This window comes from Panthera pardus, unplaced genomic scaffold, assembly GCF_024362965.1.
Source record: "Panthera pardus isolate Hobbes unplaced genomic scaffold, ASM2436296v1 HiC_scaffold_27, whole genome shotgun sequence".
Classification (NCBI taxonomy): domain Eukaryota; kingdom Metazoa; phylum Chordata; class Mammalia; order Carnivora; family Felidae; genus Panthera; species Panthera pardus.
This window is the reverse complement of record NW_026526843.1, coordinates 51,834,483-51,978,661: the sequence shown is the minus strand read 5'-3', so window position 1 is coordinate 51,978,661 and position 144,179 is coordinate 51,834,483. Positions and strand designations below refer to the sequence as shown.

At 36.6% G+C, this 144,179-nt stretch overlaps 1 protein-coding gene and 1 long non-coding RNA gene across 2 annotated transcripts; both read right to left on the bottom strand.

Moving 5' to 3' along the window:
* Positions 1-33,125: 33,125 nt before the first annotated feature.
* LOC109260625 (uncharacterized) lies at positions 33,126-72,491 on the bottom strand. Its single transcript, XR_002077092.2, has 3 exons — positions 72,404-72,491; positions 34,765-35,349; positions 33,126-34,583 (listed from the first exon to the last, which is right to left on the bottom strand). It is a non-coding gene; the product is annotated as an uncharacterized LOC109260625 (long non-coding RNA).
* A 6,895-nt stretch (positions 72,492-79,386) lies between these two features.
* NAP1L3 (nucleosome assembly protein 1 like 3) lies at positions 79,387-81,584 on the bottom strand. Its single transcript, XM_019438956.2, has one exon. The coding sequence runs from the start codon at positions 81,213-81,215 to the stop codon at positions 79,776-79,778; it is 1,440 nt and encodes a 479-aa protein (XP_019294501.2). The 5' UTR covers positions 81,216-81,584; the 3' UTR covers positions 79,387-79,775.
* Positions 81,585-144,179: the final 62,595 nt, after the last annotated feature.

Sequence of the window (144,179 nt, the reverse complement as noted above, 5' to 3'; positions counted from 1 at the left end):
CTATGGCCTATGTCAAAGTTTCTACCTGTATTATCCTCTAGAAGTTCTATGGTATCATATCTCACATTTAGATATTTAATCCATTTGAATTTATTTTTGGGTAAAGTGTAGGAAGGAGGTCCACTTTCATTCCTTTTCATGTTGCTGCCCAGTTTTCCCACAACCATTTGTTGAAGAGATTGTCTTTCTCCCATTGGATTTTCTTTCCTGCTTTGTCAAAGATTAATTTAACATATAGTTGTGGGTTCCTTTCTGGGTTTTCTATTCTGTTCCATTGATCTGTGTGCCTGTTTTTGTGTCATTACCATACTGTCTTGATCACTACAGATTTGTAATATAAGTTGAAGTCCAGAATTGTGATGCCTCTAGCTTTGCTTTTATTCTTCAAGATTGCTTTGGGGAGGCCTGAGTGGCTCAATTGGTTAAGTGTTCGACTCTTGATTCGACTCACAGTTTCATGAGTTCAAGCCCCACATTGGGCTCTGTACTGACAGCACAGATTGCTTTGGCTGTACGGGGTGTTTTGTGGTTCCATATAAATTTCAGGATTGGTTGTTCTACCTCTGTGAAGAATAATGGTGGTATTTTGATAGGGATTACATAAATGCATAGATTGCATAGGGTAGTATAGACAAGTTAGCAATATTTGTTCTTTCAATCCATGAGAGTGTAATATTTCCCATTTCTTTGTGTCATTTAATTTCTTTCTTTGGTGTTTCATAGTTTTCAGAGTACAGATCTTTCATCTCTTTGGTTAGGTATATTCCTAAGTATTGTATTCTTTTTGGTGCAATTGTAAATGGGATTGATTTTTTTCATTTCTCTTTCTGCTCCTTCATTATTGGTGTATGGAAATGCAACAAATTAGTATATGTTGAATTTGTATCTTGCAACTTTACTGAATTCATATATCAGTTCTAAAATATTTGGTTAAGTGTTTTATGTTTTCTATAAAGAGTATCATGTCATCTGCACATAGTGAAAGTTTCACTTCTTCTTTGCTGATTTGAATACAGCTTTTTTCTTCTTTTTTTTCTTTTTGTATTATTTTTGATTGCTGAAGCTACGGCTTCCACTCGTTAATTAACTGTGGTGAGAGTGGATATCTCTGTCTTGTGACCATAGAGGAAAAGCTCTCAGATTTTCCTGGGTTTTGGGTTACGGCCTTTATTATGTTGAGGTATATTTCCTCTAACCCTACTTTCTTAAGGATTTTTACAATGAACATATGCTATACTTTGTCAAATGCTTTTTCTGCATCGATTGAAAGGATCATATGATTCTTATGCTTTCTTCTATTAATGTGATGTATCACATTGATTGATTTGTGAATATTGAACCACTCCAATAACCCAGGAAGAAATCCCACTTGATCGTGGTGAATGATTCTTTTATTTTATTATTATTATTATTATTATTATTATTATTATTTTAATCTTTATTTATTTTTGAGAGAGAGACAGAGTGTGAGCAGGGAGGAGCAGAGAGAGAGGGAGACACAGAATCCAAATCAGGCTCCACTTCCTGAGCTGTCATCACAGAGACCAACGCGGGGCTTGAACTCACCAACCATGAGATCATGACCTGAGCCAAAGTGGGACGTTCAACTGACTGAGCCACCCAGGCGCCCCTGAATGATTCTTTTAATATACTATTGGGTTTGATTTTCTAGTATTTTATGGAGAATATTCGCATCCATTTTTATCAGGGATATTGTCCTGTAGTTCTATTTTTTGGGGAGTTTTTGTCTGCCTCTGGTATTAAGGTAATGGCGGCCTCATGAAATAAATTTGGAAGTTTTATTGCCTTTTCTATTTTTTGAAATAGTTCATGAATAATAAGTATTAACTCTTCTTTAAATTTTGGTATAATTCTGTGAAGTCATCTGGCCCTGGACTTTTGTTTGTTGGGAGATTTTTTTATTACTGATTCAATTTCTTTGCTGGCTATGATCTGTTCAAGTTTCCTATTTCTTTCTGTTTCAGTTATGATAATTTATATGTTTCTAGGAATTTATCCATTTCTTCTAGGTTGTCTAATTTGTTGGCATATAGTTGTTTATAACATTCTCTTATAATTGTTTCTATTTCTGTGGTGTCAGTTGTTATTTCTCCTTTCTCCTTTGTGATTTTATTTATTCCTTTCTCCTTTTTTTTTTTTTTTTTTTTTTTTGATAAATCTGGTCCAGGATTTGTCCATTTTATTACTTTTTTTCAAAGAACCAGGTCATTTCATTTATCTCTTTATTGCCTTTTAAGTTTTAATAACATTTATTTTTGGTTCAAAATTTAATATTTCTCTTCTGCTGACTTTAGGTTTTGTTTATTGTTCTTTTTCTACCTCCTCTAGATATAAGGTTAGGTTGTTTATTGGAGATTTTACTTGCTTCTGGAGGTATGTTGTATTGTCATATACTTCCCTACTATGCCTGCTTTTGCTTCATTCCAAAGGTTTTGGACCATTGTTTTTTCATTTTCATTTTTTCAATGCGTCTTTTTATTTCTTCTTTGATTTCCTGTTTGACCCATCCATTCTTTAGTAGCATGTTGTATAACCCCCACGTATTTGTGGACTTTCTGATTTTTTTCTTGTGGTTGACTTCAAGTTTCAGAGCATTGTGATCAGAAAATAATGCATGGTATGACCTCAATCTTTTGTTACTTGTTGAGGCCTGATTTGTGACCTAGTATGTGATCTATTCTGGAGATTGTCCCATGTGCACTTGAAAAGAACTGTGTATTCTGCTGCTTTAGAGTGGAATGTTCTGAATATATCTGTTAAGTCTATCTGGTCCACTGCGTATTCAATGCCATTGTTTGCTTGTTGATTTTATGTTTAAATGATCTGTCCTTTGATGTAAGTGGGTTGGTAAAGTACCCTACTATCATTGTATTATTTTCAATGATTTCTGTTATGTTTGTCATTAATTGTTGTATATACTTGGGTACACCCATGTTCAGAGCATAAATATTTATAATTTTTCAATCTTCTTGTTGGATAGTCCCCTTTATTATGATACAGGGCCTTTCTTTATTCTTGTTACAGTCTTTGGTTTAATATGTAGTTTGTCTGATAAAAGTGTTGTTGTTCAGGCTTTCTTTTGACATCTATTTGCATGATAAATATTTCCCTATACCCTCACTTTCACTCTGCAGGTGTCTTTAGGGTCTAAAATGAATCTCTTTTAGCCAGCATATAGATGGGTATTTTTTTTTTGTCTACTCTGACATTCCATGTCCTTTGAGTGTTTAGTCCATTTACATTCAGAGTAATTATTGATAGATATGTATTCAGTGCCATTTTATTACTTGTTTTTTGTTGTTGTTGTTTTGGAAGATTTTCTCTGTTCTTTTCTAATCTTTGTCACTTTTAGTCTTTCCAACTCACAGTGTCTTCTTTAATATATTTTGTAGGGCTGGTTTAGTGGTAATTAACTCCAATAGTTTTTGTTTGTCTGGGAAACTCTTTATCTCTCCTATTCTGAATGGTACCCTTGCTGAATAGATTATTCTTGACTGCAGATTTTTTCCATTCAGCACTTTGAGTATATCATACTACTCCCTTCTGGCTTGCCAAGTTTCTCGTGAGAGATCTGCAGCTATTCTTACATGTCTTTCCTTGTAATTTAAGTCCTTGCCTGCAGTGGGCAGTATTTGTGTCTTGGCCAGAGTGTGATGAGTTTGAAGTAGGTGCACTCTAGTCTGCTTGTAAAATGAGATCTGATACTACTGCCACTAGAAATAAAGCCTTGCAGAACTCTCTGGTCAGTAGAAATGGTGTATGCGAGGGTTTGTGCTGGTCTTTTGGGGGAGGTGCCTGCTTGCTGGTCCTAAGGCACACTTGGCTGAGAAAAGCAGTACCAAAAGAGTGCTGGGGGACAGGAGTTTGTGTAAGCAGGTTAGGTACACAGAGTCAGCACTGTGCTGTTACTGAGGCTGGCTTATACTGGTAGGTAGTGGTGGGAAATGGCACCCCCAGCCCCTTTGTCCCCAGAAAGGGGTCTCTGTGGTTACTACTGCCAGTGAAGCACTCCCCCTTCAGGGGGAGTGAATAATCCCCCTTCAGGGAGAGCGTGAGTAATCTTCCCCTGTGCATCCCTGGTGTGTTTCAGATTACCATTTTCATGCTGTCTGTCTCAAAGCTGTTTGCCTGCCAGGAGCAGTGCAGTGCACCTTGGTCTCTATCTCACCCAAGCCTGGTGAAAAAGTCAATAATTTAAGGATGTGCTGTGGTGGAGGTTTGTGCTGTTTTTTTTTTTTTCTTTTTTTTTTTCTGGAGGAGGGTCTTATTACCCTGGAACTGATGCAGACGCAATGAAGAGGGGAATTTGTGCCAGAGTGCAGGGCGTGGGACGTGCTCCAAGCAGTCAAGACAGTCAGTGTCTAGGTTAGTGGCCTTCAGCATGTGGTTCTGTCTATGCCAAGAGGTGAAGGAGGGAAATGGTGCCCACTGCCTCCTCTGTCCGCAGAGAGGTGTCTCTGGGAACCCCACCTCTCACAGAGATGTGCTCCAAAAAGAGTGAACAATGTATCCCCTGTGAGCCTTAGGCCCTCCTCAGATAGCGCTGTCTGTCCCCAGGCTGCTTGTCTGCCTTCTTTTCTGGAGTAGGGCAGCACTCCCAGGTCTCTATTCTAGCCAAGCCTGCTGACCTTTAAAACTCCAGTCTTTGAACCCTGCTGGTTGCAAAAACTTACAAAAGTCAGCCCCTCTAGTTTTCCCAGCCAATGGCTTGGAGAAGTGTTCTCCTTCTCCTTTCCCCTGTGCACTTCTCTCTTGCCTGTCTCAGTGGCCAGGGCTATCCCCCCCCCCCGCCTCTCTCAGTACCCAGGGCTACTCCCTCCCAAGATCCATTTCTCAGCAGCACCTGTGATCTCTTTCTTCCCCAAACCATGTCTTGCACTTCCTACCTTCTTCTATATGGCCTCTTCTTTCCCTCTAGTTATGCAATTTGTTATTCAATGAGACAAACTTAAGGCCCTCTTACTATGCCACATCTTTAACCACTCCTGATCCCATTCGTTACTACTGTTTCTTTATAATTTCTATAAAGCACAGAGCCAAAATTGTGGCCCAAAGAACTCAAAGAGATAGCATTTAATTGTTGCTTTGCTATCATTCCTATGTTAATTTAAATGTGTGTCTCTCTCTTTTTTTTTTACTTTCCTCCTTTTAATTTATTTAACTTAGTTATATATTAGGTTTCTTCACCTATTTCATTTTGGTTAATGATGGGGAGGAGAATTATAATGAGTGCTAGGTGAGAAATATAAAAAAAAAAATAGTAGGTATCTGATAATGTTGACACCCAGAAAATATGTCATTCAACTCATTAAATATTTGCATATTGTCTACTGTTTGCCATTATAATTCTTAATATATTAATCACACTTATTTTAATTTCCTGATTGTGTCATATCTGAGTCTGGTTTTGATAATTTCCTTGTCTCTGTAGATTGTTTTTACTTGCTTTTTGGCATGTTTTGTTACTTTTTGTTAAAGGTTGTACATGTTGCATTGGGTAATAGAAGCTGAGATAAATAGACCTTTAGTGTAAGGTTTTATAGTAAACTGGCTAAGATTTGGGCTGTGTTTAATATTTGCCAGAGGCTTCAAATTGCATTAATGTCCTTGTTTTTGTCTCCTCTATTGACACTGGACTTCTCTAAGTATTCCTCTTCAGAGACTGCCTTGAAACACTTTCCAGTGTAATCCAATATTATTTTACCAGAGTATTTCCAGTATATTGGTTGTGGTGGTAATTTCTGGGAGAGTGGGAACACCATACAACATTATGTTTAAGTTTTAGTCTTTTAGAGGGTCTGCATCTCATGGCTGTGTCCTTTACAAGTGTTTCTTAAGTGGTATAATTCTTCCCACTAACCTCTGAGGTGAGACAGGTAGGTTAGAGGGGGCTAGAATGGAAGAAATGTTCTTCCTTCAGCAGAAATAAATCTTTGGTAAAGTCTTTTCCCATGGAGAGTAGGCCTTTTTTATTGGAAAGAATCCTAGTGTATTTCACAATGACAAATCTTCTCCTCCCCTGCCAGAGCCATGAGGGAATATTTCCATATCTTCACTATGAGAACCCAGTGGACTTCATAGAGGCAAACAACATAAAATTGTGAGATCATCCTGAGAAATATGAGTCCTCAAGAATTTTCACTCTTAGTATAGTTCTCACTTAGCCTCCAGCAATTCATCAAAATTATCATTTAAGTGTTTTTACCAGTTTATGACTCTAGTGGCTTTTGCTCCATGTATGTAAATGTTACCTATGACTGGTTTTGCCTTTCCAGATTTCAGTCCGACAGTGTGCCCTGCAACCTTACTTTTCTGATAGGTCCAAGGTTGTCAGATTCTTTTAACAATGCTATGTCTTCATAGTTTTTTTCCTCCAAAATCTAGAAAGAAGTCCATTTTCTTATTTCAAATCAATGAAATACTCTAGATGAAACAGGTAATTCATTTGCCTATGAACTTTTAGAAAAGCTGTTTTGTTAAAAAAAAACTGTACCTATTATTAATCTTGATTTGCATTGACTATGTTTTAGTGTATTTATAAATGGTGAATTCAGTTTCTGAAATTAAAATTTTAATTGCAATTTTCCTCAAAAAAGAAAAGTAATTCATTTTTAGCTTGTTCAGATTTTTCTGGTTGTACAGTTGCAAGTGATGACTTTCAAGCTCTTTACATTTCAAAGTGGAAACAGAAAGTTGTCCTATAACTTTATAATTAAGTGGAAACAGTAAGTTTTCCTATAATTTTATAATTAACTCAAGATAATACATTTTTATCAAATTGTGCCTTCAATCACATTTGATATTGTCACTTTCACTGTCCTAATTATTTCTATCTCCTTGGACAACTTTTTTGTATTCCTGAAGTAATTTAATACATGAAACTTTAAATAAAAAAACGTTAAAACCCACAAAATTTGGAACAATACTATGTCATCTACAAAAATTTCAAAGAGAAAATTTTTAAATGTTTTTTAATTAAAATCCATTATGTATTCAATATCGTTTTATTATTTAATGTATCCTTGACTTTTGTTTGGAACAGACACCGTATAATAAAGCTTAAAACAGATTTAAGTATATTGATCAGAAAACTCTACCAACTATCAAAGTTTTAAAAATCAGTGTAGACACAAAATCTACAAAAGGTTTAACCTGCCAACATTTTCATTTTTTTTTTCCTCTTATTTATAGATGACTTAGTTAAGGAGGGAGAAATTAAGAGAAGTAGGAGTACCCTGGGCTTTCCTTGTCCTTCAAACACAGCTGTATTGAAATCAGATTACTTGGAACACCCTGGAAATCAATCTGCAGAGTTGCAGAAGAATCTCCACAGTTGGAAGGAGACATCTTGGCAGGTGTGAGTGTGTGGATGTGAATCAGGGGAGAGAAAAACAGCGGTGACAAGGAGTGGAGGGGACACTTTCTATGGAGAGACAAAAGAGAGAGAAAGAGAAAGGGGTTGAGATAGTGTGGCATTGAGTTAGCACAAGAAGAAAACCTGTCTGGACCGCGGACTGGGGAGCAAGAAGTACTGAGTGTCCCAGTTCATTTTGCAAACAGATTATGGAGCTCAAAGTGTAAGAATTTGGAAGTGTGTGACTTTCTTCAGAGAAGAGCCACAGTACACACTCCTGGGGAGGAGAGAGCTGGCCCCAGAGTGCGTAGTGTGGTATAGCTATCTCCAGGACTCACTGAGAGAGAGCAGTCCCCTTCCTGAAGTACTTTTGGAAGAGGGTTTATTGCCTCCCCAAGGACAAAAGACCCTGCAGGTGCCAACCAAAGGCCTCTTTCATCAGCAGAGTGGAAAGTCTCAACTCCAGAGGAGAGCGGTGGATCCACATGGTGCTGGGTCCTTAAGACTTTGGGTTTTGATTCCTAGCCATGCACCAAAGAAAAAATGCAAGAGAGTTTTGGCAGAGGGCAAGCTTCTTCCCTGGCTATTCTGCAAGGGCTGTCTGAACAGCAGAACTTGACATCCCCAGTCCAGGGATGAGAGATTGGTGTGACACCATTTTCCTCCCAACACCAACACAGCACAACTTCAGAGAGCAACACAGCGCAACTTCAGAGAGCAACACAGCAGCCCCCTACTGGAAGTGGAATTCACTTACACCAAACACTGCCCCTCTGTGCCAGCCAAATGCTTATTTATTGGGGTAAGACTGACTCTGAGCCAATGCAGCTGACAGCTTCTCCTCCACACTGGGATAGCCAGCCAGCACTTCTCATGCACCAACAGACAGCTCTTTTTTTCTTTTCTTTTTTACTTTTCTTTCTTTTTTTTTTAAATCAGGCCCATAGTTTCTTGATTGTTAATTTTCTTTTCTTTTTTTTGGATCACATTTAGTTAGGAGGTGTTCCATACAAATGATCAATTATGGGGAATCATATTTGTTAAACTTTCTTTTACCCATGGCTTATTTTTTTGTTGTTGCAGAAACTTAGTTCTATTTTTCCTGATTCAGTCTCCTTGTCCAAATACTAATTTATTGTTTCACAGAGAAATTCACAAAAATATAATAAATAATCTTTGATTATTTCCTACAACATAAATAATCCAGAAATTTTTTTTCAAATATGAAATTTATTGTCAACTTGGTTTCCATACAACACCCAGTGCTCATACCAACAGGTGCCCTCAATACCCAACACCCACCCTCCCCTCCCTCCCACCCCCTATCTACCCTCAGTTTGTTCTCAGTTTTGAAGAGTCTCTTATGTTTTAGCTCCCTTCCTCTCTAACCTTTTTTTTCCTTCCCCTCCCCCCATGGTCTTCTGTTAAGTTTCTTAGGATCCACATAAGAGTGAAAACATATGGTATCTGTCTTTCTCTGTATGACTTATTTCACTTAGCATAACACTCTCCAGTTCCATCCATGTTGCTACAAAAGGCCAGATTTCATTCTTTCTCAATGCCACGTAGTATTCCATTGTGTATATAAACCACAACTTCTTTATCCATTCATCAGTTGATGGACATTTAGGCTCTTCCCTAATTTGGCTATTGTTGAAAGTGCTGCTATAAACATTGGAGTACAAGTGCTCGTATGCATCAGCACTCCTGTATCCCTTGGGTAAATTCCTAGCAGTGCTATTGCTGGGTCATAGGGTAGGTCTATTTTTACTTTTCTGAGGAACCTCCACACTGCTTTCCAGAGCGGCTGCACCAATTTGCATTCCCACCAACAGTGCAAGAGGGTTCCCGTTTCTCCACATCCTCTCCAGCATCTATAGTCTCCTGATTTGTTCATTTTGGCCACTCTGACTGGCGTGAGGTGATATCTGAGTGTGGTTTTGATTTGTATTTCCCTGATGAGGAGCGACATTGAGCATCTTTTCATGTGCCTGTTGGCCATCTGGATGTCTTCTTTAGAGAAGTGTCTATTCATGTTTTCTGCCCGTTTCTTCACTGGGTTATTTGTTTTTCAGGTGTGGAGTTTGACGAGCTCTTTATAGATTTTGGATACTAGCCCTTTTTCGAGTATGTCATTTGCAAATATCTTTTCCCATTCCTCTGGTTGCCTTTTAGTTTTGTTGATTGTTTCCTTTGCAGTGCGGAAACTTTTTATCTTCATGAGGTCTCAATACTTCATTTTTGTTTTTAATTCCCTTGCCTTTGGGGATGTGTCAAGTAAAAAATTTCTGCAGCTGAGATCAGAGAGGTTTTTTCCTGCATTCTCCTCTAGGATTTTGATGGTTTCCTGTCTCACATTGAGGTCCTTTATCCATTTTGAGTTTATTTTTGTGAATGGTGTGAGAAAATGGTCTAGTTTCCTCCTTCTGCATGTTGCTGCCCACTTCTTCCAGCACCATTTGTTAAAGAGACTGTCTTTTTTCCCATTGGATATTCTTTCCTGCCTTGTCAAAGATGAGTTGGCCATACTTTTGTGGGTCTAGTTCTGGGGTTTCTATTCTATTCCATTGGTCTATGTGTCTGTTTTTGTGCCAATACCATGCTGTCTTCATGATTACAACTTTGTAGTAGACGCTAAAGTCTGGGATTGTAATGCCTCCCGCTTTGGTCTTCTTCTTCAAAATTGCTTTGGCTATCCAGGGTCTTTTGTGGTTCCATACAAATTTTAGGATTGCTTGTTCTAGCTTTGAGAAGGATGCTGGTGCAATTTTCATTGGGATTGCATTGAATGTGTAGATAGCTTTGGGTAGTATTGACATTACAATAGTTATTCTTCCAATCCATGAGCACGGAATGTTTCTCACTTCTTTTGTCTTCTTCAATATCCTTCATAAGCTTTCTACAGTTTTCAACATGCAGATCTTTTACATCTTTGGTTAGGTTTATTCCTAGTATTTTATGGTTCTTTATTTATTAGTTTCTTTATTTGTATTTCTGTTGTTTCATTGTTAGTGTATAAGAATGCAACTGATTTCTGTACATTGATTTTGTATCCTGCGACTTTGCTAAACTCATGTATTGGTTCTAGCAGACTTTTGGTGGAGTCTATCGGTTTTCCGTGTATAATATGCCTCTGCAAAAAGTGAAAGCTTGACTTCATCTTTGCCAATTTGGATGCCTTTGATTTCCTTTTGTGTCTGATTGCTGATGCTAGCACTTCCAACACTATGTTAAACAACAGCGGTGAGAGTGGACATCCCTGTCATGTTCCTGATCTCAGGGGGAAAGCTCTCAGTTTTTCCCCATTGAGGATATTAGCTGTGGGCTTTACATAAATGGCTTTTATGATGTTTAAGTATGTTCCTTCTATCCCAACTTTCTCGAGGGTTTTTATTAAGAAAGGATGCTGAATTTTGTCAAATGCTTTTTCTGCATTGATTGACAGGATCATATGGTTTTTATCTTTTCTTTTATTAATGTGATATATCACATTGATTGATTTACAGATGTTGAACCAGCCCTGCATCCCAGGAATGAATCCCACTTGATCATTCTGAATAATTCTTTTTATATGGTGTTGAATTTGATTTGCTAGTATCTGTGCGTAGACCAGCCAGCTTCTGGGTTGTGTCTGGAGCAGGGCTGAAGATTGGACTTGGGTCAGTCTTCCAAGTCTGGGACTCCTCAGGATTGGCCCTCTTGACTCTGGAGTGGTGGACCCATGGAGTGATACCTGTATGAGGCCCAGTCCATTGTGGTTTGACAGGGTCTTTTTTTCCAGTCTTTGACCTCGACTAAGTCCCCTGGTGAGAGGGGGTGTCATGCGCTGGTAGACGTGCAGGCAGCCCCACAGCACAAAGTGTAAACTTACATCCTGGTCCCCCTGGTGGGTGATGATGGTGCCAGCTTTGGCATGATGGAGCAAGACCTGGCTGTTCAGGAGGGAGGGGTCACCGGACCTCCTGAAGGTCCAGGTAGTGGGGCCCAAGTGGGGTCAGGTGGCTTGCCAGGAGTCTCCCTTGGCTCCTTGGTAGCTGAGTCACTGACCACCCTCTTAGAGCCATGCACAGGGCTGGTGCGGGCTGGGAGGCTGGGGCTGGGGAAAAGGTGCAGGGGCTGGATCTCATGGCTGAAGAGCTCATTGGTCAGACCCAGGTAGTTGTGAAGTGCCAGAAAGGTGTCCCTCTACAGCCTCACCATGATGGTCTGCACCACCTGTACCAAGCTCTCGGGGTACTTGGTGAACACGGCAGAGAAGGCATCTACTGGCGGTTGCAGCACATTGGAGTCTCGGGCCACCTGGGCAGACACAATGCCCTGGGGGTGCTGGTGGCTGATGATGACGTCCAAGATGCTCAGGAGGCTGTTGACACAGTCCCCAGGGACCACTTTCTTCACCACATATTCCTTCCCATCAGGCCCTGGCAGACAGAGCTCCAGGAAGAGCAGCGTCTTGAAGTGACCCAGCACCTGGACATTCTTGAGCATATAGAGCACCTCAGAGGGCAGGTGGGAGTTAGCCAGGTCACCCTCCATCAAGTTGGCTTCAAGCACTGTGGGCAGGGGCTCCTTCTGTTGCAGTGTTGGTGCCTCTTTCTGGATGCACAGGATCTTCTTGGCAATGTTGAACAACTCCATGTGTGGCCAGGAAGTGGTGGAGACCAACGCATCCACCAGGGAGGAAGTAGATTATGATACTTTCCACATAATCTTCCAACCATAAAGCACTTTGTCCCTCTTCCAGAATTGATACCTGGAAGATTTGCTAGTATCTAGCGTAGATACCTAGATTTCTGGGGGCTGAAGATTTCTGCACTTGCAGTCTGTGCACCAGCAGGAGGATGAATATGACAGTGACCAGCACTGCAACTCCAACCCCAATCATCATGCCCAGCAACTTCTTATTAGCTGCTATCTTGGCTGCTTTGTCTGCTAGATGATTTCCTCATACTGTAGGGTTGTCTACATTCTGGTGTCCTTTGCAGTGTAGAATTGTAACTTCTTTTGGAAGCCAGATGGCCTCGAGGAGCTTTCTTCCCTGCCACAGTGAGGAGGTCCCTCTCTTTGCAGATTGCTCCATGTATGTGTACAGTAGCAAAGGTGTGCTGGGAGTTGGTTGACCCACTTGTCCTTGCTAATGGTGAGGGCTCGGATTAAGGCATGTCATTGCATACCCTGGCTTTTGAACACCCTCTGTGATGAAACTGCTATCATCACCGAACAAAGTGAGGTATGTGTTCTGTCGGGCCTGGTCACACAGATCTGGGAGGCTTGCAAATACTTCATCAGTCAACTCAGAACAGCCATGAACCGGTTTCCCTTCCTCAGAAGGTAGGGAAGTTTCAGGATTTAGCGTCCACACTGTTTCAGGAGCGATGCGTGGATTTTCACAGAGGAGCCCCTGGCATTGTGCTAGCTGGGAGTTGGAGAGGAAGCGGTGTCCTTGAGTGTTCATGAGAGACACGACAGCATGAGGGAACTTGACATTTAGTTCTTGTCCCAGAGTGAGTTTATTTGCTTCCTTAATAATGAGAACTGTGGCCACTAGTGCCCTAAGACATGGTGGCCATCCTGCCACCACTGGGTCCAGCTTCTTTGACAGGTATGCTACCGGCTGTGGCCAAAGGCAAAGGTCTGTGTGAGAATACCGAGGCAACATTTTTTTGTCATGAACAAAGAAATTAAAAGGCGTTTCTATATTCTGCAGACCAAGGGCTGGTGCCTGCCCTAAGGCGGCCTTTATTTCTAGGAATGCGGCTTTGGCCTCTTCTGTCCAGACAGGGTGTTCTCAATCCGACCCTACCAGGTGATTATACAGGGGTCTTGCTATTGCCGAGAATCTGGGAATCCAGATTCAGCAGAATCCTGCAGCCCCCAGGAACTCTCATAGCCCCCTCTTAGTTTGAGGCTGGGGTAGGGAGGTGATATACTTTCTTTCTCTTTGGCCCTAGTGCTCCTTTTCCTTGGGTGAGGAGGAAGCCTAAGTATTGGACTTGCTGTTGGCAGATCTGTGTCTTTTACCATGAAACTCGATATCCTGAGTCTGACAGGAGTTGTGCCCTTCTGTACAATTCTCTGGGGTATTGCTGTTAAGGAGGAGGTCATCCACCTACTGGAGAAGGGTGCAGCATGTGCAGCATGTGGCCTCCCTTGGAAAGCAGGTGAGGTCTCTGGCCAGTGCCTCCCCAAAGAGGGCAGGCAAGTTTTTAAACCGCTGTGGGAGGTGCGTCCAAGTCAGTTGCATTTTACACCTTGTGTTTGGTTTGATCCATTCAAAGGCAAACAAGGGTTGGCTTGGGGGGCCAAGCAAAGGTAGAAGAAGGCATCCTTCAAGTCTAGGCTGGTAAACCAGCTGGCAGAGCCTGGGATCTGGCTGAGGAGGGTGTATGGGTTCTGGACCACACAGTGCAAGGCTTGAACTGGTCGGTACCCTCCTCCTGGCTTCTTAACTGGCAAGAGTGGGGTCTTCCAGGGTTATTGGCACTCAACCAGAATGCCTGATTTCTTGGATGCCTGCCCTTCCCTCTTGTGGGAGGAGGTATTGCCACTGTCTCTGCGGTTGAGCCCTTGGGATTAACTCTACAATGATGGGGGCCCTGTGGTGGGTAAATCTGGGGTGGGTTGTCCTCAGGCCTTACAGTAGGGAAAGCAGTCCTGAATTCGGGCGGGCCACTTGGTTGGGCATGGATGCAGAATAGTCTCCATTTGGATCCAGTCAGAGGCTGGTGAATCCCATTGGATCAAAGGTTATTTGGGCCCCCATCTTTGAGAGTATATCCCAGCTGAGGAGAGGGATAGGGCACTCAGGTAGGTAGAGGAATTTATGCTGTACCATGTGGCCCCCGAATTCACATAAAAGTCATAGTTTGGTCCCCAACTTTTATTTTGACCATGGGCTCATGGGGGCCAAGAAGAAGTGAGCCTAGTCCCCCTTAATCTCAATCTATTCCTGTTTTAATCTCTTTTCTCCTTGTAGCAGGACCGTTGACCCCCTGCTAAGGAGGTTTTGGGCCTCTCCCCTTTTGGTGGCTGGACCTTCCCTGTCCTTTTGTTGTGGCTCTCTTGTGCCTTGGGGTCAAACAGGGTGTAAGCCTTGAATAGCTTCTCATAATAATCCTTGGAGGATTCCCCTTGGGCTGGGCATATTTCTGGGCTTCTTAGCCCCTGTTCAGATCCCCTGGAGGCTAGACTCTTGGTACCGGTGGCTGTGGACCAGCATCCAGAGATTGCCTGTGCCTGGCCGAGGGTGCAATCTAGCCACTGGTCTGGGGGACAGGGGATCTGCTGAGTCCAGAGATGGTGGGGAGACCAAAGGTGGCAGAGTATCAAGAACCAGGAGGTTCATATGGTAGGGGCAAGATTGGTTCTTCCTCCGGTTCACCCGTGAGAATTTGTGAAGGTCAAGACTTATACAGGAACTGATCAGGGTAACCTGGGTCGCTGGCAACAACATGCCAGATGTGGTGGACCATTGGGACATCTAAAGTTCCCTCTGAGGGCCATCTTACACGAAAAGTGGGCCATTCATTAACTTGCCAGGGGTTATCTTAATTCCATAGTCTCCTGAAAACCCCTTCTTTGCTCTGTCCCGACACCATAATGTTCCCATGAGAAGGAGTTGCAAAGACAGAGGGGTAGGGGTGCCCCCTGTAATTAGGAGACCAGTCAGATGCCCGTCTGGCCATGTCCCAAAGGAACTTAGGTGATGCTTAGCCATAGCGGTCTCAGCTTTGTGACTTACGATCAGAAACTATTCTGATGCTGCCATAGACTGTATGCCATTCAACACGGAATTGCAAATGGGCCCACTCAGACTCCATGGGCTTTTGGGGACCTTAAGGGTACCTTCCCGTGGAGCCACAGTATTGAACTCAGCAGGCAAGCCAGACCGAGTCGCACATTCACACTCACATACACACCAGAAGTTATTACATTACCTCCCACAGAATTTCTACAGGTGAGACCATTGAGGTCTCCGGGGAGTGATCAGGTTCCCCTTCCACCACTATGGGTCAGCCGGACAGGATAGAAGTGGGTCCTAGGCCTTACCGGTATCCAATGTTGGGTCCAGGTCTTCACCTGTCAAGACTCCTCAAATTTGACAGGAACAGCAGAGCACGGCCAGCCTGAGGCAACCAAGCTGGAGACCATTGAAATTCAGGCAGGGAGCACCTTCTTCATTGTGATTCATCATTCCATCACTGCCTCACCATCCTCCGAAACTGGTGGCAGCAATGGGCCAGCGTGGTTGGGTTTCCCAGTCAGGGAACCAAATGTTACAGAAACTGGTCTGGATCACCCGGCAGAAGAACCAACATCACTCAGAGATCTTGGAAGGCATGAGGTTTATTTTACACCAGTGGGCTCAGAGGATATCATTCTCCAGAGGTCTGCATAAGCAGAGGGAGCAATTTATAGTCTGTTACTTCCGCATTCCTCATTAATAGTAATTTGGTGCCAGAGGCAAGCAGGGTGGGAAGAAGAGCCAGGAAGGAGGGTCTTCAGGCAGGGACTGAAATTCCCCTATCAGTCCTTTTGGCCATCTTATAACAGATTTTTCCCTCTCAAAAGGAAGAGGTCATCAACATATTGAACCTATTGAGGATACTTGGATAAAGGCCATTGAACCTACATTAACTTTAAAGATTTGGGGAAAATATTGAGGAAGATTGACAATAACCCATAGGTATGCAAGTCAATGCTGTTTTACTCTAAAATTAAATTCAAAGAAAAATTCAGAGTCAGGGTGCAATGGAATCTTTAAGAAAGCTAAACAATGGCCATTTATTGTAAATCAAGCTGCATTTGCAGAAATTGAGGTAAGAATTATAGCCAGGTTAGGGACTATGAAATGCAGAGGAATTACAAAATAGATTATGACCCCTGCATCTTGTACAAATTGATGAATTTAATTCTCTCCTAAATGAAATTTTCTTTTTATATTTTACTGGCAAGATTTGGGTATTGCAACGTGAGGGAGTAAAGATGAGAACACTCTCATGTAAAAGGGAGTCTAAAACTTACCGTTTAATTCTTTGTTCTGCATCTTAGGAGAGAGAGTATTGGGCCACTAATGGGAAAGATATATATTTTGTAGACAATGTGCACAGGTTTTGCCCTTAGTAGTAGTAGTGTATGTGAGATCCAAAGACTAATTGGGACATCTGTTAAGGTTGGTTCCTTTTCAGAAGATTTTGAATTGAGATGTGTCTACATTAGGGGAAGTAGGAAGTTTGAGGTTTAGTCTGAGGAAAAGGAAATAAAAATTTCCTCCTTAAAGTGTATAATGACAAAAATGTATATAACTTATCTCTACCAAAATGATTAGAGTGATGTGTCAGAAACTAGAAGGTCATGGTGGCTGTTAAGGGAACTTAAGCATATTAAGATGGCCTGAAATGAGGGCAGGAAAATATGTTACCCAGAGACTCCAATGGAACTAAGAATGATAAGTAGAGATAAATCTATGCAGATAGTAGATAAATTTGCACCATTATCAGTTAAGAAATCCATTTCCTGATCTTCTATTTTAATTTTAATTATGGGTTTTGTTATGCAACTGCAGATCAGCTGACTCCATCAATCAGTTTAGTTTATGAGGAGTTGTTTTACAGAATGGGAAAAATGGGTATTATAAACATGCTAGGGTCTAAGGAATTTGCTATTTGGGCTTTCCTTTCTTTTAAGTGCAGAATATTTCCACTTTCAATGTCCTGGCTTTTTATAGAATCTGCAAGTATCTTGAGATGAATAGGGGGAGCTCTGTGGTTGGTTGGGCTTTGAGTTATTCTCAGAGTGCCTCTTTGTTTTTGTAGAATCAAGTTTCCAAGGCAGACTGTTTTAATTATTTCTTTTCTTGCTTTCCTGCAAGCTATTTTCAAATCATTAGGTAGTAGCCTCAATACTAATGCTGAGAGGATGTCCAATCAACCCAGCAAAACTATTTTAGATTTTTTTTTATCTGGAAGGCAATTTCTGACTAAAGCAGAAGTTAAAATATTTCTATGCTTTTGGGCCTCTAGATTTAATGTAGTGTGCTTTGGGAAAATCTGTATGATGTATTCCACAAATGTCCTGGTTCTTTCACTTCCTTTCTGAGAGTACAATTTAAACTTAAATCAACTTATCTTAGGGGAAAAGGCCTCTGTGATTATTCTTATCAGGCCTTATATACTTACTTCTAGCTGAGCTATCCCTAGTCATTTATAGGAGAACCTGGGAGAAGATCTGGGGCCACTGTTTTCCCCTATGGTGATGGTAGTGGTGGGGGGATTCCTTAGGGGGATATCTGGCTTGCTATATAACTGCAGTATAATCATGAGGGTGAATGACATCTCTTAGTAGCCAGTTGAGGTGCTTATTAATAAGATTAATAAGATTTTGAATGAACACTAATCTTGTTAGTTTATGTGTAAATTTAGTAGGAACTTATTTATTTATTTATTTATTTATTTATGAAATTTATTGTCAAATTGGTTTCCATACAACACCCAGTGCTCATCCCAAAAGGTGCCCTCCTCAATACCCATCACCCATCCTCCCCTCCCTCCCACCCCCCATCAACCCTCAGTTTGTTTTCAGTTAGTAGGAACTTTTAAAAGTGTTTGTAAAGGGGCTTTGTAATGTAAAAGATCTGTTTCTGTCCAGGGAACATTAATTCTTTGAGGTGGGGATTAAGGATACATTCACAAACGGTGTTGCTTGAAAAGGCATGGAGTATATGGGATTGATAACAGGGCTGTGGAAAGTAGGTGGAACAATAAAGGACAGCAAAATAAGCTTTGCTGTAGGTTCCTGGAGCCTCTGCCAGTTATTGCCTGGCTATCAGCACTTACATAAATAACTTTATGTCTATGCCTGGAGGTCAGGCCAGAATATGTTTTGCAATCCTTGTAAATAAAGTTAAAATGGTAGCTGAATGTTTAAGAGATTTTGGGGAGAAGTTGCGGGAATTTTGAGGATTAAAGGAATTTATTGAGGAGATAGGGCCAGATTTTGGGGAAGAGATTTGTAGCAGGGATCCATTGATCCCAGAGATCTGGATAGTCAGGGATAGGGAGTTGATGTTAAAGGAGAGTATAAGAAGGAAGGAAAGGAGGAAAATTTATGGGGGTATGGATTTTAACTTTTAAGTCTGATTTTTGTTTTTTTTTTTAATTTTGTTATGGGAGTCCCTCAGGCCAGTTGTAATATTTTTGTGTCCTTCTTTCAATCTGATCTTTCCATAGGTACCAATAAGGAATTTATTTAGGATGAAAGCTCTCTAAAAATCCTTTTCAATATTAAAGGTTTTCCAAACAAAAGATCCATTATCTAGCTATTGACAAGTAGTATCTCCAGAGGTGTACCCATCACAAATGCACCTTGAAAACAGGAAGTCTTTCTATGGAAAGATCCAGGGGAAATTTTTCAGTCTTAGAGTAAGTTTTTATGATGGACACAAGAGACATCCCGGGAACCAATGCAGAAGACACAGCCCCTATGGAAAAGACTCTTGTTGCCAGGTGGTAAGAATGGTGTTTATGAAAACTCCTGTCATCAGTCTCCTACAAAAGTGAGATGCCTCTAATCACAGACTCACCATCTGTGATGCTGGGCAGGCAATACTTGACTGGGAATTTTCTCAGTACTCATAAGTCCATGGAGAGAGATCACAAGGACACCTTATGGACAGAAATAATTTATTTAGACAGATTTCCCTGAGAGCTGGCACAGTTGGACTTACAATGCTGCTTATGAACCTCATGTCTCAGGTTTCTAGCCTTACAATTAGCTACCAAATGCAGATCTGATAATCTGCACCTCCCAGTAGGCAGAAAAAAAACAGAACATTTTCACTAGATCCAAGCCAAGGTCTCAGAATATAAAAGGAGGTGGAAGGAGAATCTCGATAAAGTTTTACTGTTGTCCCATAGCAAAGTTTGCCCAAATGGACACTAGTCTAACTAAGAACCATAAACTAACTAGTCTGTGAGGCTGGCTCAAACAATAAGCTTATAGGACCTATGCCTATGTTCTGCCCTATGATTATTCTCCTATGAGAAATGACACAAAAGACAATGATAAAGCAAAATTATGGCTACTCTTGAGATGGAATAGATCAACAGCAAAGGCCAAAACAAAAGTTACAATACGCAATGAATTAGTTCGCCCAATGTTTTCTCTTGCTAATCTAATTTGAAAAGAAAAAGACAATTGTTATTGCCCTCTCTCAACTGTACCCTACAGACAGAAATCCAGTAAGCTGACTCATTGATTTTAACTTTTTTCCATCTTTATCAGGCATTCTGAGAACTTAGATGCACTCTTCAGAGTGAGCAGGGTGTCCCAGCTAATGCTGTCCCTTCATGGTCTCTAGAACTGTAGAGGAGAAAAAAAAAATCTTTCCTCTATCTTTATTGTACTGTGACTGAACCTGTGAAATAGACTGACAAAAAAAAACATATCAAGAGAAGAAAAGGCATACAAATTTTATTTGATGTTAATATTTTAATTTATTTTATAAAGGGCCTTCATAGAAAGAAATAAAGACTCAAAGAAGTGGTTAATTTTTTTTAATGTTAATTTATTTTTGAGAGAGAGTGAGAGAGACAGAGCATGAGCAGGGGAGGAGCAGAGAGAGAGGGAGACACAGAATCTGAAGCAGGCTCCAGGCTCTGTCAGCACAGAGCCCGACGCGGGGCTCGAACTCACAAACTGTGAGATCATGACCTGAGCCAAAGTTGGACGCTCTACTGACTAAGCCACCCAGACGCCCCAAAGAAGTGGTTAAATTTGGGGAACATATACTATCTTTAAAAAGGACAATAAAATTTTGGAGAAGTGACATCACAAAATAAAAAGGAGTTGGGTTTCTAGGAGCAGTAATGTGTGGGAAGGTAAATATATGGGGGAAACTAATAGAAGATAAGGGTCATATAGGTCATGAATAAGGTTTCATTAATTCAGTGGCATCTCAGCACCATCTCCATCTCTGATGATAAAAGCTATTCTTTCCCTCCTGGTGAGAGAGGTGGAGATGTCTTCACAAGGAAAACTTATGCTCTGCTTTTAGGCAGATAGGGGGAGTGTAGAAAGCTTTTCTCATATCTTGTTTTTCTCAGATGTCTTCAGCTCAAAATAATTTTTATACCATTGTGACATATCTTGGTGTAGAATATTCTGATCCTTTTACTAATATGGTGTTAAATTTAATCATCACTCCCCAATAGTTATCCTACTTCAACAAATGTTATCACTTCTTACATATCCTTCCAGAGATAGGCTGATTAATTTTAAGCATATATTTTCTTCCATAAATGATCTCATACAAGATTTTCAATACCTTACTTTTCTACTTAGTAATTTACCTTGGCTGTTTTTCTATCTCAATAAATAACTTTCTCATTCTTTATTTATTTTTTAATTTTTTGCTATTGCTGTCAGAAGTGAATATCTTTCCACTGACAAGATATATCATAATTCATTTAAACAAAACTCTGTTAGTGTAACTTTTCTAATACTATGATATTTTGGTTCTGTCAGTGCATTATTTTTATGTTTTTCTTTGCATATATGTCGGGGTATATTTATAGAATAAATTATTAGAAGAATTACTGAGTCCAAAAATGTAGATATTTTGCTTAGGAATTGTAAAAACTTACACTTCCACCAAAGACTATTACAGTCCAATTATTTATTTATACTACTGTGAAAATCAATAAAGGGAAATTTTATTTAGAATTGAATTGGGAGGCTGAGAGGGGGAGATCCCATGCCTTATGACTCATTGTCAATCACAGACAGGAAGAGATGGACCTTACACATGGATACTACTTTACTATCCAAGCAAGTGGAAGAAAAGCTTTCCTCTTAGCCAATGAAAGACTGTTACAACTCAACCAATGAAAAGCCACTATATTTCAAATTCCCAATTTATTACAATAGACTTTTTTTGGTTATAGTAGTCTTCCCACCTTTTGCTCTTACTCTATAAAAGAACATTCCTCTCCTTTGTTCTGTGGTCTTGCTTGTGGTTTTTCCACAGTTTGCTTGTCCCAGATTACAATTCTCTGTCATTGGCAAATGAACTCTTTTTATGCTGGTAAAATAAATGGCAGTTTTATTTTTAAAGTTAACACTACCCAACAGAGTGGGTTATTAAAAGTTCTGAAAACATCTCATTGTAAATTATTTCTCATTTCTCTTATTATGAGAGAATTTTTATCATAATTTTATATGTTTAAAAAGCATATGTTTATATATTAAATTCTGTAGGTCACCTTAAGTTCTGCACCAGCAGAATAAGATACTCTGTAGTTGGGGAGATGTTAAATTAATTAAAGCCTAGTAGTTATAGTAGAGCATTGCAGTGAATACTATGGTGTTGTGCCCAGATCCCCTTTCCAGAGCTGTTGCATCCATTCTCCAGATTCTGGCTAGGAATTAGCTACTGACAGGTCACAGCTATATTCTTCTTCATGGGCAATTAAAATTGTCTGTAGGGAATTGTCCTAGCTTAGATTGTGCTCCCAAAAAGGAAGAAGCCTGCAGCCAATCACTGGTTAATGCAGGGATACAAAAGACCAGACCCTTGATTCAGTTGGAGCAACCCTGAAGGGCCATCCCAGCCCCAGAGCTACTATAGTAACAGTTGAAGAATCAGTTATAAGGGCATTGTGCTTGATTTCTCCCTCTACCAAATTCTGATTTCTTACTTCACTACAGGTAAGGTATTTTTAAATAAATTTTGTACATGCTAACTCCCATCTTAGAGTATATCTAGGGAACTCAATCAACATGGTTGGTGGTGGCAGGTGTGAGCCTAGGGAGCAGCTCACTTATTATAGGCCTGTAACATAAGCAAGAAGAAACTTCATTGCTTTAAGTCAGTGGGATTAGGGGATTGCTTTGATACAACACAAGCTAGTATTTCATCACTACATAACATAAGAGACCCTTCTAACTGTTGCATAATGGCTCCTTTTTTAAAAAAATGTTTTACTGGAGATATGTTCTTACATAGTTCACAGTTTTTTCAAGTAAGTGACCTACTGGTAGATATTTCTACACTTTTATTTTCTGCTATACTGTTTATCGTCTACATTATTTAATAGCATTCTCTTTAAAATTGGAACAAAAAAAAGTATTTGAATCAGTTAATTTCCTATATGTTGGCAGTTTCTCTATAATGTTTTGAGAAAACTATTTGAATACTTGGCTGTAATAAAAATATAAAAGGTCTAGTGGGGGAGTGTTAAGATGGTGGAGGAGTAGGGAAACCATAAGGTTTTTTCCTCCCTTGAACACAGATAGATAGTTATCAAATCATTCTGAACATCAAAGAAATTAACAACAGGTCTGAATGAACAAAAATTCCAAGACTACATGTAGAAAAGGGACAAGCATTTGGAAGGCAGGAGGTGCAGAGAGTTTACTGGGAGAGATATTGCTCTGTCAGGCCCCAAGAAGGGATCAACTTAAGGAGGCTACTGCAAAGTAGTAAAAGCAGCTAAGCACAAAATCTGAAGTTTAGCAGTCCACTACTATGGGGGGAGTATCTGGCCTAGAGGTACTCAAGTGGTAAAGCAGGGTAGAATCCCAGATGTGATCTGAGGATCCATTAGGTCATAAGAAAGAGGAGTTACCCCAACACACTGTGCTGTTTCCAAGCATAAGAGAGGGGACTAGCTCGGGCTGAAGGCTGCAACAAGAGGTGCCTGCTTTCTGCTCTGTTTTGACATAAATTCTGAACAGAAGTACAGTCAGCCACTGCTTTTTTTGCATCAGCTGGCAAAAGCATGGCGAGACCCTACCCCAGAGGAGCAGCTCAGGTCCAAGCCACAGGGATTCCTAAAATTTGGAGTTTTGAAACAGTCATGTGCCTAAAATAAAAAAGCCTGGACAGAGGCTGGGTGAACACGGGATTCTGACAGAAACTGGGGACAGAAGAGGGGTGATTAACAGTTTTTCTGTGAAGTTTCTCTGAAGAGTGGGGTGTGTGAACATTCAGCTCAGGGACTATAGCATGGGGCCCAGCCATATTTATTCCATCCTGCAGAGCTAAAGCCATCAGGGAGCAAAACAGCGCCACCAACTAGAGGCCTGAGCCAGTTACATCAAGCCCCACCCACCTGCACACCAGAGGTGCATTTTCACTAAAATAAGTCAGCCTGAGAGTCAGTGCAGCAGCCCCTCCTTACAGGACACCAGCACAAACAACCCCTTTGCACTGAGTTTATGATCATAGCGCTGCAAACCTTCAGCTCTAGGCAAATAGGATCTAACTTCCATTTAATTTTTTTTATTTTTTTAAATATTATTTTTTCACTTATTTTCTTAGTTTTTAATTCTTTTTTTTTACTTTTTACTATTATTTTTTTAAATTTTTAATTCCTTTTTTTACTCTTTACTATTATTATTTTTATATAGACATATTTTACATACACATATTCCTTTATTTTTTTTTTTATTTTATTTTTGGATCCAGATTCTTTTGTTTAATTTTTTAAAATGTTTATTTATTTTTGAGAGAGACAGACAGACAGAGAATCAGTGGGGGTGGAATAGACAGAAAGGGAGAATCCCTTTGTCACAGAATCCAAAGCAGGCTCCAGACTCTGAGTTGTCAGCACAGAACCCAATGTGGGGTTCAAACTCATGAGCTGTGAGATCATGACCCAAGCCAAGGTCAAATACTTAACCGACTGAGCCCCCCAGGTGACCTTGGATCTAGATTCTTTTAACAAGCACACCAAACAAGCACACCAAAACACACCCAGGATCTAGTTTTTTGTTTTGTTTTGTTACTTTGTTTTTTTGTTTGTTTCTTACTTGTGTGTTTTCTTTCTTTGCTCTTTTCTGAACAAAATGATGAGACAGAGAAACTAACCTGAAAAGACGGAAAAGACAATAGAGCTCAGGACTAGAGATTTATTCAACACAGGCATAACTAAGATGTCTAACTAGAATTTAAGACCATGATTATAAGAATCCCAGTTGGGATTAAAAAAGTACTGTAGACACCAGAGAATCCTTTTCTGCTGAAATAAAATAACTAAAATCTAATCAGGCAAAATTAAAAATGCTATAACTGAGATGCAGTCTCAACTGTATGGCATGGTGGTGAGGATGGACAAAGTAGAATAGTACATCACTGATATAAAAGATAATTATGGAAAATAAGCTGAATAGAAGAAAGATACAAATGCCAAAGATCATGATACAAGACTTAGAGAACTCAGTGACTTATTAAAAGGAGTTATTAAAACTAACTTATTAAAAAGTAATTACATTTGTGTCATAGGAGACCAGAAGATGAAGAGAGACAAAAAAAGGGCAGAAGGCTTATGTCAACAATTATAGCTAAAAATTTCCCAAATCTGGGGAAAGACACAGATATAAAAATCCAAGAAAAACAGAGACCTCCCATTAAATTCAACAAAAGCTGACCATCACCAAGACATATCATAGTCAAATCTACAAAATACACAGACAAGGAAAGAATTATAAAATAAACAAGGGAAAAAAGTCCATAACATACAAGAAAAGACAGATCAGGTTTTCAGAAGATCTCTCCAGAAAACTTGGCAGGCCAGAAAAGAGTGGCAGGATATTTTCAATGTGCTGAATGGGAAAATATGCAGCCAAGAATTCCTTATACAGCAAGACTGTCATTCAAAATAGGAGAGGTAAGAAGTTTCCCAGACAAAAATTAAAGGAGTTTGTGACCACTAAACCAGCCCTGCAAGAAATGTTAAGGGAGACTCTCTGAGTAGAGACAAAACAAAATAAAACAAAACACCAAGAGCAACAAAGACAAGGAAAAAAAAAACATAGAACAATACCAGGAACATCAACTCTAACAAGTAACACGATGGCACAGAATTCATATCTTTAAATAATTACTCTGAATGTAAATGGACTAAATTCTCCAATAAAAATACATAGGTTATCAGAATGGATAAAAAAAGAAAAACAAGATTCATCAATACACTGCCCATAAGAGACTCATTTTAGATCTAAAGACACCTGCAGATTGAAAGTGAGAGGATGGAGAACAATCTATCATGCTAATGGACATCAAAAGAAAGCTGGAGCAGCCATACTTATATCACACAAACAAGACTTTAAAATAAAGACTGTAACGAGATGAAGAAGAACATTACACCATAACTAAGGGGTCTATGCATCAAGAAGATCTAACAATTGTAAATATTTATGGCCCCAACTTGGAAAACCCAAGTATATAAATTGATGTTGAACAAACAAAATCATTGATAATAATACAATAATAGTAGGGGACTTGACTACTCCACATACAACAATAGATGGACTAGACCAGATGGACTTAACAGATATATTTAGAACATTTCTTCCTAAAACAGCACAATACACATTCTTCTTGAGTACAAATGGAACATTGTCCAGAATACATCACATAACTGGGTCACAAATCAAGCTTCAAAAAGTACAAAAAAATTGAGATCATACCATGCACATTTTTAGGTCACAACGATATGAAACTTGAAGTCAATCACAACAAAAAAATTGGAAAAGCCTTAAATACATAGAGGTTAAAGAGCATCCTACTAAAGAATGAATGGGTTAACCAAGAAAATAAATAAGAAATTTAAAAATACATGGAAGTCAATGAAAATGAAAACATGAGAATTCTTTGGGATGAAGCAAATGCACTCCTAAGGGGAAATTATATTGCAGTTCAGGCCTATCTCAAGAAGCAATAAAAATCCCCAATACAAAACCTATGTTATTCCTAAAGGAGCTAGAAAAGTAACAGCAAATAAAGCTTAAAGCCAGGAGAAAAGGGGAAATAATAAAGATTGGAGCAGAAATAAATAATATAGAAATAAACAAACCAAAATAACCCATAGTAGAACATACAATGAAACTAAGAACTGATTCTTTGAAAGAATTAACAAAATTGATAAAACACTATCCATATTTATCAAAAAGAAAAGAGAAAGGATTCCAGTATATAAAATCAAGAATGAAAGAGGAGAGATCACAATCAACACCAGAGAAATACCATCAATTATAATACTATAAAAATTTATATGCCAGCAAACTTGGCAGTCTGGAAGAAATGGAAAAATTCCTAGAAACTCACAAACTACCAAAACTGAAACAGAAAAAATAAGAAAATTTGAATAGACCCGTAACTAGCAAAGAAATTGAATCAGGAATCAAAAACCTCCCAATAAACAAGAGTCTTTGACCAAAGGCTTCCCAAGGAAATTGTATCAGACATTTAAAGAAGAATTAATAACTATTCTCAAACTGTTCCAAAAACCAGAAATGGGAGAAATATTTCCAAAGTCATTCTATGAAGCCCATATTATATTGCTTCCCAAACCAAACAAGGATCCCACTAAAAAGGAAAATTATAAGCCAATATCACTGATGAATCTGGATGCAAAAATTCTCAACAAGATATGAGGAAATCAAATTCAATAGTATGTTAAAAGAATTATTCTCCATGATCAAGTGGGATTTATTCCTGGGCTGCAGGGCTGGTTCAGTATTTGCAAAGCACTCTTTGTGATATAGCCCATTAATAAAAGAAAGGTTAAGAACCATATGATCCTTTCAATAGATGCAGAAAAAGTATTTGACAAAATTCTTGATAAAAACCCTCAACAAAGTAGGGATAGATGGAAAATACCTCAACATGATAAAGGCCATATATGGAAGACACACGCTAAAATCATCATCAATGGGGAAAATTGAGAGACTTTCCCCTAGGGTCAAAACAAGACAAGGGTACCCACTCTCATCATTAGTATTTAACATAGTACTAGAAGCATTAGCCTCAGTAATCAGACAACAAAAAGAAATAAAGGACATGCAAATCATCAAGGATGAAGTGAAACTTTCATTATTTGCAGATGACATGATTCTCTATGTAGAAAACCCAGAAGACTCCACCCAAAAATTGATAGAAGTAATGCATGAATTCAGTAAAGTCACAGGATATAAAATCAACATGCAGAAACCTGTTGCACTTCTATACACCAATAACAAAGCAGTAGAAAAAGAAATCAAGGAATTGATCTCATTGACAGTTGCACCAAAAACCATAAGAAACTAAAGAATAGGCCTAACTAAAGAGTTCAAAGTTCTACACTCTGAAAACTATAGAAGACTTATGAAAGATATTAAAGAGGACATAAAGAAATGGAAAAGCATTCCATACTCATGGATTGGAAGAACAAGCATTGTTAGACTACCCAAAGCAATCTACATATTTAATGCAATCTTATCAAGGTACCAATAGCATTCTTCACAGACTAGAAAAGATAATATAACATTTGTATGGAATCACAAAAATCCCCGAATAACCAAAGCATTTCTCAAAAAGAAAATCAAAGCTGGAGTCATCACAATTCCAGACCTCAAACTGTATTACAAAGTTGTAGTCATTAAAACAGTATGGTATAGGCACAAAAACAGGTGCATAGATCAATGGAATAGAATAGAAAACCCAGAAATGCATGCAAAACTGTAAGACCAACTAATCTTTTACAAAGCAGGAAAAAATATCCAAAGGGGAGAAAAAGCAGTCTCTTCAACAAATGGTGTTGGGAAACTGAATGGCGACATACAGAAGAATGAAACTCTACACTTTCTTACACCATCCACAAAAATAAATTCAAAATAGATGGAAGACCTAAATGTGAGACAGGAAACCATTAAAATCCAAGAGGAGAGCACAGGAAGTAACCTCTTTGACATTGGCTGTTATAGCTTCTTACTATATAGTAAGGGCATATAGTATAGTAATGTCTCCTGAGGCAAGGGAACAAAAACAAACATGAACTATTGGGACTTCAAGATAAAAAAGCTTTTGCACAGCAAAGGAAACAATCAACAAATCTAAACGGCAACTGATGGGATGGGAGAAGATAATTGCAAATGACATATCCCATAAAGGGTTAATATCCAAAATCTATAAAGAACTTATCAAACTCAACACCCAAAAATCAGACAACCCAGTTAATAAATTGGCAGAAGACATGAATAGACAGTTTTCCCAAGAAGACATCCAGGTGGCTAACAGACACATGTAAAGATGCTCAACATCACTCATCACCAGGGAAATACAAATCAAAATCAGAATGAGATACCACCTCACACCTGTCAGAACGTCCAAAATTAACAACACATGAAACTACATGTGTTGGCAAGGATACAGAGAAAGGGGGACCCTCTTGCACTGTGGTTGGGAATGCAAACTGGTGTAGTCACTCTGGAAAACATATGGAGGTTCTTCAAAAAAACGAAAATTAGAACTACTGTATGATCCAGCACTTGCATTATTAGCTATTTACCCAAAGATAAAAAAAAAAACACAAAGATTTGAAGGGGTACATGTAACCCAATGTTTATCGTGGCATTACTAACAATAGCAAAATTATGGAAAGCCCAAATGTCTATCAACTGATGAATAAAGAAGTGATACAAATATACGATAGAATATTACTCAGCCATCAAAAAATGAAATCTTCTCATTTGCAATTACATGGATGAAGCTAGAATATATTATGCTAAGTGAAATAAATCAGTCTGAGAAAGGCAAATATGTTATTTCACTCATGTGTGGAATTTAAGAAACAAAACAGATGAACCCATGGGAAGCAGGAAAGAGAAGAGAGGGAAACAAATCACAAGAGACTCTAATGATAGCAAACTGAGAGCTGATGGAGGGATGTCGATCGGAGATGGTCTAGATAGGTGATGGGTATTAATGAGGGCACTTGTTGATGAGCCCTGGGTGTTGTATATAAGTGATGAATCACTGAATTCTATTCCTGAAACCAATATCACACCACTGCATGTTAGCTAACCTGAATTTAAATTAAAAAAATAATAAAAATTCTAGAAATTTCCATTACCCATGCCAGTCCATAGAAAAACTGAAGTTGAAATTTAGGCTTTTGTGTCCTGATGAAGGACATGTTGCTAGCCCTGGGACACTAGTTATATTTTCAATTTATTTCTGATTATAATTGAAAGAGATGCTGGCATACTTATTAATAATCATTTATAGTTAATTTTATAATCTTATATTAATCCCTATCAATTGATATTCCAAAACAGAGGTTCTTCTGCAAGGGGTAGTGAAAGTTACCCTAAAAAGGGGTAAAAATCTATAGCTTATAAACTAAATCTTGCCTCCACCTGTCTGTATATAGCCCTTGACCTAAGAACCTTTGGCATTTTTTTTTTACATTTTTAAGTCATTGAAAAAAATTTTTTTAAAGAATATTGTGTGAAAATTATATGAAATTCAAATTTTGGCATATATAAAGTTTTATTAGAATATATACATGTTCATCTTTTTATTTTTTTAACGTTCTTATTTATTTTTGAGACAGGTAGAGACAAAGCATGAGCAGGGGAGGCGCAGAGAGAGGGGGAGACACAGAATCTGAAGCGGGCTCCAGGCTCTGAGCTGTCAGCACAGAGCCCAATATGGGACTCGAACTCACGGAGTGTGAGATCATGACCTGAGCTGAAAGTCGGACCCTCAACTGACTGAGCCATCCAGGAGCCCCCATCTTTTTATATATTGTGTCTGGTTACTTTCACATTAAAATGACAGAGGTGAGTGGTAGCTTGCCAAAGAGACCATGAAGTACAGAAGTCCTAGAATAGTTACTGTGAGGCTCTTCATAGAAAATGTTTCCAAACTTATGACCTAAATTATTAATGTTTTATTGTTTATAATTAAATAACCTCTAAATATTTTGTGATGACGTCATTTTTGTGAAGAAAGTTGATTTCTGATAACTTTTTTTGCAATCATTGTAATTTAATTTTAAAATTAATCTTATGTAACTAATTTAGATTCCTTAACTATTACAACCAATCAGCAACAATGAATTTATAAAGAACCACAATAAAATTAGAAAATTTTTGACAATAATTTATTTCAAGTAGAGAGTGTTTTAGTGATAAGAGATCAAACCTCAGAAAGCCTGGAAGTTCTTTGATTTTGCTTGTGTAAATTTTTGACATTTAGATTTTCATCTGTAAATCATAATTAAAATTATCTTACACCAGTCAATATGAATATCTTGCAATAATAACATTTTGTATTAAAAAAATAAATGCTGTATAAGTCTTTGATTTGCCTACATGCAAAAAGTAACCGTTAGTAGCAGGATATTTGAGGGCAAGAATTTCATAAAGGGATAATTCATTCTAAAATGTTAACTAATATCTGTTTTGTTTAGAAATTACTTTCAATTTCTTATTTGAAACATATATAGAAAAGCAAATGAACAAATAAACAATATAATATTGCCTAAACACAATGAGAATGTTGGATATGATAATATTTTCCAGCTACCTTTTCTCTGAATCATCCATTTGAATGACAAATTCAAGAAAAAGTGGGTAGAAATTTTCAACCACCAACAATTAACCCAATTTTTATGCTCCTAAAATGGCAAGTAAATTTTAAACTTGAATCTGTGTCTTTTTTTTTTTTTTTTGGCTTAAAACAATAAAAATTTATTCTCTCACAGTTCTGGAGGCTGGAGGTCTGAAATCAAGGTGTTGGCAAAGCCATGCTCCCTCTGAAGCCTCCAAGATAGGATCCTTCCTTACTTCCAGCTTCTGGTAGCCCCAGGCATTCCTTGGCTAGTGGATGCATCACTCCAATTTCTGCCTCCACTGTCACATGACCATCTTTTCTCCATGTGTCTTTTCTTCTTCTTCTTCTTCTTCTTCTTCTTCTTCTTCTTCTTCTATATAATTTGTTGTCAAGTTAGCTAACATACAGTGTATACAGTGTGTTCTTGGTTTTGGGTGTAGATTCCCATGATTCATTGCTTACATACAACACTCAGTGCTCATCCCAACAAGTGCCCTCCTCAATGCCCGTAAACCATTTTCCCTTCTCCCACACAACCCCAACCAACCCTCAGTTAGTTCTCTGTATTTAAGAGTCTCTTATGGGTTTGCCTCCCTCTCTGTTTGAAACTATTTTTTCCCCTTCCCTCTCCCCTTTCCCCATGGTCTTCTGTTAAGTTTCTCAAGTTCCACATAGAGTGAAAACATATGATATCTGTCTTTTTATGACTGACTTATTTTATTTAGCGTAATACCCTCCAATTCCATCCACGTTGTTGCAAATGACAATATTTTATTCTTTCTCATTGCCAAGTAGTATTCCATTGTATATATAAACCACATCTTTATTCATTCATCAGTTGATGGACATTTGGGCTCTTTCCATGATTTTGATGAAAGACCTAAATGTGAGACAGGAAACCATCAAAACCCTAGAGAAAAAAAAACAAGCAACAACCTCTTTGTCCTCAGCCACACAACTTCTTACTTGACATGTCTACAAAGGCAAGGGAAATAAAAGCAAAAATGAGCTATTGGGACCTCATCAAGATAAAACCTTCTGCACTGCAAAGGAAACAATCAACAAAACTAAAAGGCAATGAACAGAATGGGAGAAAATATTTGCAAATGACATGTCAGATAAAGGGTTAATATACAAAATCTATAAAGAACGCACCAAACTCAACACCTGAGAAACAAATAATCCAGTGAATAAATGGACAGAAGACATGAATGGACATTTTTACAAAGAAGACATCCAGATGGCCAACAGGCACATAATAAGATGCACAACATCACTCATTGTCAGGGAAATAAAAATCAAAACCACATTAAGATACAACTACACACCTGTCAGAGTGGCTAAAATTAACAACTCAGGAAACAGATGTTGGCAAGGATGTGGAGAAATGGGAACCCTCTTGCACTGTTGGTGGGAATGCAAACTGGTACAGCCACTCTGGAAAATACTGTGAAGGTTCCTCAAAAAATTAAAAATAGAACTACTCTACAACCCAGCAATAGCACTACTAGGAATTTATCCAAAGGGTACAGGAGTGCTGATTCATAGGGGCACTTGTACCCCAATGCTTATAGAAGTGCTTTCAGCAATGGTCAAATCATTTAATCTGTGTCTTTAGTTAAAAGACTACAAATTGTATTAATCAAAAGCAGCATGTTTCCTTAGAAGAAATATTAGGCTCAGCTTGAGCAAACTAATGTTTCACTCAGTGCTTTAGCAAACTAGCCTATGTTACTTTAGGGAGACATGTTCATCTTTCTGTTAACTCAATCATAAAAAGGAAATATTAATATTTATATTATAAATATTGAATCAATATATCATTGATATATCAATGATACAAGAAGTATATTATTTAACATATTTAAATATGTTTAATATATCAACATCAATATTATTTTAATATAAAAGTATTACATTGTATTATAGTTATACTACATAATATAATGTATACGTTAATATTATGTATTATAATTATATAATGATATTAATCTAATATATGTTAATAATATATTAATATGATAAATATATTCATTTTGGTATTGGAATTTTGTGAAACATATCCAAATAATGAAAGTATGTGCTAGACTAGACCCTCAAATACATGAACTATCTTCTTTGGTCATTATCAGTATTCAAAAGTGATATAACATGTATCACATAGAAAATATTCAATAAATAATAACTGTTATTATTGCTAACTTATTATTACTACTCAAAGCCCCCCCTTATATAGTTGTCTTTTATTGAAAGCCTGTCATGTATCAAGTGCATTTTTCACAGTCTTATTTAATTCAGCACTTACCACACTGCCTGGAAGAATAAGGATTTAATAAATATTTGCAAGGTGAAAGAACAAGTCCTCAAAACAAATATTTAAATGAAAATTTTATTAACCCAATTTACAACAGAGAATACTAGGGCTCATAATCATATCACTAATAATTGGCAAAGCACAGTCTGGCTCTGTTATATCCCACTGTGAGTAAGAAACCTGTTTTACTTTATAATCTTAACATTGTACATGAGATGAGTGCTATGAATCTTACTATTCCACACCTATTCTTATGATTCATGTCAAACTGCTTTATGACATTTGTCACAATTTCTATAATAAGTTATTTGTGTACACATAACTTTTTATTATTATCAGCTATTTACATCTCTGCCTCTTCTTCCAGACTTGTGCAAACAGACTTGAAAACAGAAGCAATATCTTATGCAAATTTATAGTAGTAACAAATAATAGAGTCATGGTAAATAATAGATGTTAGACAAATATTTATTTATTAAGTGATCAATGAAACAAAACTGAACCAAGAAGTTTAGCATATGATTTACACAAACATTGGCAGAGTTCTGACACAGAAAGTTCATTGAAAAATTCAAACATGTAAAACCAAGGGAATTTAGCTTTAAGTTCTGTGTTGTAGTCTGTTGCAGTCATTACCTAAATTCTTCATTTTATAATGTATAAATACTTTTAAAATATAATTTTAGCTGTGGAAAGTAAAGGTTAATTGACTAATGATACAATCTACGTATTAATGAGGCTATGAAATCCAGGTGCACTCTAAAGTTTTTTTGGGGGTATATTGGTTTTATCTTTGTTAACACTTACTGAGTCCTTACTATTTGTGCAGGACTTTCTATACATTCTTTATTTAACCCGCTTATGAAAATAAAAGGCTTAAAATGATTTGTTCAATATTACCTCCAATGGGGGCCAATAATCTAGTTTTGATCTTGATGTGTCTGATTTCAATACCCAAGCCTGTACCCACTATATTATACTGCATATAACATCTTCAGTTTCTTCAGAAACTTTTTCTGCATTTTTCATGAGCAGTGATAATATAGGTTCATCAATAGCAAATAGGTATAATATATATTTGTCCACTAACTCTGAAGCAAACTTGTTCAGTTCCATAAAAAATAATGTATACTGAACTGTTAATGGGAAGAAACTAAATTAATCCCTGGTGATCAAATATGAAACAACCATAAGCAGGGTACAGAATGAAAAAAAAAATTAAGGGCAGCTAATATGTCTTTTTTTGAAGGGTTGGTCTTATCAGTAAACTTTTTAAGTGACACACTTGAAAGATATGATTCAGGGATTGGGATAAGATCAATGCTTACAGGAAGGAGCCTAATGCTTGAAACTCAATAATTTTGCTTCTAAACATTGGGCTTTGATTTACTAGAATAAAATATTCTTGGATTGGTAACACTTCAAGTAGTTATGGATACATTTATCTTAATGTGATATAAGGAAATGAGAACTTATTTGTCATAGATCAAAAGGGCAGTTAAGTAAAAGTGACACTGATGGGTAAAATATATACAATGTTAGGGGTAAATAGATTTTTAAACTCAAGAAAGCACATAGAAATCAAATTCAGTGTGAAAATTTTTCATGTGAAACCTGTTATCCAGAAATCCTGAGGTTGGATTTTTTTTACTCCTTTGTTTGAAGAATGCTGATTTGAGGTTGGAGTCATCCAACCTGTTATAGTTAGGGTCTTGTTTTTTGCCTAGATTGTGGAGGAATTGTGTTTCTACCCTAAGGGGAAAAACGGTTTCTTATTTGGGATTGTTTGTAGAAATGTGGAGGAACAATATTAAAACAAATTACTTGTTTGGAATTGTTTAAAAGAATAATAAGATTTTATTTTAATTTAAATATAATATCTTTTATAGATTAGAATTTTATTTTCTTCAAAAATTTCCATGGGAAACAGCCAAGTACTTGGTTACATGACACTAACATTTCTAATGAATCCGAATTCTGAGATTTCAAAGGTATTTACAAACATAAAAAACCTTTGAAGAAATCATTTCTGTAGCCTTTTTGTATTGAAAAGTATGTTTCAACTTCATTCACTTAGTTATTTTAGCTTTTTACATTTAAGAATGTTGAGTTCTTGGGGAGCCTGGGTGGCTCAGTCAGTTTAGCGTAGGATTTCAGGGTTCATGGCTTCAAGCCCCACATCAGGCTCTGTGCTGACAGCTCAGAGCCTGGAGCTTTCTTCAGATTCTGTGTCTCCCTCTCTCTCTGACCCTCCTCAGCTTGTGCTCTCTCTGTCTCTCTCTAAAAAATAAATAAACATTTTTTTTTAAATATTGAGTTCTTTATTGTTAGTAGTTTACCCACCATGGCATTCAGTATTCCTCATACTCTATAGAGCATCTTATGTCTTAATTATGTGAAAAAATATTTTCATAGTAATTCTATTCCTTTTTTTAGATTCCAAATATACATGAAATAATGTGGTATTTTTCTTTCACTGTCTCGCTTATTTCATTTAGCATAATACCCTCAAGTTTTATCCATGTTGTCACAGATAGCAAGATTTTGTTCTTATTCATGGCTGAGTAGTATTCACTATATATATATATATATATATATATATATAACCAAGATATATAGTGCCAAGATACAAAAACAATGTAAGTATCCATCCATAGATAAATGGGTAAGTGTATATATACATATACTTACATACATTTATCTCATATCTCCTGTACTCATTCATCTAAGGATGAACACTTATATTGTTTCCACATCTTGGCTATTATAAATAATGCTGCAATGAACATAGGGGTGAATATATATTTTTGAATTAGTGTTTTCATATTTTTTTACAAATAACCAGAAGTGGGAAAGCTGAATCATATGGTAGATCAATTCTTATTTTTTTGAGGAATCTCCAGTATTGTTTTTCATAGTGGCTGCATCAATGTACAACCCTACCAACAGTGCACAAGGGTTTCCTTTTCTCCACATCCTCACCAAAACTTGTTTTTGTGTCCTTTTGATAATAGTCATTCTGGTTAATGTAAGGTGATATATCACTGTGGTTTAGATTTACATTTTCTTGACGATTAGTGGTATTGAGCATCTTTTATGTATCTATTGGTCATCTGTATGTCTTCTTTTTAAAAGTTTTATTTTGATTTCAGTTAGTTAAAATACAATGTTATATTGGTTTCAGGTGTATAATATAGTGATTCAAAAATTCCATACATCACCCAGTGCTCATCATCTGTATGTCTTCTTTAGAAAAATATTCATTGAGATTATCTGCCCATTTTTAAATCAGGTTATTTGATTTTCATTGTTCAGTTGTATGATATTTATATATTTTGGATATCAACCCATTTTCAGATATATAGTTTGAAAATATATTCTCCCATTCAGAGGGTTGCCTTTTCATTTTGATGATGGCTCACTTCATTGTGTATTATGAAGTAGTTTGAAATAATCCCATTTGTTTATTTTTGCTTTTGTTTCCCTTGCCTTTGGCATCAGATACACAAATACATTGCTAAGACCAATGTCAAGGTGCTTGCCACCTATGATTTTTTTTTTCTAGGAATTTTATGGTTTCAAGGGTTCATATTCAAGTCTTTAATCCATTTGAGTTAATTTTTTGTATAGGGTAAGAGAGTGGTCTGGTTTCATTTGCATGTGACTGTTTAGCTTTTCCAGCACCAATTTATGCATAGATTATTCTTTCTCCATCATACATTCCTGGCTTTTTTGTCATAAATTAATTGTCCATATATATGTAGGTTTATTTCTGGGCTCTCTATTTTGTTCCATTGATGCATGTGTCTATTTTTATGCCAATACTATACTGTTTTGATTACGATAGCTTTGTAGTGTAGTTTGAAATGATTAAATGGGATACCTCCAGCTTTGTTCTTTCCCAAGATTATATTGAATATTTGGTTTTGTTGTTGTTTCATACAAATTTTAGGATTATTTGTTCTAGTTCTTTGAAAAAATGCTGTTGGTATTTTGACAGGGATTGCATTGAATCTGTAGATTGCTTTGGGTAGTATGTTCATGTTAACAATATTAATTCTTCCAATTTATGAACACAGAATGTCTTTTCATTATGTATGTCTTCTTCAGTTTCTTTTTTCAGTGTCTTATGGTTTTCAACGTACAGGAATTTCACCTCTTTGGATAAAGTTATTCCTAGGTATTTTATTCTTTTTGGTTCCATTGCAAATGTGGTTGCTTTCTTAATTCTCCTTTCACATAGTTCATTATTAGTGCATAGAAATAGCACAGATTTCTGTATATTGATCTTGTACCCAGCAACTTTACTGAATTTATTGATTAGTTCTAAAATTTCTTTTGGTGTAGATGTTAGAATTTTGTATATATAATATTGGGGCGCCTGGGTGACTCAGTCAGGTTAAGCACCAGATTCAGCTCAGGTCATGATCTCATGGTTCATGAGTTTGAGCCCTGCATTGGGCTCTGTGCTGACAGCTTAGAGCCTAGAGCCTTCTTTGGATCCTGTGTCTCCCTCTCTCTCTACCCCTCCCCTGCTCATGCTCTGTCTCTCTCTCTCTCAAAAATAAAAAAAAAAAATAAAAAAATAATTTTCTATATATAATATCATGCCATCTACAAATTGTGAGTTTTACTTCTTTCCCAATTTGGATGGCTTTTATTTCTTTTTCTTATTATATTGCTGTCTTTAGGGCTTCCAGTATTATATTGAATAGAAGTGGTAAGTGTAGGCATCCTTGTGTAGTTCCTGATGTTAGATGAAAATCCTTCAGTTTTTTACCATTGAGTATGAGATTAGCTGTGGGCTTGTCATATATGATTTTTATTATGTTGAGGTACATTCTTTCTATAACCACTTTGTTGGGCGTTTTTATCACGATGTTGAATTTTGTCAAATGCTTTACCTGCATTGGTTGAGATGATCATATGATTATCTTTCATTTTGTTAAGGTGATATATCACAGTGATTGCAAATGGGTATTAAACCATTCATGCATTCCTGGAATAAATCCCAACTGATCGTGGTTTATGATTCCCTTAAAATATTTTTAAATTTAGTTTGCTAATATTTTGTTGAGGATTTTTACATCTATATTTATCAGGGATATTGAATCCTAATCTTTTTGTGGCCTCCTGTCTGGTTTTTGTATTAGGGTAATGGTGACTTTATAAAAGTAATTTGGAAGCATTTCCTCTACTTTGATACATTGGAACAGTTTTAGAATAGGTATTAAATCTTTGAATGTTTTTTAGAACTTACCAGTAAAGCCATCTGGTTCTGGGCTTCAATTTTGGAAGAAGACTTTGGTTACATATTCAATCTCCTTAATAGAAATCAATCTATTCACATTTTCTATTTCTTCATGATTCATTTTTGGAAGATTGTATGTTTCTAGGAATGTATCAATTCTTTTACTAGGTTGTCCAATTTCTTGGCACAGAGTTGTTTACAGTTTTTAATGATCCTTTGTAGTTCTGTGTTATCAATTTTAACTTTCCTTCTTTTCATTTCTGATTTTATATATTTGAGACTTCTCTATTTTTTTCATAGTGAGTCTAACTAATTGTCAGTTTGGTTTATATTTTCAATGAACCAGCTCTTTGTTTTATAGACATTTTCTATCGATTTTTCAGTCTCTATATTTCCATCGATCTTTATTATTTTCTTCCTTCTAATTTGGGGCTTTGTTATTCATTTTTTTTTAGTTCCTTTAAGTGTAAAATTAAACTGTCTATCTGATTTTTTTCTTTATTTTTTCTTTTTTTAAAAAATTTAATGTTTATTTATGAGAGAGAGAGAGAGAGAGAGAGATTACATGTAAGGGAGGGGCAAGAGAGAGAGGGAGACACAGAATCCAAAGCAGGCTCCAGGCTCAAGCAAAGAGCTTGAGGCAGGTCTCAAACTCACAAACTGTGAGATCATGATTTTAGTGGAAGTCAGATGCTCAATCAACAGAGCCACCCAGGTGTCCCTTCATTGTTTCTTTATTGTTATGAAATTCCCTTTCAGAACCACTTTTTCTGCATCTCATAGATTTTTATATGCTGTGTTTTTTTTTTCATATGTCCATAGGTATTTTTTATTTCTCCTTTGATTTCTTTGATGACTGGTCAGTAGTATGTTGCTTAATCTCCACATTTTTGTGTTTTTTAGCTTTCTTCTTGTAATTGATTAATTAAATGCCATTGTGGTCAAAAACGATGCTGGATATCATTTCAATATTTTGAATTTATTGAGACTTGTGTGTGTGTGTCACCTAACATTTGATCTCTCCTTGAATATGTCCTATATGCACCTGAGGAGAATGTGTGTTCTGTTGATTTTGGATAAAGTGTTCTGCATAGGTCTATTAAGTCCATCTAGTTTAATATGTTTTTTTTAATGTTTTTTTTATTTATTTTTGAGACACAGAGAGACAGAGCGTGAGTGGGGGAGGGGCAGAGAGAGGGGGAGACACAGAATCTGAAACAGGCTACAGGCTCTGAGCTGTCAGCACAGAGCCTGATGCAGGGCTCGAACTCACAGACCGTGAGATCATGACCTGAGCTGAAGTCAGATGCTCAACCGACTGAGCCACTCAGGCGCCCCTTAATATGTTTTTTAAGGTTGACTTATCTTTACAGATTTTCTGTCTAGATGATTTATCCAATGATGTAAGTGAGGTTCTAAAATCCTCCACTGTTAATGTATTTCTGTCAATTTCCACCTTATCTCCATTAATATTTGCTTTGTATATTTGGTACTCCTATGTTAGGTGCATATAAATTTATGTGGTATATCTTCTTATTGGATTGATTGCTTTATAATTATGTAATGGTCTTCTTTGTCTTTTACTATAGTCTTTGCTTTAAACTCTATTTTGTATGATAGGACTATTATACTAACTATCTTTTTGTTTCTATATGTATGGAGTATCTTTTTTCATTCTTTCACTTTCAGTCTCTGTGTGTCCTCATTTCTAAAGTAAGTCTCTTGTAGGTAATATATAGACGTGTCTTTTTTAGCTCATTCAAACATTCAATGGTATTTGATTGAAGAATTTAATCCATTTACATATAACATAATTATTGATTAGGATGTACTTATTGCAATTTTGTTAATTGTTTTATGGATTTTTTTTCAACATATGAAATTTATTGTCAAATTGGTTTCCATACAACACCCATTGCTCATCCCAAAAGGTGCCCTCCTCAATACACATCACCCAACCTTCGCTCCCTCCCACCCCCCATCAACCCTCATTTGTTCTCAGTTTTTAAGAGTCTCATGCTTTGGCTCTCTCCCACTCTAACCTCTTTTTCTTTTCCTTCCCCTCCCCCATGGGTTTCTGTTAAGTTTCTCAGGATCCACATAAGAGTGAAAGCATATGGTATCTGTCTTTCTCTGTATGGCTTATTTCACTTAGCATCACACACTCCAGTTCCATCCACGTTGCTACAAAGGGCCATATTTCATTCTTTCTCATTGCCCTGTAGTACTCCATTGTGTATATAAACCATAATTTCTTTATCCATTCATCAGTTGATGGACATTTAGGCTCTTTCCATAATTTGGCTATTGTTGAGAGTGCTGCTATAAACATTAGGGTACAAGTGCCCCTATGCATCAGCACTCCTGTATCCCTTGGGTAAATTCCTAGCAGTGCTATTGCTGGGTCATAGGGTAGGTCTATTTTTAATTTTCTGAGGAACCTCCACACTGTTTTCCAGAGTGGCTGCACCAATTTGCAATCCAACCAACAGGGCAAGAGGGTTCCCGTTTCTCCACATCCTCGCCAGGATCTATAGACTCCTGATTTGTTCATTTTGGCCACTCTGACTGGCATGAGGTGATATCTGAGTGTGGTTTTGATTTGTATTTCCCTGATGAGGAGTGACGTTGAGCATCTTTTCATGTGCCTGTTGGCCATCCGGATGTCTTCTTTAGAGAAGTGTCTATTCATGTTTTCTGCCCATTTCTTCACTGGGTTACTAGTTTTTCAGGTGTGGAGTTTGGTAAGCTCCTTATAGATTTTGGATACTAGCCCTTTGTCCGATATGTCATTTGCAAATATTTTTTCCCATTCCACTGGTTGCCTTTTAGTTTTGTTGGTTGTTTCCTTTGCTGTGCAGAAGCTTTTTATCTTCATAAAGTCACAGTAATTCATTCTTGCTTTTAATTCCCTTGCCTTTGGGGATGTGTCGAGTAAGAGATTGCTACGGCTGAGATCGGAGAGGTCTTTTCCTGCTTTCTCCTCTAGGGTTTTGATGGTTTCCTGTCTCACATTCAGGTCCTTTATCCTTTGTGAGTTTATTTTTGTGAATGGTGTGAGAAAGTGGTCTAGTTTCAACCTTCTGCATGTTGCTATTCAGTTCTCCCAGCAACATTTGTTAAAGAGACTGTCTTTTTTCCATTGGATGTTCTTTCCTGCTTTGTCAAAGATGAGTTGGCCATACGTTTGTGGGTCTAGTTCTGGGGTTTCTATTCTATTCCATTGGTCTATGTGTCTGTTTTTGTGCCAATACCATGCTGTCTTGATGATGACAGCTTTGGAGTAGAGGCTAAAGTCTGGGATTGTGATGCCTCCTGCTTTGGTCTTCTTCTTCAAAATTGCTTTGGCTATTCAGGGCCTTTTGTGGTTCCATATGAATTTTAGGATTGCTTGTTCTAGTTTCGAGAAGAATGCTGGTGCAATTTTGATTGGGATTGCATTGAATGTGTAGATAGCTTTGGGTAGTATTGACATTTTGACAATATTTATTCTTCCAATCCATGAGCAGGGAATGTCTTTCCATTTCTTTATATCTTCTTCAATTACCTTCATAAGCTTTCTATAGTTTTCAGCATACAGATCTTTTACATCTTTGGTTAGATTTATTCCTAGGTATTTTATCTTTCTTGGTGCAATTGTGAATGGGATCAGTTTCTTTATTTGTCTTTCTGTTGTTCCATTGTTAGTGTATAAGAATGCAACTGATTTCTGTACATTGATTTTGTATCCTACAACTTTGCTGAATTCATGTATCAGTTCTAGCAGACTCTTGGTGGAGTCTGTTGGATTTTCCATGTATAATATCATGTCATCTGCAAAAAGCGAAAGCTTGACTTCATCTTTGCCAATTTGGATGCCTTTGATTTCCTTTTGTTTGATTGCTGATGCTAGAACTTCCGACACTATGTTAAACAACAGCAGTCAGAGTGGGCATCCCTGTCGTGTTCCTGATCTCAGGGAAAAAGCTCTCAGTTTTTCCCCATTGAGGATGATGTTAGCTGTGGGCTTTTCATAAATGGCTTTTATGATGTTTAAGTTTGTTCTTTGTATCCAGACTTTCTCAAGGTTTTTTATTAAGAAAGGGTGCTGAATTTTGTCAAATTCTTTTTCTGCATCGATTGACAGGATCATATGGTTCTTATCTTTTCTTTTATTAATGTGATGTATCACATTGATTGATTTGTGAATGTTGAACCAGCCCTGCATCCCAGGAATGAATCCCACTTGATCATGGTGAACCACTCTTTTTATATGCTGTTGAATTCAATTTGCTAGTATCTTATTGAGAATTTTTGCATCCATATTCATCAGGGATATTGGCCTGTAGTTCTCTTTTTTTACTGGGTCTCTGTCTGGTTTAGGAATCAAAGGAATGCTGGCTTCATAGAATGAGTCTGGAAGTTTGCCTTCCCTTTCTACTTTTTGGAATAGCTTGAGAAGGATAGGTAATATCTCTGCTTTAATCGTCTGGTAGAACTCCCCTGGGAAGCCATCTGGTCCTGGACTCTTATTTGTTGGGAGATTTTTGATAACCGATTCAATTTCTTTGCTGGTTATGGGTCTGTTCAAGCTTTCTATTTCCTCCTGATTGAGTTTTGGAAGAGTGTGGGTGTTTAGGAATTTGTCCATTTCTTCCAGGTTGTCCAGTTTGTTGGCATATAATTTTTCATAGTATTCCTTGATAATTGTTTGTATCTCTGAGGGATTGGTTGTAATAATTCCATTTTCATTCATGATTTTATCTATTTGGGTCATCTCCCTTTTCTTTTTGAGAAGCCTGGCTAGAGGTTTGTCAATTTTGTTTATTTTTTCAAAAAACCAACTCTTGGTTTCGTTGATCAGCTCTACAGATTTTTTAGATTCTATATTGTTTATTTCTGCTCTGATCTTTATTATTTCTCTTCTTCTGCTGGGTTTAGGCTGCCTTTGCTGTTCTGCTTCTATTTCCTTTAGGTGTGCTGTTAGATTTTGTATTTGGGATTTTTCTTGTTTCTTGAGATAGGCCTGGATTGCAATGCATTTTCCTCTCAGGACTGTTTTCACTGCATCCCAAAGCGTTTGGATTGTTGTATTTTCATTTTAGTTTGTTTCCTTGTATTTTTTAATTTCTTCTCTAATTGCCTGGTTGACCCACGCACTCTTTAGTAGGGTGTTCTTTAACCTCCAAGCTTTTGGATGTTTTCCAGACTTTTTCCTGTGGTTGATTTCAAGCTTCATAGCATTGTGGTCTGAAAGTATGCATGGTATAATTTCAATTCTTGTAAACTTATGAAGGGCTGTTTTGTGACCCAGTATATGATCTATCTTGGAGAATGTTCCATGTGCACTCGAGAAGAAAGTATATTCTGTTGCTTTGGGATGCAGAGTTCTAAATATATCTGTCAAGTCCATCTGATCCAATGTATCATTCAGGGCCCTTGTTTCTTTATTGACTGTGTGTGTAGATGATCTATCCATTTCTGTAAGTGGGGTGTTAAAGTCCCCTGCAATGACCACATTCTTATCAATAAGGTTACTTATGTTTATGAGTAATTGTTTTATATATCTGGGGGCTCGGGTATTTGGCGCATAGACATTTATAATAGTTAGCTCTTCCTGGTGGATAGACCCTGTGATTATTATATAATGCCCTTCTTCATCTCTTGTTACAGCCTTTAATTTAAAGTCTAGTTTGTCTGATATAAGTATGGCTACTCCAGCTTTCTTTTGGCTTCCAGTAGCATGATAAATAGTTCTCCATCCCCTCACTCTCAATCTGAAGGTGTCCTCAGGTCTAAAATGAGTCTCTTGTAGACAGCAAATAGATGGGTCTTGTTTTTTTTACCCATTCTGATACCCTATGTCTTTTGGTTGGCGCATTTAATCCGTTTACATTCAGTGTTATTATAGAAAGATACGGGTTTAGTGTCATTGTGATGTCTCAATGTTTTATACTTGTAGCATTGACTCTGGTACTTTGTCTCACAGGATCCCCCTTAGGATCTCTTGTAGGGCTGGTTTAGTGGTGACAAATTCCTTCAGTTTTTGTTTGTTTGGGAAGATCTTTATCTCTCCTTCTGTTCTAAATGACAGACTTGCTGGATAAAGGATTCTTGGCTGCATATTTTTTTTTCTGTTCAACACATTGAAGATCTTGTGCCAATCCTTTCTGGCCTGCCGAGTTTCAAAGAGAGATCAGTCACGAGTCTTATAGATCTCCCTTTATAAGTTAGGGCACGTTTATCCCTTGCTGCTTTCAGAATTTTCTCTTTATTCTTGTATTTTGCCAGTTTCACTATGATATATCGTGCAGAAGATCGATTCAAGTTACGTCTGAAGGGAGTTTTCTGTGCCTCTTGGATTTCAATGCCTTTTTCCTTCCCCAGTTCAGGGAAGTTCTCAGCTATTATTTCTTCAAGTACACCTTCAGCACCTTTCTCTCTCTCTTCCTCCTCTGGGATACCAATTATGCATATATTATTTCTTTTTAGTGTATCACTTAGTTCTCTAATTTTCCCCTCATACTCCTGGATTTTTTTATCTCTCTTTTTCTCAGCTCCCTCTTTTTCCATAATTTTATCTTCTAGTTCACCTATTCTGTCCTCTGCTTCTTCAGTCTGAGCTGTGGTCGTTTCCTTTTTATTTTGCATCTCGTTTAAAGCGTTTTTCAGCTCCTCCTGACTATTCCTTAGTCCCTTGATCTCTGCTGTCCTCTATACTGTTTTCAAGCCCAGCGATTAATTTTATGACTATTATTCTAAATTCACTTTTTGTTATATTATTTAAATCCTTTTTGATCAGTTCATTAGCTGTTGTTATTTCTTGGAGATTCTTTTGAGGGGAATTCTTCCGTTTGGTCATTTTGGATAGTCCTTGGAGTGGTGGGGACCTGCAGGGCGCTTCCCCTGTGCTGTGGTGTATAACTGGAGTTGGTGGGAGAGGCCGCAGTCCGACCTGATGTCTGCCCCCAGCCCACTGCTGGGGCCACAGTCAGACTGATGTGTGCCTTCTCTTCCCCTCTCCTAGGGGCGGGATTCACTGTGGGGTGGCGTGGCCCGTCTAGGCTACTTGCACACTGCCAGGCTTGTGGTGCTGGGGATCTGGTGTATTAGCTGGGGTGGGTAGGCAAGTTGCACAGGGGCAGGAAGGGCAGGCTTAGCTCACTTCTCCTTCGGTGATCCACTTCAGGAGGGGCCCTGTGGCAGCAGGAGGGAGTCAGATCTGCTGCCGGAGGCTTGGCTCTGCAGAAGCACAGAGTTGGGTGTTTACGCTGCGCGAGCAAGTTCCCTAGTAGGAACTGGTTCCCTTTGGGATTTTGGCTTGGGGATGGGCTGGGGAGATGGCGCTGGCGAGCGCCTTTGTTCCCTGCCAAGCTGAGCTCTGCCGTCCGGGGGCTCAGCAGCTCTCCCTCCCTTTGTCCTCCAGGCTTCCCGCTTTCCGAGCAGAGCTGTTAACTTATGACCTCTCAGATGCTAAGTTGCGCTTGCTGTCGGAACACACTCCGTCCGGCCCCTCCGCTTTTGCAAGCCAGACTCGGGGGCTCTGCTTGGCTGGTGGGCCACCCTTCTGCCCCGGCTCCCTCCCACCAGTCCGTGCAGCGCGCACCACCTCTCTGCCCTTCTTACCCTCTTCCGTGGGCCTCTTGTCTGTGCTTGGCTCTGGAGTCTCCATTCTGCTAGTCTTCTGGTGGTTTTCTGGGTTATTTAGGCAGGTGTAGGTGGAATCTAAGTGATCAGCAGGACGCGCAGTGAGCCCAGTGTCCTCCTATGCCGCCATACCTTTATGAATGTTTTTGTACTTTCCTTCTGTTCCTTTCTTCTTCTCCTTCTCTCCTCCGTTGTGGTTTGATGGCTTTCTCATTATTGTAAAGTTTTGCTTGGTGGTTACTCTGAGGTTCCCATGTAGCATCCCATACATACGTCAGTTGTATTTGACTGATCTTTTTTTCTTTCTTGAAAGAGAGAACACATTTTAGAGAGAGCAGGGGAGGGGCAGAAAAGGAGACGGAGAGAGTGAATCCTGAACAGGTTCCACATCCAGCACAGATCCTAATGTGGGGCTCAATCTCATGACCATGAGATCATGACCTGAGCAGAAATCAAGAGTCAGGTGCTTAACTAACTGAACCACCCAGGCAACCCCTAACAGTATATTTTAAGTTGAAAGGAAGTTAAATATGAACACATTCCAAAACTTTACATTTTTACTCCCATTGCTACATTTTGTATTTTTAATCACATTTCCAAATATTTATTTCATGGATCCCTTATATAATTATTATAGTTTTAGTTAATTTTACTACTTTTGTCCTTTAAATTTCATACTTGCTATATAAGTGATTGATAAACTATATTTACTATGTATGTATCATTTCCAGTGATATTTTTACTTTCATATGTTTTCTTGTTATTAATTAGTGCTATTTCTTTTCAGCTTAAAGATATCCCTTTAACATTTCTTGTAAGACTGGTTTAGTGGTGATGACTTCCTTTTTTTAAAGTTTATTTATATATTTTGAGAGAGAGAGAAAGAGAGAGAGAGTATGAGCAGGGGATGAGCAGAGGGAGAGAGAATCCCAAGCAGGCTCTCTGTTCTCAGCAGGGAGCCCAATGCAGGGCTTGCTCTCACTAATTGTTAGATTACAACCAGAGCCAAAATCAAGAATAAGATGATTAACTGACTGAGCCACACAGTTGCCCTGGAGATGAGTTCCTTTTGTTTTTGTTTGTCTTTAAAACTTTAATCTCCCCTTCAATTCTAAATGATAGCCTTGCCAAGTAGAAAATTCTTGGCTAGAAGAATTTTGTTTTGTTTTTGTTTCCAGCCCTTTGAATATGTCACACCACTTCTTTATGACCTGCAAAGTTTCTACTGAAAAATCTGCTGATAATCTTATATGGTATCCCTTATGCATAACAAGTTGTTTTCCTCTTGATGCTTTTAAAATTCTGTCTTTAACTTTTACCATTTTAAGCATGATGTGTCTTGATGTGGATCTCTTTGGATTTATCTTATTTGGAACTCTCTGGGCTTCCTGGACTTAGACATCTGTTTTCTTTCCCAGATTAGGGAAGTTTTCAGGCATCATTTCTTCAAATAAATTTTTTTGGCTCTCCCTCTCTTCTCCTTCCAGCACCCCTATAATGTGAATGTTATTCTGCTTGATGTTGTCCTGAAAATCCCTTAAGTATCTTCACTTTTAGAATTCCTCTTCATTTTATGCTGTTTTGTCTAAGTGAGTTCCATTGTTTTGTCTTCCAACTTGCAGATCTCTTCTTCATCTTCATCCAGTGTACTGGTTCTCGGTTCAGTTATTGTATTCTTCAGCTCTGTAACTTGTCTGGTACTTTCTTATTATATCTGATTTTTGAACAATATGGATTTGAACTGTGAAGGAACTATATGATATTATAAATGTATTTTCTTCTTTTTTATCATTTTCTTAATAAAATTTTCTTTTTTCCAGCTTTATTGTACTAATATAGTATATAATGCATATAACATACAAAATATGTGTTAATCAATTTTTCCTGTTACTGGTAAGTCTTATGGTCAGTAGTGCTATCACTAGTTACATTTTTGGAGAGTCAAAAGATATACATAGATTGTCAATTCTGTGTCAGCACCCTGACCTCTGAGTCATTGAAGGGTGAACTGTATTTCTATCTCTTTGTCAAAGTTCTCAGTGTGGTCACTCATTATGCTTCCAAGTGCACTGAAAATCTTCATGACCATCACTTTAAATTCTTTTTCATGTAGATTGCTTATCTCTATTTCATAAAGATCTTTTTCATAGGTTTTGTCTTATCTATTCATTTGAAGCATATTATTCTGCCTCCTTATTTTGCTTTTTTCTTTGTGTTTGTTCCTATGTATTAGGCAAATCAGCTATCTCTTTGTGTCTTAAAGGATTTGCCTTGTATATGAGAAGGCTCATGGGCCTAGGAATCATGTTTCCCCACTAGCCACCAAGCATTTAAGGGACATCCCCTATGTGAACTGCTTGTGTATTCTTGCTGTGGTGGGGCTATGGCACAGGGGTGTGTAGAGCTCTCATCTGGGTAGCTGTAACGTGCAGTTGCAGTGCAAGGGTGGAAGAGGCTCTTATCTATTACAGCTGTGACCTACAGCTGCACTTTGCAGGGCAGTAGGTCTTTTATCCAGGTGGATCTGACATATGGCTCTGAAACTTCTTTGTTTACTCCTCACGTTGTCACTTCAGGTCACCATCCTTAACTTGATTTGGCTCAATTTGGGGTGGTTATACCCTGAAGGAAATTTATAGGTAGACAATGATAAGGATCCTGCAAAAACTACATTTTTTTGAAATTTTATCCCCATGTCCATACACATGAGGAAAGCACAGCTTGAACAGACCAGCCTGGTTGTGTGAACCAGATTCAGATATCAGGATCAAAGAAAGAAAAGGTTCCTATGCCTAGAAAAGATGCACACACACACACACACACACACACACACACACATCACTATAGTTATAAAGGAAGAATGATCTTTGTGAGAAAATGTGTGAAAAAGGAAGTTGGTCATACATTGAATTATCTCATCCTTACAACATCCCTATGAAGTAGGCATTTTTTTTTTTTTTTACTCTACAAGATGAGGATCCAGACAGGTAGGATTACTTGCCTAGAGTCATACAGTCAGCAATTGGTTGAAGTGAGGATTTGAACTTAGATCTTACCTGATTCAAGGGCCTAAACACCTGACTGCTACATTGCACTGAACAAATGAGATTCCTGGGTTCTTCTGAAGTATGGCCATATATATACAAACCAGAGAAAGTAGGAAAAAAAAACTTCTAATGTCTGGAGGAGGAGAGAGAAAGATTCTTGAGGTTCCTGAGTTCTATTTCTTATCAGCACTGTACAAGAGGTAAAAATTCCTGAAGAGGAATTGCTGGTGTGTGTATGTGTGTATGTGCATGCGTGCATGTGACCCCTGACATGGGAGTTCAAGCCTCTGCAAAGTTTGTGTCCAGATTTGGCACAAAATCAGGTGTTTTTCCCAATACTTGACAGTCACTTAGGCTGGGATAATGGGCATCTCTGTGGTATCGGAATAGTCAGATATCTGAAAAACAGACTCTTACCTAAAATATTGTTATGGCATAAGACTCTAAATGTATGACATAATCTCCATAGGGTAGGGAACCCTAAACATGAAAATTTAAATTTCCACTAACTTGTGGAATGGGAGGCTAAGAGGCAGAGATTATGTTATTATAGAAAGTGAAGCAATACTTCTGGCACATTGATTTCATCCATGCCTCCTATACTTCTTTCTACCTATAGAATCACAATATATTCCATTTAACTAACACAGCATGCAAAGTGCTAAGTGCTAAAGTCTTAGGAACTTAGCACAGAGCTTTTGGCACATCTTAATAAATTTTAGATAAACACATATTAGATAATAATAAATTCTACTTTTGCGTAGAATTAAACACTTCCTACCAGCTGTTATATATCTGTCATATAATTCAGCTTGTTAGGTATTTCAGTATAATATTAAAAATCTTACATACATTTTTAAGACAAAACTTTAAAGCAACAAACATTTAAATCTGGTTTCAAAATAGGTTTTACTTTCCTAATTCACAAGTTTGATGTCACACCTAGTCTGAATATATAACTTCCTATTATAAAGATTTTTTTAATACCTTACACTTTTAGCAATGGAATATATGTATATTTATATATGTAAATAATTTAAACATGCTATCTTCTACTTAGGCAACCTAAATGCACATATGCCTCAGGAAAATATAAAGAAATATAACAGTTCAATGTCATACAGTATTCAGCAGACATGTGGTCTAGCAATATAAAAATTATGGACAACAATTTATGTGTGTGCTTTTAGGCTGAGACCAAATTATTTCAGATACTGTGGTATGGAATATAGAGGTATTCAGCTCTTAAAAACCAAAATGATGGATGCTACTGTGTTCATATTCTTCTTGTTTAGATATCTGTATTTCAGTAAAATTAAACAGTTGGATTACTGAATTTTGTATTTCTTGCCACAGAGATTCCTAAACATTCTGGTCCATTATTATAAGATCCATTTTAAGTCAGAAAGAGGCCTGGTTGAAGGTGGTCAAAAGGTAAAAACTTCCAGTTATAACTAAGTGCTAGGTATGTATGTATGTATGTATGTATGTATGTATGTATGTAATGTACTGCATAGTGACTACAGTTAACAATACTGTATTATAAATTTGAAAGTTGCTAAGAAAGCAGATCTTAAGAGTTTTCACCACAAGAAGAAAATGTAACTATGTGAGGTGATGGATGCCCATTAAATTTACTGTAGTAATCATTCCACAATACATATGTGTATCAAATCATTATGTTGTACACCTAAAATTAATGTCAATTATATTTCAACAAAGTAGGAAAAAAAAGAAGCTTGAGTTCTAAAACAATTAAGATTAACATATGAAACAACAGGAAAAATGGCTGATATGTTATGATACCTACAAGAGAACACATATATTTTTAAGATTAAAAATACTGATAGCATTAACCTGATTAATGAAAAGGTACTATAATGGACTTGGAGTAAAACTTGCTTTTCTCTACTCTTTTAAAATGTTTTATATTATGGTAAAAACACTTAAAATGAGATCTACCTTCTTAACAGACCTTTAAGTGTATAATACAGTATTGTTAAATATATGCACAGTGTTGTACAGCAGATCTCTAGAAACTATTCATTTTGCATAACTTAAACTTTACACCTGTTGATAAGCAACTCCCCATTTTCTACATTTCCCTGCCCCTGGCAACCAGCATTCTATCCTCTAGCTTCTAGAAGTTTGACTATTTTAGATACTTCATGTAAGTGTAATCATGCAGTATTTGTCCTCTATGACTAACTTATTTTACTTAACATTTTATTTCAAGCTTTATCCATGTTGTTGCATTAAGCAGAGCTTCCTTCCTTTTTAAGGCTGAATAATATTCCATTGTATGTATATACCACATCTTCTTTACCCATTCATTTGTTGATGTACATTTAGGTTGTTTCTACATCTTAGGTGCTGTGAATAATGTTGCAATAAACCTGGAAGTACAAAGATATCTTTCAGATCCTGATTTCAATTTTTTGAAAGTGAAAGAGATGTGGGGTTGGTAGATCTTATGGTAGTTCTATTTTTAATTTTTTGAGGATCCTTCATACCGTTTTCTATAGCAACTGCGCAATTTTGCATTCCCACCAACAGTGCACAAGGGTTCCAAATTCTCCACATCCTTGCCAAGACTTGTGACATTTTCCATCTCTAAGAGCGGGCACCATGGATCAATTATAATAAAGTTTCTGTTTTCAAGGTTGGGATTTATCTCTAGAACTTCTTGTTTACCTATTTTGTAGGTAACAGCACTGATGAAGGTTTAATAAACTTTGAATACCATGTATGAAATATACAGAATCACAAATCTTGTTCCTGTAATTTATGTAAACAGAGTATTTTGCCAGACTTTTGTCTATCTGCAATTCATTGTGTACTTACTAAAACTGGTTTGGATAAATTCTCATCTATTTTATTCATGAAACTAAAGCTTTGCATGCTGGTTTTATTCTAGGAGAAAAGAGTGCAGAAGATTACTACCAACAATAACAACAAACTTACTATAGCTGAGTATTGAACTGAGTTAACTGATTTCAAGTTTTAACTTTCATCCTCTGTGACAGTTTCTCACTGAATAATGACTAGAACCTTCATTTTCAACATTGAACCACTATACAATTGAATTACCTTGTATATCTTCTTCTGCCTCTAAAAATATTCTGGCAAGTATGTGCAATGTATACTTTCAGTGGGGAACTGTGATTAGGCTATGAAAATCTCAGAAATCATTTCCTCACAGGAAAAAATTCATAATTGTTCTTTATTTTCAGCATATATAGGTCAAACCAAATTAGTTGTATAAAGACTAACATAAAACAAACTTTTAAAAATATATGTATCTAGATTTTCAGAGAAAACACATTAGAAATTATTGCAATTCATCTAGCTTAAATCTTTGTGGCACACTGGAACAGACATTTTCGGACTGGATATTGACTAAAATAAATAAGTTCTTAGCTAGGACTTAATTTTTTTATTATACCAACATTTATGTTGCAACAGCTGTCAATGTAATTATCCAGTACATGAGATAAACCCAATTTCTCTCCCTGGAATTTGTAATATCTATGTATTTCATCTTCCTCAGAGGCTAATCAGCCAATAGCAGGGACTTTCAGAAGAGTAAGCTGTGGGATTTAGATGAAACTGCTGTGGTTATCAGGTGATCTGGTCAAAATATTCTTGGCATACTAGAACTGGGGTATTATTTTTTTTTAAAACGAATAATGATATGGGCTAGGTAAGGCAGGGTGAAATATGTCTTGTTTGTTTATGCTGGCTTTCCAAGCTACATCAAAGATTTTGCACTGCTCCTTTATAATGTACTTCTAGAGGAGAGTCTCTCTATTCAGTATAGATCCCAGCACAAAATTTTAAGTGATTTAATGAATAAGACTCTCAGATGTGTTCCCATGTATTCCATGTGCATGTGGAAAATCAATCAGCCGTATTCTCCCTTAGGAGATTATAGGGAAACCATTGCAAAGCGGAACACTGCTTTCTGGTCTTGCTGAAAACAGCAGGCTGCACTTTGCCTATCTAGTTCATGTATATCTAGAGAAAGTATCTTATCTAGTTAATGTATTTCTAGGGGTTAGGTCCTGTCTGTGCTCATAAATTCCTTAGATCATGTTATCACATGGAATATTTTATCTTGTTTCCTACCCTGTTTTCTACATCTGCTCTTTTGAAGTCTTGGGAACGCCTTAACTTGGTTTTGTGCATATTTTCAATATGTTCTTACTGGCACGTAGCCCACTGATGTATTATATATTGTCTCCCAAAATGTATGCTTAATAAATATGGGAGCTTGAGAGCAGCTTGGGGAGACTTCCCTTAGTCTTCCTCTCATCTCTTTTGACTTGTGTAGGGTCCTGAGTAATTCTTTCTGCTGCCATTGACTTTGCAGGACAAAGTGGAAAGCTGAACCCACATGTGCATACCCTAATTATAGTCCTATTCAATTTTACTGTATTTGTTGGCTATCTTCCTGCCCCAGTACAGGGCTTTCTTACAGAATACACAGGACATTTTTCACCTTTTCATCCCCACAGTCTAGCCCCATTAATGGTATTGGTGAAATGCTCCACAAATTTTTTTTAATATTTTTTTAGTTATATTTATTTTTGAGAAAGAGAGCAAGTGCACAGGTGGGGGAGTGGCAGAGAGAGACAGAGAGAGAGAGAGAGAGAGAGAGGAAGAGACTCAAAAGTAGGCTTCAGGCTTTGAGCTGTCAGTACAGAGCCCGATACAGGGCTCAAACTCACTGTGAGATCATGACTGAAGTCAGACGCTTAACTGACTGAGCCACCCAGGCACCCCCAAATTTTTCCATATAAATAATGAGGGAAGGTGTTCACTTCCTCCTTGGAAATGCATTTATATTCTGTGCTAAAAAAATTGAGTTTAGCTATAAACTATATTTATATATCACATTTTAATGAATTCAATGTAAAAACATCATGTAAAAATTATGTAATAACAGTACAGAAACATGAACAATAACAATGTATGACTTAGTGTATACACAAACAGTATATCCCCCTTCCTCATTCAAGTAATTACTGTTAACAGTTTCTTGTGTATCCTTCCTACAATTTTGCATTGCTATTAAAATTTTCATGCATAAATTATTTGTTTCCTACCTCCATAAGTAGATTCTGAGTTCATTAAATACAGGAAAAGCAGCATACACTTCCATATTCTACAAAACTTCTAACTCTGCTGGATACCTAGTAAGTATGCAATAAAAATAATTGCAGCTGTGATGGTTGTTGACTCTTTAAAAAAAAAAAGAAAGGATAAACTGAAAGCCATGCAAAATGTTATAGCAAGCAGGGCAACATTTAAGGCCAAGTAGTAAAAGTCTATAATGACATTGGTTAATAATCCTAGGGCCACAGTACCAAATTAAGATGAGTCATTTTTTTTTAATTTGGGTAGAAAGACACTCATTAATTTAACAAATTTGCGCAGAATAAAAGCCTGGCTACATTTTGTGGGATATACAGAAGCACAACCATCTTATTATCTACATTTTACAAAGAAATTGAGATTTAGAAAGATTAAGTATTTTCCCAAGGTTATTCAATTAGTAGATGGCCAAATTGGAATTTAAAATGAGACAAAGTCTAGGATCCCTCAAAGGAAAGAAATGGGCTTGAGAATATAAAGAAAATATAAGAAGAGGTTTAGCAATTGATTCAGTTGGGGTGTGTGTGAAAGTGAAGTAGGCAAAATTATTGTGAGGTTTCAAGCCTAGATTTGTCAGGAAATAATTTGACACAATTTCCAGATCTATGTTCAAAACACACATCAATATTGTATGTCCTCATTCCCTGCCCTGAATGACATGGCTAAGGAGTCCCTGCAATTTTGGAGTCTCTATGACACTTTGAGTTCCTGTGAGATCTGATCTCAGGGGAGTTAGGTACTCTGTTTTAGAGATGGATAGACACCAGCTACTCCTTGTTTCCCTCACACGTCCCTCTCTGTGCCCCAAGTTGTGCTAAGAAGTCAAATCCTGGGACCATTTCAAGGGGATCTGCCTGCCAGTTCAGAAAGACCAATTAATTCACTCATTGCTTCTCACCAACTTCCTGCCCACGGGATTCTGACACCTCTATGTTTGTGTGAATACAGACTTCCCCAGCCCATCCATCCCTCTTTCTGTAGTTTGGAGTTACTGGCATGCACATATGATGCCAAGAAGGACAGGAAGTTTGAGTGAGACCCCTTGTGGCCCTGTACCTGAAGAAGTAATGACACCTGGGGGTGTCCACAAGTTAACTTGTCTGCTGTACCTGGGATGGCAAGGCTAAAATAATAAAATATATATAGTATGTTCTCCCCATGCAAATATGAAAACAAGTGTTATTAGTGAAGACTTAAATTTTAAGTTACAAAACATAATCACTCACTAAATAATATTACTTTATTCTCCCTGTATGATTCTACTACTCATACAAATAATACTGGGATTTTGTTATATCAATAATAATAGATGTAAGATGTTTTTGGCTAAAGTTCATCTTCTTAACAGACTCACACCAAGCAGATTAATAAGCTATTCCTGGCACTCAGAGGTTAAAACTTGCCAAGTTCACACAATCAGAGCAGGATCAAGTGTCTGCCAAACAACGATTCTTTTCTACAGATTCCAGGCATGCAAGTTTATGTTAACTGCTGGAGTAGGTAAAAACTACAGCAGGAGTATGGAGGATTTTCTTGTACCAATATATTTTCTAGATTCAAAATGATGCTATTTCCTCATGATATTGAGGAAGCCTTATGACTTTTTATTAAAGCTTATGCAGTAGTTCTAACAAAAATTGCATATGCAGATCCGAGAGCCAACAAGGTTGAAAGAAATGTTACTACAGAGAAATTACAAGAATATTGTGACTTCTAGAGAGACTGACAAATATGAAACAGCATGTCAGAATGCCTGTGTACATTCTCATAAATGCAGTCATATAAAATAAGCCAGAACTATCTCATTAAATTAGATAATAATTACTGCCTGAAACACTCTTCCTCTCCACACTAGGCATCACCATGAATGTTTCTCTCTAAATGTCAAAATTTCCCTTTACTGAAAGCTTATCACTTGCAGAGAGCTGGTTAAAGGGGGAAAAGGCCAAAGTGATATTTGATGGGACTTTCTTCTCTGACATACTTCTAATCTGGAAATCTTCAATTTGCACGCAAATGTCTACATAGATTTATATTCTAGAAACTTTGGAAAATATCCTAAGTCCCAGCTTCTAGGAAAAGATTCATTTCCTCCCAGTATATTCAATAAAATAGAATACTTCTGTGAAATAGAATATACTCATCATGTAAGTATTAGAGGATATAGAGAAAATATATTGCTGTTACTATTATTAAGCTATATCTGCACAGTGACACACACTGGATATTAGAATAGGAATAATGTATTCAGCTGTCGTGATTTGCCATGGTCCAGCACAACCCTGAGAATGGCAAGAATCCACAGATAAAAACCACAATGCCACTTACCCTACCCAGTCATCTTAGTGGGTCACAGTTAATAAGACCTACTAGTTACATTCTTTAGTCAGAATTGATAATTGATAGTAGAAAATATATTTTGAGAGACAACGTATCTCTTGTGAAATATTCATGAAAATGTTTTGTTCAACAGGTATGTTACTTGCCTGAGGATGATCTATCACAACATTTCTGTATTTTCATGTAAGCAGACAAAATAATGGTTTGGGGCTGTTACAGTCAAACTGATTTTTTTTTAATAACAATTGGAAACATATTTGAACCCAGAAGTCTAGAAATATGTGAGCTACTAATTTCTAATTGTCTTGTCTTTTTGCTAAAGACCTGCCCTCTAACAAGTGTCCCACAATATACTCAGTTTAAAAATATGACTTCTTTTACTATATGTATATGTGCACAATTTAACTGCAAAAGTAAATAAATAGTATAAAGAATATGGACATGCAGACATGATCCATAACTATACCCTTGTTTTAAAAGTGATTCCCTTGCCTAAGATGATGTAACTGATAACTAGAGACACAGTATTTGAATCCCAGGTCTGGGTCATTTTAGAGTGAAGAAAGTAAAAAAAAAAAAAAAAAAAAAAAAGTATGAATGATGATCAGCATCAAAATTTGTTCCATTTTGATTTGTATTCAATACTGTGGACACATGTGTGTGTATATAGAAAAAACTTTTGGGGCCCCTGGTTGGCTCAGTTGGTTGAGCGTCCAACTTTGGCGCAGGTCATGATCTTACGGTCTGTGAGTTGGAGCCCCGCGTCGGGCTCTGTGCTGACAGCTCAGAGCCTGGAGCCTGCTTCGGATTCTGTGTCTCCTTCTCTCTCTGCCCCTCCCCCACTCATGCTCTCTCTCTCTCTCTCTCTCTCTGTCAAAAATAAACATTAAAAAAAAGAAAAAAAACTTTTAAAGCTTATCCATGCATAAGTGTTGACTTTTGTCAAAATGCAAGCAAAGATCTACTTGAACAACTAGAATATAACATCATTAATAACTCTTTCTTTGCTTAGAAACTCAAGGACAGGGGTTGTTTTATGATACTTAACAATACAGTTGTCAATTTTGGAAAATTAAATTTGCAATTTCCTCATATTTTATCAGAATTTTCATGTAGAAAATCTTAGGCATGTACTTTAAAAGAAATATTACTTCTCCTAGCACCATAAATAACTCTTGCTGTTTTTTAATGCGATTCATCAGAGGTTCTAAAAGATTAGCTTTGTTTACTAAAAACCTATTCCAAATCGTGTCAATAAATATATGTATTCTCTGTAGATAGATGTAAAAAATGAGCTAGATTTCCCAGAGAATCATTTCATATATAGGACTAATAAATATATCTTAGAGATAAAGAAACAATCTAGTAAAAGGGACAGAATTTCATTGATAGCCTTAGTCTACTGAATAATAATACTATTAGTACTAATTATAGTTAAAATTTATTGATTATTTACTATGTGGCAAAGACTTTGTGCTAAGCATTATATATATTGTCTTGTTTATTCAGTACAAATTTATGAGCCAGGTGCTATTATTATCCCCATTTATTAATGAACCACTGACTTTGAAAGAAAATAAGGTACCTCACATATCTTGGCCTTGAATTTAGTTCTGTTGAACTCCAAAACCAGTTTTATCACTTGTATGTGTAGCAGAGGCACTGCCAGAGAAGAAAGCAAGGCAATGATGAAACATGTGAAAATAAAAACATGTGAAAATAAAAAAATGTGAAAAATAAACATTTATTCTTTTTCAGTGAGAAAACATGCCAGCTAAATCAGAGTTGGCTTCCAATTATGATGCCAGAAGACATAAGGGAGGACCAAATATTGCTTTCACAACTGGAATTGCCTAGAAAATGCAAAATAAATAGTGAGTGGAGGGCTACTCCTTGTGTAGTGGTAGAGAGACTAGAGCCTTAACATATATACAAAGTAAAACATTCCTTAGAAGGGTGGGGGATAGTGTACCTCCAAGACTCACTGAAATTAGCGTCTATCAGAAGGGTGGTTATAGGTTGCATAAGAGTTATGAGAGAAAAAAAAAAAGTTTTCCCAAGGTGGGGTGGGGAGAGGAGTTACCATAAAGAGAAATGAGTATACTGGCTATAGTAGTCAGGGTTCTGCAGAGAAATAGAACCAATAGGAGATTTTATATTTGTGTATGTATGTACGTGTATGTAATATATGTGTATATGTATATACAAATAAATAAAAATAAAAATATATATGTATATTACACACACAAAGAGATTTATTATAAGGAATTGTCTTAAAAATTTAGAGGCTGACAACTCCCAAGGCCTTCAGTCAGCAAGCTGGAGACCAAGAAGAACCATTGGCATAGTGTCAGTCCAAGTGCAAAGGCTTGAGAACTAGGAGAGATGATGGTGCAATTCCAGTCCAAAGGCCAGCAGGCTTGAGATCCAGATAAGAGTTGATATTCCAGTTTCAATCCAAAGGCAGGAGAAAAATGATGTTCTAGCTCCAAGGCAGTGAGGCAGAAGGAACTCCCTCTTACTTCTGGGACAGTCAGTCTTTTTGTTCTAATCTCATCCTTTAACTGATTGGGTAAGGCCCAATCACATTAGAGAGAGAAATCTGCTTTGCTCAGTCTACCAATTCAAATGTGAATCTCATCCCAAAATGTTCTCACTGGCACACCAAGAATAATGTTGGATCAAATATCAGGGCACCTCATGACCCAGTAAAGTTGACACATAAAATTAACCATCACACTGGTTATGTCATCAAAGTGGTAGATGCTACAACTAGTCCTCCTAACACAACACTACTAGGGCAGGCAGGAAAAGGTTGTGTGGAAAAATTGCAAAAGCTAACTGACAGAACAGTAACATAATGGACTCATGACTACAAGGCCATTAAAGCTCTGACATTAAATATTCCCCCAGCAAAGAATTGCTGAAGCAGATTTCCTTATAATAACCAGCTGAGCAGTAGACCCAGTAGAGTTGTGTGGGTAATTACTCCTTAAATATTGCTTCTCAGAATGAGTTTTTCACTGACACGGTATATTGGAAAGATACTAACCAACAAAATGGTAAATCTCTGACCTCCCTCTCCTTTAGCCCAGAGCTACTTAAGCAACTAATGGGAGTATGGTGGGGGTGGGAAATCACCTAAAATACCAGAGAAGTCAGAAATTGCTGTGATGGACCCAAATAAACAACCTATATTGAAATGGGAACGCTCATTGAAAGAATTATCACCAACCACAGTGCAAACCTCTCTCCTCTCTACCATTCTCCAGGATAAAGTAAGCATGCAATTAATAACTTTTTAAGGGAGAAATACAGATCCTTACACAAGACATAAAACAAACAAAGCCTACAGAATACTATAACGTAGGTAGAGAAACAAAAGATAGGTTAAAATAGGGGACCTATACAAAAAGAGAAAAAAACAATTTCATGAAAAAAAAGTGTTGATAACACTGTATTGTAGAATTGAAGTTTGCTAAGAGGGTATAACCTAAATGTTTTTAGCAAACAATAAGTAAATAAATAACTACATGAGGTAATGGATATATTAATTATCTAGAAAATGGGAATCCTTTTACAATATATACATATATCAAATCACCATGAGGTAAACTTTAAAAATTGTACAATTTTTTGTCAATTATACTTCAATAAAGCTAAAAAACTAAAAAATAAAAGTGGAAAAGGAAGGCAGAGGAGTTGTCGGCTCTGAATAAGAAGGAAAGGGTTTGTGAACCAAGACACATGAGTGGCTTCTAGAAGCTGGGAACAGCCCTGAGCTGACAGCCAGCCAAGGAAATGGAGATATCATCCTATGACCATGAGTAACTGCATTCTGTCAACAACCTAAATGGGCAAAGAAACAGTGTTCTCCTGGAGCCTCCAGAAGGGAACCCAGCTTTGCTGACACCTTGATTTTAGCTTAAGGAGACCCATACTGTACTTTTGACCTACAGAAATGTAAGATAATAAATTTGTGTTATTTTAAGCTGCTAAACGTGTAGTAATTTGTTACAGCAGCAAGAAAAAACTAATGTACACCAGTGGTGCACAGAAAGTAGAGGGAGAAAGAAGAGGGGTATGTTACTCAGCTGTCTTCTGTCTAAGGAGATTTCCAAGCAATAGATCCTTCAACTTAAGGAAAAAATGAAAATGGTATGGAGGAAAAGAAAATAAAGATTTGTCCTGAGTGCAGACTTTCAGTTATTCCCAACTTTTAATTAGCCATGTAAACAGTACTGACACAGTATTTTTTAAAAGGGGGGGTATTCAAACCATTTTTGGCTTTGTAATTGATGTTTATTATTATTAAAAGGGAGCATATTTTCTAATCTTTCTTCTTCACCTTGAAAAGTCAATCAATAATCAATAATTCTATATCTTCTTTTAGATCTGGTTCAGTACCATTGAAATTCAAATCAAATAAAAATCAAGGAAATTCAAATCAAAACCATTTTGAGATATCATTTCACACCCTCTAGAATGGCTAGAGTCATGAAGAGAGATAATAAGTATTGGAAAATATATAGAGAAATGGATCGCTCATATAGTGCTGGTGGGAATATAAAATGGGAGAGAGAGTAGACAGGAGAAATGCTGGGTTCCTTTCACTTCAGTATTGTTTAAAATAGAAAGTTATAGACTTGTCTCAAGGGTTCAGCAACTACAGAAAACATCTTGTCAATTACTAACAAGATAACTTGAAATCTTAAAGTGAAGAATGTAAAAAAGGTATAAACTATGTTCAACATCAAAATTTATTCTGATGTGTATACTGGGGATGTTTGAAGTTTTCAGGCATTGTCTGCCACTGAGGGTGATGCTGTTAATGTATTTTGTATCTTTATGAAAACAGTAATCTATGCTGGATAGTCATTTTCTCAGCTAGGATTTTTATAACTAGATTAATTGGTAAATTTATCTTACCCAAATTAAAATTAAAAACAATCCTCCTGAGACTTCCAATTCATCTTTACAGATTGCAGTAGACTTAACTTTGCAAAAAAAAAAAAAAAAAAGATATAGAAAAGGAGTAGGTAAGTCTAACTGACTTAATCATCTGTCCAGGGAATTAAAAGTAAGAGAACATGTGAAAAGAGAAGGGGGAGTGAAGCCAGACAAAACTAGAGATAAAGTAGAACACTAGAAAACAGTGAAAGACAAGCTGAAGCAAAGAGAGAGAAAGGCAGTTGAAAGGATGGTTTAGGTCCTGCAATCAAAAATTATTTGGGGGCACCTGAGTGGCTCAGTTGGTTATGATCAGGTCATGATGTCAGAGTTCGTGAAATTGAGCCCCACATTGGGCTTTTTGCTGACAGTGCAAGAAGCCTGTCTCTGATTCTCTCTCTCTGCCCCTCCCCTGCTCACACTTGCTCTCTCTCAAAATAAATAAACTTAAAAAAACTTTTTTGTCCATTTGCAGAGGGAAATTCACATACTTCACATATAAATGAATAATCCAAACTGAGAAATACGCTATTATAATGGTTTTATCTGGAACATGGTGACTAGACCAGTTGTGGCAATGATGGACTATATCTTGGAGGAATTGAGTTTTTCAACTTTCTCACTGGGAAAACAATAGGCCTTTGACAGGAAGAGAGAAAGATATTCATTTTTTCTCTAATCCCCAAGAAAAATGGGAACTCTAGCGTCATCTTTAAAGGAGGGGGTCAAGGGGACTCTCCCAAAGGGAAATAAGTTGGCATTTGCAACGTGTATGGCATAAGGAAGGACTACCATTTAAGGAATCTTTGTGCAGAGGCATAGACAATGAATCTCTGATAGCTAGTTTTAAAATTTCCTTTTTTTGTCTGATAATTTCCTTCTATTCCCAAATCATCACTAAAATTTTGTTAAGCATAAGAGTCAGATATTAGCTGTTTTAGGGGTTTACTTTTTGGTGTTATGTGTTAATTTTTAATGTAATGTGGATTGGGATAAGTGGCAGCAACATGGAGAAGTGGTTGTAAGACAGCACAGTATGACCAGTGGAAAAGTCTAAAGCACTTGCTCTAAGAAAGTGACAAGCAGACACACTTTTGGAACATATAACCAAGTATTTTCTAGGTTTCTCAGAAATACTTGGAAAAGGAAACTAGGCAGAGACTAGTAAAGTTACTTGAGGGAATGAAGGCTGAAGTTACGTTATTTGAGTATTAAAGGGAAATGTAACCATTGAAAGTCAGAAGTGTTAGAGAAACTTGGTTTTATAGTAACTGTTAATTGCACAAAAAAATGAAAGGGAAAGCATATGGTTTTCTGAACTTCCCACTACTTACATATTGTATGACCTTGGGTAATAAGTAGATACAATGAACCCAAGATTTCTTACCTATGAAATGAGAAAGTAGATCATCTCTAACATTTAGCGTCAACATTATTGGAATTTGTGTTTGGTCTTAAGGTGACCACTATGAAGGGTCATAAACTATGTGAATTATTTTAATACATTATTTTTAAAAATAGTCTCCAATACTGCATAGCTCAAATATGTGCCTTCATAATTCTTTGTTTTCTGACTCTACAGCTCCACATAATTGTCTATAATTCTAACATGTTCTTTTTCTTCCACTATATTTTCTTCTGATCACAACAGTAAGTTGTGACCATTATATAAAATTTAGAATCCCCAAAATTATGAATATAAATTACCTACACCCCATTACATATAGATAACTAGTATCAGAATTTTTGTGTACTATATATAATTTACATATATATGCACGTATTTCCATATTTTTGACACCGTTTTCATTAAACAACTTATCGTAGTTAACTTTCAATGTCAGTACAGAACTGTAATATTATCTTAAATGCCTTCATATTATTCAACTGTCTGAATAAAGTAAACATATAAATTGAATCCCTTTTTCTGGACATTAAAATTGTTTTTGACATTTTCGAATTATAAGCAATACTGAAATTAACATTCTTTTTTCTAATTAAAAAATTTTTTTCTAATAAAAAAATTTCTAATTAAAAATTTTTCTAAATAAAAAAATTAAAAAATTTTTCATGTTTATTTATTATCAAGAGACAGAGACGGAGCATGAGCATGGGAGGGGCAGAGAGAGGGGGAGACACAGAATCTGAAACAGGCTCCAGGTTCTGAGCTGTCAGCACAGAGCCCAAAGCGGGGCTCGAACTCAAAAAACACAAGATCATGGCCTGAGCCGAAGTCAGATGCTTAACTGACTGAGCCATCCAGGTACTCATCTTTTTTAAATTTTTAAAAATATTTTTATTTAATTTTGAGCGAGAGACAGAGCATGAGTGGGGGAGGGGGGCGGGAAGAGAGAGAGGGAGATACAGAATTTGAAGCAGGCTCTAGATCTGAGCTGTCAGCACAGAGCCCAACCCAGGACTCAAACTCATTAATTGCTAGATCATGACCTGAGCCTAAGTTGGATGCTCAACCGATTGAGCCACCCAGGTGTCCTCAAATTAATATGCTTATAATTGGTTTTGCTGTTATTTTCTTAGATAAATTCCTTGAAGATTTGCTAGGTCAAGGAATATGCACATTTTTTTAAATATGAAATTTATTGTCAAATTGGTTTCCGTACAACACACAGTGCTCATACCAACAGGTGCCCTCCTCAATACACATCACCCACCCTTCCCTCCCTCCCACCCCCCATCAACCCTCAGTTTGTTTTCAGTTTTTAAGAGTCTCTTATGCTTTGGCTCCCTCCCTCTCTAACATTTTTTTTCTCCTTCCACTCCCCCATGGTCTTCTGTTAAGTTTCCAGGATCCACATAAGAGTGAAAACATATGGTATCTGTCTTTCTCTGTATAACTTATTTCACTTAGCATAACACTCTCCAGTTCCATCCATGTTGCTACAAAAGGCCAGATTTCATTCTTTCTCATTGCCACATAGTGTTCCATTGTGTATATAAACCACAATTTCTTTATCCATTCGTCAGTTGATAGACATTTTGGCTCTTTCCATAATTTGGCTATTGTTGAAAGTGCTGCTATAAACATTGGGGTACAAGTGCCCCTATGCATCAGCACTCCTGTATCCCTTGGGTAAATTCCTAGCAGTGCTATTGCTGGGTCATAGGGTAGATCTATTTTTAATTTTTTGAGGAACCTCCACACTGTTTTCCAGTGCGGCTGCACCAGTTTGCATTCCCACCAACAGTGCAAGAGGATTCCCGTGTCTCCACATCCTCTCCAACATCTATAGTCTCCTGATTTGTTCATTTTAGCCACTCTGACTGGCATGAGGTGATATCTGAGTGTGGTTTTGATTTGTATTTCCCTGATGAGGAGCGACATTGAGCATCTTTTCATGTGCCTGTTGGCCATCTGGATGTCTTCTTTAGAGAAGTGTCTATTCATGTTTTCTGCCCATTTCTTCACTGGATTATTTGTTTTTCAGGTGTGGAGTTTGGTGAGTTCTTTATAGATTTTGGATACTAGCCCTTTTTCTGATATGTCATTTGTAAATATCTTTTCCCATTCCGTCGGTTGCCTTTTAGTTTTGCTGATTACTTCCTTTTCAGTGCAGAAGCTTTTTATCTTCATGAGGTCCAAATAGTTCATTTTTGATTTTAATTCCCTTGCCTTTGGAGATATGTCAAGTAAGAAACTGCTGCAGCTGAGGTCAGAGAGGTTGTTGCCAGCTGTCTCCTCTAGGGTTTTGATGGCTTCCTGTCTCACATTCAGGTCCTTTATCCATTTCGAGTTTATTTTTGTGAATGGTGTAAGAAAGTGGTATAGTTTCAACCTTCTGCATGTTGCTGTCCACTTCTCCCAGCACCATTTGTTAAAGAGACTGTCTTTTTTCCATTGGATATGCTTTATTGCTTTGTCAAAGATTAGTTGGCCATACTTTTGTGGGTCTAGTTCTAGGGTATCTATTCTATTCCATTGGTCTATGTGTCTGTTTTTGTGCCAATACCATGCTGTCTTGATGATGACAGCTTTGTAGTAGAGGCTAAAGTCTGGGATGTAGTAGAGGCTAAAGTGATGCCTCCCACTTTTGTCTTCTTCAATATTACTTTGGCTATTCGGGGTCTTTTGTGGTTCTATACAAATTTTAGGATTGCTTGTTCTAGCTTTGAGAAGAATGCTGCTTCAATTTTGATTGAGATTGCATTGAATGTGTAGATAGCTTTGGGTAGTATTGACATTTTGACAATATTTATTCTTCCAATCCATTAGTAGGGAATGTCTTTCCATTTCTTTATATCTTCTTCAATTACCTTCATAAGCTTTCTATAGTTTTCAGCATACAGATCTTTTACATCTTTGGTTGGGTTGATTCCTAGGTATTTTATGATTCTTGGTGCAATTATGAATGGGATTAGTTTCTTTATTTGTCTTTATGTTGCTTCATTATTAGTGTATAAGAATGGCAACTGATTTCTGTACATTGATTTTATATCCTGTGACATTGCTGAATTCATTTGGTGGTTCTAGTAGACTTTTGTTGGAGTCTATTGGGTTTTCCATGTATAATATCATATCATCTGCAAAAAGTGAAAGCTTGACTTCATCTTTGCCAATTTTGATGCCTTTGATTTCCTTTTGTTGTCTGATTGCTAATGCTAGAACTCCAACACTATGTTAAACAACAAGAATATGCACATTTTTAATTAATTTTTTAAATTTTTTTTTTGAGAGAAAGAGAGAGAGAGAGAGAGAAGCAGGGAAAGGCAGAGAGAGAGGGAGACACAGAATCTGAAGAAGGCTCTAGGCTCTGAGTTGTCCACACCAAGCCTGACAAGGGGCTTGAATTCATGAACCACAAAATCATAACCTGAGTCAAAGAAAGAAGTTCAACCAACTGAGCAATGCAGGCACCCCAGAAATATGCACATTTTGAAAATATTTTCCTTGCTCATTTATTTATTTTTTGAGAGAGAGAGAGAGTAGGGGAGGGACAGAGAGATGAGGAGAGAATCCCAAGCAGGCTCAGTGCTGTCAGGGCAGAGCCCAACGTGGGGCTCGATCTCACAAACCAAGCCATGAGATCATGACCTGAGCTAAAATCAAGAGCTGGCAGCTTAACCAACTGAGCCACCCAGCTGCAGCAAGGAATATGCACATTTTTTAAGGTTTTTATTAACTACTGCCAAATAATACTCCAGGAAATATGTACAAACCTTTCCACTTGCAGTATCTGACATGGAATTTTCTTCACATTATGGAAGAATGATAGCAACTTTTAAATTTTAATTTTGCCAACAAAACAGGTAAACATCAGTATCTCATCATTATTTTAATTTTCATCTCTTTTATTCATAGTGAAGGTGAGATTTCTCATATTTATTAGCCAAAAGGCTAATATACATATAAAAATATTTTTTGGAATTGCCTCTTTCACTCTTTTACAAGTTTTCTTAAGTTTGTCATTCATCCTATATATTGTTTTATAAATGATATGATTTTAAGTTGAAACTATCAAGACAGATCCAAAAATTAGATAAGGAATGTCACCCAGTACTCTTTCTTCTACCTTTCCTTAGGTACAAGGTACTCTCCAGATCACTACCACAAAGCAGGTTGATAGATAGAGAAGACATGCCAAGAAAAAAATCTTAAACATCAATAAATTCTTGTATTTTTAAAAAATATCACATGATGCATTTTTGGTGGATGGAAATTAATCTACCCTGAGTAACAAAACTCTGACTCAACTGCTCTTTACTATACACAAATACTTTTTGTTTACTAAAAATATTAGAACAATACAGAGATTTAAGCCATATTTAATATCAAATTAGTTTTTCTGCATCAAATAAAAAAAACTAAATATACTCTTTTCACATAAAATTATTATGGTAATTGAGGTATCATTTCTGATCTCTTGCTTCCTCATGAAAATGAAATGAAAATCAAATTGTTGGGATAATACTTCTTCCAACATGTAATTTAAGATATAGCATTTTTTTTTTTGTTGGGTCTTGTCAAGTTATTCTTTTTTACTATTAGACTTGTGAGAATATTTAATAACACAAGCTAAACAAACCTAAACATATTTCAAAAGACTTATTTCTAAAACCATTGTCTAGAAAATCAACCAGGGATTTCCCTAAACTAGAGAAATTTTCTGATAAATTACCATGTGCTGCTTAGTATAGATTCAGTTACAAAACTGAATTCATTTTCTTAAACCTCATCATCTATACAGATTTTTAAAAAATAGCTATGTTCTTTCTCTAACTCTTCACCTTAATTAAATACAGCTGTAGACTTAGCATAAAGGAATATCAAACAATTAATTGGCAACCCGCTGACATGATAATTAGGCTAAGAAAATCCAATTCTTCCAATATTTAAAAATATATTATATTTTTGGAATGCTTTCCTTGCAGCCTAAACCCAGACAGAAATAACAGCAAAAAATTTACATGACTTACTTGTCTTTGTGCTTTTCTTTGTTTTTCAATCCAAAAAGTGAAGAACTCTATTAAAACTTGAATTATACTTAAATAATTATAAGTAATGCATCTTATTCCTGAAATCTTTTTTATTGGATTTAAAGAGATGTTTTTCCTTAAAGCCAGACCGGCTGATGTGAGTTAATAACAAATTCAGCAAATCTAACATCATGATATTTTACCTGAAGTTGTAAATAGTGGTGATATTTGAAGGGAAATATTACATGAAATATTTTTACTCTCCTCAAATTTCATTTTTTATGGGATGTGGTGCAAATGTTTTAAGTAGATGTCATCTGATATGCTGTTCGTTGCCTTTCACTTCTCACATCTCATGCTCTCTTAAACTTTTACAAGCAATTCTTAAGAATAAACTTCCTAACCAAAAGAACATTTTTAGAAACCACATCAAAATATCACTAACCTGTTTTCTGTGAACCCTATTAATACTCTGGCTAAAACTAGAAGAGGTTGTATAAAAAGCATTCCACACTGGAAATAGTTTGTAAATCCCTATTTTACATAGAAATGGGCAACTGCGTTCTGGAAATGATCCAGTTGTATTCAATATTACTAAAGAAAAGTTTTTATTGCATAGTCTTTTGGTAAGAAAACAGATTGGGTAGAGTACTGGCTCTTTAAAGAAATGGATAAAAATTCAAAATGATCTTGAAAGACTGAAGATATAGTAATGATGCAGGCAGGTAGGTGTTTACCAGGAACTGATTTAGGGAGGAAAAAGACAAGAGAAAACTGGAATGATTACATGAAACCCATGAAAGAAGATTTTTTTCCTCAAAGATGGACATAACTGGATGTGTGAATACCTATTGTAAAATCTTTAATATCATTATATTTCATTGGAATTCCAACTAAAACTAATTTATTCTAATTATAGCAATCACAATTATTATTATTTGAATGGTTACTGCACACCAGTAAGTATGCTAAGTATTTGATAAACAATATCTCATTTAAGCCTTACAATAATTCTATGATGTAGTAAGATAACAGCCACATTTTGTAGATATGAAAAATGAGGATTAGAGGTATTAAGCAACTTGCATAAGGTCACAAAGCCAGTAAGTGACAAAAGTGGGAGTCAAACCAAGCCTATCACAGACTTCAAATCCCTGCTTTCATCCTCTACAATGCTCAAATCCTATAAATGTCCCTTTGGGTTATGCTCAAGGATGCTTAGGAGTAAATCTCTTCAGTTTCTCTTCCCTTCTTACGTTGACTGATTTAAAAGGCTCTTTATTGCTGCTGACTACAGGAAAACAGGGAATGATAAATATATAAGAAGTTGGAAAGGTAAAAGAAATCTTTAATGGTAATAGATCATCCTGAACTTAACCAAAATATAAATTTACTAAGCCATTTCTCATCATACCCCTGAATATGATGGATATGACCCAGGGGCTAAGCTCCACCCAGTGGTCTTATTAAGCTATAAACCTTGACAAAGTTACTCAGACATGAGTTACAAGTGGATTCAGGGGGCACCGCTGCTAGATAAGATGAAATTCTTAGTTTTCCTCAATAGATGAACAACCACTTTGTCTGCAGGTTATACTTATTTTTTCTCTGCTGCTTCCCTGAGCCTTTGTGTGTAGTCTTGAATATAGACAAAGAAGGTGCTTTTTTAGGTGGTAAAGTATGGTAGAGGGTGGTACAGTAGAGCAGTTAAAAACATGGACTCAAGCCAGACAGCCAAGTTTAAAACCTGGCTTTGTCAATTACCATTTGTGTGAACTTGGACAGGTTACTTAACCTCTCTGTACCTCAGTTTCTCCATTTGTTAGAAAAAAATAATAATTGTACCAATTCAAGATTATAGCAAGAGGGCTGCCTAAGTGGCTCAATCTGTTAAGCATCAGCCTCTTGATTTCCTTTCAGGTCATGATCTCAAGGGTCATGGAACCTGTGATGGGCGTGGACCCTGCTTAAGATTCTCTCTTTCCCCCTCCCTCTGCCCCCTCCCCTGCTGTAATGTGTGCACTCTCTCTCTCTAAAAAAAAAAAAAAAAAGATTGTAGCAAGATTACATACATAAATAATAATTTGTATATTCCTGGTACATAGTAAACATCACATAAGCATTTTCTATTGATACTATTAAACTTTCAAATTTTACAGAGAAAGACCTTGTAATTCCTTCTTCTGTCCCTATGGGAGGTCCTGGCCACTGGAAGTCCTGTTTGCTTTTCACCCAGTTTTATTCTCCTATAGCATAGTCACAGATCAGTGACTAACACACTGGAATACTACCCAGCAATAAAAAGACAGCTATTAGTACAGGTACAATTTGGATGGACGTTAAGGTTATTTTGCTGAGTGAAAACAGGCCACTCTCAAAAGGTTACATACTATATAATTCCATTTATATAACCATCTGTATAACTTTTTCATATCAAGACAGAAAACAAATTAATGGTTGCCAAGCATTAGGGACAAGAGGGAGAACATTAGTATATTAGTATTAATTTGTGATGATGGAACAGTTCTGAGTCTTAATTGCAGTGGTAGTTCCATGAATCTGTACATGTGGTAAAACTGCATAGAACTATGTGGACATACACATGCACACACACACATACACACACGAATGCGTGTAAAATGTGTCAAAATCTGAATGAGGTTTGTAAATTGTACCAACTTAACATCCTGGTTTGGGTATAGTACTATAGTCATGTAAGGTGTTAACCATTTGGAACAGCTGGATGTAGGGCATACAGGACCTTTCTATACTGTATTTGCAAGTTTCTATGGGTTCTTTAAAGGTCTCAAAAAAAGTTTTTGGTTTTTTTTAGCAAAAGTTTTTTTTTTTTTTCTTTAAGTGTTAAGGGAGGCTTTTACCAATAAATGAATCTGGGCTAATTTACATATTTAGCCAAAGCCAAATTCACCACACAGGTACTCCTACTGAATTAGGAGAGTTGTTAATAGCTGTGCTGCAGAAAAAGTTTTCTGAGGTCAATACATTTAGAGAGAATTATATACGTCCCTCTCAGAATTATATACGTCTTCTCTATATTGCTTTGTGGTTCTCAATCCTGCATGTGCATCAGAATCATCTGACACACACTGGAAAGAATATCTTTCAGTTTCAATGAAATTGTAACCAAAGAAAAAAAAATGCAAGACTATGAATCAATGCTTGCTTTCACAGGTCTCAAGCCCTAAATATTTGATTTAGGCCTGTGGCAGATAGTGAAAGCAGCAAAAAAATAACCCCTTTTGGAAACAGCTCTGATGAGGAAGCATGGGGCAAGCTGAGGGCAAAGTACATACTAAAAGCACCCACCCCCAGGTAGAATATGTATGATATTCCTCTGACACTCCTGACTGCCCATAAACAAAGGTAAGTGAAGAAAACAAATGGCTGACTGATACAGACCACAATCATGCAGGACAGGAATCTCTTTCAGTTTATGTATAATTTAGTAAACTGCAAGAAAAAGGCAATGTCATCTATACGCTAATTTCCAGAAGCCTATACACTCCTTTCCCTAGAGCCCTAATATCACCCTTATCAAGATGTTAAGGGGGGTTAATTCCTTGCCATGGTGATGTGGGAAACAAAGGAAAATGAAAAACTAAATTCCCTTACTGACTACAGCCCATTAACAAATCCGTGAAACAGGTAGAGTGACCTTCCTCTAGGAGCTCAGCTGCTTAGATGATGACACTTTTCTAGGGACAAAAGGGAATCTTGGCTTAACATTATCCTAACACCCCAGGATCCTGTGAGTCTCCCCGAACACATAAAAATTCCTTTGCAAACCTCCTTTATCTTTAACCACCAAGTATATGTTGGCAATTGTACTCCAAGCATATGACCCCTGATATACATCTGAAGGGTCTCATGACTGACGTTTTACTGTTTACACATCTGAAAGGTTCATGACTGAGGCTTTACTAAGTAGTAATAAATGATGTTTTCCTAACAACAGCTAGCCCCTCAAGGTCCTGGAAACCTTGCTTCCAAAATTCCTTAGAGACTTACGCTGTCCCTAACCTCTTCCCAACCTGAAGGTATATAATCAGTCACTCTTCACAACCCCAGTGAAGTTCTTTCTGCCCATGGGTCCTGTCCCTGTGCTTTAATAAAATCATCTTTTTACACCAAAGACATCTTCGAGAATTCTTTCTTGCCCATCAGCTCTGAACCCCACCATCACCCCAAAATTTCATCACCTCCATAACACAGAACAAAAGTGGAACTGAAGTAAAGAAGAAAATTATACCAGTATATCATCTTTATTTTCTGGAGATTGCTTCAATATGAGAAAGACAAACAAGAAGTAACTAAAGATGCTGGTCAGTCAGTTGAGCAGAAATTAACTACTAGATCGCCACAGAACACTTCTAACTCAAGACATTTCACTGAATCATACTGATCTGCTGTTCATTCCAAAGCTGGCAATGGAGAGAACACCATAAATTGATAGAAATGGCCTCAGGAGAGAGATATTAGCAATTTAGAGAGAGAATGATATTATACAAACCTGAATTGAAACTTCTGAGATGCTTGAGTTCATTTCTTTCCACCTCTTCACACATCACACTTCAGCGAACAGTTGCCCCCATTCAAAAATGAAAAAAAAAAAATGAGACAACCCCTAAACATAGATGATTTAAAAATAAGAAGCAAAACAACATAAGCAAAAGGCAGACTAAGGAAGAAGAAACTAAGGAACAGGTCCTGAAAATTTTTGAAAAGCCTATTTTAACAGGTAAACTTTAACATTCTACTGAAGGATATAAGAAAGACTTGATTAAATGGAAAGACACATCTTGTCCTTGGATAAAAAGCCTGAATAATATGAAATTCCCGATTCTCTCTAAGTCTATCTACAAATTCAAACAAACCCCAAATCAAAATATCCATAGGCTTCGGGGATGAAGTGTGAAAAAAAGCAATACTGCAGCTCATCTGGAAAAATAAATAGGTGAAAATTTCCCCCAAAAAAATCTTTAAAAATGTATAATAAAAAATCTTAAAATGTACATCAGAGATTTTTTAAAAAGATTTATACTAGCACAAGAATAACCATTTTGAACGGAACAGTCCACGAATAGACACAAACACATGAGGTAATGTATTATATAATAAAGGTGTCAATTATTTACATTGGATATTTAATACTCAATAAATGGTGTTGAAACAACTAGTGAGTTGTGTTGAGAAAAAAAAAATGGTACAGGTATCTCAATCTTTACATCAAAATTATTCCAGAAGGATTAAAGCTTTAAATGAAATTAAAGAATTCTGTAAGAAAACATGATCAGGTAAAAAAAAAATGATCTTGGTGTGGAAAGATCTAAGCCAAATACCCAAAATCTATAATAGGGGGAAAAAGGATAAATGTGGCTGTATTAACATTAAAACTCTTCTGCAGGGGGAGGCATCACAATCCCAGACTTTAGCCTCTACTACAAAGCTGTCATCATCAAGACAGCATGGTATTGGCACAAAAACAGACACATAGACCAATGGAATAGAATAGATACCCTAGAACTAGACCCACAAAAGTATGGCCAACTAATCTTTGACAAAGCAATAAAGCATATCCAATGGAAAAAAGACAGTCTCTTTAACAAATGGTGCTGGGAGAAGTGGACAGCAACATGCAGAAGGTTGAAACTATACCACTTTCTTACACCATTCACAAAAATAAACTCGAAATGGATAAAGGACCTAAATGTGAGACAGGAAGCCATCAAAACCCTAGAGGAGACAGCTGGCAACAACCTCTCTGACCTCAGCTGCAGCAGTTTCTTACTTGACATATCTCCAAAGGCAAGGGAATTAAAATCAAAAATGAACTATTTGGACCTCATGAAGATAAAAAGCTTCTGCACTGAAAAGGAAGTAATCAGCAAAACTAAAAGGCAACCGACGGAATGGGAAAAGATATTTACAAATGACATATCAGAAAAAGGGCTAGTATCCAAAATCTATAAAGAACTCACCAAACTCCACACCTGAAAAACAAATAATCCAGTGAAGAAATGGGCAGAAAACATGAATAGACACTTCTCTAAAGAAGACATCCAGATGGCCAACAGGCACATGAAAAGATGCTCAATGTCGCTCCTCATCAGGGAAATACAAATCAAAACCACACTCAGATATCACCTCATGCCAGTCAGAGTGGCTAAAATGAACAAATCAGGAGACTATAGATGTTGGAGAGGATGTGGAGACACGGGAATCCTCTTGCACTGTTGGTGGGAATGCAAACTGGTGCAGCCGCACTGGAAAACAGTGTGGAGGTTCCTCAAAAAATTAAAAATAGATCTACCCTATGTCCCAGCAATAGCACTGCTAGGAATTTACCCAAGGGATACAGGAGTGCTGATGCATAGGGGCACTTGTACCCCAATGTTTATAGCAGCACTCTCAACAATAGCCAAATTGTGGAAAGAGCCTAAATGTCCATCAACTGACGAATGGATAAAGAAATTGTGGTTTATATACACAATGGAGTACTACATGGCAATGAGAAAGAACGAAATATGGCCCTTTGTAGCAACGTGGATGGAACTGGAGAGTGTTATGCTAAGTGAAATAAGCCATACAGAGAAAGACAGATACCATATGGTTTCACTCTTATGTGGATCCTGAGAAACTTAACAGAAACCCATGGGGGAGGGGAAGGAAAAAAAAAAAGAGGTTAGAGTGGGAGAGAGCCAAAGCATAAGAGACTCTTAAAAACTGAGAACAAACTGAGGGTTGATGGGGGGTGGGGGATGAGTATTGAGGAGGGCACCTTTTGGGATGAGCACTGGGTGTTGTATGGAAACCAATTTGACAATAAATTTCATATATTGAAAAAAAAATAAAAAAAATAAAAAAAAATAATAAAAATTCTTTTTGGGGCTCCTGGAAATCTTAGTTGGTGGAGCATGAGACTCTTGAATTTGGGGTTGTGGGTTCAAGCCCCAGATTGGGTGTAGAGATTACTTAAAAATAAAATCATAAAAAAAAAAAAAAACAACTCTTCTGCAGGGAAAACGAAAAAAAATGAACAAAATCAAAAGCAAAAATGTTTCAACATATGCAACATTTTTCCTTAATTCAAATAGTGTTTGTAATTACTAACCAATTAGAAAAAAATGCTCCTGGGGCGCCTGGGTGGCGCAGTCGGTTAAGCGTCAGACTTCAGCCAGGTCACGATCTCGCGGTCCGTGAGTTCGAGCCCCGTGTCAGGCTCTGGGCTGATGGCTTGGAGCCTGGAGCCTGTTTCCGATTCTGTGTCTCCCTCTCTCTCTGCCCCTCCCCCGTTCATGCTCTGTCTCTCTCTGTCCCAAAAATAAATAAAAAAACGTTGAAAAAAAAATTAGAAAAAAATGCTCCTAACCTAAATGCCCATGAAAAAAACCATACAATAAGTTATGGCATATCCATTTAATATATGTTAAAAGGAATAAACTTTGCATGCACAGGGCTCCAAAATATATTAAATGAAAAGTGAAAGTGATAAAATCGTAGTTATATTGTAAGGGTTAAATTGTAGTGTAGGGCTAACCTGTAGCTTTAAGAAATAACAGCTTTGTTTTAACATTGTAGATTAAGAGATAACAGCCTTGTCCTATCAATCAAGGGAACAAAAGTTTAAGGGAACTCAACTGGTTTAGTGTTTGATTGGATTGGGGCAAGGCCACGTCTGAACTGTTTCCACCCCCATCTGGGAACTATTTCTTTGTTCTGTCCCCAGGTGATGATAAGACAATGTGGTCAGCTATAAAAACTCTGTACCCTGGCTGTTTGACTGCACTCTGGTCAAGAGTGTCGGTCTTGATTGGTTGGCCTTGCCTCTCGCTGCAATAAATTTTGTTGTGACTGTCACTGGTGCCGATTGCATTCTGTTTCAGGAGTCATGTGGATGCAACAATATTAATAAAGATATAGACATTTTCGTGCAAATTGTGGTTATGTTTGAAGGCAGAACTGTTTAAAATAATTTTTATGCTTTTCAGTATATTTTCCAAATTTTTTATAATGAACATACTTTATAATCAGAGGATGTAATACAACAGTAATAAAGTTTCAACTTTCAGTGAAGCACAGTTCAAACAAAATATAATTAATCACTTTAGTTTACATAACTCATGAGTACAGCTGAGAAAAACGCTCGCAAACACTAACTTTTCTCAGCACTACCAGGGAAAAACAGCTTCATTATATTTTTCTTTATAAATCCTGTGTCACACAAAAATTTAAGAAGTGATATTGGAGACTTGATATTAATGTGTTTTTGAAAATTCTTAACTCTATGCTACTTTATTCAAGTGATAAAATTTTGTTAGGTACCATATCATAGTAAACCACATTTTTATAGCACAATAATAAAGGCACACCTGGTCTAAGTTGACTTAAACTCTTTTACTTCTGAGCTGGAGGCAAAACACATACTTGAATTGATTGGCTTTCCAAGTATATTTCCCCCCCAGGTAAATATTAGCTTCAGTGAAGAATTCTAATAATTTTCCCACTCTCTAAAATCTATAATACAAAAAAAAAAAAAAAAGGACTAAACTGCATAGCAATGAGAAAAGATGGTTTAGAGAATTTGTTGTGTTCTGTATCTTGAAGAAAAGTATACTTCTAAATGCTGTTTTAATTAAATATTTCATTTTTTTTATTTAAAAAATATACTCTACAAAACTCACAAAACATTTGAAGTAATCCCTACGTGTATTAAAGTTATTATACTGTAGGTTGTCCTAATACATGCACTAGTTGGCACAAACACCTACCTCATCAAGTAAGAGTTTATACTTTTTTCAAAAGCCTGCAATTCCTTTTCACATTTGGCTTCTATCTTGTCATATGGTCCCTTAAGTGTTTTTTTTGCGGGGGGTGGGGGCAGGGGCACCAGTATCGCTAGACTGCGACATAATGGGTAATTTGCTTCATTTGACTATCTGTATTTTCACTTTGTTTACTTCGATCCAGAGTTTCTTCCATGATCTCTTCATTAACCCCTGCTGCTTAGTCACATTCTTCGTCATCAGTCAGCAAGGTTAAAGGAAAAGAGCAAACTTTTAAAGTGACTACCATGGACGCTCATTGCCTAATCCAGGACGGGAAAGAACTCACAAAGTAGGATGTGGGAAAGGGGGGGACGTGGTGGTGGTGGGGGTCCTCCTCGGTCGGGTTGGGAACAAGGAAGAGGGCAGCTTGCCTCAGCCTTAAATGACAGCAAAGGGAAAACAGCGCGCCAGAAAGAAGTCACAGAAGACTGAGTAAAAGCTCTCCCCAAGCTTTTGCTCTCCGCTCACGGAGTTCATTCCCAGTAGGCTCCTCCTTCCAGCATTATTCATTGGTTGGGCAAGTGTGATGGACAAACCTGCAGCCCAACAAACGTGCAAGCCCAGCGGTTTCCCGGCTGTAGCCACCTTCACTAGCCACGGTGGTAGAAGCACCTAGCACAGACAGTTTGCATTTCTGTGATTCTAGCTTTACTAATGTAAAAACCTTTGGCAACTACCCCGCCCCTCCCTTTCCTCCACCCTCCCACCAGCCCCCTAAGCGGTAAAGGTAAGTATACCATTAAGCTGTTTTTCCACCGCGCTTTCTTACACCCACCCTGCTTGAATTAACCTTTTTATTTGAGCCAAGAAGTTGTGATAAAACCTAATCAAGAGACAGACTGGGAAAAAATACACCAATCTATAAACACGATATCTTCCTGTAGCGTGCTTCTGAATGACTTTTATTTTCTGCATTTCTGCTTCTTTGTTGCAAATATTCTGAGGTGCGTTCCTTTAATATTGGAAAATACAGAACAGGTAGGGGCTAAATACTTAAGTAAGTGTTCTAAGATGCGATAAGGATTTTGCATTCCATGTAGGAGTTTTAAGGGCTCTGCTATATCTGTGATGTCTGACAAGCACAGTATATATCCGATTTGGGAACCTCCCCAACAGTGACCCAGGTACACCATATTTATTATAGCCTTCGTTTTGGCCCTGCTATATTAGTAAATCTATTCCCATACCCTTTCTTGATGGATGCAAATATCTCAGAAATAAAAACCTAAATATCCAAACACCCCAGATTGGTTAAATATAGTGTCATATATTGTAATATTTTACATTGTAGACACGGTCTGGGCTATTGTTAAACAGGGATAAAAGCAAGATATTAAACTATGTATGATGGGATTTGGAAAGACTATTAGGTAACTTTATGCCTAAAGAGCCAGAAACCCCCAAATCCTGTCTTCTTCCTGCTTCAGCTCTTTCCTTAAGGTTTTGATGGAAGATATATGTGGACAGGGAAATGGCAAATGTGAAAGAAGATACTACTTTACCATTTGTTGTGCTGTGCCTTTGTGCCCTGTGCAAAGCTTCTGATAAGCTGAGTTTTAAGGGACCTCCTCTTCACACTAATTTCAACCCCAAAATCGCAGGATCTCATTACCCTGTAACCAGTTGCATAGTATTGAAGAGGTGATAACCAGTTGCATGGTATTGAAGAGGTGAAAGCCTGAGACACCTATTTAAAAAAAATGCCACATCTGAGAGTGTGACCTTCTCCCAAGTCAGGCGGAAGGTGGGCCTGGATCACTTGTTCATCCTAGGTCATTTGCCCATCCTACTTTTGGAAGTGAAAGCAACAGCTTATATAGATGTATTTTCTCAGTGAGGCATTCCTTCCCTTTTTCCCCTTCTGCTCTATCCCCACTACCTCCCATCCTTTTCATTCCTCACCCTCTTCCCTTTCCCCTCAAGCCCTTTCCCTTCTTTCTCCACTCTCCCTTCCCTTCCAACCACCCTCCTCTCCCTCTTCCTTCTCCTTTTCCCTCCCCCTCTACCCTCTCTTTCTCCTCCTCCCCCTTAGCCTTCCTCCTCTGTCCCATTTCTCTCCAATCACTTGAATGTGTATCTTCCAAAGAAGACCTAAGATCTGGGAAACAAATCAGAATATGAATAATAGTTATGTATTTCTTAAATTTCCCCTTTTCTCAGTATTTTCCACTTTTTTGAGAAGACCTACATTTTTTATAATTAGGAAAAAATGTTAGATTTTTATAGCATGATGCACTTTATTTGACATTTATTTTAGGATGCAATAGAACATGAAAAAATATCAAATGATATAAAGTGATCATCTTAGTGAAAGATAAAGTAGAACATATTACAAAGAAAATGTGGTTAGTAACCTCAGTTTACAATTACACAGTATGAGGAAACTTTTAAAAAATACCATGTCACTAACACTTCAGTGGTAAACAACAACTTAATTATTAATTTATAGACCACTATGTCACATAAATAAGCTCACAGTCATATCATATATGGTCTCGATGGACATTCTTAAATGTATGCTAATCTTTTTTAAGCAAATTTCACTGTTAAGCTGTTCTAGTTACTGTAAGTACCATATTTCTATAGCAAAGTAATGAAGGCACAGCTAGTGCAAGCAGATTTAAACTTTTAGTCTTCCAGGCTGGAAATAAAAAAAAAAACACTTGCGTTGGTACTTCAGGAACTGTTTTTTTCAAGCAAATATTTGTCTCAATTGACAATTCTGACAGTTTTCACAGCCACATTCTAATAGGAACATGACAAAAAGACTTCACAAAAATCAGAACTTTATAGCACAAAATGAGCATGCTTTAGATAACTGACATTTATATATTTTGAAGAATATTACACTACAACAGGCTAGATAAACTGATACTTAGACACTGTAAGACCATTTTCAGACTGCCAAGAAAATATGAAAACACAAGACTATAAGGAATGCTAGTGTTGAGGTTATAGAGCAGCGCCCCCCTCCCATCTCGCCTAAGGCTATATAAACCTGCTTCACTTCTGCTTGAAGTTTTGAGATTCTTGAAAATTCTTTCAAGCAGCTTTTTTTTATTTTCGATATTTCCTGTTTCCATAATTTTTACTATCTTCATAGGTACATTTGACTTCTCCTGTATAGTAATAGATCGATTTCAGGATGACATTATCATGTAAAGTTTGACCAATTTCAAAGTCCTCATTGAGGATAGCATCTTCTCGTGGCTCTAGCTTTCCAATCTTAGGAATCTCAGGAGGGCTAAAGAAATTGAAGAATGATGCATTAGGAACCACTCTTGGCTGACTTTCAATTTCTCCAGTAGCAGTTGTTCGACTCTGGGTGGTTGTCACAGTAACATCCTTTCCTCTTCTCCAATCTATTTTACAGCCCTTGCAATCTTGGATTTCCCATCCCCAAGAGAAGAAGGGATCCTTGTGATCTGGTTTTGACTTTATTATATATGTCTTGGTCAGCACCTCATTTCTGAAGTATGGATTGGGTAGAAAATAAAATTCAAATGTGTAACTTATAGGCTGGCCAGGTTTTGAGAACTTTAGGCTAATATCTGACAAGAACTTCAGAATGGGTGCATCATACTTCTGAATCATGGGCCCGAGCTTGTCAACATTCTTTAAAACAGTCAGCCAATAGTCAGGAATGCCTTTAGGATCCTTTTTAGGCTTTCCCTTATGAGCTCTTTTAAGAGTCACTCTTTCTTTAGGCCTGGCCTCAGGAATTCTTTTAGGAGCCTCTATTATGGCAGCCTTTGCCTTAGCTTCTGTTGCTCTAGTCTGTTCTTTATCTTCTGCCTTTACCTGAGGGTCTACTTTAGGGTCTTCTTTCACTTCAGGCTTTGTCCCCAGAAAATCTTTAGACTCTGCTTTTTCTTCAGCCTTTGTCTCAGGAATTTCTTTTGGAACCTCATTTTCTTCAGCCTTTACCTCAGGTTTTCCTTTAGGCCCGTTATCTTCTTCCTCACCCTCTAAAGCAGGCATTTCACTAGGGCTGTCTTCCTGCACCTCCTCATCACTGCTGAACACCTCATCCTCTGAATTCCACTCATATTCTTCTTCTGTAGGTTCATATTCTGCATTGATTATTTGAAATCGCCGATCGTATAGAGGCTTATTGAGTTCGGCATATTTTCTTTCGAGATCGTGAATTGCCTTTAAGAACAGGATGTCTACCTTGTCACATTCATCTTGAATATTTCTGAGCGCCTGCACACGATTTCTAACGGCCTGAGGCAGCCTATCCACGAAACTTTTACCCAAAGGAGCCCGTTGTGCTCTTCTGGAAGGCCCAGATACCCTCCTCTTTCTATATAAGCGGCTGCGGCCACTGCTGCTGCTGCTGCTGCTGCTGCTGCTGCTGCTGCTGCACCTAGTGCTGCTGCTAGAGCTACTACAGTCAGATTCCTCCCCAGAATCACTAGAGGAGCTAGCCATCTTCTCTTCAGCAACCCTTTGGGCGGCAGGTTCCAAAACCGTGTTAAGATCCGCTTCTGCCATTTTGCAACCCTGCAAACCTCTTAATGTGGTGACTACCGCTGAGACCGCGCGACCAGAGATGGGCAGAAAATGACTCACGGATGCTTGGGTGGCGGCGGAGGCCGAGGCTGAGGAGGTGGCAGCGGCGAAGGCAGCAGTAGCGCAGGACGGGGTTGGGCTGGGTTGCTGTGATCCCGCAGAGGTGGAAGCCGCAGTAGAGGCCTGGGCAAGAGCGGCGGTGGCAAGGACTCAAAGCAGCTGCGGCGGACAGAGGAGTGCCGCAGTCTAATGGCGCAGTGTAAGACCCCAAGATCTCTTCACGGTTTAGATCGCGAGCTCCCACCCCTTGCGGACCCACCTGCAGTCAATTTAGTTCCCAGTGTGCCTTTTAGCTCTCACCTCATTTGCTGGGCAAACTTGATTGACAATGTCTAAGCCTATTGAATGACCAAACGCACGCGCCGCTCTCCAGGCTCCGCCCACCTTCCCAGACGCTGCCTGGTAGCTGAGGCACACATTCGTGGAAGACGTTTATTTCCCCTGAAAATTATATCTTTATAGTTTTATAATTCAAAAAATAAAAATAAAAAAAGCTTAGATATGAGGTAAAAATACTATCCATGGTTCTTAACAAGGGAAGAGGAGTATCTTTCTCCTATCATTTCGTCCTGAATTCCCGTTTGGTTTGTCAGGAGCCTCTTGACAAAAATTTGTTTTTAAAAAATTGGATGAAAATACTTCAAATGGCATCATTGGGTAGTGTGAATATGTAATATATTTTTTTAAAACTATATCTAAATATGCTATTAGCGTGTATTTTTAAACTGGAGAGAAAAGGGAGTCGTTTATTGGCAAAGGGGGGAGGGGCTAGAAAGCAGGCATATTGAGTTCCACCTTACAGTTTTTAGTAAGTACTATCTGTGGTGTTGGGCAAGCCTGATTTATATCCATCTACAAGGGTGGCGATGCTATGAGTCAGTTACACTATTTTTACTGTATTTCTTTTTTTTAAACTGGCATATAATATACTCCAATCTTGCTGCCGATTTGCCTCTAGCTGTTCTCAAAGCTTGCAACAACCTTGTAGATGAAGTGCAAGGACATTCAGATGTTAAGTAGTGTTATTTAAAAGCAGACGGTTTGCTCTATACTTTTGTGGAGCAGTTTTCAATTCCATAAACAACAGCATGGGAGAGGGAATTTGTGCTGATGAAAGTGCATCCTCTGTCAGGGTATACTTTACAATGTCGTCTACCACCAGTTTCCTTCTAACATTGTAATATTCCAGCCACACTAAAGTATGATTTACCAGTCCAGTAATATGTTAATAAACTTTTGTAAAATGAGGTTTAAAAACAGGTATCTTATTTTTATTTACAGGATTGTTTTCTGCTACAGAACACCTCCCTTGGTACAACAAAAAAGACCAGTGTTTACTTTTCATTAAAAGGTAAGAAACATATTTAGCCCCTTTTTATGAATGACCACAATTACCTATCTATATTTGAATAAAAATTCACAGGATATATTAATAGTCTCTTAAAGAATTCATTGGAAGATACCTTGATCTTTCTGTGGAAGTAAAAACAAACAAAAAACCTAGACGTCATTTGATAATACTAATGCAGAAAATAACCTAATTAATTAAATTCACTGTCTAAACCTGCTCACAGAACACAAGTAGTAAATTAAAATATAAAATATGATGAATTATTCACTTCAAATGAGGAAACATTTTAAAGTTAGATTAATCTTTACATTACTTTTTTATTATAGAATTTGGGCTTTGTCATTTAGTCACATATTTTTAAAAAGTTAGGAAACACTTTCTATGTTGTAAATAAATTTACTTTTATTGTTTATTTTTGATCTTCAAGGTATATAAGCATTATAAAGAAAAAACAGTATATAAAATTCCAATGATGGTATATATATACAATCTTATCAACCAAATGATAACCATTTTTAACATTTTGGTGCATTTCCTCCCAGAAATTTCTCTGTACATCTACATACCTGCCTGTTTATATATACTGTTTTATCTATAAAACATATTTTGTTTTGTAATCTGCTCATTTATCAGTTGTGGCTATATTTTCATGGTAAATGATAAACACCTAATTTTAAAATAGATGCATATTCCATGGAAATGTTTATTTATTTAATATTTAACCATATTCCTGTTGTAGGGCAGCTACTTCCCACATCATTTTTCTACTAGCATACACATTTTTTTCCTACTATAAAAAAATTAGCCCTGGATACCTACTGTATGCGCTCGTGAAAATTATGGGAATGCAGGAGTAAATTGTGTTCATTTTATTCTTTGACACATATTGCCAAACTTTTCTCTCCAGAAAAGTTATCACAGTTTACACTCCTACAAACAATGCTAAGAGTTAATTTTGTCCTTCAACTAATATTTTTGTGCCTGCCGTGTGTTAGGCACATGTGGTAGAGGATGGCAGTTTAATGGTGAATAAAACTTAACTGAGTGTGAGGGGTGCCTGGGTGTCTCAGTTGGTTAAGCTTCTGACTTTGGCTTAGGTTTCTCACAGGTTCATGAATTCAAGCCCCATAAGGGATTCTGTACTGACAGCTCAGAGCCTGGAGCCTGCTTTGGATTCTGTGTCTCCCTCTCTCTCTGCCCCTCCCCTGCTCTCTCTCTCTCTTTCTCTCTCTCTCTCAAAACTTAATAAACATTAAAAAAATATTAAAAAAACTAAACTGAGTGTGTATTCTTTCATTTCATAATTTTAATCACAACATATACTATGGAAACAATTATTTAAGTCAGTGGGTTTATGCCATAAATATTGTCCTGAAACTTATTATTTTCATTTAAAATGATAGATATCTTTTTTTAATGAATGCTCTTATATTTTGATAGTATGTTAAAGGTTTCATTTACATGTTAAATTTTGTATCATCAGGAATTAATATTTTGGATAAGTATTGAGTTAGGGATTCAAATTTTTTTTAAGTTTATTTACTTTGAGAGAGAAAGAGAGAGAGAGAGAATGAGTGGCAGAGGGGCAGAGAGAGAGGGAATCTGAAGCAAGCTCCCACACTGTCAGTAAAGAATTTGATGAGGGCCTTGATCCCATTAACCATGAGATCATGACCTGAGCCAAAATCAAGTTGGACGCTTAACCGACTAGGTCACCCAGCACCCCTCAAATATTTTTAAATATATTTTTATTAGCTAGCTAATTGTTTTGTGCTGTTTGTTTGGTAATCTCTCTGACTCAAACTTATTTGAGATACCAACTCTATCATATTAACTAAAATGCTTGGTTCTGTTTCTGAATTCTGTTCTCTGATCTGTTGGCCATAATTTTTCTACAAACAACTAATGAGGTACTGGCAGGTTTTTTTTTGAAAACTTTATATTTTATGAAAATGATATGCATTGAAAAAAGGTTAGATAATATGTTGAAATCCAAACAAGAAAAGTAACTAAAAACACACTGAGAGTAATCACTATTCACATCTTTAATGAAAATCTCCAGATTAATTTCTTTTAAAAAATGTTTATTTATTTTGAGAGAGAGAGCATGTGAGTGGGAAAGGGGTTAGAGAGAGAATCCCAAGCAGGCTCTGTGCTGTCAGTGAGGAGCCGGATGCAGGGCTTGATCCCATGGAATTGTGTGATCATAACCTGAGCTGAAATCAAGAGTTGGACACTTAACCGACTGAGCCACTCAGGTGCCCCTCCAAATTAATTTCTTATCATTATGTATTTGTATTTCTTAGGTTAATGGTAAGATTCAATGTCTTTTCATATTTTTATTGTCCATTTGAGAAATGCCTACTCATATCCTTCACTTGCTTTTCCACTGAATTAAGAAAGAAATTAATCAGTGGTGAGATCCTACAGGTTAAATAATTATGGTCTTGATTTAAAACAACTGTGACTCACTTAGAAAATATCTCTGTTCTGACTTATAATATTGGACAAATGTGACTTAACTAAAGCTTTTATTTTAAATTACTCAATTTCATTTTAAATTGTCATCTAAATAATGTCTTTCAAGAATTCGTGCTTAATCACACTGATCAAAGAAGTTTGAAATGAAACAGAGAGAATAAAAAGAGAAAAACTTGTAAAAAAACTCATACAAAGATAATATATTAATGAACTATTTTGATTTTTCTATTTGTAAGTATTTTTTTCCCAAGCCAAAGACTATTGGTGACTTCTAACTACAGTGCTCTACTTTAGATGTGTATGCACTACCTTAGGTATCTTATAACACACTTTTATTTTTGTAGCTTTTTTGTCTATTGTTAATTTTATTATGGCAGTTTCCTAAAAGAAAATAAGTATTTTATTTATATAATGAATTTAATGTATGCATTATAGCATATATTTTCTATAGTGAATATTTTTATAAGTATTCTAGTATATAATATGCTTATTTTTTTAATAAAGCTATCTTTAGTTGCATAGTGATATGTTCACCATTTCATTATTTTATGACATTCTTTTTTGGGGTCAAATATTCATACTTCTACATGAAATGATGCTTAACACAGAATCTATTGGTATATTCAGGCTGAACATGGCTCTTGACATCTGTTTATATCTTCCCTGTTATGAACATATATACAACCCCAACTATCATGCCTGTCACACAAACACATGTATGTAATACACAATAAGTGTTACAGAATTATCTTTGTTGTAGATATTTAAGAAGCCAAGCATTGCAATTTCATTTATTGGTGGACTTTTTTGTTGTTGTTGTTTTTGTTCATCTAGACAGATTTTATCTGAACATATAAGTTAATTCTCTCTCTCTCTCTATATATATATTTATTTATTTATTTCTGAGAGAGTGCTCACTCATGCGTGTACCCATGCTTGTGCATGAGCAGGGGAGGAGCAGAGGGAAAGGGAGAAAGAATCTTAAGCAGGCTCAGCATGGAGCCTCACACGGCGCTCAATCCTATGACTCTGGGATCTTGACCTGAGCCAAAATCAAGAGTTAGATGCTCAACCAGCTGAGCCACCCAGGTGCCCCTAAGGTAATTCTTTTTAGAAACAATTTTATTGAACTATAATAGATACAACTGTACATACAGTGTACAATATGATGTTTTAATAAATCTGTACACCTGTGAATTCATCACCACGGTCAAGAAAATGAAAATTTTTATCAACCCCAAAAGTTTCATTATGCCTCTCCTTGTCTCTACCTTGGCAACTACTGATCTACTCTCTGTTTCTATAGATTAGTTTGCACTTTCTAGAATGTTATATAATAGACTAGTTTGCACTTTCTAGAATGTTATATAAATGAACTGAGGAGTCACATGCTATGTTTATGTTTAACTTTTTAAGAATTAACTGTTTTCCAAAGTGGTTGTACAATTTTGCATTCATATCAGAAATGCCAACACTTGGTACCGTTGGTCTTTTTAAATTTAGCAATTTTAATAGGTATGTAGTAGCATCTCATTGTGGTTTTACTTTGCATTTCCCTAATGACTGATGATGTTAAACACCTTTTTTGTAGTGATTTACCATCCACATAACTTCTTTGGTGAACTGTCTATTCATATATTGCCCATTTTTCTATTGGGTTCTGGTCTTACTATCGAGATTTGAGAATTCGTTATATACTCTGGATACAAGTCCTTAGGAGATAAAAGCTCTGCAAGTATTTTTTACCAATCCATGGATTTTATTTTTATTCTCTTAACAGTACATTTTGTAGCTTTTCAGAGAACAGAAGTTTGTAATTTTGATAGAGTCCAATTTATCATCTTTTTTCTTTCCTTTTATGAACCATGTTTTTGGTGTCATCTCTAAGAAATCTTTGCTTATCCCAAGATCACTAAGACATTCTTCTATGCTCTTTTAGAATTTTTATGCTTAGTTTCACGTTCAGATCGGATCTATTTTTGTATGTGGTACAAGATATGGATTGAAATTCTTTTTTTTTTTTTTTTTTTTTTTTTTTACATATGGACATCTGGTTGTCCCACCATCATTTGTTGAAAAACTATCCTTTCTCTACTGAATTAACTTGTATCTTCATCAAAAATTGTCAATATATGTGTGGGTGTATGTTGGGCTCTCTATTCTGTTCCATTGTGTGCTTATTTTAACTTCCTAATTTGTAAATATTTGTTAGCTATATTTATATTTGGGAGGGAATGAGAACAAAATTGTGGGATAATAGAATTTCATGATAGTGGAGACAATTACAGTAGCTAGGTCTTCATCCTTGGCCTTTCATTTCTGCTCCCAAATATCTGAGAGAAAAGGAAAATAACAGCAATGTTAACCTAGAAAACAAATCAAAACAAGAAACAGAAATGCTTTTCTATTTTGTGGAGTTGCCAGTGTATGGCTGTCTACAGCCCAGCCACAGGAATGGTAGCTAGCATTATTCAAGAGCACGAATAATGCCTGTGCTTTTCTCAACCTTTGATAAGAAAGATCTCTTTGTTAAATGTAAGTAGAAAACATTTTCAAGCTATTAATAAATTATAATTAAAGACAGGATTGTTATGAATAATTGGTTATTATTTCATACTGTGAGTTTCAAAGCAAAATTATCTCATTCCATACTCATTCCTAAAATAAGGACACACACAAATGAGTAGAGTATGGCATATAGCTATAAAATTTGATTTTTAAAGGAAATATTTGTGAATTACATTTCTGGCATTATAGCCTTAACTTCATGGTGTTTGAAAGGGCACTTACAATTAATGTAATGGCAGAGTAGGTGAATCAGTTACTAATTTGGATATTGTTCTAATGCTAGTTTTCAACTTAACAATAGCATACATGTTCAAAAACGTAAATCCAAATTGCAGAGGAACACTTTTACAAGGGCATTCAAGGATCTTTTTCCAATGGTGCTCATTTGAAGAATTCTCACATTAAAACTCAAATAAAGCAAATCTTTTTTTATTGCAAGTTTGGAAGCATTTTTTTTAATGCTAGTAAAAATGGAGGGGGTTGCCTAGGTGGCTCAGTTGGTTAAGCAACCGACTCTTGATTTTGGCTCAGGTCATGAACTCATGGTTCATGGATTTGAGCCATACATAGGGCTCCACGCTGATAGTACAGAGCCTGCTTGGGATTCTCTCTTTCCCCTGCTCTCTCTGCCCGTCACCCACTTACTCTCTCTATATCTCTCAAAATAAATAAATAAACTTTAAATTTTTTTAAAGCAGGAAAATTTTTTAAGGATTTAAATGTCTTTGCATGTATATATGACCACAATAACTATTTTTAAATTTTTCATTATATTTGGACAATGTAGAACAAGCCCAAATGGATATTCTCTGCCAAATTTTATCCAGAATACCCAGATATATTTAATTAATTTGATTTAGTGCATCCTCTGAGGAAAAATGAGTCTTATGATACTGCAAATATTCCTGCTGGCAGGAACAAATACATGTTCCACAGCTCTTCAGAGGTGATGGTCATTTTTGTATCAAACAACATACATGCAATTCACAAAAACCTTTTTTAGAGTATAAAGAGGAGAATCCCAATAATCATCAAACCTTAGCATTTGATTTCCTTACTGAGACATTATGACCAGATTGTTAGTGTAGGTGCTGGAGTCAGAATTGCTGGGCTTGAATCCTTTTTTTTTTTTTCTCTTACTAGTTGCATTAGATATTGGACAAGCTACCTCACTTGTATTACTTCTGTTCTCCCTCTCTAAAATGGGGCTAAGAATGGGACATAGAACTACAATTCAATATTGTTTACTACTTTTTGTATTATTATTTATCAAGGTAGTGTTTTAAAGAAACCTTTCTTAGTATATAGTCTCAAGCCACTCAGCATTTCTATGAAGTCAGTATGCTGTGACTTCTATTATGGAAGCAGCATAGGAATCTACAAATATGAATTTTCCATCTATAATATGCATGAAAGTAGAAATTTCATGGATATTGGCAACTCCTTGATATTAATAATAGTATTAGATCTTGATAGTTCTAAGGTCAAATAGCCACTCATGGTGGTTGGCATTATCTGCCTACAGAAGGTCTCCTGTTATTTCAAAGGAAGAAAAATCAGCACGACACAAATAAAATTCCAAACCAAATATTGTTTTAATATTTTACACCTCACACAGCATCCTTTCTTTCTTGAGAGCTTTTAAACTTCCCGACAGCCCTAAATTACTCAATCTTCATTACCTAAACCTCAAATTTATATCTCATGTTTATTTTTGATGCCATTTATTTTTTATTCCATTATAAAGATTAAGAATATAATATTTGCATACAATTAACTACATATATATGAAAATATAATAAAGTAATTCCCAATGTCTTAGTGACTTCTATTCTTGATATTAATAACATTTTTTTAACTTTTTATGTGGTTAGAGTACTATGCATTGTGACAATTTTAAATATCCACCAAATGCCTTAGATTTTCCTATTTTTTTCATCTTGTTTAGAGTAATGGTCTCAAGCCTAACTCACAACTGTGTGAAAATATTATCCTTGTTGGAGGTGGAAGAGATTTTAGAAATCATTTAGCCCAATAACCATATACATATTGGGGAAACTGAGGCCTTCCCTTTTGGATGGACATTCTGTGTGTTTCCAGGTATTTGTCACTACAAGCAACACTTTTACAAACATTATTACATATTCAAAAAGTCATTTCCACATATGTTAATGATTTTGGGTTAGGACAGATTAAGGAATAAAGAAAGGTCCTCTAATAATGGGTAACTATACTAAGCATTATGTAGTAGTAAGTGTTCATAGTTGTCACTAAATAATAACTAACTTTATCATTTTCAATGTATCAAACACTGAACCAAGCACTTTACTTTTACTATTTCATTTTAATGAACCCACTGAAGAGTTCATTATCATCCTCATATGGTATTATCCTCATATCATCCTTAGTGTCCTCAATGAGAGCACTAAGACTTTAAGTGAATAACTTTCCCAAGGTCACATAGTTTATAATCAGAAGAGCCCAGATATAAAACCAGATGGTTTGACTCCTGCATTAAATTATTATTCTACCATCTTTTTTTAAGTTTGTAAAAAAATTTTATTTATTTATTTTAAGAGAGAGGGAAAGAAAGAGAGGGGCAGAGAGAATGTAAGGGAGAGAATTCCAAGCAGGCTCTACAGTAGCAGTGTGGAGCCCAACATGGGGCTTGAACTCACGAACCATGAGGTAATGACTTGAGCTGAAACACTTAACCCACTGAGCCACCCAGAACCCCTTTACTCTACCATCTTTAAAGAACGGAAGTGAATGAACTCTTGAACAGAGGTGCTCAAACTGTATTTAAATGACAGCCGTGGCCACTCTTCCCTTCCTCTGGTAGTAGTTATGTTTTTATTATTTGAATACCTTTAAGGGCACTAGTCCTCAAGTTCCTCTGATTCACACATGAGTTTTGGATTGATCTGAGGGTATACTAGAACAAGCTAATTTAATGAAAAAGATGGTTTTCATTAGTTCTAACATGCCTGATGACTTTATTTGGTTAACAACCAAACACTAGGAAGGCAGAGCTTAAAATAAATGCCAGTGTATCCAATCCATAATTAAATGAAAAACACCCTAGGAATTTTTCCACTTAAGTATCCTTGTTGCAGAGGAACCTATACTTTAGGAGCTTGAAGGTATGATCTGAAGCTACCCATTGATAGCAAGAAACTCTTAATATCTATACATTTTAACTATAAATTTATTTTCAATATTTGTTGTATATTCTTTAATTTATTGACATTAGTTTTTATGTAAAACAAGATTTCCTGTCCCTGAGTAAACTGACACCCAGGAAGATGTGTTATGATGATCCAATCAATTTTCCTGTGAGTTTCAGTCTCACGGGACTGAAGAGACTGCCTGACTGCCTTTTCCTCATTGTATATTCCTGCCTCCTTTGTCGTAGATTAGTTGGCTGTATAAGTATGGGTTTATTTCTGGGCTGTCCATCCAGTTGCATTGATCTATGTGTCTATTTTTGTGATCTATGTGTCTATATTGTTTTCATCATGAGAGCTTTATAGTTTATCTTGAAATCTGAAATTGGGATGTCTCCAGTTTTGTTTTTCTTTCTCAAGGTTGCTTATTAATTTGGGGTCTTTTGTGGTTCCATACACATTTTAGTGTCATTTGATTCGGTTTTGTGAAAGATTTTGTTGATATTTTGGTAGGGAATGCATTGAAACTATAGATTTCTTTTGGTAGTATGGACATTTTAACAATATTAATGCTTTTAAACCGTGAGCATGGAGTATCTTTCCATTTGTGCTGTACTTAATTTCTTTCATCGGTGCTTTATATTTTTCAGATACAGTTCTTTCACCTCCTTGGTTAAGTTTATTCTTAGATATTTTATTGTTTTGGTGCAATTAAAATGGAATTATTTATTTAATTTCCCTTTTTTGCTGCTTCATTATTAGTGTATAAAACCCTAATGATTTATAGGTATTGACTTTGGATCCTACAACTTTACTGAATTCATTTATATTACTTCTAGTAGTTTTTTTGTGGATTCTGTAGGATTTTCTATGTATTAGTATCATGTTATCCACAACTGGTGACCCTTTTTTTTTTTTTTTTTGAGACAGAGACAGATAGAGCATGAGCAGGGGAGGGGCAGAGAGAGAGGGAGACACAGAATCTGAAGCAGACTCCAGGCTCAGAGCTGTCAGCACAGAGGCCGATACGGGGCTGGAACTCTGGACTGTGAGATCATGACCTGAGCTGAAGTCGGACGCTTAACCAACTGAGCCACCCAGGTGCCCCACAACTGGTGAAACTTCTTTCCCCATATGAATGCCTCTTTTTTTTTTTTTTTTGAATGATTGCTGTGAAGACTTCCAATACTAGGTTGAATAAAAGTGGCAAAAATGGACATCCTTGTCTTGTTCCGGATCTTAAAGGAAAAGCTCTCAGATTAACCATTGATATTAGCTGTGAGTTTTTCATATACACCTTTATTAGATTGAGGTATATTCCCTCTAAACCCACTTTAATGAGAGTTCTTACCATGAATGAGTGTGGTATTTTGTCAAATGCTTTTTCTGCACCTATATAGATGATCATATGATTTTTATCCTTTGTTTTGTTGATGTGGTATGTCACATTGATTGATTTGTGAATATTGAACCATCCTTGCATCCCAGGATAAATCTCATTTCATCATGGTGAATGATCCTTTGAATGTATTGTTGGATTTGGTTTGCCAATATATTTTGAGGATTTTTGCATGCATGTTTATCAGGCATATTGGCCTGTAGTTTTCCTTTTTTGTGGTGTCTTTCTGGTTTTGTTATAAAGGTAATGCTGGCCTCACAGAATGTACTTGGAAGCTTTCTTTCCTCTTCTGTTTTTTGGAATAGTTTGAGGAGAATAAGGTATTAACTCTTTAAATTCAGAATTCCCCTGTGAAGCCATCTGGCCCGGGACTTTTGTTTATTGGTAGATTTTTGATTGGTGATTCAGTTTCTTTGCTGGTTATCAGTCTGTTCAAGTTTTCTATTTCTTCCTGTTTCAGGTTTGGTAATTTATATGTTACTAGGAATTTAATCCATTTTTTCCAAGTTGTCCAGTTTGCTGGCATATAATTTTTTGTAGTATTCTCTTATTATCCTTTGTATTTTTGTAGTGTCAGTTGTTACTTCTTTTCCTCATTTCTGATTTTATTTATTTGGGTCCTTTCTCTTTTTTTGTTGATGAGTCTGGCTAAGGGTCTATCAATTTTGTTTATCTTTTCAAAGAACGAGCTCTTGGTTTCATTGATTTTTTTTTTTTGTTTTGTTTCGTTGTTTTTGGTTTGTTTGTTTGTTTTTTGTCTCTATGTAATTTATTTCTGCTCTGACCTTTGTTATTTCCTTCCTTCTGTATACCTTGGGCTTTGATTGTTCTTTTTTTCCTAGTTCCTTTAGGTGTAAGTTTAGATTGTTTATTTGAGCTTTATCTTATTTCTTAACTAGGGCTGTGTGTCTTTTTATTCTCTCTTCGAACTGCTTTTGCTGCATCCCAGAGTTTTTAGAACATTGTGTTTTCATTTGTCTCAATGTATTTTTTTAATTTCTTCTTTGATTGTTTATTGACCTATTTTTTAGTATCATGTTTAGCCTCCATGTGTTTGTGATTTTTTCATTTTTTTCTTGTGATTGCTTTCTAGTTTCAAAGCATTGTGGTTAGAAAAGATGCATCGTATGATTTCAATCTTCTTAATTTTATTGAGGCTGGTTTTGTGGCTTTACATGTGATGTATTCTGGTAAATGTCCCATGTTCACTGGAAAAGAATGTGTATTCTGTTGTTTTGGGATGGAATGCACTGTAAATATCTGTTATGTACATCTGGTCTAATGTGTCATTCAAAGTCACTGCTTACGGGGCACTTGGGTGGCTCAGTCGGTTAGGTGGCTGACTTCAGCTCAGGTCATGATCTCATAGTTTGTGAGTTTGAGCCCCATGTCAGGCTATGTGCTCAGAGCCTGGAGCCTGCTTCAGGTTCTATGTCTCCCTCTCTCTTTGCTGCTTCCCCACTCACACTCTGTCTCTCTGTGTCTCTTAAAACAGAATAAACATAACAAAAAAAACTCGCTGCTTACTTATTGGTTTTCTGCTTGGTTGATGTATCCATTGATGTAAGTGGGGTATAAAAGTCCCCTACTATTATTTTATTACCATCAGTCTTTCTTTTTATGTTTGTTAACATTTGCTTTGTGTATGTACATGCTCCAGTGTCGGGTTCAGAGATATTTACAAGTGTTCTATCCTCTTTTTGGATTGATCCCTTTATCATTAAATATTGTCCTTATTTTTTAGTGTTTATTTTAAAGTCTGATTTGTCTGATCTAATTATTGCTACTTTAGCTTTGTTTATTTATTTTTTTGGCTTCCATTGAGGTGAGTCTCTTATAGGCAGCATATAGATGGGCCTTGCTTTTTTATTCATTTTGTCACCCTATGTCTTTTTATTGGAGCATTTAGGCTATTTACATTTAAAGTAACTATTAGTTATTTGTTTTCTGGTTGTTTTATAGTTCTTCTCTACCCATTTTCTTTTCTTTCTTTGTGATTGATGAGTTCCTGTAGTGTTATGTTTGGCTTTCTTTCTCTTTATTTTTTGTATATCTATTATAGGTTTTGGGTTTGTCATTTCCATGGTTTTTCATTTCAATGAGGTTCATACATAACATCCCAAGTATATAACTCTCTATATTAATTTGATGGTCTTTTGAGTTCAAACACATTCAAAAGAAGTTCTTTTTTACTCCTTCCATGTTTTATGTATATGCTATCTTATTTTACATATTTTCACTCATGATTTTCTTGTATCTAATTAATTATGGCAATTTCTTTTCTATTTAAATTAGTCCTGGCACTTGGGTCAGGGCACCTGGGTCGCTCAGTCAGTTAAGCCTCTGCCTTTGGATCAGATCTTGATCTAATATTTCATTAGTTTGAGCCCCACATCATGCACTCTGCTGTCAGTTCAGAGCCCACTTCAGATCCTCTGTCCCCTCTCTCTCTGCCCCTCCCCCACTCGTGCTATCTCTTTCAGATAAATGTTAAAAAAAGTTTAAAAATGTAAATAAATCCCTTTAAAATTTCTTGTAATCCTGGTTTAGTGGTGATAAACCCCTTTATCATTTGTTTGTCTGATTTGTTCTTCAAACCTGAATGATCACCTTGTGGGTAGTATATTCTTGGTTGTAGTTTTTTTTTTTTTTCTCCTTTCTGTACATTGAATATATCATGCCACTCCCTGGTGACATGCAAAATTTCTGCTGAAATATCAGCTAATAGCCTTATAGGATGTTCCTTGCAGGTGACTTCATGCTTCTCTCTTGCTGCTTTAAAAATTCTCTGTTTATCTTTAACCTTTGATATTTTAATTATTATGTGTCATGGTGTGGACCTTTTTTGGATTTGCCTTTTTGCAACTTCCTGTGTTTCTTGAACCTGGATGTTTATGTTCTTTACCAGGTTAGGGAACTATTATTTTTATTTTAATTAATTAATTAATTAATTGTATTTATTATTTATTATTTATTCAAATAAGATTTCTACCTCTTTCTCTTCTTCTTCTTCTGGGACCCCTATAATGCAAATGTTTCTTTGCTTGATGTTATCCAAGGGATCTCAACCTATCCTCACTTTTTTTTTTCACTCTGTTCTCACTTTGTTGTTCAACTTTTATGCTTTCCATTACTCTGTTTTCCAATCACTGATTCATTCTTCTGCATCTGGTAATCTATAGTTAATTCCCTCTAGTATGTTTTGTATTTCAGTTATGGTGATCTTCGACTAACATTGGTTCCTTTCTATATTCTTTATCTCTTTTTTGGTAGTCTCACTGAGTTCTTCCACTCTTCTTTCCAGCCTCATGAACATCTTTACAATCATTATTTTAAATTCTTTATCAGGCATATTGCTTTCTGTTTCATTTACATCTTTTTCTGAGGTTTTGTCTTGTTCTTTCTTTTGGAGCATATTCCTCTGTCTCCTCATTTTCCTTGACTTTCTCTGTTTGTTTCAATGGATTAGGTGGAACAGCTACTTCGCCTAAACTTGAAGGAATGGCCTAGTGTATGGTCATCCCCTATGTAGACTATGCTTGGTTACTTTTGCTAGCTAGCTAGATCTATAGTGTGCATCGGCTGGGGGTCATAGGACTCCACTCAGCGGACATTCTGGCAGCACAATTAAAGCTGATGTGTACAGTTTAGTGTGCTCCTTTGGCTCTCCATGCAGCAGGTACCCTGGTAAGACAGCTAAGGCTAAAGAGGACATAAGCTGGGATGTCTCAAGGATCTACATGCAGAGAGCACCTTGGCAGTATAGCTGAAGCTAAAGTGATGTTATCTGGGATATCCTGGAACTCTCCACCCAGAGGGTGCCCTGGTGAGGTGGCTGATACTGAGGCATATTGTGGGCCATCACATCCTAGGGATTTCCATGCAGCAGGCACCCTGGCAGGACAACTAAAGCTGAAGTAGATGAAAGTTGGGGGATCCTGGGGCACTCCATGCTAGGAGTACCCTGGTGGAGCTGCTGAAGCTGAGTTGGTGAGCAGGCTGGGAGCACCTGGAGCTCTCCATGCAGAGGGTACTCTGGGTACAAACTGGGGTATCCCATGTATTCTGTGCAAGGGGTGCCCTGGCAGAATTTCTGGACCAAGGTAGTATACAAATAGGAGGTCCCTGTGCTCTCTGTGCAGAGGATTCCCTGGCAGGATAGTTAAAACTAAAGTGGGTGCATGCTGGGGGTACCCAGGGTTCTATGAACAGAGGGCAGTTTGGCAGGATACCTGAAACTGAAGTGAGTGTAAACTGGGATGTTCCAGGACTCTCTGCATAGAGGGTTCCATGAAGTGGTATATAGAGCCAAGGCACTGTATCATTCAGGAGGTTCTGGGCTGCTCTGTGCAGGGGGAACCCTGGAACAACAGCTAAAGCTAAAGTGAGCATGGGCTACTGTGGCCCCTGGGCTCTCTGAAAAAATGTGCCCTGGCGGGACAAGTGAGGCTGAAGTGGTTGCAAGCCAGGGTGTCCCATGGCTCTCTGAACTGAGGGCAACCTGACAGGACAGATGAAGCTAAATTAGGTACAGGCCAGGATGCCCAAGGTGCTCAATGCAGGAGGTGCCCTTGCCTGGCAACTGGAACTGAGGCTGGTATGGACAGGAGTGTTCTAGGGCACTTCATGCAGAGGGTGCCCTGGCAGAGTGGCTGGAACTGATGCAGAAAAGGGCCAGGGATTCCCAGGTTACTCCATACAGTGTCTTCCTGGCAGGGCAGCTGGGTCTCAAGGGGACATCAGCCAGGTGGCTCTAGAGCACTCTGCTTCGGGGGTGCCTTCGCAAGCCTTCTGAAGCCAAAGTGGTATAGGCCTGGAGATGTTCCAGGGTTCTTTGCACCTGTTTCACCTTGGCATGAAAGCTGGGGCTACAGAGAGTGCTAACCAGGGGTACCCTGGTGTGCACTGCCTTGTGGCCACCTTGGTGGGATGGCTGTGGCTGGTGTGGACTAGGGACCCAAGGGTCACTGAGGTGGCAGGCCAGTTTGGGTGCCTGTACTGTGCACCTATCTGTGCTTTCAAGGTGGGGGTGGAAGTGTAGGCAGCTTTCCCTGCCATTCTGGGAGAGTTCTAAGGCTGGCTCTATTGTATGCTATTTGCTCTATTAAACCGTGGCTTTTTTCTGTGCCTCAGTGTGACCAGGGCTGGTGTCGGCTTGTGGACCTGGGGTTTGCTGAGGTGGCAAGCCAGCTATGGTGATAAGTTCCTACTCCAGTATCCATTTTTAAGGTGGAGAGAGAGCATAAACCCATGTCGCTGCTCAATCCCGCTGACCTGTAGTGTATTCCTGCAGATCCTCTGCTGTTTGGCAGAATTCTGGGGGTGACTTTTTTATATGCTAGTTGTGTTTTTTAAACCCAAGGCTTTTTTTTATTGTGCCCAAGGACATAGGAATCTGTTCTCAACCCCTCAGTACTATCCCACCCCAATGAAATTCACAAGGTAGAGGGTTGGGGTTCCCTTTGTTACCATGTCTCTGTCTCTCTTGCTGTTCTTTTTTTTGTCATTCTATCTTTTGTTGTACAGAAGCTGTTCAGTTGACCCTCAGTTGTTCAAGAGGAATTGTTCTATAAATAGATATAATGTGGTGTGTTCCATGGATGAGGTGGATTCAGAGTCTTCCTACGTTGCCATCTTGGGCTGGATCCCCCCTCTAAGTTTTTTTTCTTTTTTTCATTCAAATCATTTTCTCTTGTTTTGAAATTCATCTCATTTTTCCTATTTACTTGTACAGCTATTTTTAATGTTGAAAATGTCTCTTACTTTTAGTGACTTATGTTGCCTAGAAAACGAAGATCATGAGTAGATCAACCATTCTTTGACAACTTTATTTTTATCTTTATGAGGAAAAAATAAGCTATTTCCTATAAATATCTGTTTGGATTTTTGATATTTTTTTTTCCTGTGGGTTTGTGATAACTTGAAACTTCAATCCATAAAACATTGCTTGCTCATAAAATCACTAGGCACATTGCATTTTTTTTCTGCAAAGGATGTTTATATATTTTAGGTGCAAATGGTTTACATTTGCTTGTAAGTTTATAGTATGAGTATACTAAGAGATTCTGTTTAGTTCAGTAAAAGACATATGCTTATGGGACAGAAATTTGAAATTACTCCACTGAGGTTATGCAAGTAATGGGATGTACATTTCAGAGAGATAGCTATCACAACTGATAAAGTATTCAAGTTACTATTTCCTTCTCTACTGTCTTGCATTCCAACTGTTATTTCACTGTTTCAGACTGCTGTCATTTCCCATCTGGATTATTTACCTCTTCTTTGCCATTTATTTTACTACCTCAAGCTCTCTTGCTTCCCTTCAAAGTATATTCTGCTGTGAAACTAACCTTTCTAAAATTCTATTTTATATCATACCCTTATTGAAAATCGCACTGAATCCCCATTGCAGGGCAGAATAGCGTAAGGAAAAGAACACCAGCTTTGGAGTCAGACGGATTAGAGTTTGAATCTTGGTCCCACCATGTAACCTCTAGTAGGTAATTTTATTGAATTTAGATTCCAGAGTCAAACATAACTACATTTGCTACTTGCTAGCTATATGACCTTGGGATTTTATTTAATTTCATTAATCCAGTCTCCTTAACAGTGAAATGTGGAAAATAATGTATATCAATTAGGGCTTTTGAGTTGTAAGCAACATAAACTAGTGCTGGTTGTCTTACTCAAAATTTGATTCATTGGAAAAAATAACATGGTCTTACAAATTCTGTGGAAGGCTAATGAATCAGGTCCAGGAATAGACAGGAACTGAAATAGCTTTGGATACCTAGGAAGCAGAAAACACAAGGTTTTCATAACCAGTATTGTCTAACCATGATGTTGAGGATGAGATAAACTGGAGCTTCAGTCATTTTCAATTTAATTGTTTGTCCCTTCACTATGGGAGTGTAAGACTTCTAGTTATAGTCCCACTGGACTCTTCTCAAAGGAAAATCAGTACTATGAGACTGAAAAAATGGATGCCTGATATCCAGCACATAACAAATGCCCACTATGCATGTAAACCACCAGTCACATAGGTGCTCAGTAAATGGCTATTTTAACAAGACAAAGTCTAGACAACTTAGTCAGACATTCATGGTCATTCACTTTCTGTCATCAAACTGCCTTTTCAAACTTAATTTTCCCCTGAATCCTCTGCAAACCATTAATATCCAGCTCTGTCCTTCTTACTCAGTCCATTTTCCCTGTCTGAAATGCTCTCAACCTCTCTCACTTTTTAATAATATCCTATTTATCTCTTTTAAAGCTTAGTTTAGCTCTTTTTTCTGATTCCTGAATCACTGGTTTTCTTTTTCTCATTTTCTCTTAATCATGTATTATTTCTTGACATCTTTTTTGAATAGTGGTTTTGTAGTATCTAACCCATCTTGTGCCTTTTTTCTCCTATCTAGATTGTAACTCCTTGAGAAGAGAGATGATGTATCATATTTTCTTTGTTTCCTTGATGGCATTTAACCCAGTATCATGCACATAGTAAGTGCTCATAAACTTCTGGTAAATGGATACAAGAATATGAATTATTAATTTCAATCAATGTTCATTTAATGATCACACACTCTATACTCAGTAGCGTGGTGATTGTTTTGAGGGTGCAGAAAAAAGATAAAAACTGTAAAGTTGCCTTTGATAAAGCTTGCAGTTTAATTTAGGAGAGAAAAAAGATAAGAACATGAAGCGCCTCAAGAGCAATTATATTAATAAGTAAAAAATATCATGTGAAAATGTTTGATATCCACACTAAGAGTATAAGAATATATAAAAAGCAGGAATTAACTAGATAGATGTGAGGGACAAGCAGATTGCCTTGTCTAGGATGAAGGGTTCATGTTGGAAAATAATAAAAGATAGTATTAGAGAACACAGGGTTGGGGAAGTATTTGAAAAATAAATTTATAAATTTAGAGGGAACAGCAATAGCTTCACTAAATGGAATGAAGTTTATTTACATAATGGAACATTAATCTGCTACCCACAGTGATGATTATTTAGTGACTTAGAAATATGATCAAAATACAGTATTCAGCCACAAAAACAGGTTACAAAATATTATGTACATGAATTTATTTTTTTAAATAAAGGGCATAAAAACACATCAAAATATCTGGAATTATAATCAACAAGGTACTAATTATAGTTGGATGTAGGTGGTATACTCCATGGTTGCTTTTTAAAATTTTTCCAACAGATATATTTGGTTGACAGAAAAAAAATATGTACACGTATACTTAAAAGTACTGTAGGTTTTGGGGCACCTGGATGGTTCAGTTGGTTGAGCGTCCAACTCGTGATTTAGGCTCAGGGCATGATCTCATGGTTCATGGGATCAAGCCCCACATTGGGGTTTTTGCTGACAGTGTGGAGCCTGCTTGGAATTCTCTCTTTCCCTCTCTCTCTGCTCCTCCCCTGCTTGTGTTCTCTCTCTGTCAAAATAAATACATAAACTTAAAAAAAAAAACTTAAAAAAAGTACTATAGGTTTTCCATCCTTAGTGCTTTTACCTTTCCATGGCAGCCAATTCAGATTTTCCATTCTTTTAATTCAGTGATATTTACATCTAGATATTCACCTTTATCTGCTTAAGTAAACATAGTCAAGTCTTAATATCACTGAGCCTCAGTTCATGATAAATATAGGAATCCGGACTCCAGACTCCAAAGTCTCGAAAATCCCTTTGACCCATGATACACTACGATCTTATAAATATTCATGGAAATATTCTGAATAAATCAATGGCACTGACAACTAAAAAAAAAGTACTATAGGTTTTCAAGGACATAATATAAAAGATAATAATTGAGGGAGATTGCTTTAATATCTTTATATAAGGCTCTAAAGCCATCAAGACATGCTACGATTCTTGATTAGATAGTGGAAAACTTAAGAAACGCTTTGGGGAAAAATTAGTTTGACTAAATTTCCAATTTAATTTGGGGATTAAGGTAGTGAGACTGCCTTCAGTCAAATGAGGACTTTAAGATAAAAAACAGATGAACATAAGGGAAGGGAAGCAAAAATAATATTAAAAACAGGGAGGGGGACAAAACATGAGACTCTTAAATACGGAGAACAAACAGAGGGTTACTGGAGCAGTTGTGGGAGGGGGGGATAGGCTAAATGGGTAAGGGGCATTAAGGAATCTACTCCTGAAATCATTGTTGCACTATATACTAACTTGGATGTAAGTTAAAAAAATAAATTATAAATAAATAAATAAATAAATAAATAAATATTATTTTTTTAAAATATATACTTTTAAGTACTATGGATGTGTTCATGAAAACAACCCCAACCAAGTATTACAGAAGCTCAGAAAAATTATGTAATGATGGGATTAGACAAAGGATGAATATTTTCATTTGGAGACTGAAAGTGCTGCAAATGTGATACTTAAAGCATAACTGAATGTACAGGAGATTAAAAAAAAAACTTTCATTGAATCAATAAATTAACAGTTAAAAGAAAAGTCAAAAAAGGTAATGAGACTGAAAATAACACTGAAGTTGTGAGAAATACAGAACAGATATAAGTAACACTAATAGTTATGAGAAAATTGAGGTTCAGGAAAATTTATTGAGGTAAAAGGTAGAGAAGAGTTTGTTAACTTTTGCAAGCAGTATGATAGGTAACTGGATATATGAGAATTAGAACTCGGAAAAGGGCTTAGCAGTCAAGGCCTACATATAGGAGATAAAGGATTGTGATTCATTGGTGTGTAAGGAGTGTTAGTCTAGATGGAGAAATTACAAAAATTAGTACATACAGTAGGCCTAAAGAAAGACAAATGAAGGAGTTCCTGGGTGGCTCAGTCAGTTAGGTGTCTGGCTCTTGATTTTGGCTCGGGTTATGATCTCATGGTTGGTGGGATCGAGCCTTGCATCCAGCTCTGTGCTGACAGCACAGAGCCTGGTTGGGACTCTCTCTCTCTCTCTCTCTCTCTCTCTCTCTCTGTCTCCTTCCCCCTCCCGCCCCACCCTTCTCTTTTTCTCTCAAAATAAAGAAATAAACATTAAGAAAGAAAGCCAAATGGAGGCCTTAAAGTACACCAAATGCTTCCATTTACTATATTCCTGTATTTTTAAACATATTTATTAATTTTTTAATGTTTATTTACTTTTGAGAGAGAGAGAGAGAGCACAAGTGGGAGAAGGAAAGAGAGAGAGACAGACAGACAGACAGACAGACAGAATCTGAAGCAGGCTCCAAGGCTCTGAGATGTCAGTGGAGAGCCTGACGCAGGGCTAAACTCACAAACTGTGAGATCAGGACCTGAGCCAAAGTCAGACACTTAATGGACTGAACCACCCAAGTGCCCCTCAACAAATTTATTAAAATGTAATCTACATACTATAAAATTCATGCTTATTGGTGTTTAATTCAATTATTTCTGTAAATTAATACATTTGTTCAACCATACCCCTCTTAAGCAAAAACTCTTCTGTTTTCTGTCTGTAAATTTGCTTTTTGTGTACATTTCATATAAATGGAATCACACAATATATGGTCCATTGTGTTTAGTTTCTTTTACTCTTTTTAAGGTATATCCTTGTTGTAGCATGTATCAATAGCTTGTTCCTTTTAATTAATAGGTGATGGACATTTGGATTTTTCCAGTTTTTGCTGTTATGAGTAATGTTATTACGAATATTTATACATGTCTCTCTGTGGACATATACTTTCATTTCTCATGGTTAGATTCCTAGGAGTAAAATTGATGATATTTGTGTGGTAAATTTGTGTTTAACTTGCTAAGAAACCGCCAAAATATTTTCCAGAGTGTCCTTACCATTCCCACCAGCAGCGCACAAGTGGTCCACTTTCTCCCCATCCTCCTCAGCATTTGGTATCATTTGTTTTTTTGATTCTAGCCATTCTGGTGGATATGTAGCAGTTTCTTGTTGGAGTTTTGATTTACATTTTCCTAATGGCTAATGATGTTGCATATCTTTTCACGTCTTATTTTAGCCGTCCATATATCTTCTTTGGTAGAATGTGTATTTGAATTATTTGCCCATTTTTTAAATTGGGTTTTTTCTTCCTAATAATTATTGAGTTGTATTATTCAAATATTCTCTATATAAGTCCTATATCAGATTTGTGATTTGCAAAAACTTTCTTCTAGTCTGTGGCTTGTATTTTTATTTTCTTATTGGTGACTTTGAAGAGCAAAAGTTGATAAAGTCTAATTTATCAATTTTTTTCTTCTATGGATCATACTTTTAATATTGTATATAAGAATTCTCTGCCCTACCCAAGGTCATACTTTTTTTCTTCTGGATTTTCTTCTAGAAATTTTATAGTTTTAGTTCTTAAATTTGGGTCTGTGATCCATTTTGAGTTAATTTTTTTTTGTATATAGTATGAAATAAGGGTATAATTTTCTTCTCTGCTTTTTTAATTGGGTATCTAATTGTCCTAGCACCATTTGCTGAAAAGGCTATCCTTTTCACCAATGAATTGTCTTGGTACCTTTGTGAGAAATCAATTGACCATAAATGTAAGGATTTATTTCTAAACTCTCAATTCTGTTCTATTTCTCTAAATTCCTATCTTTATACCAATACCACACTGTCTTATTAACTGGCTTTTATGTTACATTTTAAAATTGGGAAGTGTGAATATTCCAATTTTGTTCCACTTTTTCAAGTATGTTTTGGCTGCTCTGGTACCTTATATTTCCATATGAATTTTAGGATCAGCTTGTCAATGTCAATTTCTACAAAGAACTGAGATCATATTTTGGTAGTCAGAATTCTTGAGCTGAGCGAACTGGGGATTGGGAGTATGGGAGCAGGTCCAGGCCCTAGTGCCACAGATTCCCACACTTTGTCTCCCACAGTCAGCAATTTTTCAAGAATAAACACTTGTAGGATGGATATATTATTTTGGTCAATTTCCAGAATACTGAAGTGGTTGCTTTTGTTAACTTTGTCCAGGTTTATAGTGCTTTGCAGGGAGAAGATTTCCTTATCTCCTCACCCAAGAGAATGACAGAAGTACTACCATGAACTTTGAGACCGATGTATAATGTATCAAGTACCATGAGCCATGGTACCATGTACCATGAGAAATGTGTTCCAAACACTTTTAACTCCAAAAGCCCAGTGACATGATATCAATTGATCTATGCAAGTTCAGTCAGAAAACATATAAAACTACCACTTGTCCTTTAAAGATAAACATATGGGATTGGATATTTTTTTACTTTGCATTAATTATGTTTAGAGTTGTGATAAAAATGACTGAGATTAAGTATATAATTTAATTCAAATGAATAGATTTATAAAGCAAATATATATATGTATATATACATATATACATACATACATACATATATACATATATATACACATATATACATACATACATATATACATATATATGTATGTATGTGTATATATATATATATATATATATATATATATGATTTTTATTTTTACATAAATAGTGCATTTACAATGGGGTAAAAACAGGTCTGTTCTCATATGCCTCTATACATAAGTTTCCAAACACTTGTATCTTAGTTTTAGGTGTAGAATTTAGTGATTTATCACTTACATACAATACCCGCTCTCCTCATAACAATTGCCCTCCTTAATACCAATTACCTATTTAACCCATCTCCTGCCCAGCTCCCCTCCAGTAACCATCAGTTTGCTTTCTATAGTTTAGAGTCTGTTTCTTGGTTTCCTCTCTTTTTTTCCCTATGTTCATTATTTATTTATTTATTTATTTATTTATTTATTTAGGAGTATTTGGTATCATTCCAGGATCCACATTTATTTTATTTATTTTTTTTAGTGGTTCTTATTTTTTTTCAATATATGAAATTTATTGTCAAAATCCTATGTTCATTTTTTAAATTTACATTCCACATGTGAGTGAAAGTATATGGTATTTGTCTTTGACTTTTTTTTTTGCAGAATTCATATATATATATATATATATATTTAATTTTATTTAAATTCTACGTAACATATAGTGTAATATTGGTTTCAGGAATAGAATTCAGTGATTCGTCACTTACATATAACACCCAGTGCTCATCAAAACACATGCCCTACTTAATACCCATCACACATGTAGCCCATCCTCCACCCGCCTTCCTCCACCAAACTTTAGTTTGTTCTCTAATGTTCAGAGTCCTCTATGGTTTGCTACCCTCTCTATTTTTTTTTCCTCTCCATATGTTCATCTGATTTCCTTCTTAAATTCTATATGTGAGTGAACTAAGATAGTATTTGCCTTTCTATTACTCACTTATTTTGCTTAGCATAATACTCTCTAGCTCCATCCACATTTGCTAAATGGCAAGACTTCATCCTTTTTAATGGATGAGTAATATTCATTATGTATGTACGTATGTATGTATGTATGTATGTATGTATACACACACACACACACCATATATTCTTCATCCATTCCTCAGTCGATGGACATTTGGGATCTTTCCATAATTTGGCCATTATTGATAATGTTGCTATAAACATTATTGGTAATGTTGCTATAAATATTCGGGATCATGTATCCCTTTGAATCAGTATTTTTATATCCTTTGGGTAGATACTAGTAGTGCAAATGCTAGATCATAGGATAGTTCTATTTTTAAATTTTTGAGGAATCTCCATACTGTTTTCCAGAGTGCCTGCACAGGTTTGTGTTCCCACAAACAGTGTAAGAGGTTTTGCCTTTCTCTGCATCTTCCTCAACACTGTTGTTTCCTGTGTTATTAATTTTAGCCATTCTTACTGGTGTGAGGTGATATCTCATTGTAGTTATGATTTGTATTACCCTGATGATCAGTGATATTGAGCATCTTTTCATGTGTCTGTTAGCCATCTGTATGTCTTCTTTGGAAAAATGTCTACTCATGTCTTCTGCCCATTTTTTAACTAGATTATTTTTTGGGTGTTCAATTTAATAAGTTATTTACATATTTTGGATACTAACACTTTATCAGATGTGTCATTTGCAAATATCTTTTCCCATTGTGTAGGTTGCCTTTTAGTTTCTTGATTGTTTCCTTAACTGTGCAGAAATTTTTCTTTTGATGAAGTCCCATTAATTTATTTTTGCTTTTGTTTCCCTTGCCTCCAGTGACATGTCTAGTAAGAAGTTGTTATGGCTGATGTCAAGGACATTACTGCCTTGTTCTCCTCTAGAATTTTGATGGTTTCCCGTATCATATTTAGGTATTTCATCCATTTTGAATTTATTTTTATGTATGAAGGAAGAAAGTAGTCCAGTTTCATTGTTTTGCATGTTGCCGTCCAATTTTCCCACACCATTTGTTGAAGAGTGTCTTTTTCCATTGGATATCCTTTCCTTTTTTGTCAAAAGTTAATTGACCATACAGTTGTGGGTTCATTTCTGGGTTTTCTATTCTGTTCCACTAATCTCTATGTCTGTTTTTCTTCCAGTCCCATACTTTCTTGTCACCAGCTTTATAATATAACTTGAAGTCCAGAATAGTGATGCCTCCAACTTTGCTTTTCTTTTTCAAGGTTGCTTTGGCTATTTGGGCCTTTTTCGGTTCCATACAAATTTTAGGATTGTGTGCTCTAGCTCTGTGAAAAATGCTGGTGGTATTTTGATAGAAATTGCACTGAATGTGTAGATTGTCTTGGGTAGCATAGACATTGAAACAATATTTTTTCTTCCAATCCAATAGCATGGGATGTTTTTCCATTTCTTTGTTTCACCATCAGTTTCTTTAATCAGTGTTTATAGTTTTCAGAGTACAGATCTTTTACATCTTTGGTTAGATATATTCCTAGGTATCTTAACGTTTTTTGGTGAAATTGTAAATGGGATAGGTTCCTTGATTTCTCTTTCTGCTTCATTATTGGTGTATAGAAATGCAACAGGTTTCCATACTTTGATTTTGTATCCTATGGCTTTACTGAATTTATGTATCAGTTCTAGCAATTTTTGGTGGATTCTTTTGGGTGATATATATATACATATATATATATATATATATATATATATATATATATGTCATCTGCAAAAAATGAAAGTTTGACTTCTTCCTTGATGATTTGGATGCATCTTATTTATTTTTGTTGTATGATTGATGAGGCTAGGAATTCTAGTACTATGTTAAATAACAGTGGTGAGAGTGAACATCTCTGTCTTGTTCCTAACCTTGCAGGAAAAGTACTCAGTTTTTCCCCATTGAGGATGATATTAGCTATGGATATTTTTATATGACCTTTGTGATGTTGAAGTATGTTCTCAATATCCTTACTTTGTTGAGGGTTTTTATCATGAATGGACACTGTACTTTGTCAAATGATTTTTCTGCATCTATTGAGAGAAAATTTTCTTATACTTTTTTAAATTAATGTGGTGTATCATATTGATTGATTTGTGAGTATTGAAACACCCTCGCAGCCCAGGAATGAATCCCACTTGATCATGGTGAATGATTCTTTCAATATACTCTTGGATTCAGTTTGCTAGTATTTTGTTGAGAATATTTGCATCCATGTTCATCAGGGATATTAACCTGTAGTTCTCTTTTTTGGTGGAGTCTTTGGTTTGGAATTATGGTAATGCTGGCCTCATAGATTGAATTTGGAAGCTTTCCTTTCATTTCTATTTTCTTGAATAGTTTGAGAAAAATAGGTATTAAAAATGTTTGGTAGAATTCACTTGTGAAGCCATCTGACCCTGGACTTTTGTTGTTGGGAGATTTCTGATTACTGATTCAATCTTTGCTGGTCTTTGGTCTGTTCCAATTTTCTATTGATTCCCATTTCAGTTCTGGTAGGTTATATGTTTCTAAAAATTAATTCATTTCTTCCAGGTTGTCCAATTTGTTAGCATATAGTTTTTCATAATATTCTCTTATAATTGTATTTCTGTGGTGTTGGTTGTGATCCCTCCTCTCTCATTTGTGATTTTATTTATTTGGGCCCTTTCTCTTTTCTTTTCATAAGTATGGCTAGGAGTTTATCAATTTTATTAATTCTTTCAACGAACCAGCTCCTGGTTTCATTGATTTGTTCTATTGTGTTTTAGGTTCCATATCAGTTATTCCTGCTCTAATCTTAATTATTTCTCTTGCTTTGCTGGATTGAGGCTTCATTTGTTCTTTATCTCCTTCACATGTAAGGTTAGGTTGTTTATTTGAGATTTTTCTTGCTTCTTGAGGTAGTCCTTTATTGCTATATATTTTCCTCTTAGGACTGTTTTTGCAGGCCCATCATGTCTTCATTTTCATTTGTTTTCGTATCTTTTTAAATTTATTCTTTGATTTCCTGGTTTACCCATTCAGTGTTTAGTAACATGTTATTTAAGTTCCATATATTTGTGGTCTTACCAAAATTTTTCTTGTGGTTGACTTTAAGTTTTTCAATGAGTTGTGGTCAGAAAATATGCATGGCATGATCTCAGTCTTTTGTACTTGTTGAAGCCTGATTTATGACCTAGTCTATGATCTATCTCAGGCAATGTTTCATGTCACTTGAAAAGAATATGTATTCTGTTGCATTAGGATAAAACATTGTGAACATTTCTGTTAAGTCCACCTGGTCCAGTAGTGTTATTCAAAGCCATTGTTTCCTTGTTGATTTTCTTAGATGATCTGTCCTTTGATGTAAGTGGGTTGTTAAAGTACCTAATTATTTTTGTATTATTATCAATGAATTCCTTTATGTTTGTTATTAATTATGTTATATATTTGAGTATTTTCCATGTTGAGGCCATAAATATGTACAATTATTAGATCTTTTTGGAATTCCCCTTTATTATGATATAATGTCCTTCTTCATCTCTTGTTACAGTCTTTGGTTGAAAATCTAGTTTGGGGTGCTTAGGTGGCTTAGTCAGTTGAGCATCTGACTTCAACTCAGGTCATGATCTCACAGTTCATGAGTTCGAGCCCCTCATCAGGCTCTTTGTTGTCAGCATGGAGCTCACTTTGGATCCTCTGTCCCCCCTCTTTCTCTGCCTTTCCCGCACTTGTGCTCTCTATCTCAAAAATAAATAAACATTAAAAAAATCTAGTTTGTCTGATATAAATATTGCTACTCTAGCTTTCTTTTGAAATCCATTTGCATGGCAAATATTTCTCCATCCCTTCACTTCCAAACTGCAAGTGTCCTTAGGTCTAAAAGTAATCTCTTATAGGCAGCATATAGGTGGATCTTGTTTTTTTATCCATTCTGGCACTGTATGTCTTTTGATTTATATTCAGAGTAATTATTGATAGGTATGTATTCAGTGCCATTTTATTACTTGTTTTGCCATTTCTGGATTTTCTCTCTTATTGTCTTTGTCACTTTTGGTCTTTCCTTCCCACTCAAAGAGTCGTCTTTAATATTTCTTGCAGAGCTGATTTAGTGGATTGGACCCCCTTTAGTTTTTGTTTGTTTGGGAAATTCTTTATCTCTCCTTCTATTCTGAATGATAGACTTCCTGGATAGAGTATTCTTGGCTGCAGATTTTTCCCAATCAGCATGTTTGATATATCATGCCACTTCCTTTGGCTTACCAAGTTCCTGTGGAGAGATCTGCAGCTAGCATTACAGGTTTTCCCTTGTAATTAAGAGACTTCTTTTGTCTCGCTGCTTTTAGGATTTTTTTAATATCAGTATATTTTGCAAATATTACTACAATATTTCTTGGTATTGGCCTCCTTTTGTTGAATTTGATCAGAGTTCTCTGTGCCTTGTGGATTTGGATGTTGGTTTTATTCCCCACATTAGGGAAGTTTTCAGCTATTATTTCCTCAATAAACCTTCTGCCCCCTTTCTCTTCTTCTGGGACTCCTATTATATGAGTGTTACTACATTTGATGGCATCGCTGAGTATGTTCTCATGTTGCAGAATTCTCCATTCTTTTGTTCAGCTTCATTATTTTCCATTATTTTATCTTCTATATCACTTATTTGTGCTTCTGCTTCTTCCATTCTTGTGGTCACTCTATTGCTGTGTTTTGGCTACTCTGTTCCTTAGGTCAGTTGTCTGCAGAGGTTCTCCTTGTCTGCAGTGGGCAGTGTTTGGACTTTGACCAGAGTGTGGTGACTTTTAACTAGATGTACTCTGGTCTGCTTGTTACAGGAGATTTGATGCTTCTTGCACTAGAAATGACGCCCTTCAGGACTCTGTGGGTGATGTGGTGTGTGTAAGAGTATCTGCTGGTCTTCTGGGGAAGCAGCCTACTGCACTGGGACTTAGGCACACTTGCAGGAGAAACACGATATCAGCAGAGTGCAGGGGGGCAGGACTTGGTGTAAGCAGATTAGGCAGCTAGTATACGTTCTGTGCTGTTTACTGAAGCTAGTTTATGCTGAGGCAGGGGAGGGAAATCACGCCAGCCAGCTCCTTTGTCCCCAGAAAGTGCGCTCTTGATTGCTGCTCTCAAGTAAGCACTCAGAGAAGAGCAAATAATCTCCCTTTGTGTGTCCCAGCCACTTTTCAGGTCTCCATTTTTAAGCTGTCTTCAAGTTGCTTGTGTGCCTGGAACAATACAGTGTACTGTGAGCTCTATCCCAACCAAGTTTAGTGACTTTTACAACTCCAAACTTTAAGGACTTGCCATGGTGGGAACCTGTACTTATCTTCTAGGGGAGGGTCTTGCTGTGCTGGGATGGATGCAGGTTTGACAGAGAAGGGCAGTACTGCCAAAAGACAGGGTTATGGGATTTTGTACAAGCAAGCTAAACAGCCATTGTTGGGATGGAAGCCCTCAGCAGGTGTCTTTGTGTCTATGCTGAGGGGTAGAGGAGGGTAAATTTCTCCCACAGGCTCCTTTGTCCCTGGAGAGATGTCTCCGTGAAAGCTACCCCTCACAGATGTGCTCTAAAAGGGAACAGTCCCCCCCCCTCCCCGCCCAGTGCACCTTAGACAATCCTCAGATTTCACCATCTGCTCAGAGTTGCTTGCCTGCCTTTACTCCAGCGCCCTCAGGTCTCTATCCCAGCCAAGCCTGCAGACATTTAAAACTCAAGTATTTGAGCTCTGCTGGTATTAGAAACTTGCCAAAATCGGACCTCCCCTTTTTATTCCCCAGCCAATGGCGTTGGGGAAGTGTTCTCCTTGTGTGTTTCCCTGTGTGCTCCTTTCTGTCTTGCCTTTCTCTGTGACCAGGGCTCCCTCCCCTCTGCAGCACCCATGATCCCTTCTTCCCCAAACCATGTCTCTGTACTTCCTACCTTCCATGTTGTGGCCTGTTCTCTCATTCTAGTTGTGGCGTTTGTTCTGTCCTCAGGTCGATTTCTTGGGTATTCAGAATGATTTGACAGTTATCTGTGTTTGAAGGACAAGCCTAGTCTAGGGTCCTCCTACTATGCTACCATATTAGCTCCTCTCCTATATATGTTTGATCCCATGGGAAATAATAGATGAATAAACCATTATTGCTGTCCTACCAAAATTCTCCATGTAGTGTTAGAGTCTAAACTAATTGAAGTATAAAGTAGACAGCCAAGTGTGTATCTATTTTGAGCCCCAGACTCATATTATCAATTGCCTATTCAAAACCTCTACTTAGATATCTAGCAGGCATCCCAAAATTAACATGTGCGAAAATGAATTTGCTTACCCACCCTTTGCTACTAATCCTCTTTAGTGAGCCCCATCTCAATAAATGGCACCTCTCTCTGCCAAGTTCTAGATACTTGGTAGTCATCTTTGACTCCTTTTTCTCCCTTACCTCATATCCAATCAGTCCCTGAGTCCTCTTAGTTCTACCTCCAAAAATTGTATCTCATATATTTCCATTTGTCTCCTACTCTAGTTCCAAGGTCATAGTCCAGACTATCATCATTAATTGCCACCACTGCATTCTAAACTATCCTACCCTGGGGGTCATCTGGGGGGCTCAGTCTTGAGTGTCCAACTTCGGCTCAGGTCATGATCTTATGGTTTGTGAGTTTGAGCCCACATCAAGCTCAGTGCTATCAGCACAGAGCCCACTTCAGATCCTCTGTCCCCTGTCTCCCTACCCCTCCCCTACCTCAAAAACAAATAAACATTAAGAAAATTTAAACTATCATACCTGGACTACTGCCTAACTTATCATCCTGCATACCATCCTAGCCCACTAATATTATTTCTCCACACAAGGGGAAAAATGATCTTTTAAAGATGAAAGTATGATCACATCACTTCTCTGCTTAAAATTTTCAGTGGCTTCCCGCCTGGCATATAGCATGATGCTTAATTAAGGGTGTTATTTAAGAGACATGACATTCTAGTCCCAAACTAGTCCAAGTAAACAGCATCTCTCTCACCTAGATTAACATTCCTTTTGAATACAGCCTTACCTATCTATTATTGTTTACAGAGAGAATAATTTTTATAAAATGCAAATTTAAATATATCTTTCTCCTTTATTCAGAACTCTTCTCATGGCCTGTGGAAAAACTTCAAAATATTTACTTTTGCCCACGAGTTTCTTCAGGATCATGCTCCTGCCCATTTCTCCAGCATCATGTCATGCCACCATAATCATTGATTATTACCCTCCAGTCATATTGTCCTAATGTTTCTTGAAGGAGCCAAGCTAATTCCTATACCTTCACATATGATTTCCTTCTGCCCAGAACAGGACCCAATCTACTTTACCTGGCCAAAGACTATTCATCTTTCAAGTCTTATTTTAAATCCTACTTTCAAAGAGAGGTCTTCCCTGATCCCATAGACTCAGTATTAGTTAAGTGCATCAAACTCTATACATTTTCTTTATGGCACTATTACAATTTAAAATTTTGTTAATGTTTGTTTATTTTTGAGAGAGACAGAGACAGAGTGTGAGCGGGTTAGGGCCAGAGAGAGGGAAACACAGAATCTGAAGCAGGCTCTAGGCTCTGAGCTGTCAGCACAGAGCCTGAAGCGGGGCTTGAACTCAAAAACCACGAGATCATGACCTGAGCCGAAGTCAGATGCTTATCCGACTGAGCCATCAGGTGCCCCTATAGCACTATTACAGTTTTAATTATGTAGTTATTTGTGGATTATTTATTTAATATGAGCATTTTATAAAATCTATGAGTTTAGGGACCATAACTGTGCAATGTCACCAGTACTTTCTAGCACAGTGCTGGGCACATATTAAGCACTCAGTAAATATAGGATAAATGAATGAATGAATATAGCATAGGAATATAAGAGAGAAAGACATTATTTCCTTCCAGGAGGATCTGGAAAGTCAGGAATTAAAGGGAAAATATTCTAGGCAAAGAAACATGTTTGTGTAAAGTCAAAGAGTTAGGCAAGTTCTTGGAATATTTAAAGACTAGTAAGCTACCTTTTGTGACTAAAGCATAAGGATCTCAGTGATATATGGAAGAAGAAGAGAGAATAAGAGGAAGAGGGTTAAGGGGAGATGAGGTTAGATCAAGGCAAAGATCTTTCTGCCTAACTAGGGAATTCAAATGTAATTAAATAAATATTAAAGAGTGACCAAATGAGATTTTTTTTTTTTTTGGGAAGGTAACTAGAATTGGCAGTGTGGATGATATATTGGACAGAGAATAGGGTAAAGAAAAATATGTATGCAAGTAGAGCATACTTGGTGGACAGCATTTGCATAGTAATCTGCATTATTTATAGGACCCTCCTAAACATTTACCATTGTGTATGTGTGTGTAATGTCATTCAGATATATATTATTTAATTTCTGAATTTTCTTTGAAACTTTTGTTAAATATGGTTACAGGTCCTCCTATTATACCCTCATGATACCACGATAATACTAACAATTCTAACAATATGAAATTATATAAGCCTGACACATTTACCTTTTTGAAGTATGTTCATATATACTACCTTATTTGATTTTGACCAAAACTCATAAAATAGAGACAGCTTTTCTTATTTTATCAGAGCTTCACACAGGCTAAAAGACCATCCTAAGTTTATATAACTAGCATAAGTGAGCTGTAGCATTAGGACTCTTTTCTAAGTCCAAGGCCCTTCTTAATTCAGCACATTTGCATGCATTTTACTACTGATTTTACTGTTGTTACTTTTTATAACTAATGTTTTTAATAAAGGTTTCACAACAAGTTCTTATAACTTTGAAGTAACAACAAAGGTTAGCATTTGCTACCTTTAGGCTGCCCTTTTGAAATATTTCCACAATCTATGAGGCCTAAGCAAAGACTAAACAAAAAATTACATAGATAAATGGATTATAAATTTAATTGTCATAAAAATTCAGACGATGGGGTGCCTGCGTGTCTCAGTTGGTTAAGTGTCCAACTTCGGCTCAGGTCATGATCTCACAGTCCATGAGTTCGAGCCCTGCGTCGGGCTCTGTTCTGGGAGCTCAGAGCCTGGAGCCTGCTTCAGAATCTGTGTCTCCCTGTCTCTCTGCCCCTCCTCTGCTCATGCTCTGTCTCTCTCTGTCTCAAAAATAAATAAAAACATTAAAAAAAAATAAAAATTCAAATGATGATTATTATCTATTAAAAATAACACCCATGTTTTAGAACTTTTAAAAAATCTAAGGGTAATTTTAAAAGGAAAAGAATGACTGTCTACATAAAAGTATTGCATTGGGTTGGCAGAACAGGGATCATCTCATTATAGTTAGAAGGTGAATAAAGGATGGAAAAAAATGAATAGAAATGCAAAAAGATGGAAATGCCAATATGGTTGAACATCTTTTGAGAAAGATAATATGACATGTTTATTATTTGTAATAGTTTTGTTTGGAATGTCTTTTCTAAGACTAATTTTTTAGAGCAGTTTTAACTTTACAACAAAATTGAGAGTGGGGTACAGAGATTTTCCATACACCCTCTGCCCTCCATACCTGCATAGGCTCCCCCATTGCCAATATCACTTGCCAGAATGGTATTTTTTATTTCTTTTACCAAGGATGAACCTTTCCTAACACATCGTAATTATCCAGTTTATAGTTTATCTTAGGGTTTTCTCTTGGTTTTTATGGGTTTAGATAAATGTATAATGACATATATCCACTATTATAGTATCATACAGAGTGTTTCACTGTCCTAAAAATTCTGTGCTCTGCCTTTTCATTTTGTTACTACTGGAAACCACTGATATTTTTATTGTCTCCATACTTTTACCTTTTTCAGAATGTCATATTGTTGGGATTATACAGTATATAGCCTCTTCAGATTGACTTAATTCCCTTAGTAATATGCATTTAAATTTCTTTCATGTCCTTTAATGCCTTGATAGCTTATTTCTTTTTATTGCTGAATAGTATTCCAGTGTATGGATGTATCACACTTTGTTTATCCATTCACATACTTAAGGACATCTTGGTTGCTTCCAAGTTTTGGCAATTGTGAATAAAGCTACTCTACACATCTATGTCCAGATAGCTGTACAGACATAAATTTTCAACTTTTTAAGGTATATACCAAGGAGCACAGTTGCTAAATCATTTGGTAAGAGTATACTTAGTTTTGCAAGAAATTGCCAAACTGTCTTCCAAAGTGGCTATACCAGTTTACATTTCTGCCAGCAATGTATGAGAGTTCCTGTTGCTCCACATCCTTGCCAATGTTTGGTGTTGTCAGTGTCCTACATTTTGGGCATTCTAATAGGTGTGTAGTGATATCTTGCTGCTGGTTTAATTTATATTTCTCTGATGGCATATGTTGTTGAAGATCTTTTCATGTGCTTACTTGCCATCTTTATACAGTGCCTTTTAACACAGGAAAAAATTTCAAAAATATTCTCCAATTACCATAATATAAGAATTATAATATGAAACTTCTGTCCTGATACTTTTAAACATTAGAATATAATATAGACAGCATTCTGAATATTCTTAAGAACTCTTTGCAAATTTATTATTTATATTTGCAAAATTCTGAGTGTCTTATAAAATCAAGGTGAAATTAAGGTTAGAAATTCTGAGTGTCTTATAAAATCAAGGAAATTAAGGTTAGAAATTCGAGGTGAAATTAAGAAAAATGAAGAGCCACAGTAAGATAAGCCACTTGCAAAATTAACCCAAGAGACTGATTGTGAGTAGATAATTTGATTTGGAAACACCAAAAGTTTTGGTTGAGTTGCGGGGAAGCATGAATAGAATGTGTTGATAGACTTAAAAGGTAAAATCTAATCATTTAATTCAGAAGACTGAATTATCAGAAAGAAAATTACTGTATTAGAGAAAATTGGAGAGCTAGCTGTGAGTTTCCAGCAATGTATAAGGAAAGGAAATGCCCTAATTATCAGATTGAAATACTCTAGTCCTCAACCCAATGTTGGAGATGGGTAGGCAGATCAAATTAACTATTAAAGCAGTAGTCATTAAGAATATCTGACTACTTTTCTAATGATTCCTGGCTCACCGTGGTAATGTCTTATTATAATTTATTTTTATATATGTATTATCTGATAGATTCAGAATATGCTGGTTATCAAACTGAACATCCCTGTGTTTACAAATATTTCCCATTATAAACTAATAGATGGGCATTCTGTTTTATACATTGATAGCTTGTAACTGTAGTTAGTTTGAATTAACTTCCCTAATCCTGATACTACTGGAACACTGATGGAATAGTAAATAATGTTTACACAGAAGGAAGGAAATATTAAATCTGTGTGGAAGGGCACATGGGTGACATACATTTACGATCAATAAAACAGGTAGTGATACAGAATATGCTTATTTTTCCTATTTTTATTGTTTCTGATTGAAATTTCCCTTATGGCAATGGTTTTCAGACTTTATAGTGTAATAACCTGAGGAAATTATTAAAATTACAAATTCCTAGATTTCACTCACTGCCAGAGATTTTGATACACTTAGTCTGGGATGGAGCACAGTAATCTGCATTTTTTAAAAACATCGTATATGATTCTGATCTTGAAGGTTAGTGTACTATACCTTGAGAAACACTGTTCTACAGAGAATTTTGCTGTCTTTAAATAACCCTGTGGTGCTGAAAGTGTTTTTTCACCGCTGGACGAAATTTCATTGGTTTCTGTTAATTGGCTAAATTTATAACATCATAAACAGTTCCAGGCCTCTGATTCGTAGGAACAATGTATGCAAATCACAGTAAACATTGAGGAAGTAGAAGATGGCAGCATTAAGTGGATAATTGATTTGGGGTGGGGCTAAGGAAAGATAAAATGGCTGCCAGCTTCATGGTTCCATGTGCCTCGAAGTGAACAACAGTAAATAAAATCCTTTGAGGAGGCTTACCCTGTTCAGGAGCAGAAGCATATAGGTAAGTGGTAATGCCAATGAGTAGCCTAGGAAATATTATGCCCCCACCAGATATCTCCCTAGTCACCCCAGTAAAACAACCTGAGTAAAAGCAATGTGCTTGCTTTAAAAGTGCAACTTTAAGCCCCTTTCTTTAAGAACTAGATTGCTGCTTCTAAATTCCTGTTACATAGAAAGTTTTGGGCTTCCTCTATAAATGAGGAACTATTTAGTTGAGAATGTGCAGTTGGAAGAGGATTCAGGAGATGGAGGGAGGGACAAAAAGTAAGATTAGGGAATCAGGCAAGAGTGGTATAGGCTGGGGTTATAACAAGGAAGCAGCACAACTAGGATTGGAATCCATCAGACTCCAAAGTCAATATACCTCTTTATTAGAATTTTCTAGTATTAGTATGCATAAGAGTCACATGAGGGCTGCTTTAAAAATGTAAGTTCATGACCCCTGGGTCTCTGAAGTCCAGAAATCTATATTTTTAACAAGTATCCCAAATGGCTGTGATGCACATGGTCAGTGCACATACTCAGAAACATTTTCTCAGTGAAAATGGTTCTCAATGTTTTTGGTTTCAGGATTCCTTTACTTCATGACAAATTACTGAGAACCCCAAAGTACATTTGTTTATGTGGTAAATAATATCTGATAAAAATAGCTATTGATATTTATGATATTAAAGATGAGAACTAAGAAATGTTTAAAATGCTTATTAACTCATTTAAAAATACCAGTAATAAGACAATTGTATTTTAACTGGATAAAATTTTATTAAAAGTAATTATATCTTCCAAATTAAAACTATTTAGTGAACAGCATGTATCATTTCACATTTTTAAACTTCTTTAATACTGACAATAATTCTCATATATGTTTCTGCATTTAATCTGTTGTGATATGATATTTTGGTTGAAGTATATGAGTAAAATAAGGCCTCATACAAATAACATAATTGGAAAAATGAAAACCTTGCAGACCCCTGAGAGGATCTTGGAGAACCCCATGGGTCCTGGGGCCCCATTTTGAGTTATAGTCTTATAGTAATATCTGTTTTTTGCTATCAGAAAAGTTTTTGTGGGTCAGTCCATTTTGGTCAAAGAAGTTTAGAGACATCAAAGAATATAGAAAATTAATTTGTTCCATAGATTGTGATGGATTGTCAAATTATTTCATAAAATTTACTCCAATATTGTTTTTATGAATAATTTACTCTGTAAATTTGAAAGCACTATAGAAATATAAAATTAGGGGTCCAGATGTTGGAGCAGAATTTTGTTTAAAGAAATTGGGTTTCAGAGCAATGATTCCCTTGAGAGTAGAGGAATTTCAACAATGAGGAAGAATGTATTAGGTGACCAATTATAGGTAGGAAAGTGTGATTAACAGGGAGCAACCTATAGTTACTTATAGTAGTTATTTACAATTGATTAAATAATAATAATGGTTAAAGTGCTAATCATAACACTTTAAGGTAGATTATTGCTTTGAGTAAAAGAGTCTTGTTTTGGTTAGCATACTTTTTCAAATTTGGTTATTACATTTTCTGTTACGTTAAGTTTTAGTTCTATAACCTAAAACTTACCACCAGTTTAGTGCAAGAACTTTAACAAATATTATCTTATTTCTTGCTTATTTTTTTGGTCAATGTGAAAGAACCTGAAAAGGAAACTGGAAGGAACAAATGGGAAGGTGAGAGGAAAACCAAGAGTGTATTTAATCCTGGAAGCCAACTGAGGTAAATGTTTCAAGGAAAAGGGAGTCATTCACTCTGTCAATTGATGTCAATTGATGAGATTAACATAAAGAATGAAAATTGATCATTAAATTTAGTGACATAGAGGTCATTAGTGACCTAGACAACAAAAGTCCTCATGAAGTGGTTGAGATCAAAACCCCAAATTGGTATGTGTTTAAGAAAGAATACGAAGACTTGAAAACAATGTATGAACAGCCCTTTCCACAGGTTTTGCTAAAGAAGGGTGACAGAGAAATGGAGTGTTAGATAATAGGAGAAATGGGGTTGAAAGGTGGTTTTCTGTTGTTTTGTAAGTGAAACAATAACATATTTATATGCTAATGTTTTCCTGAAATCTTCACTAGTGAGCACAATACACACAGTATCCTTTCCTTATAAAACTCATAATCTAGTGGTAGGAAATTATATTAAATGATTACACAAATAATTAGATAATTATCATTGCAATGAATATTAAAAGTAACAGTACAAAGTTCCATCAGAGTATAATTGTCAGACCTAGCTTTTTCAAGATCATCAAGACAAGTTTCTCTAAATGAATGATATTTAAGTTGCACTTAGGAGGGGAAATAGTACAGGCAAAGACCCTGGTTAGGGGAGAATGTGTCATATCTGAGATATGAAAAGAAAGCCATTGATTTTGAGGTGAGAGAGGAAGATAAGTGAGGCAGAAGGTAAGGAGGAAGAGATAAGCATGATAAGATTATTTAGACTGATGAGATTATTTAGACTGGAGCCTGTAGATTCACTTTGTCTTTTTTTAATGCCAAAAGCATTAGGGATCCTTGATTTTGAAAAAAGTGAACCAGCCAGAATTGAAAAGTTAAAGGTGAAAGAGACAGGAAGCAAAATAGAAAGGTGAATTGCTTGTTCACTATTTATCCTGCTGGAGACAGAACATTAGGCCAAGTCTATTTTGTAGCTTCATAATCAGTTATTTCCCAATATATTCAATTTATTCAGTTTTCAGCAACTGAGGGATTTTTGTATAACTTATCAAATCATACAGTAGACAAATCCAATTTAAGATGCCCCAAAACAACAGATATCACTCCTTACTTAATGTCTTCCAATGTCTCTCTTTTTTTTCCTCTTTTTTAAAAAAAAAGTTTATTTATTTTTGAGACAGAGAGACACAGAGCATGAGTGGGAGAGCATCAGAGAGAGAGGGAGACACAGAATCCAAAGCAGGCTTCAGGCTCAGCGCTCTCAACACAGAGCAGGACTGGGGTTCAAAACTCAAGAACATAAAGATAATGACCTAAACTGAACTTGGACGCTTAACTGACTGAGCCACCCAAGCACCCATTTTTTTTTTCCCTCTTGAAAATTAACATACAATTTTTTATTATGAAATTTTCAAGAATGTAGAAAATTTGAAAGACTTTTGCAAGGAATACCTATACACTCACAACCTAGAATCAAGAACTAACATCATTTTGCTGTATTTGCTTTCTCTGTTTTGCTGCACAATTCAAAAGTAAGTTATAGACATCATGATACTTCAGATGCAAATTTTTCAGCATGCATCACTTAAAAATAAGGATGTTTTCTTCTGTACTATCAATATTATAATATTTGAGATAATTAAAAATAATTTCCTGATATCATTTAATACCCATCAATATCAGGTATCTTCAGTGTCCCCTCAAAATCTTTTTTAACAGCTTTGTGGGATAAAATTTTAAATGTAAGAGTCAGTGATTTACTGTAAATTTATAGAAGTTGTACAGTTGTTACCACAATCTAATTTTAGAACATTTTCATCACTCCTAAAAAGAAACCTCATATACCTGTTTTTTATTGAACCAGGATAAAATCAAAGCCATGCATTTAATTATGTCTCCTTAAAACTTTTTTTTTCTAGAATCATCTTCATTTTCCTCCATGTAATTGTTATAAAAGACAAGCTGTTTGTTTTATAGAACGTCCCATATTTTGGATTTATCTGTGTTTCTTCATTATGTCATTTAACTTGTTCTTCAATATCCCCCACCTAGTATTTTGTATTAGAGTCTTGATTACATGTATTATGACATACTTGGAATAAAGCCCAAATTTGTAATTATCTTCCTCTTCTAAAATGTACACCTCATGAAGTCACGGACTTGATCTGTCTTGTTTAACACTAGTGCTTATCTCATAGTAGAATCTCAGTATATATTTGTTATGTGAATAAGTGAATCGCCTTCATTCAGATTATGTATTTCTGCCATATAGGTTCAACCTTAGTTTAAGTTATTTTAAATTTTAGTATAGTCAGAATAAAGTTCTAGAACCATGATTTATTTTCTAGGCCAGTAATTTGTACTGATGAAAAGTAAGTTTTCTTCCATTTTAGCATGGATAAACATTTTAGATGTTTCATTAATTTTTAGTATATAAACTTTATTTCCATGATGAGGAATTTCATGCTCAAACATTTTAGAATAGATTAATCCAAAAAGATTACAAGGTTTTGGAAGGACTGCCTATCAAAAGATTTAAGGGATTGCATTAAGTAATCTGTATGCTTCTATTTAAGGTGGTTGAATAATTTCAGGTTAGAATTGACTTCTTGTATAAAGAGAAAGTTATCTAGAATTACTGAGTTTGGAGTGAATCAAACAAACGTACTTGAACCTTCAGATTTCTGAATCTTCAGATTTAGGCAGTTATATAGGCAGATTATTTCAGTGTCAGTAAGACGGTAAAAAAAGATTCAGAAGAGTCTAAGTAAAAACAGCTGAGTTCCCAGTGTGTAACTTTCCTATATTTCTGAATACTGCATAAAAACTGGCAATTATATAACAAATAGGTGAAAATAAGTGATATGATATGTTTTTAAGTGTCAAGTTAGCAAATTCTGTCACTCAGAATATCTGCCAACACAATAGATAGAGCATAGTAGTTTGGGCACATGCTATTCTTTTATCTTTTAGGGATCTGCAGTTCAGTGAGGGAAAAGGAAATTAGAAAGAACAGTCAGGGCACCTGAGTGGTTCATTCAGTTAGGTGTCTGACTCTTCATTTCGGCTGAGGTCATGATCTCATGGTTTGTGAGATCGAGCCTCATGTTCAACTCTGTGCTGACAGTGCAGAGCCTTCTTGGGATTCTCTCTCTCCCTCTCTCTCTGGCCCTCTCTGCTCATTCTCTCTCTCCCTCTCCCTCTCTCTCAAAATAAATAAGTAAACATTAAGAAAAAAAGAAATGACAATCTACAAATACAGAAGCATATGCAGTCATACAAAGGAACAGAGCTAGGTAGTAAGTAACCTGTAATCTAAAAGGAAGAAACTCTTAGTAGAGTTTGTAGATAATCCAGGCTGACTGGGATAGTTTCCATTTTATTTTTTGCTGCTTACAGTTAACACTGTTCCTTATGCATTGCCACACTTGCAAGTTTGAAAAGAGAAGGAAAACTTGAATCAGTCCATTTTAACAATTCTGGTAATCATCAGGTTGGGCAAGGAAAGAAGTTGAAAATAATGGTGTTTTAAAGTTTTCTATATATTTCCATTTTCTCAAGTTAATCCTCATTATCATAAAATTTAGTGGTATTGGTAATACAAAAAGAAACATTGACTAGTTTAGGCTAGACTTCCATCCCCATTCATACCCAAAGAGAGATGTATGCTTCATGTATCTGAAAATTTTAGATTGATTTAACAAATTAGTAGAACTCCTGATTCAAGTTGTCCCAATTTATAGAAACTGATACTATCAACCAATTTAAATTTTATTAACATTAGACTCTTTTCTGCCCTTTCCAGTAAGTACTTGTCCTGTGACCTTCTGAACTTGAGGGATAGAGGTACAACTACAAATAACCATCATATTTTCATTAGAGTTCTCAACTAGAATTTATGGCCACTTTTCATGCTATAACATTCTTTAATAATGCAGATTTTAAATCAGGCTGCTAGGTGTCTAATCTTGGTTCTAGCACTTACTAGTTATGAAACCTTGGACATATTACTTAACCTTCTGGATACTGAGTTTCTTCATCTGTCAGATGGGGAAAATAATGGCGTCTACTTCATGAGAATTAAATGATCAACCATGTAAACTACTTAGAACAGTATCTGTTCATGGTGAATTCACTATTCAGTATTCACCATGAACAGTGAATGAGAGTCAAACGGTATTCCATTTGAACCTGGCAGGGAATGAGATTATAAAAAATGATCATATGTTAATTTTCAGAAATGAGAACTGAGACACAGAGAGGTTATATGATTTGTCTGACAGCTTCAGCAAGTAAATGGGGAAGCTAGACTTTCAACTCTAATGATAATGAATTCTAATGATGATTTGCTGCATGTGTGAAGTTAATATAGCCTGCCTAGTGAATTTTCCCTACATTTTATCTGCCTTCATCAAGCCAACTCTTCTTCAGTGTTATTCCTGAATTGAAATCTGTTTTGTTTTGATTTTTCCTTTCCATATGGAGTTATTTTCCCACATATGTTTTCAAATCAGGCCAGTCATGGAAATGTAGTCCCCTTTGATTCTAATATAATAAAGTAATGCTAATACAAATTTTTAGTTTGTGATGCTTCTGAGCACAACTTACTATCATTTCTGATAAACATCATAATTTAGCTATTGTAACAAATAAGTCTATATGCTCTGGCATTTGAATTATTAGGAAATTTGCACATGTAGTAATTTCAAATGAGAGGAGATGTGATTCACGTAAAGGTACCCAGCTTCAGTAACTAACTTTGATGCTTTTAGCTATTTCATAGCCAGTATATTCATCTGTATACATTACATCAAATTATCTGTTCTGTTTTCAGAAATACATTTAAATATTGTGTTAGGGTGGCAGGGTACAGAAGGTAGTGACTGAAACATTGATTCATGTAAAACCAAGTAAGGCTATTTAAAGCCATGCATAAATAGATGTGGTTTTGAACTGTGTTCTTTGGCAGAATAACAAAGAGTTCCCCTGGTATTTTGCTTTTTATGCTTAGGGACAAGTGTATCCTGGCACAACTAGATCCTAGGGAATATTTGGCAGATTTTAGATTACAAATGACTTTGGGTACACAGTGTATTTACTCAAGAAACATATCAAAATTCTCTAATAAAGAATATATCACTTTTTAACACAAACATGTAGATGAAATTGTAAGGAATATGTGATAGATGCAGTTCTATCTCACTTTGAAAGTCTCATATATTAATGATATTCCATTTACGCTCTGGCCAAATGTGAGCAAACTGATTTTAGATGTTCAGTGCTAAAAAAACAAACAAACAAACAAACAAAAAAACAAAAACAAACAAACAAAAACTCAATAAACTTTAGGACTTGAGGGATCTTGTCAAGGGTTTCTACAAAATTCATACAATGAGACATTTGTTAAATAGAACTCGGGTCAGTATGGAGAAGATATGTAGCAAACCTTATTTTTGAGGTGTATTTTCATAGGACTCATCATACAGATGGAAAGAAACTAGTATCCAATAGCTTTGGTTTATGTAAGAGGACTCCTTGAATAGAAGAACTAGAATTTTCAGTGCTCCAAGGATATGTTAGTTACATCACATATAGTCATATCACATCTAAACACACATTGTAGGGCAAAATTTGTTGTTAAGGAAGACTCAAGAAAGTTGCCAGTGAGTATCCAAAAGTTGCCAAATGCATTTTCTTGGAAAATGCTTAGTTGAATTTTATACTTATGTATATAATGGTTTCTTAATAGGGTTTCTTAAAACATTGTATATAATGGTTTTATACATAGGGTTTCTTAAAACATTGACATTGACACTATAAACGGTACTGTTATTTTGTTCATGGCTTGTTGACTAGGGCAAATGCTAAAGGGGCAGAGCTAGTTCTTCTGAGGACCTTTGCTCTTTTTTTTTTTAGACTATTAGGCTTTTCAGGAAATTTCAGAAATATGTAGTACAGCTCCTTTCCTATTAATCAGGAAATAATCATAACATAGTCTCTGTTGATGATGACTCAGTCATATGACCTAGATGTCATATTATAGTCAACATAGTGTTCTGCATACCATCTGTAAATAATTTATATTCAAATGTCATGTATTTATTTCAAACTTCATATGTGATTGAATGAATTAAAACCACTTCATATACTTCCTGGCCCTGTCTACTGAGAAGACCTAGTGCAATGATACCCTGATAGGATTCTAGGGCTAATGTGGGTGGTATACAAAATATCCTGGAGCATCTTAGCCAGAAAGTAGGGAGTGCTTAGGAAAAAAAATGATGAGGCCTTGTCAAAAGGGCACAGGAGCCAACTAAAAGAGGTCCCAAAGGCCAAAACTAGAACTATTTTGGCAACAAAATAAAGTAGCACTGAAATATTCACCAAATTATAAAAATCAGTACTCTTGACCCATACAGATAAAAATGATTGAAAAACTGAATCAGTGATTATGAATGGACAAATCTCCCATACACACAAATTTCAAGTAACTAATATAGATACTCCTCCAAGGAGGTGGAGGGTAAATCTCCATTCCTTAAGTGTGGGCTGCAAAAATTGACTTCCTTTCAAAGAATATAGTATGGAAAAGGAGTATAATCTTACAGTGGAGAAATCTGACAAACACTACCTCAGTTAGGTGATCAGCATATGTACCCTTGATATGATGTAATGAAAATGGTACTTTACCTGTGTTCTTTCTTCCAAGAACCTAAACCTAATTCCAACCATGAGAAAAACATCAGGGACACCCAAATTGAAGAGGATTCTAATAAATATCTGATCAGTACTCCTCAAAACAGTCACGGTCATCAAAACCAAGGAAATTCTGAGAAACTTCCATAATCACAAGGAGCCTGGGAGACATGATGACTAAATGTACCACCGTATTCTGGGTTGATTCCTGTGATAGAAAAACACACACACGCACACACAAAAACAAACAAACAGACAACAACAACAACAAAAAAAAATCAGCTAAAAGCTAAGGAAATTTGAATACTCAATGGACATTAGTTAATATACGTCAGCATTGTCTCATCAGTTGTTGCAAGTGTTCCATATTAATATAGGATATAAGGGAAATAAGAGAAAGAAAAAAGGGAAACTGGGTACAGCAGATACAGGAATTGTAACTTTTATGTAAAGCTAAAAATATTCTCAAATATAAAAAAATCATTTTAAGAAGAATTTCACTCAAAATGGATTAACGACCTAAATATAAGACCTGAAAACATAAAACTCCTAAAGGAGAACATAGCCAATAATCTCTCGGACATTGGCCTTAGCAACATTTTTTTTAATATGTCTACTCAGGCAAGGGAAACAAAAACAAAAACAAAAACAAAAAACTACTGGGACTATATCAAAATAAAAAGGATTTTGCACAGTGAAGAAAACCATCAATGAAATGAAAAGGCAACCTGCTGAATGGGAGAAGATATTTGTAAATGATTTATCCAATAGAGGGTTATTCTGAAAATATATAAAGAAGTCATACAACTCAACGCACACATACACACACTCACAAGTAATCTTATTTAAAAATGAGCAGAGTACCTGAATGGACATTTTTCTAAAGAAGACATACAGATGACCAAATGAAAAAATGTGCAGCATCACTAATAATAAAAAAAAAAAAAATCAAATCAAAGCCACAATAAGATATCACCTCATAACAGTTAGAAAGGTTACTATTGAAAAAAAAAAAAAAAAAGAAACAACAAGTGTTGGCAAGGATGTGGAGAAACAGGAACCCTTGTGCACTGTTGGTGAAAAACGTAAATTATTGCAACCATTATGGAAAACAGTATGGAGGTTCCACTAAAAATTAAAAATATAAATACATACAACCCAATAATTCCACTGCTGGTTATTTCACCCAGAGAAGAAAATGAAAATATTAATTTTGAATATATATATATATATATATATATATATATATATATATCCCTGCTTATGGTACCATTATTTACAAAAGCCAACATATGGAAGCAATGTGTGTCCATTGATAGATTAATGTATAAAAAAGGTGTGTGTGTAAAATGGAATATTGCTCAGTCATAAAAAAAAGAAATCTTGCTATCCTTGACAAATAGATGGACTCGGAGGGTGTTATGCTAAGTGAAAGAAGTCAGACACAAATACCATATAATTTCACTTACATGTGGAACCTAAAAAACAAAACAAATGAACAAACAATTTCATAAATACAGAGAACAAACTTATGGTTGCCAGAGGGGCAGGGGGATGGGCAAAAAATGGAGTAAGAGGTATAGACTTCAAGTTATAAAATACATAAGTAATGGGGATGAAAAGTACAGCATAGGGAAATAGTCAATAATGTTGTAATAACTTTGTATAATGACAAATGGTATCTACACTTATTGTGGTGAGCATTACATAATGTATAGAATTGTTGAATCACTATGTTATTCACCCAAAACTAATATAACATTGTATTTCAATTGTACTTCAATAAAAAAGTCCTTTCCTACCCAGAATTCATATATAACCACATTATAGTATGTTATATTACATTGAAATTTTTTAATAAAAATATTAAAAAACATTTTACTTCATTGGCATAAAAGCTAAAAATACCAATGATTTGTTTTTCTGAGTATAAAATACACATTATTACTATATTAAGATTAATAAGAGTGAAATACTTGTGTCTTTAAAATAAACAACTAAATTTGTACTTAGAATTTCTACCCTCTCATAACCATTCTCTTCTATTTTATCTCTTACATATTCAATATTTTGTTGCTGCTTAAGCTTTTTGGTATCATCATTAACACAGTAGAGACTGATCTTTTATCATTTGGCAATTATACAGAGGGAAGAAAGAGGAGGCAGTATTTCAAATTCTACACCTTTTCTCTAGAATAACAAATGTTCCATGACACAACTATGATACAGGGAATTCACAAAAGGGGAATGGTTTCAACACAGCACAGTTTTCTGTCAGGTTGATGGCAGTTAAGATAAGGGCAATGATTCCTCTCTCAAAATAGTCATGTTAACAATCAAAATAGAATGTATGCTCGAGTTTTATTGAGAAGAAAGGATATCATAAGACATATACTTTCTGGGGTTAGATATTTTCAAGAACTTGTGAAGCATTATTAAATTTCTCCCTAAAACCTCTATCTTTTATATGGCCTGTGAATTAGATTGTCATGTGGCTGTTCTCTATATCAGTCAGTGTGACATGGCAAAACATACTGTGATAATTTAAGGTATTATTAATATATTTGTGCAGACTCTTATTATTTTTATAGTTTAGTACACTCATTACCATCTTAAATTCTTTAAGTAGATTTATAAAAGGCATTTATTTCAGTAGCATGTTATTTGAACTTAGTTTATCTAATGTGAACAAAGAACATTAAGTTTATTTTTATAGGAACTTCATCCAAATGTCCAGACCTTTGCAGAAGAGTTGAGTACTTCAGATTAAGTCTCAGAGTGATTGCCGACTAATTTAAAAAGGATTTTCAACTGAAGCAAATGTGTCTGTAGAATTCGTCTGCAGTTAGACATATCACTGAAAATTCAATGAAATTATTTGTAAAATAGAGTAGGTCTCTAAAATAACTAGCTATGGTGATATTTACATTGGAGATGTCATTGTAAAACATTAAAATATACCTTTAATTAGCTAAAATTCATATTCACTTTTACCTGAACATGTTCAGTGAAAAATAGTACAGATACAATCACTTTCAAGGAGAAAATGATATGATGACTGGTTTACATGAGTGTCATAATATGAATATTTTGCATCATATTTGGCTTTTTCTTTTCATCTCATTTCATCAGAAATATCTAGATGACTATAGTTGACATTTTTGAAGCATGGACTTAATGATGTCTCTAAATCCTTACTTTTGAAAATTAGTTTATTTTACTTCTTAATAAACTTTAGTTTACATGAGGAAAGGGCTTGTGGGGGAAAAAAGAGTTTGCTATAACTTTAGCTAGCTGAATAGTGTGTGCCTTTGATCTTTACACATCCTATCTTTGCCAGTGCAACAGCCATTCTATTCTTATTTGGTGAAATTCTGGGATGTTGTGTGCCCCTTCATGTGAACAAGAAGAAAGGATAAGTAAACCCCCATTTCTATGAAATTTACCTCCACTTCAATAGTACTGAACACTGTTTAGCATTAGAGCGTTACATTGTTTGAATGAACTTTGATGCCATTTGGAGGGGAATCATTTTATATAAACCCTGGTATTTTTTTTTATTAATAAAGATGTGAAATATTTTGCATGTTTTATACTATTAATTTTTGATTATCCAGGGATATTCTATACAACCATTAATCCTTTTTATATGATTTATGCTTAGGATACAATTTTGTAATTTCTTAATCTTACTATATTTCATTACTATGTTTAATTGTACACTTGCCAAAATATTTAGCATGTAAAAAGAAGGTCTTTAAGAAATATTTAATGCCTTCATATTGAAGCTTGTTTACTGCAAGCAAGTTAAGTGCCAGATCTCTAGTACGCTCTGTGTCTTGTTACATGAAACTATTTCCAAAATCTTAGTAAGTATTCTGTTTAGAAGTTCAGTATCGTAAGCATTAGTATTGATTTAAAATAGGAGTTAAATTTAGAAGATAATGACATCATTGATCTTCCTGTGTTATATTTTATTAAATGGTGCCTGTTTGTTGCTGATTAATGTTTACCACTAATGCTGAAATGAGTTGAGAATTATTTTTATTTTACATATTGATATATCAGAGTAATATGAATTGATGTCTCAAAAAAACCCACCTGTTACAGAGGATGTGCTAATTGTAACATCATATTTACAAAATCTTTTGGCATGATGAGGGAATCAATAGCTACTTTTTAGTAGCTGATTTCATATCAACCTCCTTGAATCACAGGTAAAGTTATTATAAAGATAGAAAATATCAAGTAAATAAATATTGGCTCCCCAAATTTTTGCAGTTCTTTCAGTAAGTTTCTTGGAACATTATATATTTAATATCATGATAGATCACCTTAAAGCTTCATAACTTTAGTTGTTTTCTAAAAAAAAAAAACACTATATATGCTGATAAAAATATTATATTTAAGGGATATCTTATATCCATATAGAATTTTTCAAATTTGTTTTTCATTAACATATGAAAGAAGCTTATATTATTTGTAGAATATGGTAAAGACATTAACAGCTTACCAAAGATCTGTCTGCTCTCATTTACTTCCCAGCCCCTTGTACTTAGGTAATGCCATTTGACTACTTCTAGCAGAAGGATTACAGAGATTGTAAACAGAAATGAGGTGTCATTTCAATACTGGAGCAGTAAAAAGTCCTGCGTGACCTTCCAGCCCTCTCTTTACCTGCCATGGTGACCTGAAAGCAATGTACTCCAAATGGTGTATCTATAAGATGGATGCAACCTGTATCTCTAAGTTACTGTTTACAAGGGACCTGCCTTGGAGAGCTGATGGACTTGCAGTGAAACTTTTGAGAGTAAGAAATAAACTGTTATGTGTTAAGCCACTGAGATTTTGGGTCTTTTTTATTACCACAACTTCACCTAACCTAATCTAATATTGTAGCATTCTAGAATGTCTATTTTGTTATTTACATAAATAACTTACGTCTATCACATCTTTTTTCAACTTGTTTCAGAGGTGATCATTTATGTCATAATGGAAGGAAATGTTATTTTATTTGCATTGGTGTTTAATGACTGAGGAAGAGGATGGTCTAGCATAACATTTTATGGTTATCAACAATGCTGTCTAAAAAGCAAAACTATTTCATTATTCCTCTGAATATAGCCAAAATAATCTTCCAATAAAGCGTTTAGAAGAAAAATTTAAAAGCACTCATGAGGACTTGATAAGGAAGAAGAAGCTATTTTTTAGATGTAAGTATAGATGATATGGTAAAATGATACGAAACTATGTACAGGACAATAGATTAAATAGATTTAGGTGAACATTCAATAGGTAGCCTCCAGATTGAAAACAAAATAATTTACCCTTATGTGAAAAACACTAAAGTTATTATTAGTGACTCGCTTTATATGACTCATAACAAAGTTAAAAGTAGAACCACCCTATGATTCAGCAATTGCACTACTAGGTATTTACCCAAAGAATACAAAAATACTAATTCAAAGGGGTACATGCACCCTGATGTTTATAGCAGCATTATAACCAATAGCCAAATTGTGGAAAGAGCCCAAATATCCATCAACTGATGGATGGATAAAAAAGATGTGGTATATATGTACAATGGAATACTACTGCACCATAAAAAAGAATGGAATCTTGGGGCACCTGGGTGGCTCAGTCAGTTAAGCATCTGACTCTTGATTTTGGCTCAGGTCATTATCTCTCAGTTCCTGAGATCAAGCCCTGATCCTGAGATCAAGCCCTGATCCTGAGATCAAGCCCTGCTTCAGGCTCTGTGTTGACAGGGGGGATCCTGCTTGGAATTCTCCTTCTCCGTCTATCTGTTCCTCCCCCTCTCAAAATAAATAAACTTCTAAAAAAGAATGAAATCTTGTTATTTGCAACAACATGGATGGAGCTAGAGAGTATTATTCTAAGTGAAATAAGTCAGAGAAAGACGAATACCATATGGTTTCATTTATATGTGGAATTTAAGAAACAAAACAAATGAGCAAAGGGAAAAGGGAAGGAGGCAAACCAATACAGTCTCTTCACTATAGAGGACGAACTGTTGGTTACCACAAGGGAGAGGGATGGGGGAGGGGGAAGGGTTAAATAGGTGATGGGAATTAAGGAGTACGCCTGTTGCAATAAGCACAGGGTGGTGTATGGAAGTGTTAAATCACTATATTGTACACCTGAAACTGATATAACACTGTATGTTAACTAACTGGATTTAAAATAAAAACTTAAAAAAAGAGCTTTAGACATAACATTCAGCTAACTTTGACTATGGGAAGAGAAACAATTAGAAAATCAATAAGAAAGTAGATGAGAGAGGAGAAAAATCAATACAATCTAGATTAAGAATGTAATTGTAAGCACAAAAAGAAGAATTTGAAAGATCTCAGGCTGAAGATGACATTAGCTTGGACTTAAGATGAGTGAATAAAATTTGGGTTTCTGGTTTTGCATCTTGGAATAATAGTTCTTTTCTTTATTATAACTTTATCTGAGGAGAAAGTTACACCTTTGAAAGTTGCAAATTGTAATTCTGTAGTCATTTTCTGTTTGATCATATTTATTTTACAAAAAAATATTTGTGATGTAGATTTGTAGCTACTTTATGACTCAGAAAAATTATCATTCAAAAATACCTATGTATTTTTCAACTGAACTGAATTTCCTAATCTTTCCTGAGCTGCAAACAGGATATGTTCTTTCTTCAAATGGCTCAATCACTTTTACTTGTTTCTTTCATAACACTTACCTTAATCTACCTTGTATTATATAAGTATATAATCTATATACTTATAGACTCTGGTTGTTAAAAACACGGGCCTTTGGCTAAGCACTAGGTTGAAATTCTCACTCTTCCATTTCTTGATACGTGACCCTTAGTTCATTTCTTTGTGTCTCAATTTCCTTAGGTACAAACTCAAAATTAATAGTGTATATCTCTAGGATTGTTATGAGAATAAGACATAATAACATTTAAAGCATTTAACACAATTTCTGGCATATAGTAAATTCTCAGTAAATGTTATTTCTCCTTTTTCCTCCTATCATCATTATCATCATCATCATCATCACCACCACCACCACCATCATCATTAGTATAGTTATTTTTAATATATCACCCCCCTTCTCCTTAAAGTTAGAGGCTGTTTCATCTTTTATCTTTTGCAATCATGGTACACAGTATATTGCATATCACAGATTCCTCATTATTTTACTTGAGTTAGCTGGTTAGGTCCTGGGAGATAGGAGAATATGAGTGAATGCAGTGCAACACTATGTACAGTTGACCCTTGAACCACTTGGGGGTTTAGTGGTGCCAACCACTGTGCAGTGAAAAATTTGTGTACAACTTTTGACTCCCCCAAAACTTAACTACTAATAGCCTACTGTTGACCAGAAGCCTTACTGATAACATAGTCAATTAACATATATTTTTATGTTGGGGCACCTGGGTGGCTCAATCAGTTGAGCAACTGACTTCGGCTCAAGTCATGATCTCACGGTTTGTGAGTTTGAGCCTCACATCAGGCTCTGTGCTGATAGCTCAGAGACTGAAGCCTGCTTCAGATTCCGTGTACCCCTCTCTTTCTGCCCCTCTCCCGCTTATACTCTGTCTCTCTCTCTCTCTCCCACAAATAAACATTATTTTTTAAAAAAAACATATTTTATATGTATTCTTACAATAAAGTAAAAGATGTTAGTAAGAAAATCATAAGGAAAATACATTTACCCAGCCCTGTACTGTATTTAACAAGGAAAATCTGTGTGTAAGCATACCTGTTCAGTTCAAACCCATGCTGTTCAAGGGTCAACTGTCTCATTTTTTAGAAGACTTTGTTGAGATATACTTCACCTTTGTAAAATATACAATTCAATGTCTTTAGTATACACACTGATATATGCAATCACAACTACAATAAATGTTAGGACATTTTAATCACCTCAAAAAGAAACTCCGTATCCTGTCCTCCCTACTACCCCCAGCCTCTCTAACTTACCCCACCAAAAGAAGCAACTACTGACATATTTTCTGTCTCTATAGATCACCCTGTTCTGAAATTTTCATATAAATGGTACTATACAATATATGGTCTTTTGTGGCTGGTTTCTTTATTGGAACATAGTATTTTCAAGGTACATTCATTTTGTAGCATGTATAAAGAATTTTTATGCCAAGATAAGATAAAAGAAAATCTAGTACATCCTACCAAGTTTCGGCTAGAACCAACCAGGAGAAACACCACCTTTCATAGATATTTTTGGCACCATTAATATGCCTTGCACTACTTTAAAAATCCTGATGATGTGGCAGATTATTTGAAGGATATTTCCTGGATGTAAAAATGTTCAAAGGATTCATAAGAGGAAATTGGATCAATTTTTGCAATGGAAGTTGATAACAATGATACAATATTAGTATGTTTTTGTGCTCATAAACTTGGCAAGAATAGAAGTGTTTTGAGGAGAGTCTGGATTGGTAATAGTCCCTCCAATAAGCTACTTTTCTATGGTAATATTTCCTCCAATAAGCTACTTTTCTAAATGGTATAATCAAAAACACTATATGGTATTTTCAGAACTTTTCCCAGAAGATGTTTACTAAAATTAAATGGTTATCATTATTAGTAATGTTGCCATTATAAATGATCTAATTGCTAGTTATTTTTGCACCTTGTTGCCCATCTGGGGGAAGTAAATCTCTTACTTTTCTCTTGAATTTGAGCTGAAATGTGGTTTATAAAATTACTTTATATACTACAAAATGGTCACTCATTCTGTCTTACTGAGAAATCAGAATGCTATAGCTCTATGGAAATTTACAAAAATATAAATAGAAACCAACTTATCAACCTTTAAAATAACTACTTGTATCACTTGAAATGGTTATAGGAAGTCATCAAATATTTAAATGGACTTCATTTTTCAATAAATCTTCACCAGATATTTTTAGTAATACTATCTAAGAATAGCTAATCAAAATATGACCTTGTATAAGCCAGGTTTTCTCCACACAAGGAGAAAAACCTGGATAGTTGGAGTCTCTGCATTTGGTTTCTGCATCCTACTGAGTTATAGTCACACAGACTATGAGGTTAGAGTTCCCATCATTCAGACTATCACCTGATAGTTTGACTCCAATGGAATTGCTTCAAAGAGCTTTTTTTTTTTTTCCATGGATGGCCTAATCATTCATTAGAAACTCACTTTGGTTCCATATTTTAATATTCTGTTTTATTAAAGTGTGGAATGAATAACAGTTGTATACCAACATTGAAATTAATTTGGCTCTGTTCTCAGCCAAATGTATTTAGAACAGCTTGAGAAGGATACGTATTATCTCTCTTTTAAATGTCTGGTAGAAGTCTCCTGGGAAGCCATCTGGTCCTGGACTCTTATTTGCTGGGAGATGTTTCATAACTGATTCAATTTCTTCGCTGGTTGTGGGTCTGTTTAAGCTTTCTATTTCTTCCTGTTTGAGTTTTGGGAGTGTGTGGGTGTTTAGGAATTTGTCCATTTCTTCCAGGTTGTCCAGTTTGTTGGCATATAATTTTTCATAGCATTCCCTGAGAATTGCTTGTATTTCTGAGGGATTGGTTGTAATAATTGCATTTTCATTCATGATTTTATCTATTTGGGTCATCTCCCTTTTCTTTTTGAGAAGCCTGGCTAGAGGTTTATCAATTTTGCTTATTTTTTTCAAAAACCCAATTCTTGGTTTCATTGATCTTCTCTACAGTTTTGTTTTTTTTTTTTTTTTTTTTTTTAGATTCTATATTGTTTATTTCTGCTCTGATCTTTATTACTTCTCTTCTGCTTATGGGTTTGGAGTGTCTTTGTTCTTATGCTTCTCTTTCCTTTAGGTGTGCTGTTAGATTTTGTATTTGGGATTTTTCTTGTTTCTTTAGATAGGCCTGGATTGCAATGTAATTTCCTCTCAGGATTGCCTTTGCTGCATCCCAAAGCATTTGGATTGTTATATTTTCATTTTCATTTGTTTCCATGTATTTTTAAATTTCTTCTATAATTTCCTGGTTGACCCATTCCTTCTTTAGTAGGGTGTTCTTTAACCTCCATGCTTTTGGAGGTTTTCCACACTTTTTCCTATGGTTGATTTCAAGTTTCATAGCATTGTGGTTTGCAAATGTGCATGGTATGATCTCAATTCTTGTATACTTATGAAAGGCTGTTTTGTGACCCAGTATGTGATCTATATTGGAGAATGTTCCATGTGCATTCGAGAAGAAAGTATATTCTGTTGCGTTGGGATTCAGAGTTCTAAATATATCTGTCCAGTCCATCTGATCCAATGTATCATTCAGGGCCATTGTTTCTTTATTGATCCTGTGTCTACATGATCTATCCATTGTTATAAGTGGAGTATTAAAGTCCCTGCAATGACCACATTCTTATCAATAAGGTTGCTTATGTTTGTGATTAATTGTTTTATAAATTTGGGGGCTCCTGTATTTAGCACATAGACATTTATACTTGTTAGCTCTTCCTGATGGACAGACCCTGCAATTATTATATAATGCCCTTCTTCATCTCTTGTTACAGCCTTTACTTTAAAGTCTAGTTTGTCTGATATAAGTATGGCTACTCCAGCTTTCTTTTGAATTCCAGTAGCATGATAGATAGTTCTCCATCCCCTCACTTTCAATCTGAAGGTGTCCTCAGGTCTAAAATGAGTCTCTTGTAGACAGCAAATAGATGGGTCTTGTTTTTTTATCCATTCTGATACCCTATGTCTTTTGGCTGGAGTATTTAGTGCATTTACATTCAGTGTTATTATTGAAAGATATGGATTTAGAGTCATTGTGATGTCTGTAGGTTTCATGCTTGTAGTGATGTCTCCGGTACTTTGTGGTCCTTGCAACATTTCACTCACAGAGTTCCCCTTAGGATCTCTTGTAGGGCTGGTTTAGTGGTGATGAATTCCTTCAGTTTTTGTTTGTTTGGGAAGACCTTTATCTCTCCTTCAATTCTGAATGAGAGACTTGCTGGATAAAAGATTCTCGGCTGCATATTTTTTCTGCACATTGAAGATTTCCTGCCATTCCTTTCTGGCCTGCCAAGTTTCAGTAGATAGGTCTGCTACTATTCTTATGTGTCTACCTTTGAGCCTGTTTATCCCTAGCTACTTTCAGAATTTTCTCTTTTTCCTTGTATTTTGCCAGTTTCACTATATGTTGTGCAGAAGATTGATTCAAGTTATGTCTAAAGGGAATTCTCTGTGCCTCTTGGATTTCAATACATTTTTCCTTCCCCAGATCATGGAAGTTCTCAGCTATGATTTGTTCAAGTACACCTTCAGCCCCTTTCTCTCTCTCTTCTTCTGGAATTCCTATGATATGGATATTGTTCCATTTGATTGCTCACTTAGTTCTTTAATTCTCCCCTCATACTCCTGTATTTTTTTTTTAGCTCTCTTTTCCTCAGCTTCCTCTTTTTCCATAATTTTATCTTCTAATTCACCTATTCTCTCCTCTGCCTCTTCAATCCATGCTATGGCCACCTCCATTTTATTTTGCACCTCATTTACAGCATTTTTTTTAGCTCCTCATGACTATTTCTTAGTCCCTTGATCTCTGTAGCAATAGATTCTTTGCTGTCCTCTATGCTTTTTTTCAAGCCCAGCATTAATTTTATGACTATTATTCTAAATTCTTGTTCCATTATATTGCTTAAATTGGTTTTGATCAATTCGTTAGCTGTCTCTACTTCCTGGAGTTTCTTTTGAGGAGAATTCCCCCATTTTGTCATTTTGGGTAGTCACTACAGTAGCTCCAAACTGCAGGGAATTCCCCTGTGCTGTCCGGAGTAACTTTTGTTGGTGGGAGGGGCAGCAGTCAGACCAGATGTCTGCCCCCAGCTCACAGCTGGGGCCACAGTCAGTCTGCTTTGTACCTTATCTTCCCCTCTCCCAGGAGCAGGACTTACTGTGGAGTGGTGTGTTCCCTATCTGGGCTACTTGCACACTGCCAGGCTTGTGGTGCTGCTTCGATGGGATCTGGCCAAGGCTGTATTAGCTGGAGTGGATCCCAAAGGTGCACAGGGGTGGGAAGGCAGGCTTAGCTCCCTTTGTCATAGGTGGTCCCCTGAGGGAGGGACCCTGCAGCACCAGAGGGAGGCAGGCCTATTGGAGGGATGGATCCATAGAAGCACAGTGTTGGGCATTTGTGTGGTGCAAGCAAGTTCGTTGAGGGGAACTGGTTCCCTTTGGAATTTTGGCCTCTTCTGTTGGCTCTTGTCTATGCTTGGATCCAGAGAGTCCACTCTGCTAGTCTTCTGGCAGTTTTATGGGTTATTTAGGCAGATGTGGGTGGAATCTAAGTGATCAGCAGGACGAGGTGAGTCCAGCATCCTCCAACACTGCCATCTTCCAAGATCTCTCAAGCTCTGTTCCTTAAATCTCCCCTCATGATGTGCTGCTCTTTAGACCATTTCTTCTTAGCATAAACCTGTGGGCTTTTCTTTAACTTTTCTTCTTTTCTTGTCCTTGACAATCTACACACACACACACACACACGCACACACACACACACCATAATTTATTTACTCTGTTGGACTCCACTGTTTTCTAGGTTTGTTTTCCATACTCATTGCACAAGTGCTGACAACACTGACTCCATCTTTGGCCCTCCATCTTGTTCATGCCTGTGCAATGACTTCACTTAGGGCTATTTTCCCAGGCCTCATGGAGGTTAATATATGCCTTGAGTGGAATGCACTAAGTCTTGTTCTAATCCCTAAAAAGCTCCATTTCAGATAACTAGTAGAGTTGACTGGCACACAGAAGACCCAACTTAAGATAACTAGGAGAGATGACTGGCACATAGAAAGCCCCACTTTATATAACTACTAGACATTCCCTGGTGCACAGATTGCACTGCTTTAGATATTTGCCCTGTGACCACACCACCATGTCTCCCACTCCATAAAAGCTGAGGTTAAGGCCCAGACTCAATGTAAAATGGGTCAGAGAATGGTTCTGTACCTCCTGAATCATATATCTTCCTTCCAGATCCATCCTGTCAGCAAGTTATCCTGAATAAAGTTGTGTATTGAATAGCTTGCTTCATTTTTCAGTCTTAAAGTATCTTCTCTGTTGGGGGGGGGGTGTACATTGTATATATTTTTCAACATTTATTTATTTTTGAGAAAAAGAGAGAGAGAGAGACAGAGCATGAGCAGGGGATGTGCAGAGAGAGAGAGGGAGACATGTAATCTGAAGCAGGCTCCAAATTGTCAGCATAGAGCCTGACATGAGGCTCGAACCCATTGGAGCAGACTCCAGGCTCTGAGCCGTCAGCACAGAACCTGACATGGGGCTCAAACCCACGAACTGCAAGATCATGACCTGAGCCAAAGTTTGAAGCTCAACTGACTGAGCCACCCAGGTGCCCCTGGAGGGTACATTACTGACTCTCCTCTGCCTTCTAATAATTGGTGAACCAGCCAGAAGACCAACAATGAAACAAGCAAAGGTAAAGGGGATATGCTGAAGGAAAGCCCATTGTCCATCGGGGAAATCCCAAATTGGCTAGCCACACTGTGCGGGGAAATTTGGCCATGTCTTTTGAGCATTTTGGAGCAGTGCATGAATAGGGGGATGCCCTAGAAATGCCCAAGGGGTTGTTGGATATCCTATCCAAAAAGGTGGGGAGAAATGGAGAAGGGAAAGTGACCAAACTATTGTGGCAATAGCTTGGCCATTGATCTAAACATTTTGAGATGCCATGGAAAGAGAATTATGAGTAAAGAGAAAATTGGAACAGAACAGGGAGGAATACTTAGAGATTGTGGCATGTGGCAAAGCAGGGATCTATGGGTATGAACTGACTCACATCGAAGTGAAAACTATTGTATCTCAGGAGAGTTGTGTCCCTGAGGCATAAGATCCCTAGAATGATGACTCCTCTGATGAGGAAGACATTATAATATAGGAGGAAAATGATTTTCAGGCATATCCTTTGAGTCAAACAAAGACCAAGTTCATCTTGGAGTCAAGAGATGGCCAAGAGGAAGTTCCCACCATTTAGAAGATGACTATGAGGGAATATTCTGCCACTGAATTGGTGTAGCTAGCCAGCTACTTTGAGAAGGGAGGCTGAGAGGTGGTGGCAGATTGGATGTTGCAACTATGGGATTCTGGGAGAGATGGTATTATGTTAAATGGGTTTGAGATGTTAGAAATGGCCTCAGTCACTACTCAGTCTACCCTGCAGCTGATATTATGTGCCACAGGCATGAGCAATAAATGCAGGTCCTCAGCTAATTTGATTGTCTGGATAAATGCTAGCCTTGAGATAACTGGACCTAGCCAAGAATTTCAGGTGCTCAGCTAATTTGACTGACTGGAGCATTAAGATAGCATTAAGATAACCTGGTCTTTCTGTAACTTTTTTTCCCCTTACTCTCCCCCATGGTCTTCTGTTAAGTTTCTCAAGATCCACCTATGAGTGAAAACATATGGTATCTGTCTTTCTCTGACTTATTTCACTTATCATAATACCCTCCAGTTCCATTCACATTGCTGCAAATGGCCAGATTTCATTCTTTCTCATTGCTATGTAGTATTCCCTTGTATATATCAACCACATCTTCTTTATCCATCCATCAGTCGATGGACATTTAGGCTCTTTCCATCATTTGGCTATTTTAAGAGACTCTTGGATACTGAGAACAAACTGAGGGCTGATAGGGGGTGGGGAGAGGGGAAAGTGTGTGATGGGCATTGAGGAGGGCACTTGTTGGGATGAGCACTGGGTGTTGTATGGAAACCAATTTGTAAATAAATTATATTAAAAAAATAAAAATGAAAAAGTTAAAAAAAGATAATCCGGCCTAACAAAGGGGCTGTTCCCTCCCTTCCATTATGCTGGATCTCAGTGGAAGAACTACAAGAAATTATATGTGAACAGAGAAAGAATTATTTTCCTCTGGTATGAAAGACAATATCTTGCAGTCAGCCCCGTGGGGTACCTAATATAGCCTTTTGGTTAGAAAAAAAACAGGACATCCACTAAGACATATCAGTATGTACTACAGTTTTCTAACACCTTTTTCAGTATTCTATTAAGACTTGAATCCCAAAACCAACTTGCCTTCCCATGGAAGAGGAAAAAATCGACCTTACAGGCATTGCCCTAAGGGTATCTTCATAATCTCCGAATTTGTCACAGGATGGTAGCCAGAGATTTGAGAAAATGGTACTGCCAGAGGAAATGGTGCTTTTAACTTGTGATAACTTATCTTTCCTGTCTCAAACAGTCATGTCTTTACAGGCCTACTTAAAGACAGGAGGATGAGAGGTAAACACCAACAAGATCCAAGTGTTGAGTCAATCAGTAAAGTTCCAGGGCATGATCTGGTCAGGTAAAACAAAAGTGATGCTGGAGGCAGTTACCAATACAAAGAAGCATTCCATAATCCCTGAAATGGTAAAGGAATTACAGGTTTTGTTGGTTTATTAGGTTATGGGAGACCTTTTATTTCCCTTCTAGCACAGATATTAAGACTCTTATATGCCTTGGTTACAAAAGGGAAACTGATGGGATTTGGGCTCTAACCAACATGAGGCTTTCTTAAAGGTAAAAAATGGTAGTGAAACAAGTACATGCCCTGGGGATATTAATGCTAGATGTAGTTTGCTAATTAGATATAAGCTCATATCCACAAGGGTTTGTCTGGGGCTTGTGGCAATCTCAAAATAGGAAACAAATCCCATTATGGTTCTGGTCTCAATTATGGAAGAGATCAGAAGCCAGGTATAGTCCAATCAGGAAACAACTATTAGCTGCATAATCTTGCACTGCAACAGATGGAATGACTGACTGCCAACATGCCCATGATGATATGAATCATTTTGCTGGTAGGAGGGTATATTAAGGACATATTCAGCAAGCCTAAGAGTGTACCCAGGTAATCACCTTAAAGAAATGGCATGCAAAAAAAAAAAAGAAAGAAAGAAAGAAAGAAAGAAAGAAAGAAAGAAAGAAAGAAAGAAATGGCATGCTTACACAGCAGAAGAGAAATTACAACATCAGCCTACTATCTCATGAACTACACTCATTACTAAGGCAAGTTACTTATGTTGACAAAGCCCAACTTCCAGAAGTTGCCGGCATTATGCCTCCCCTCACCCAAGCAAAGAAAGGGGTAGTCTTACCTCCAGCAGGCACATGGTACACTGACAGCAGTTGCCAGGAAAACCCACCTATTTGGCATTCCTATCCTATACAACTGGATTCTTATGCACTTTGGTTTGAGTAGGCAAAATTGAGAGCAGTATGGATTTTGTTGATGAATGAACCCATGCCCATTAATTTGGCTACTGACAGCTGGGGAGTGTGGAAAGGGTTAGCAACATGCATGCTCCAGTGGCACAATGAAGCCTGGTCTATATTAAATAGACCCCTGTGGAGAGTGGAACTATGTGAAGATAATTGGGAATTGGGATGTATGACCTAAACCCAATTCAGGCATCTAATTCTGGCATGTGTCTGCTCAACTCCACATCCACAATACCAGGAAATCATTAGGCAGAAGTTCTAGTCCAGGCATGAGCCCTTCTGCTGGAGGAAATGCTGAGACTGACTGATGCAGCAGAATTGATCCACTGTAAATCAAGACACCACTGTCCCAAAATGACTCGGGAAATAGTAAAAAGACAACATCGGCTTTTAAAATATTCCAATCTACAAGCACTGACAAAAACCGACCACAGTGCTGCCTCAGGCAATGGTCACTGTACCACACTCCAGGACACACTGGGCAGACTACATAGCCTGTTTCTTGCTGGCTAAAAGATTACACAGGCCCATTGCCAGTATCTAAAGGGAGCAAACATGTGCTGACCTGTGTGGATACTTCCACAGACTTGTATAAGCCTTTGCCTGTAGAAAAGCCAATCAGGCTACAACTATAAAGATATTAATGGACCCTGGAAGATAGCCAAGTAGGGGGATCATAAGATCACGTCATCCCACAGATACACCTAGAAAAGAGCCACATCAGTGTCACTAACCCAGAAAATGAACTGAACACTGGCAGAACAGACCGTCCACAGTTATTAGTAGAAAAGAAGCCACATTAAAAATGGGAGGAAGGGCAGAGTCCCAGTCTAGAACCAAACTACCAGTGAGGGTAATCACAAATGGGAGGGACACTACAAATACAAAGAAGGGAAAGGAACATACTCCACACCATGCACCCGAGATATAGGGGACCTGCACTAGTAAGATGAGTTCTCATGAAATTTGACTTTGAAAACCAGAGGGCCTTACCTTATAATAAGTGGGGCTTAATGCTGGGAACTTTAAAAGTCAGTGGGCTTGACTCTGGAGGAGCTGGATGTTGACTAGAAACTTAGTCCCTGCCATTAAAAATACAGCATGAAAAACAACCCTGCCAAGATACAGCATAGAAGCAGCAATTTGAACAGCTCCTGGGGTATATGGAATAAGATTTATGTACTACTCTGAGAAAATTCATGAGAGGGACAGGAATCTTTAGGAGGCTTCTCCAAAAACAAAAAAGGTGGTTGGCGCCATTCCATTCCCCCTTCAGACTAGATAGTCAGACACCTGTGGGAACCACCAGGAACACTCTCAACATAGCTTGCTAACACTGTGTCCCCCACACCCATGTTCTCCTGTGGACTTCCCCATCCAACCTGCCCCATTCCCTGGGACTCTCTCCAGAGCAGCTCCAGCCAGGCCTTATCTTGCAAGCAGCCACAGTAGGGACTGGCATATACATTGCTAACACTACACACCACAACCCTGTTTTCTCCTGTTTACTGCCCCATCCAACTTGCCCCACTTGGCAGGAGTCCCACGAAAGTGGTGCTTGACACATTTTATTCTGCAAGCAGCTCCAACAAGTGACAAATACCACTCCAAAGGGATTCCTGCCCTGTGGAAAGGGGAAAATAACCACAAATAACAGTTCCACTACAGCCAAGCAGTGGGCCAGGGATAAACATCTACTCTGACTGCCAGTCTTGCCCACCAACAAAAACCTGATAGGGGATATTACAAGGAGAAATCCTTGTAGTTTTGGGTCACTGCGAATACAGCAGACAGACTGGGGGCAGATATCTACTTTGGCTTAAGGCCCTGACCACCAAAGAAAGCCCCTTAGGGAACAACATTGGGAGAAAGCCCTACAGTTTGGTGCAAATGCAGTTCCAGCAAATGGACGGAGGACAGGTATCTGGTCTGACCCAACTGTAAGAACAAGGAGGCCCCAGACATGCCCTTTAACAGCACAGGGGCCAAATACTACCCATTAAAGTCGAAGAGGACCATTTTAGTCAACAGGACTGAAGGCAAA

What these genes read in the sequence shown, in the direction of transcription:
- NAP1L3 (XM_019438956.2), bottom strand. Translation starts at nt 81,215, where the DNA reads ATGGCAGAAGCGGATCTTAACACGGTTTTGGAACCTGCCGCCCAAAGG.